At 47.4% G+C, this 138,607-nt stretch overlaps 7 protein-coding genes and 1 non-coding gene across 35 annotated transcripts in view; 4 read left to right on the top strand and 4 right to left on the bottom strand.

The window, feature by feature from the left end:
• The window catches only part of SUN2 (Sad1 and UNC84 domain containing 2), an 18,353-nt gene extending 4,478 nt beyond the window's left edge, over positions 1 to 13,875 (top strand). For 3 of the 4 annotated variants that reach the window (XM_019961815.2, XM_019961817.2, XM_019961818.2), the window contains exons 3-18: positions 198 to 385; positions 769 to 906; positions 1,604 to 1,699; positions 2,056 to 2,149; positions 3,108 to 3,178; positions 5,260 to 5,387; positions 6,958 to 7,215; positions 7,870 to 7,947; positions 8,405 to 8,448; positions 9,003 to 9,168; positions 9,532 to 9,753; positions 10,041 to 10,125; positions 10,487 to 10,602; positions 10,724 to 10,891; positions 11,244 to 11,336; positions 12,260 to 13,875. In XM_019961815.2, coding sequence (XP_019817374.2) covers positions 198 to 385; positions 769 to 906; positions 1,604 to 1,699; positions 2,056 to 2,149; positions 3,108 to 3,178; positions 5,260 to 5,387; positions 6,958 to 7,215; positions 7,870 to 7,947; positions 8,405 to 8,448; positions 9,003 to 9,168; positions 9,532 to 9,753; positions 10,041 to 10,125; positions 10,487 to 10,602; positions 10,724 to 10,891; positions 11,244 to 11,336; positions 12,260 to 12,373 — 2,059 coding nt within the window. In that variant the 3' untranslated portion in view covers positions 12,374 to 13,875. The remainder of the gene's footprint in view (positions 1 to 197; positions 386 to 768; positions 907 to 1,603; positions 1,700 to 2,055; positions 2,150 to 3,107; positions 3,179 to 5,259; positions 5,388 to 6,957; positions 7,216 to 7,869; positions 7,948 to 8,404; positions 8,449 to 9,002; positions 9,169 to 9,531; positions 9,754 to 10,040; positions 10,126 to 10,486; positions 10,603 to 10,723; positions 10,892 to 11,243; positions 11,337 to 12,259) is intronic. The other variant, XM_019961816.2, reaches the window with a different exon arrangement.
• Positions 11,882 to 38,095, bottom strand: GTPBP1 (GTP binding protein 1). Of its 6 annotated transcripts, none has more exons than XR_011566846.1 (13): positions 37,878 to 38,095; positions 35,184 to 35,295; positions 28,823 to 29,003; positions 27,915 to 28,263; positions 24,950 to 25,073; positions 24,034 to 24,148; positions 22,034 to 22,178; positions 21,736 to 21,918; positions 20,831 to 20,966; positions 20,036 to 20,214; positions 18,630 to 18,830; positions 15,257 to 15,901; positions 11,882 to 14,463 (listed from the first exon to the last, which is right to left on the bottom strand). XR_011566846.1 is itself a non-coding variant. In XM_070790418.1 (12 exons), the coding sequence occupies exons 1-12, from the start codon at positions 38,067 to 38,069 to the stop codon at positions 14,458 to 14,460; spliced, it is 1,923 nt and encodes a 640-aa protein (XP_070646519.1). In that variant the 5' UTR covers positions 38,070 to 38,095; the 3' UTR covers positions 11,882 to 14,457. The 6 variants fall into 6 exon arrangements, 4 of the variants coding, with proteins under 4 accessions (XP_070646519.1, XP_070646518.1, XP_019817378.2 ...); XR_011566845.1 differs by having other exon boundaries at positions 15,811 to 15,901; XM_070790418.1 differs by lacking the exon at positions 15,257 to 15,901.
• A 6,025-nt stretch (positions 38,096 to 44,120) lies between these two features.
• Positions 44,121 to 55,380, top strand: JOSD1 (Josephin domain containing 1). Of its 3 annotated transcripts, none has more exons than XM_019961813.2 (5): positions 44,121 to 44,260; positions 44,677 to 45,487; positions 52,167 to 52,295; positions 52,426 to 52,620; positions 53,274 to 55,380. In XM_019961813.2, the coding sequence occupies exons 2-5, from the start codon at positions 45,303 to 45,305 to the stop codon at positions 53,371 to 53,373; spliced, it is 609 nt and encodes a 202-aa protein (XP_019817372.1). In that variant the 5' UTR covers positions 44,121 to 44,260; positions 44,677 to 45,302; the 3' UTR covers positions 53,374 to 55,380. The 3 variants fall into 3 exon arrangements, with proteins under 3 accessions (XP_019817372.1, XP_019817371.1, XP_070646513.1); XM_019961812.2 differs by having other exon boundaries at positions 44,183 to 44,338; XM_070790412.1 differs by lacking the exon at positions 44,121 to 44,260 and adding an exon at positions 44,377 to 44,394.
• Positions 55,381 to 57,034: 1,654 nt separating this feature from the next.
• On the bottom strand, positions 57,035 to 58,902 carry TOMM22 (translocase of outer mitochondrial membrane 22). Its single transcript, XM_019959974.2, has 4 exons — positions 58,665 to 58,902; positions 58,320 to 58,438; positions 57,768 to 57,885; positions 57,035 to 57,536 (listed from the first exon to the last, which is right to left on the bottom strand). Exons 1-4 carry the CDS (start codon positions 58,773 to 58,775, stop codon positions 57,462 to 57,464), a joined length of 423 nt encoding a protein of 140 aa, XP_019815533.2. The 5' UTR covers positions 58,776 to 58,902; the 3' UTR covers positions 57,035 to 57,461.
• A 9,662-nt stretch (positions 58,903 to 68,564) lies between these two features.
• On the bottom strand, positions 68,565 to 78,027 carry CBY1 (chibby 1, beta catenin antagonist). Of its 10 annotated transcripts, none has more exons than XM_019961804.2 (6): positions 77,870 to 78,027; positions 74,913 to 75,081; positions 72,686 to 72,770; positions 71,446 to 71,551; positions 71,239 to 71,357; positions 68,565 to 69,218 (listed from the first exon to the last, which is right to left on the bottom strand). In XM_019961804.2, exons 2-6 carry the CDS (start codon positions 74,978 to 74,980, stop codon positions 69,138 to 69,140), a joined length of 459 nt encoding a protein of 152 aa, XP_019817363.2. In that variant the 5' UTR covers positions 74,981 to 75,081; positions 77,870 to 78,027; the 3' UTR covers positions 68,565 to 69,137. The 10 variants fall into 10 exon arrangements, with proteins under 10 accessions (XP_019817363.2, XP_019817364.2, XP_019817369.2 ...); XM_019961805.2 differs by having other exon boundaries at positions 74,967 to 75,081; XM_019961810.2 differs by lacking the exon at positions 74,913 to 75,081 and having other exon boundaries at positions 77,930 to 77,987.
• A 227-nt stretch (positions 78,028 to 78,254) lies between these two features.
• On the top strand, positions 78,255 to 121,754 carry LOC139176049 (protein FAM227A-like). 9 transcript variants are annotated; one of them, XR_011566839.1, is made up of 13 exons: positions 78,257 to 78,548; positions 85,182 to 85,419; positions 87,493 to 87,575; positions 94,447 to 94,593; positions 98,160 to 98,261; positions 98,775 to 98,879; positions 102,211 to 102,334; positions 103,710 to 103,817; positions 104,954 to 105,033; positions 113,663 to 113,732; positions 116,289 to 116,383; positions 119,392 to 120,862; positions 121,643 to 121,754. XR_011566839.1 is itself a non-coding variant. In XM_070790408.1 (10 exons), the coding sequence occupies exons 2-10, from the start codon at positions 85,278 to 85,280 to the stop codon at positions 113,508 to 113,510; spliced, it is 912 nt and encodes a 303-aa protein (XP_070646509.1). In that variant the 5' UTR covers positions 78,256 to 78,548; positions 85,182 to 85,277; the 3' UTR covers positions 113,511 to 113,718. The 9 variants fall into 9 exon arrangements, 3 of the variants coding, with proteins under 3 accessions (XP_070646512.1, XP_070646509.1, XP_070646511.1); XR_011566842.1 differs by lacking the exon at positions 98,775 to 98,879 and having other exon boundaries at positions 78,256 to 78,548; XR_011566841.1 differs by lacking the exon at positions 98,160 to 98,261.
• Positions 106,630 to 106,736, bottom strand: LOC139183399 (U6 spliceosomal RNA). The gene has a single exon (XR_011566987.1). It is a non-coding gene; the product is annotated as a U6 spliceosomal RNA (small nuclear RNA).
• On the top strand, positions 120,906 to 129,431 carry LOC109559816 (protein FAM227A). Its single transcript, XM_070790416.1, has 3 exons — positions 120,906 to 121,799; positions 125,474 to 125,614; positions 129,216 to 129,431. The coding sequence occupies exons 1-3, from the start codon at positions 121,636 to 121,638 to the stop codon at positions 129,307 to 129,309; spliced, it is 399 nt and encodes a 132-aa protein (XP_070646517.1). The 5' UTR covers positions 120,906 to 121,635; the 3' UTR covers positions 129,310 to 129,431.
• Positions 129,432 to 138,607: the final 9,176 nt, after the last annotated feature.

Here is a 138,607-nt window from a genome sequence, read left to right as displayed (position 1 = left end):
GAGATTTAGAGATAATGGGAGCACGGAAAGTACCTGCTTTGCGTGGCAGTCAGCAGATGGGGGTTGTTAGTTGCTTAGCAACACAGCTACCCACCCGACCCCCACCTCCCCACGCCACTCACCGTAGGAGGGCAGAGCATTCCAGGCCGGCTCACCTGCCTGCTCTGGCCTCTCCCCTCCTGGCTGACCTCCCACAGGACCTTGAAGAAGAAAACCAACAACTCGAAGCGCCTCTCCCCAGCGCCACAGCTAGGCCCCTCCTCGGACACACACACCTCCTACTACAGCGAGTCCGTGGTCAGGGAGTCCTACATCGGCAGCCCGCGGGCCGCTTCCATCGCTGCCTCCCTCACCAGGCACTCCCTCCTCGACGACCCCTACTGGAGTGAGTATCCGCAACCCTCCTCCGGGGCCTTGGCTTCCTTTGGAAATTTATGGTTCAAAATCTACCCCCACCCCCCGCAGGGCGTTCCCTAACCACTGCTGGGCCAGAAGAGGGGTGCCCCACCTTTGGAAATCCTGGGGAGAGCAGCCAGGTGTCTTAACTCCCAGGTCCTTTCAGATGATGAAGTAGCCACGTGTCTGCTCCAGACTTAGGAGACAGGGGTGGGTCCTGGTTCACCCATCCTTGGACTCAAGGGAGCTCAGGAGGGGCTCAGAGTAGATTCCATCTGCCCATCAGAGATGCTCATCAGGGTGTCCCCAAGCACACCACCTCCCTCCTTGGAGCATCTGCCCCAGGAGAACCCCGAGTTCTTCCCTCCGCAGGTGAGGACCTGCGGGTGAGGAGGAGGAGAGGCACAGGCGGCACCGACAGCAGCAAGCCCAACGGGCTCCCGGAGAACAAGCTCTCCGAGGACTTCCTCGGGTCCTCCTCGGGCTACTCCTCCGAGGATGACTACGTAGGTAGGCGACGTCCTCCTTCCCCAGGCTCGGGGAGATGCTCCGCCAGGTTCCTGGGCCTATGGGAAGCCGGGGAGGGTGCCCTGACAGCTTGGGAGAGCACCCATGTCTGGCTGGAGGTCGCTGCTGGGCCACCATGGTACCCGAGCCAGGCTGGGGGTGGTTCTGGACATGCTGGGCTCCGATGGCCAGGCTCCACGAGGCCCTGAGCAGCCTGTGGCCAGTTCCCTTGTTTTGATGTTTCCAGCAAGTGTTTAGCGTGAGCCTTCACACACAGGAGGTGCTTGATTCCTTAGTCCAGTTCTGAGTGGCTTGAGGGACTGCTGGGAAGCAGAGGGAAGCAGACAGGAGTTCGAGGGAAATAGAACGTTGGGAGCCGAGCACGTCACTCCAACAGCATTTACTGACCTGCTGCCTGCCAGCCTGAGTCAGCTGGGGACATGAAGGAGAGTGACACATGGTCTCAGCTCACAGGCCAGAGGAGCAGACAGTGACCGTCTTCCATATTCCAGAGCTCTTAAGAAGGAGGACAGTGGTTAGGACTCTGTGCTTCCACCGCAGTGGGTGTGGGTTCCACCCCTGGTTGGGGAAGTTAAGATCCCACATGCCATGTGGTGCAGCCAAAAAAAAAAAAACAGTTAAAAAAAAATGAAAACATGAAGACAACTGAGCTGTTCCCTCTCCCCCCACCACCCCGCAGGCTACTCGGAGACAGACCACCAGGGTTCAGGGTCACGGCTACGGAATGCTGTCTCCCGGGTGGGCTCTCTGCTCTGGATGGTGGTCACCTCTCCAGGTGGGTGCGGACTGCTCTGTGCACGATCGTCCATTTTCTCCGGCAGTTACTTTCGCCCATCTTTCTGTGGTTGGGCATCCAACTCCGTTACAGAGACTGTAGCGCCACTGGGAGAAGCTTGTTCCAGAATAATCGCTGGGAGCCGAGAGCCACAGGAACACCCTTGCTTGGAAGCGGGATGGAGGGCGTTGGCATCACGGGTGGGTGGTGGGTGGGATGATGGGAACTGGGAGGCGTGGGACAGGACAGAGGTGCACTGGCTGTCAGGGTTGGGGTCAGGGCAGGGAGGGCCGCGGGGAGAGACCCGCAAGCCGATGGTTCAGGGTGGCAGTTGGGCTCCATGGGCCCTCTTCCAGGCCGGCTCTTCGGGCTCCTCTACTGGTGGATCGGCACCACCTGGTACCGCTTGACCACAGCTGCCTCCCTCCTTGACGTCTTCGTTTTAACCAGGTGAGCGAAACTGACAAGGAATCAGAAGGCCCTGGGCAGGGGGGTGGCCAGTAAAGCATCTAAACCTGTATGCGACCGTTTCTCTGAAGGGTTTTTCCCCAGTATTTGCTGCTTGTATTAGAGAGCGTGGAGTGGACGCCCAGAGCTCGGCTCTGCCTGACAGAGGGCGGGACGCAGGGTCAGGTTTTGCTCCTTGAATTGGTAGCTCATCAGGGAGCGTTCCAGAACACGGGTTCTTGTTTCTTCTCTGGTACTTCCTGCTAAACACCAGCCCAGCCGAGTCTCAGACAAGCTCGGCCTTACTCTCACGGGCCAGGCCTTAGGCTCTAGCCGGCAAGTTGTGTTTCCCGGCATCGAGGGCGTGGTACTCTTGGCCCCCAGGGTTTCCCATGTTGCATTCAGAAGCCACAAACAGGTGTGGCCTGAGGATGCTGTGGGTCTGTTCCCCAAGTCCCTGACCCAGTAGAGCCAGATTTGGGGAGCTGGTCCTTGGGCAAAGGAAGGAACACTGAACCAGGAGGTTAGGGTCCCTCTGGCCCTAAACCTGGTTGGAGCAGGCAGCCAACTATGCTGAAAAGACGAGCAAGGATGAATTCATGTCACCAAAAAAGGCTCCTCATTTTTCTAAAAGAAACATTGTCTGTTTAAGGAATTAACTTTTTTTTTCTTCTATATTTGCTTGCCTATAAGACCTCTATGTATAAGAGTTTTAGGTTATTCAAGGACCCCAGGATTTATTTTTAATAACATCAATACAATTCAGAGTCAGAACTGTCCCCATCACTCCAAGCTCTGCAGGTAAAGCTCTCAGCATCCAGTCTGGCCCTGGCAAGATGCGAGGCTTGAGGGTGTCCCCTCCAACTGTAGCTCAGCACTCTAGGGACTCCCTGAGGGCACCCAGAGGCCCTGGAGTCCTCTTGACCCCTCCACCCACCCTCTCTCCCCTCCTGTGGTCCAGACGCTTCTCATCCCTGAAGATGTTCCTGTGGTTCCTCTTGCTGCTGCTGCTTCTGACCGGCCTGACCTATGGTGAGTTGCCCACTGTCACTGGGAAGGGAGGACTGTCCTTGTGGAGCCGGGGCTGGTGAACCAGAGGGGCAGGCAGAGCGTGCGCCGAGGGTGGCACTGAGCAGAAATGTGAAAATTGGAGGGACACTGAAAAGCTACAGTAAGCGGAAAGACAAGGCGGGGTCGGATCAAGCCTGGGCAACATCCTGTCTGGCTGTCCTGGGCCCTCTGGTGATCAGCGGATGGAAGGGGCAATGCCCCAACCTGCCGATCTTGTGGGTTTGGGTGTCTCTGTTGGACTGCCTGGCATGTCTAGAGCATCCTTGGAAGCCACGGGGCCAGAAGATGCCCCATTACAGGAGTGCTGGGGTGAAAGGCAGGGACTCTGACACTGTCATTGCACTCACTTTCCCTCCATTCCAAATCAGGATGTAGCGTGGGTAAGTGAGTTATTACTCCAGTAAGGCTTCAGCTGTCTTTAAGATCAAAACAATGAAGTAGGAAAGAGAAGTAAGGGCACTTTTTTGCACCAAGATACTAAATTACATTTCATTTGCAAGATGTTCCACGTTGTCCTGATCTCTATCATTGAACTTTCACAATTTTTTACAGTTATAATCGCAACACTTTACTATGAGCGTCCCCTGTGGCCCCAGGCTCAAAGTTACCAATTTATAACTAAAGACCATGCTTTATTATTATTTATTATTATTATTTTGGTTTTTTTAGCATCTACTGAAGTTGTATTTCTTTAATTTATACCAAAGTAGGACATTTTTCGGAGAAGGCAATGGCACCCCACTCCAGTACTCTTGCCTGGAAAATCCCATGGACGGAGGAGCCTGGTAGGTTGCAGTCCATGGGGTCACTAGGAGTTGGACACGACTGAGCGACTTCACTTTCACTTTTCACTTTCATGCATTGTTAGAAGGAAATGGCAACCCACTCCAGTGTTCTTGCCTGGAGAATCCCAGGGACAGGGGAGCCTGGTGGGCTGCCATCTCTGGGGTCGCACAGAGTCGGACATGACTGAAGCGACTTAGCAGCAGCAGCAGCAGGACATCTTTCCAAGTGTTGATTCCCTTGCTTTTATAAGAACAGCTTGTTCCTATTCAGTGGAAACTGGGTATCACTCTTAAAACAATTTTAATGACTTTATGATCATACAGCGTTATGTTCAGGAAGCACATTCCCTTGTGTTATCTCCGTTTGTTTCACCATCCCCTCAGGGGGTTGGTGGAGCCAAGGTCATCACAACCTCATGAGGAGATGCACATAGAAAGTCTGAAAGGCAGAGAGATGGAGTGACCAGCTCAGGGAGGGCAGTAAGCAAAGGCCTGTCCAGAGGGTCTGACTTAAAGCCCTGTGGTCACATGCTTCCCATTGCACCTGCTCGAGGCCAACAGTTGTGTGGCAAGCGTGGCATCTTACCAGGCTGGAGGCCCCACCGCCAGTATGATTTCTCCAGGTGCATCACCGCCATGCATACTTGTACACTCACACACATGCACACGCATAGCTCAGGAGTAAAAACAGGCGGCTCCTAAAGCAATATGTCTGTGTGTGGCAGCCTTGTGCTCTGTTCTGGGGCCACAGGCAGCCTCTCTGAGCAGGTGGATTCTGTTCCAGTGATGGCTCAACTATGGCCAACCATTAGAGTCACCTGGGGAGCTTTTAAAACTCATTGCAGGGGGATCCGCCCAGGCCAGCAAGCTCACTCCCTGCCAGGTGGGGCCAGACGCTGTTGGAGAAGCTCCCTAGGTGATTCTGCTGTACAGTCTGAACTGAGAAGCACCTCAGGGCCTCTGGGTTCCATCCCTGGACAGTCCTCAGCTTCCAGTGATTTCCTGCAGGCTTTACCATCTATGGAAAGATGAGGATTCCTGAGGGGATGTGAGAATGCTTATACTCTGTGATCGTCAGGTGGAGGTTGCTGCCTCAGTGGGGGAACCTCCGTCCCTCGTACCACCTTCGACAGGAGCGAGGCTCCCATGAGTGAGATAGGCTAGTGACGAGCGCTACTTGTGAATCTGCCGTGCTCCCTGGCGTGTGCCTCCTCGCTGGGCCCCGGCCCCAGTAACTAACCTCTCCTCTGTGTGCAGGAGCCTGGTACTTCTATCCCTTTGGGCTGCAGACGCTCCACCCCGCTGTGGTCTCCTGGTGGGCCTCGAAGGGGAGCATTGGGCAGCGTGAGGTGTGGGAGTCCAGAGACTCATCCCCACATTTCCAGGTGAGCATCTTAGGGTTGCAGCACCCGCCCCCTCCCCACCACTCTCGGCCTGCATTTGCCATCACATTCCTTGCCCTCACTCCTCCCACTCCCAGCGGATGAGATGCTGCCTGTCTCCTAGGACACCTTCCTTTCTCTACTGTTCGTGGTGCAGGGGCTGGGGGGAAGTTTTGCCTGCACTTAAATGTGACTCAGACCTGTCCTAAAGTTAGTTTGCATCCTACGAAGCACAGAAAACAGAAGGAAAAGAAATAAGACAAATTGCTTTCTTCCTTTTTAATACAGTATCACAAATATTTACTGAGTACCTTCTGGGAGTCAAGTAATATCCTGGTCTGTTACCTACTACCACCAAAATCAGTGCCTTAAGATTACCGGCACTGGAGGGTCACCTGCAGCAGTCCAGTGGTTAAGACTCTGCGCTTCCCCTGCAGGGGACACGGGGTTGATCCCTGGTCAGGGGATTAAGAGCCCGCAAGCGGCAGTATGGCCAAAAAGAAAAGTGCCAGCATTGGACTATCTTGTGAATCCACAGGTCCTCTAGGTAGCTTTTCTGGTCTGAGCAAGGGCAGCTGATCTTCACTAGGCCCCCTTGACTAGAGCATCCATGGTGGACTGGTGCGTCAGCAGGGGTGGCTGGTCTAGGCCTGGCCTGGCCGGGCTGTACCTTTGATGTCCAGCCAGCTAGCCTGGGCTTGCTCTCACAGCAACCGGGCAGGGTTCCAGGAGGGTGGAGTCAGGCCAGACTTCAAGGACTAGGTTCACTTCTGCTACATTCTGTTGGCCAGATTCACGGAGGGGGAAAGAAACTCCCCCTCTCATGGGAGCACCTGGGAAGCCACTTGCAGGGGGTGCAGGTGTGGGGAGGAGGGCAGGCAGTGGCCATTTTCTGCATCTTGCCTTAGACCAAAGATGGATCAGGCCCAGGCCATGCCCTCAAGATGCCTGGGGTCCAAGGTGGCAGGGGTGATGAGTGCATAGACAACAGCAGTGTGTGTGTACAGGTTCTGGGCTCTGCGATGAAGATGTAAAACTCTTTGTCCTCTAATTACTGTTATGTGAACTTTGCTTGCATCCTGCTGAATTTAACTTGGCAGCACATTTTTAACCATTTATTTTGGTGGAAAGTACTTTCCTGACCGTGATGTTGTTATTTCACAAAATAATGTGTTGTGGCAACTTTTTTTTAATCACTAGTAAAGACAGTTCCGTTTCAGGACCAGCTTTTCTGTAAAATGGGGGAAGTAAAGGATGAATCTATCTTTGTATTTACTTTTATCTGCATTAAAAAGTAGTTGCCTAGGAAGGGTTGGTGGTCAGGGCTCTGGGTGGATGGGGCAGAGGTTAGGACCTTGACTTTGCTGCTTGCTTCTTGAGTCATACAAATACTGCCTAGTTTAAAAATGGAATTTTTGAAAGTTGAAAGCCCAACCTCTGTTCCCAGTAGGCTCCTGCCTTTTAATCGAGTCGACAAGCTGTGTGTTTCTGGGACTTCCTTCCGTTTCTCTTTAGGAAGCTCTGTTGTCATGAATGCCTCACCTCTGTGGTTTTTCCCTCCCTGCCCCACCAGGCTGAGCAGCGCATTCTGTCCCGGGTACACTCGCTGGAGCGGCGCCTGGACGCTCTCGCTGCCGAGTTCTCGTCCAGCTGGCAAAAGGAGGCCATGCGGCTGGAGCGCCTGGAGCTGCAGCAGGGGGCTGGCGGGCAGGGAGGCGGAGGTGGTGGCCTGAGCCACGAGGACACCCTGGCACTCCTGGAGGGGCTGGTGAGCCGCCGCGAGGCTGCCCTGAAGGAGGACCTCCGCAGGGACACTGCTGCTCGGATCCAGGTGGGGACAGGAGCTGAGGAGCCTTCCAGCCCTCTCTGTGGGTGGCACCCTGGGTGTGCGGGTAGGGGGGTGAGGCCCCACACCCCTGACATGACTTGGATCCAGGTCGGGGACAGGAGCTGAGGAGCCTTCCAGCCCTCTCTGTGGGTAGCACCCTGGGTGTGTGGGTGGAGGGTGAGGCCCCACACCCCTGACATGACTCGGATCCAGGTGGGGACAGGAGCTGAGGAGCCTTCCAGCCCTCTCTATGGGTGGCACCCTGGGTGTGTGAGGGGGTGAGGCCCCACACCCCGACATGAGGGGCTGCAGTGTGTTGCCGTTTCAGGGTCAGACACTCTGCCACTTGGCAGTTACCTTCTCTAAGCCTTACTTTCCTCCTCTTTGCAACGGAGGCTCTCCTGTCTGCCCTGTCCCTGGTCTTGAGAACAAGAGGTTGTAGTGCATCTGGCACGGTGCCCATGTAGGTGTGGCATACCACGCACACCGAGAGGAGTCTTGCATCTTTCCAGAAAGGCACTGTAGCAGAAAGGCTAGGAGCTGAAGTTTGCAATCAAATAGGCCTGGTTTGAATTTCAGTTACACCACTTACTGGTTTTAAGTGGCCCTCTGAGCACGGCTCACTAGAATCCTCAGCCTCTCTCCTATACTTGATAGGAAGAGCTGGTCACCTTGAGATCAGAGCATCAACAGGACTCAGAAGACCTTTTCAAGAAGATTGTCCAGGCCTCACAGGTTGGTGAGCTTGGGGCTTGATCCAATTCATCATCTCTTCTTGGGCTGAGACACCTTGGCCCCAAAGGGTCTGCTTAGACATAGAATGGGGAGAAGGATGTGTAGTCTCCTGACTTCTGCTTAAACTGAATCCCCCTGGGCTGGAACACTCTGCAAAGACCCCCCCCGGGAGTGTGCCAGAGGACAGGAAGGGCTACTTTCAAGTGGCCTGTTGTGCTGGGTATAACATGCTGCATGAACGAGTGAACGGCTGAACGCCTGAGCACAGTAGTTACGGGGTGAGGCTCGCATCAGGACATCAACTGGGAGGCCAGTGTGACATTTGCTGAAACAGCCAGGAGGCTCTGGGGTGGGGATGTGGTTAAGCAGAGACCCCAAAAGGAACAGATCCTGCTCTGGGAGACTGATTGCTGTGAGCCCGACAGTCCTTGAATTGGTGCCTTTTTCCTGCTTATAGGAATCTGAGGCTCGACTCCAGCAGCTGAAGTCAGAGTGGCAAAGGTAATGGGCACTTCCGTCTGTCCTAGGCTTGCTCATCTCCAGCCTCCCCATTCCCACCTCCAGACAGGACTGCTGGGCAGAAACCCGGAGCAGAGTTCTGTGTCCCAGGCTGAGAAGATGGTGGACCATCTTCTCAGGACCATCTGCTCAGAGCCTGTCCTTGAGGGGCAGTGGCGGTCGGGGTAGGGGATCATGGGCACTGCCAGAAAATTGGGATTCCTGGGTTCATTTATAGATACACCATCTTTTCTGTGCTGCCTCATGCTGGCTGCCTCCTCATGTCCCAGACGTCCATACTGGTGGAGGATGTGAGAGCTGAGGCAGTGAATTCTGGATCTGGGCTTAGGAGGGAAGCAGGATAATAACTAGCTCCTTGGGATATGCAGGCCAAGAGTAGGCACCAGAGCTGTGTTCTACAGCCTCAGTTTAGAATCCCCGAGAGCAGGCCTCACACTCACGTATATCAGGTGCCAACTAGGGGATCCTCTCATTTGCCTCAGCATAGCCTTACCCCTCACTGGAGACCCACAGTTTACTCTTCTGTTTGGGAGTAGGATGACCCAGGAGTCCTTCCAGGAGAACGCCATGAAGGAGCTGGGGCGGCTGGACGGCCAGCTGGCAGGCCTGCGGCAGGAGCTGGCAGCCCTGACCCTGAAGCAGAGCTTGGTGGAGGACCAGGTGGGGCTGCTGCCCCAGCAGCTCCAGGCCGTGCGGGACGATGTGAGTTGGAACCCTCTGGGTTCCCCAGGAATACCCCTCCTCTGCACTGGTCCTGGGAGTCTGCGAGGCAGAGTGCCTCCTACCCCTGCTCTGGGCACAGATGCTGGCTTTCTTTGATGGAAGGTCTTCCCGTTTTGTCACTGATAATAATATGGAGGGTTGTTCCTCCTTCCCCCCTGTGGCCTGAGCAGGCACGTGCCGGCCCTCCTTTCACTGGAGTGACTACAGAGGGGCCTGTACTCACTGCCTGGCCTCTCGACGCAAGCCAGGTGCCGCCCCCAACCCCCCACTCCAGGCCCCTGCGGTGGCATCTTCCACCTTCCTGGTGAGCCTCCCAGAGTGAGACCTTGTTTTGGTTCCTAGGTGGAGTCTCAGTTCCCTGCCTGGGTCAGTCAGTTCCTTCTTAGAGGTGGGGGAACCCGCACTGGGCTCCTTCAGCAAGAGGAGATGGAAGCTCAGCTGCGGGACCTGGAGAGCAGGATCCTCACCCACGTGGCCGAGATGCAGGGCAAGTCGGCAAGGGAGGCCGTGGCCAGCCTGGGGCTGACGCTGCAGAGGGAAGGCGTGATTGGGGTGACCGAGGAGGTGAGGACTCTGTCCCTGGACCCCCCCCCCACACACAGTGCTCTCCTCCTGGGAGCCATAGAGCTGCAGTCCCACCCAGCCAGCTCCCTGGCAGGTTCCAGGACCTAAGTAACATGCAGAAGCCTCCAATGTTTGTTTTGGGGCCGGTGTGAGGGGGCAGGGGTACGCCTGGGGAAGTGCCACGTGTGTCTGGACATCAGGGGCTCGGTCTGCGGGTCTCTGGCCCGACAGTGGGCAGAGGTGGATGGCTGGCATCCCCATCACAGCTGCGCTGGCGCCTGTTTCAGCAGGTGCACCGTATCGTAAACCAGGCTCTGAAGCGCTACAGCGAGGACCGCATCGGGATGGTGGACTACGCTCTGGAGTCGGGAGGTATGTCTAGCTCGCCTCCCTTTGCTGGGCCCCCTTGCCCCACACTGACAGGTCCCCTGGCATCTGCTGGGGCAGCCGTGGTGCTTAGCAAGCAGGGCTTGAGGTCAGCAGAAATCAGCCAACCCAGAACTCACCACAAAGGCGAGTGACTGTGGGAGAAGGCAGGATACACTGAGCGCCATCCTTTACCGCGGCGGGGCTGACGCTTACTCTGCTCTGTGGTCTGGGTCAGATGTAAAGACCTGTCCTGAGGGACAGTAGTCGCTCTTCAGCCTCCCTTGGCTGGCAGCTAAGCCTGGGTCTCCCTCCCCTTCTAGTGTCCAGCCCCAGGCGCCCACCCTGCTTTTCTTCCCTGTCTCAGGGGCCAGTGTCATCAGTACTCGATGCTCCGAGACCTACGAGACCAAGACGGCCCTCCTCAGCCTCTTCGGCATCCCCCTGTGGTACCACTCCCAGTCTCCCCGAGTCATTCTCCAGGTGGGACCCTGAGCGCCCCGTGTCGCCTCCGTGGCTGTCCCACCCTGGGTCATAAGAGCTGCGCTTGGGGCAGGCTGTCTTTGCCACATGCCATGTGCTGACCCGCCTTTTTCCCCTCCAGCCAGACGTGCACCCGGGCAACTGCTGGGCCTTCCAGGGTCCCCAGGGCTTTGCCGTGGTTCGCCTTTCTGCCCGCATCCGCCCCACTGCTGTCACCTTAGAGCATGTGCCCAAATCCTTGTCGCCCAACAGCACCATCTCCAGTGCCCCCAAGGACTTTGCCATCTTTGTGAGTATCCCTCCTGGGGGCTGCGGGGCTGGGGGTCTCTATCAAGGATACAGCTAGGGTCATTCTTTGGCTGGGCGGCAGGGCATAGATGTGGAAGACAGTGCCAAGGTGGGAAATGGCAGTTCAGTGTTTCTGCCTCAGGCTGCAGAGAAAAAAAACGGGAGGCCTAAGATGTTAAGCAGCTTGTCACAGATCACACAGCAGCCCTGTGTCCAGAGCTCAGGACCCCTGCAGTCCCCAAGGAGGCCAGTCCCTGCCCTGCCAGATGGCAGGGGGCCAGGGGGAGCCAGGAGGGAAGGCCTTCCTCCCTGGGGGCCCGCAGCTAAGGGCAGGGTCCTCCCTTCATCTGCAGGGGCTCGATGAGGACCTGCAGCAGGAAGGGACGCCCCTTGGCCAGTTCACCTATGACCAGGACGGGGAGCCCATTCAGACGTTTTATTTCCAGGTAAGGAGCTTCGGGTCTGCTCGCAGAGGTGATGTGCTTATTTTCCCATCCATTCGCCATATGTTTTCTGAGTACTTACCCCGTGCCAGGCACTGAGTGTCCCAAGTGAGAAGCCACAGCCTGGCCCCCCCACAGCCTGAGATATGAAACAGAAAACGTCCAAGCGGCGTAGGGCAGGGCCCTTCCAGGTGGGGGACGTTGGGGAAGCTGTGAGGGCAGGTGTCTTGAGTGAGGCTGTGGCCCGGCAGGGTGTCACGCGGCACAGCCTGGCTGGGTCTCAGACAGGGGCCTCTTGCCTCAACCTGAGTGGACATCAGTCTCCTAGGCCCTTGTCAGAAATAGCTTCCCAGTCTCCAGCCCAGGTGACCTGAGAGCCACCCCAGAGGAGTCCAAGTGCGGGAAACTGGGTGAGGTGGGGGAGGGGCCGAGGCAGGAGGAGAGGCAGGCCTGGCTGCCAGGCCAGAGAATTCCAGCTCGCGGCCGAAAACAAGCGTACAGGACAGAGGCTTGATGGGAACTTGACAAAAAAAAGAAACTCTGCTTAGTTCATGGTGAAGGAATTCTTTTTCAACATCAGCATATATCAGACTCTCCTAAAAGGTAGTCCTGCTCATGGTCAAAAGGAGCTCCTGTGAGTTTTTCCCAGTTCACGATGCATCGTGCTCGTGTTCAGTTGTAAGGTTGTGTTTCTGTGGCCGTGGGTGCCTCACGCAGCCTTAACGTGCGTTCCCGGCCCCTGCAGGACCTCAGAAGGCTCTGGGGCTTCTTGGTCCACCCGCTGGAAACTCTGTTCCAGGGCCTGAAGACAGGATTTTTGAAGTCTGGTTTCTCTGCAGAGGCCTGAGGGAGAGGGTGTCTGGCCCTGGGTATGGCCGTCTCCCCTCCAGTCTGCGAATTCTTAGCCTTTGCTTCTCTCTCTGCAGGATCCTAAAATGGCCACGTACCAGGTGGTGGAGCTGCGCATCCTGACTAACTGGGGCCACCCCGAGTACACCTGCATCTACCGCTTCAGGGTGCACGGGGAGCCCGCCCACTAGGCCTTTTCTGTGCTGCTGCCGGCCATGCCCCCTCTCCGGGGTTAGGTGCGCAGCACCCCCAACTCCCTGCACACGCTTGAAGCGCACTGACTTCCAGGAGCAAGAAAGGAGCCCTGGCGCAGTGGAGATGAAAGAACACGCGGGCTTTTCCTGTGCGGCGGCGGCTCGAGCGGTCAGCAGGCTCCACTCTCGCTCTTCCTTCTTCGCTCTCCGCATGCCAAGCACTGGGCGTCTTCTCCCTCCTGGGAGGGTGTATATATGTAGCATGTTGTGGGGAACTGAGGCGGGAAGAGCGGGGTGATGCCCGCGGTCCAGCGAAGGTGGGCCAGACCTGCCTGCCCTTGGCCCGTGTGGAGGGACTGACACCTTGGGAGCTGCACAGATGAAGCAGGTGCCAAAGCCGTGCGTGAGACAGGCGAGGGCCTGGGGCAGCTGGGCTGTGCCCCCTCCCTCAGTGAGGGGGGTGCTCAGGGTGCAGGTCGGAACTGGTTCCCAGGCACGAAGCTCCTGGGAGAGGGTGGCTGGGCTCCTCCAGACACCAGTGCCATCAGCCAAGGCCTACAGCATTCCTGAAGGGCTTCTGCACACTGTGTGTGTCCTGGGTCAGGGTGGGCCAGGCGCTTCTTGTACCCTGGAGGGTCTGGCTCCTGGGAGCCTCCAGGAGCCTCTCTGCTGGGGACAGCAGTTGTCTTCTCTCTCCTGATGCTGGGACTAGGGCCCGCTCTGCTCCCCTCTCCTGCTCAGGCCCACCTAGTCCCCAGAGCAAGCTTGCCACATTCCCCCAGGGTGTAGGTGTCCAGACCTGTCTTTGGGGGCAGCCAGCAGTGTTCACGGAGCTCCCTGGGCTCTTGTGGTGGCCCAGTGACACGATGAGAGTGACATTCAGGGTGTTGCTGGGGTGGGGTGGTGTAGACTGTTGGCCCTGCCCCACCCTATCAGGCCCCTGATCCTAAGCCATCCCTGGGGGCTCATTCAGCTCTTGCTTCATTGTTTCTATTCTGACTCATTTTCTATGGGGAGCAGTCGGGGTGGGGGTGGGGGTGGGGGGTTGGCTATGGAGGCGGGGCTGAGGTGGGAGCTTTTGGACCCAGCAGGCCCTGCTCTATTGTGTATATATTTTTCAAGGTCTTGTTTTTTTAACTGAGAAGCTAAGGGCTTGATTTCTAGCCCCGTTCTGTGGGGCCTTGGGTGAATGCAGTTCCTTGTAACCTGGCTGCCAAGAGGGGTCTGGTTCTGACTCTGTGGTTCATTGTGGCCTGTGGGGAGGGGGCAGGAAGGGCTGCTGCATAGGTGGGTGCCCTTGGAAGAGTTCCTAGATGTGGCTGGAACAACAGAGAGGCCCCACGGACCCCTGTGTGTTCCAGCACCAGCCCCTGCCTCCAGACAACCAGGTTTTGTTTGCGCTCTCCTGTCACAAATGCTGCACTATTGGTTCTTAATTTTTTTTTATCTCCAGATTCTAATTTATGCCTATGCAAAAAATAAATTATGCCCAGGGTTAATGGAGTGTGTGGTGTGGTTTTTATCTGGCCATTGCATGGGACTCTGCTCTTGGGAAAAAGAGAAAGGATTCTTAGCCAAAACAACGTCGCAAAGGCTTACCTCCTAAGCTTTAGAAACCCAAGCTTTAGAAACCCAGGCTTCTCAGCTGTGATGGGAGATGGGACCCGAGGCTGGCCCTGTTCTGGTGACTCCTGGGTTTGACGGTGGCAGGAGAAAGGGAGGTGGCTTTAATAGCCACCACTGATGTCCACTGGGAAGCAGGAGGCTTGTCCTGCGTCTCTCAGTGGAGCAGGAGACAGGAGTGACCCACCTGACTCAGCTCGTCTACGTTGGTGTCGCAATCCCCCTCCACAGGAGTTAGACCCTTGTCCCTTGTACCTGTGTTGGGATGGGATGAGGTAGGTCCCCTGAAGAGTCAGACTCTTGCAAGTTCCGGGGAGCAGGTCCTGGCCCTTCCCTGCATGTATCTCCCCAGATTCAGTGCCTCCAATGAGCAGCTCCAGGTGACAGGGGTGGTTCCCCATCTGGACTCAACATACGCCTCATCCTGACCATGGCACCTGGCCCAGGGCTGGGCCCCATCACAGCTGAGAAAATAAAGGCAGGAACAAGTCAGCAGGGAGGAGCTGGGGGTGAACTGCTATAGGAGAGGGTGCTGGGTGGGATCCATAGCCAGGCCCAAGGCTTTGGGCCAGTTGCTCAAGCCCTCAGCTCTCCACACCAGGACAGAGCCAGTCCCAGGGCGCACTGCTCAGCAGCTGCTTGCTTCATTGCCTCCTGTCTCACTTAACACCGGCACTGTATTTACCACCATTTTTCAACAAAGGCCACATCCCTAAGCAGCACCAGTAAATGGTTTCTGGAACCAACCACATACAGAGAGCTCAGGGCCTCCGCTCATGCCCTCTGGGGCCTGTCTGTGCATATTCAAATCTCATGAGTCCTTCATGGTACAGCCTGCCAGGGGTGGTTCCCCATCTGGACTCAACATATGCCTCATCCTGACCATGGCACCTAGCCATCTTCTCCATGGTCCGTCTCATGACCCCAGTCAAACCTACTCTTCCCTGCACCATGGCATGTTCCTGTTACCTTATTCTGGTGCTGGGAAAGTCAGGAGGCCAGAACAGAGGGCCTGGATGAATTAAAAAAGGCCATACATGCTAACTGCATTGCAGAAGGTCAGGATTTGCCATTTAAGATGACTGGATTAACAACTTTTCTTCATCAGCTATGAAAGGGCTGGTGGTTTGTTCCAAATAGTGGGTAGGGCTGAGACTCACACAGGACCGTTGCAGTCCCAGCCAACGACAGTAAAATGCTGCCGTCAGTCCCCTGGCTAGCAGGTGGGGGCCCGGTGACCACAGAGATAAGACTGACCTGAGTGAAGGCAGAGGCCAGGGTGGAAGCCATAGCATCTAAATGTAAAGGAAGTGGTTATGTTCACAGAGGCAAGAGACTGCCAACCAAATGTGGTTCTGCCTGTTTCAGGGTCCCACATGAAATTCCACAGCACCTGCCATGGGAACCGAGAGCAGGCGCTGCTACTCCACCTGGAACTCCCACTATGAAGGCACCACTGGGCAGGGCCCCTCTAAGCAGAACCAGAGTCAAAAAAGCAAAGGGGAAACAGCCAGCAGACAAAGGAACCAGGGCCGACCGGAGGACATGCTGGAGCGGGTGACTGGAACGGCTGGGGGCACTGCTCCGAGTTCTCCTTAACTGGAAAGATGTCATGAACGCCACCTCCCTCACAGATGGTAGCTGCGAATGTCGAAGAACATGAAGCGAGGGAAATGCCTGGCACGGTCCCAGCTGCACAGCAGAGCCGAGTCCGTGCCACATTTCTCCTTTGGAGCCTGTGACTCAGCTTGTGGCCTCTGCTGTGGACTTGGGAGCCAGCGTGGGTGAGAAGCCACGCGGTGACCACTCACCGGGTACCTCCCACATGCTGGGCACATCGGGACCTCATGCTCCTTCTCTCGCTGAATCCTCACAACCTGATGCAGGCATTCACCTCTCTTGCTGTGGATGAGGAAGCTGAGGTTCAGAGGATGCCAGCTGGTCCTGGGTCACCGCTGGCCGAGAAGCCTGGGTTCTTGAAGCCACGCCTGCCTGGCAGGAGAGGCTGGGCTCCTACAGGCCCCGCCTGCAGCCGGGGCTCCAGGGCAGGCAAAGCAATGGAGGTCCCTGTGGCAGCGCCTCCACCTGGAGGGGCTGGGCAGGGAACACGACACCGTCAACTTGGAACAAACTTTTATTTTGTGTGCTGGTCTGGTCGGTCCATGGCCACAGGTAAGTGGTAACTAGAAATAGTTAGAAGGAGGGGAGGAGAGGGGACCAGTGGTCTGGACGCAGGAGGAGTGGTGAAGGGTTGGGGACGGAGGGGAGGTGAGGCTGAGAAAGGACCCAGCCAGGTAGGTGAGTGTCCCAGGCTAGAGAAAGAACACAGCTCTGCCCACAAGTCCACCCTGAAGTGAGGGCTTAGTCCACAGCTCAGGCCAGGCTGGTTTGGGGCCCACGTTGCCCTCTGGCCTGGGCAACACCACTCCCACCCCAGGCAATGATTCTTCCTGAGGGCTTAATACTCTTGAGATGGGTCTGGAAGAATCTTGTTAATACCTCCTACCTGCCCTCCCTGTACTCCAATTAGAGCTTCCCAATCTGGGGCTCTGGCCCTTCACTCTTGTGCTCCTGTAGCAGCCACACTGGGGCGATGTGGGCAAGGAGGCGTTCTGACCCTGCCTGGCTCAGAGGAACAGCCGGCACCCCCACCAAAAAGATGGGCTGCTGAGTGTGAGCCTGAGCGGGCGGCCCCCAATCCTGGTCCTCAGTAGCCCGAGGTTCAACAAGACTCAGAGTCCAAGTCCAAGCAGGAGGCAGCCATGGGAAGGGCGAGGCGAGAGCCTCTACCGTGACAGAATCGGCCGAGGAGGGGTCACCCCAGTCAGCTAGGCAAACAGAAGATTGTCTTGGAGGGGCAAGAAAAGCCATCAGCTGTCTAGATCAAGGGCGAGGGTCAGAGATAGGGGAAGGAGGACCCTACAATCCAATTGCCAATACCCTCCACACATCTACAGGTTACAGCTTAAGAGCTTTTGGCATTAACTGTTTGGGGGTTCAAGGGGAACAAGAGGGAGAAAGAGACTAGGGAACCACCACTCTTGGCTCTGCTAAGATTCCCAAGTGCCGGAAGGAGGACTCCAGTACCAGCAGACACTCCCACCTGGACGCCCGCAGCCCCGAGGCGTCTCCAGGCGCAGAGAATGGACACAGGGAAAGGGAGGCGGGGCGCGTCAGCCCAACAGCCCCAGAAGGTTCGCACAGACACACACAGACGGACGCACGGACAGGCAGCCAGCTAGCTCCTGGAGGCCGGTGGCCAGCCACAGAGGAAAAAGAAGAAAGACGCCCAGGGCCCTGAACGGCCGCACTCCTGCACCTCAGACACACATACCCACACACAACCACACGCACACTAGATAGAGAGAGAGATATATAATAAAAAGAATAAAAACTAAGGGCCCGGATGTACAAAAGAGGTGTGAGTGAGGAAGAAGGCAGGGAGGAGGGTGGGAGATGGCCAGTCCTCTCTGGAAGTCTGGCCACCTTCCTCAGCTTATAAATTACAGCCCCCCTGGAAAATGGGGGTGGGGGGAATGATGAGGCTCCGGGTGCGGCCGGGGGAGGGCAAGTGGCGCCAGGGCTGCTCTGGTCCCTCTGGCAGAGCCGGGGCCAGAGCACTAGGATCCCTCGGGTGGCGGAGGTGGGCTGGGGAGACTCAGCAGCCGCTGGTGGGAGTCATGCAGGCCCCCTGGGACTTCACCTTGTGACGCTGGCCCCCCCGTCGCCGGCCCCCACTGCTGGGCTTGGGCTGAAAGAGAGAAGGAGGAGCTTGAGAAGCGGTGGTCCGCTGGGCCCAGGGCAGCACAGGGTACAGAGGGGCCATGGGAAGCGGGGGCCGCCTGTGAGCAAGCGGCTGTCTGGGATGGAGCCGGCGCCCACCCTGCCTTCCACGCAGGCGGTGGGTCCCAGTGATCAGGGTGTGAGGAGCAGTTCAGGGGGCACACAGGGGGCGGGAGCAAACACGTGCCACCGCTGACAGGTGCAAAGGGAAAGCATGCAAAGGACGCAGAGGGGAGACTCGACAGGAGGGCGGGGGGAGAGCAGGAAGGAGGAGTCCAGGCAGAAGGTCTCTATCCAGAGAGGAGTCAGGGAAGACTCTGGAAAGGAGCAATGTGGGGGTGCCAGGAGAGGACTCCAGGGCCCAGAGCTGGCCGGAGGTTCTGAGTGAGAGCCACACTGACCGGGGCCCGAGGCCACCCACCCCTCACGTCACGTTGGGGAAGGGGCCCAGAAGGACCCTTGAAGGCAGCATCTTTCGGACACCCGTGGCTGCAGTGTGCACACATTACTTGTATTCTTACACACACACCACTCACTCTTATTGTGACAGGGAAACTCTGACATTTTTAAATTCTATTTCATTAAAACTAAATGCTGGTCTGACTCATTAAGTTGACTTTACGTAGGCCACATCTCAAGTTTGAAAAACACTGCCTTAAGAGACCAAAAGCTCCCACTTAGAGAACACTTACAGGCCTGGAGTGTGGGAAACACCCACCGAGGAACTCAAGGACACGGCAGGCTGGCAAAGGCTGCCTGGGCTCTTCTGTGAGTCACCTCCACCCCCAACTCTCGCCCCCACCCGCCTGAGGTGGTCAGGGGCCGGACTGGCTGGGGAAGCACTCACCTGTGGCTGGAGACTGCTGGATGCAGCCAGCTGGGTGGCCCCTAGGGAGCAAGCTTCATCTCCTGGTGGGGGGCCCCCCACTGTGGGCCCTCCAGAGGGGCCCCCCTCTTCTCTTTTGGGCAGGGGACCCTTTTTCGTCGATTGCATTTTAATCTGCTGGGGCTTGGAGTTCATTGGGGAGTTGTTGGTGGTCTGCAGGAGCTGCCAGAACCAAGGGGGTGGGGGTAAGACTGGAGTTGTCAGCCATGACATGGGGTCAACTGCCCCCGCCCCAGCCCGAGGTCTCAGGGACCTCCCACCCCTGGCCTGGAGGGCCTGGGCAAGGCAGGCAGGGGCTGGAGGGTGGCGAGTTGCCCTCTCCCCTCAGTGCACTCAGGCTGCCATGGTCGGGGCCAATGTCTCAGCAGTCTCCACCCAGCCCAGAAGGGTTTCAGGCTGTTCCCCACCCTGGCTGCTCTTCCCACAATCTGTGAACCCCAGCATCTGCTACTCAGCTCAGCTCCCAGGCAGGGGGTCCAGCCTGCCCTGAGCATCAACCGTACCTCCTGCTGCCCATGGAACAAAAGTCTGGGGCAAGTTTTCATTTCAGGCTTCCCAAAGAGACCAAGTGAGTCTCCCAGGAGCTGGAAGCATTTGGAGTGCTGCCATCAGAATTCTTAAGAGCTACCACCCAGGAAGACTGACTCAGAGCCTTCCCTGATGATCCCAGTTCAATCTCAAAGCAGGGAACAGGCCCGGCTGCACCCCCAAGGGCACTAGAGCACGTGCTAGTAGCTTCAGCCAAACCCTCAGCCAGTCCGAAGCAAGGGGGCCTTCAAGGACACGATCCTCCCCTCTCCCCAACACACACTGCAGGCCCAGGGTCACACGAATGGGCCTAAGGCCATTCTGGAGAGAAAGCAAGCCTGAGCCTGATTCCAAGATCTCAGACAGGCTGTATGGAGCAGGGATCAGACCACTTTCTCAAGGGCCCCTACTCAAGGCCACGGATAAAGTCTGCAGAGGGCATGAGGCGGGCTCCAGAACACAAAGAGCTTGAGCCTATGCCCCAATGCTGGCCAGCACTCATTCCAACTGGACCCACTACTGTAAGGGCACTGCCCCAGCCAGGCCACTGGAGCCTGTGCCCAGCTTCTCAGAAGCTGACCCTGCCTAGGCCAGGAAATTCTCCCACCATTCTCTCCTACCGACGACTGCCATGCCTCAACCCCACCTTCTCTCCACCGTGGTCGCCACCAAAGCCCAGAAGGACGGGAGGTCTAGGGATGCCTCTCAGGGCAGCAGAGCAGATGGCACTTGGTAAGATTTCACAGGGCTTCTCGAGAAGAGCGTGCTGTGCTCACAGGCTAGAACCGGAAGCCCCCAGCACTTCCTGCAGGCAGGCAAGGTGGTCTGCCCGGCCATACCTTAGTGATGGTGCCCACGGCCTTGGTGCGGCCTTCCCGGAACACCAGCCGCTGGTCTATGTGCAGGTACTCGGGGGTCTTGATGAAGCGGAAATGAACGGTGGCCTTGTCCCCAGTGCGCAGACAGTCCTTGTCCATGCTCAGGATGGTGGCCGTCTGCCTGATGCTCCCACAGTGCACTGCCAAGGGAGCCAGGAGGTCAGCAGAGGCCTGAGCCACCCAGGGGCCTCAGGGCAGGGGAGGCAGTGAGTGAAAGCATGAACCATGCTTGAGCTATGTAGCAGGCTAAACCTGGAGGGGCCGAGTGTGGCTAAGTGAGCTGGAGGCCTGCTCTCAGACTGATCCTGCCTCACACTCTCCCACTGTCCTTCAGTTTATAGACCCCGCTGGTCCCTGGACCCACCGTCCTAGTTCTTGAACACAGGCACTCTGCTGGTATGCGTGCCTTCTCTGGACTTTGGGCTTCTTGATGGCAGTGCCCTCACCCATCTTGTCTTTATCCCCCAGCACCTTAGCATCACTGCCTGGCACACAGCAGCGCTTGGCAGACGTCCGCTGAAGGACTGAGTGTGAGGTCTCTGAGGGCAGGTCCGAGTCTCCAGTGCCCAGCGCAGAACCAGCGCTCGGTTAGTGTTTGCAAGAATGAACAGACCACAGGCTACAGCTTGTAGGTGGAACAGAGGGGATGGTGTCATTAAACAGGACAGAGACCTGACTCTTGGCTGCAGCTGGAACTTTGGGGTGAGGGCTGCTGGAGCCGGGGACTTATGGCTGGCAGTGCCCTTTGACACCTACCCATGGCCTGGTACCGCGGGCTGATTGTGGTGGGGTGGTGAAGGACCAGGATCTCGGCCTCAAACTCCCAGGAAGCTTGGGGATTCAGGCGTGGAGAAACCATCACCATGCCCTTCCGGATGGATGAGCGCTTGATCTGAAAACAAGAGGGAACCCCAGACCTCAGGGACAGTAATGCCCTGTGGCTTCACGCCCTGGTGTGGTGGGGCAGGAGTCCCTCTGAGAACTGGGACCAACAGGGCCTTGACCTCTCATTGCGCTGGACCACCAGCTTTCTAGGGCAGACTGTCCCAGGCAGACTTTAGGGCTCTGTCAGGGGGTAGTTATGGGGGCTCAGGAAAGACTTCAGTCAGAAAGCGTCATTTCAGCCAGACCTTGTGGATGGGCTAGAATTGAGTGAGTGGCAAAAGGGCAAAGATAGGCAAGTACTCAAGTGGGAGAAACAGGGTAAGCACAATACGACTGATGGAAAGTAGAAAGCCTGGCCTTGCTGGTTAATTTGTTTGGTGGGAAAAGTGGGTGACCCAGGAGCCAGCAGTCACCCCAGTCCCCTGCCCCAGGAACTGAAAGCTGAATGGCAAGAGACTCTGCAAGAGACCTCAACAGCCCCAGGTAGAAAGACCCTCTGCACAGCAGGCAGGCCCCCAGCTGACCTCACCCCTGGTGCAGGGTACCACGGCCAGACACTGTGTGGAGGAACAGAGCTCAGGAGGCCGCAGGCCTGGGTTCAAGTCCCAGTATGCTCCCCTGACAAGTCACTCAGGCTCTCTGAGCCTCAGTTTCCTCATCTGTAAAAGTGAGGTCAGCACTCCCTGCCTTGCAGAGCAGCTGTTGAGAGCTGGAGATGAGTCAGAGCCCAGCGTGACGCAGAGCCCGAGGGAGCTTGCAGCTCTCTCCACACTCACCTTCTTCAGTGCGAAGGAGGCAGTCTGGCCCCCGCGCACCTCCTTGACAGGCATGCGCTTGCGATGGATGGATTTGACAGCAATCGACAGGAAGTTACCCAAGGGATCTGGGCCCAGCAGCAGCGTGTCGTTCAGCTTGATCAGGCCCCTCAGTGTCGTCCCAGACACCACGGTCCCCACACCCTGCCGAGAAGACCCCAGCCCAGTGAGTCCATCCGCAGCACAAGCTGGCCCCAACAGCCCCGGAGAAGCACCGCTCAGCGCCCCAACCCTGTTCAGCCCACTGAAACGCACGCACCGGGACGGAGTAGGTGTCGTCAATCTGAAACTCGGCAGGCTCCTCCTCCCGGTAGCTGGTGCGAGGGGACAGCAGGTTGAGGAACATCTTGAGCAGGTCGAGGTTCTCACCTGTGACGTTGGAGATTTGGAATATCGGGCACATCCTGGTGGGGGTGTGGTGTGGAGACAGAGGAAGAAAGGTGCGCCCGTGGTGAGCGCCTGCCTGAGCAGGGAGGAGCAGCAGGAGGCCTCAGGCACGGCTGCTGTGACTGAGGGTGCCCCCACCATGCCGTCACTGGCCTCTCAGGCCCCGCCTAGCCCACCGACCCGTGCCTGAGGCCTCCTCTCCTTACACCATTTTGTCCCTGAAATCTGTCCCCTCCTCTCTTGTCTTGGCACCACTGCCCTATTCCGGGAGCTCGTGAGTACCCCTTCTTCTTACAGCGCACACATCCTTAAACCCTTAACCAACTCTCCACTGATGAGATACCAGATGGAATCCTTCCTCCCGACACCCCTACCAGTTTATTTCTCTCAGAGTCCTGTATTCCAGCTGGACTGGCGAATCCTCCCTTCTCCTCAAAGCTTTTTTCATTCCCATGTACTTGTTCACTCTAATCCGCCTGCCTGGACTCCTTCCCTCTTATCCAACTACTAAATCCTCTCATCAGGAAACTGTATTCAGTATGAATAGCCCATCTCTAATGCCGCCTCCTTCCAGAGAATCCTTCCCAGATGGGTACCCTTGACTCCCTCTGAGTTTTCAGAAAACTTTAAAAAAAAAACAAACACTGAAATATAGTAGTTGATTTACAGTGCTAAATTTTTATGTAAAGTGACTCAGTTATACACATACATATATATTCAATATAATATATTCTTTTCTATATTCTTTTCCATTATGGTTTGTCATAGGATACTGAATATGCTACACAGTAGAACCTTGCTACTTATCCATTCTATATATAATAGTTTCCTGCCTATCTGCTATCCATGGTTAATCAAACTTCTCAAGATCAGGAATTACACGTTTGCTACATCTAGAATAAGGACTGTACAGAACCGGCACTCAACAAAATGAATGAACTGAAATGGGGCCAACTGAAGCGTACCCCCTCTGCTGGCCAACTGGTGGTACTAAAGACAGAGGTAGGGCAGAGAGAAAGGCCAAAATGTCGGGCTGCTCTGGGTCCTGGAGCAAACAGCCCCAAGACTACGGGAGAAGAAGCGGAGTCAACAAAATTTACTACTACCAAGAGACTATCTTTGACCAGTAGCCAACCACCCTGAAGACAAGGACTGTGCCCAAGTCAACTCTGAGTCCTCAATGCCTAAATGAAAAGCCCAGCACAGAACAAACATCCAATAAATATTTATGGAATCAAGGAATTCCCTGGCAGTCAACCACCTTCACTGCTGGCCTGGGTTCAATTGTGGTCAGGGAACTAAGAGCCCAAAAGTCATCCAGCACGGCCAAAAATATATATATATTTATAGAATCAAAGGACATGCTAATGAGTAAATGCCAAAACTCATCTGTGATTAGAGAGCTTTTGAGGAACAACAGTATAAAAAAAATTAGGGACTTCCCTGGTGGTCCAGTGGCTAAGACTCTGCACTCCCAATACAGGGGGCCTGGGTTTGATCTCTGGTCAGGAAACTAGATCCGGAATGCCGCAACTAAGACCCAGTGCAGCCAAATAAATAAAATATATTTATTTTAAAAGTCAACAGAAACAGTTATAAAAATGGCTGTGTATCTATCAAACACCAGCCACGCGCAGTGCTAAGTGCTTTACATACATCATTGCCAACACTTACAAGAGCCCTATGAAGAAGATAACATCCATTTCACAGATAAGGACACTGAAGTCTCAGCTAGTACTCCAACTTCAGTGAGGCCAGCACCTCACAATCTGGGTCACCTCATACAGCCCCTGAGCAACACCGCTGCGAGCAGAATCATCTATTTCAACCAATCTCTGTGCCTGTGCCCAAGTGACTGCTCCCCACCATTACCTCTCAGAGCTGAAGTTGGAGGCTGTAACAATCACATCATCCTTGCTCTGCACCAGCACAGGGATCTTCCGGCAGCCTGGTGACTTCAGCAGGCGCTGCAACAGCTTCAGGGTTTCTTAAAGGGTGAAATGGAACAAAATTAGGGGGACACAGCCTTCTCTTTGGCCAGGCTTCCAAGGCAAGACAGGTCCACTCATTATTGACTCAGCAGGAGACAGACAGACACACAGTGTTAAATGCCATAATGCCTGGAGAAGAGAAGGAGGGCCAAAACTGGGTGAATGCTTGCCAGAGTAGGAGGAGACTGATGGGGAGTGTGTGCTCAGGCCACAGGTCTGAAACCTGTCAGGTTTCTCCAGAGTCTCTAGAAGACTCACATCCTATACGCAAGTGACTTGGGGGTCCATGAGAAGGACAGTGTTGTTCCTAGAATGCTCTGTTTCCTGGGAAAAAATTCATCTGACAAGAGGATCTCTGGATGTTTAGACACCTGCAGAAGCCCTTACGAGGCCCTCCAGAAAGATCATTCTCTCCCACCATCTATAGCCTAGTCTTTCAACTTTGTTTTGAAGCCTTTGGTTGCAAAAGACCATCAGACTCTGCCCAAATGTCTCCATATATGCCCAGCTTAGATGGAAAAACCCAACTCCCTCTGCCTAGAACCATCTGAAAAGAGATGCCAGATTAGGGCCTTCAAGGATCCTGCATTTTTAACCAGAAGGAACAATGAGCAGGAGGTAACTCCAGGCTGTGCTCAGACCAAGAGCCAAACAGGGAGGAAGCAGAAGTCTCTGGGCTGGTGGACATTCAGGCCAAGGTCTATGCCCAGTACAAGGAAGCAGAAGATCCCAGGCTGCAGACCACCAAGGAGCCACCGTGGGTGACTGTGCCACAGACTGCTGCCGCCAGCACTTACCTTGTAGGATGTTGGCAGGACACATGTCAATCTTGGTGACCACCACAAACACAGGCACGTTGAGGGCCAACGCCAAGCCCAGGTGCTCCTTGGTCATCCCTACGATGCCAGCGTTGCTGCCCACCTGCCCCAACACAGAAAGGACTATCAGGACAAGGGGCACAGAGAGTGCTGCTGGTGGGCACAGGGGCGCAAAGAAGCCTGAGGGAAGAGAGCACTCTCATCTTTGAGGCCACTATCAGAACAGAACACAGGGGCCGCAAGTCTTCGGCCAGAAACCAAACAGCTGTAGCTGAAAGCTGGGCTGGGCACAGACCGCTTTAACCTCCCATATAACAAGATGGCCTGTCAAAATCTGAGGAGACTTGGAGGCAATAAAAAAGAAGACAAACTCAGTCTGGGAAAAGAACTGTCCAGAGTCATCAAAGTGGATTCAGTTTAACATCCCTGGCCCCCAGTTACCCTATCTATAAAATGGGAGGAGAATAATATTCACTTTAAAGGGTTCACTTGAGGTTTAAATAACCAAACATGTTTTAAAGGGCCACACAGAACTAGCAGGAATTAGGTCTTCAGGCAAGAGCCACTGTTACTACTGTTATCATTCCTTCCTGTAACAATAAACATTTCCAAGTATCATAAAGGCCAGTTACATGAATTAATGCACATGCACAAGTGTGCCTGCAAAAGAAAGAGGAAATTCCTCTCCACTGATATGGGGGTACTCTCTAAGATATGTTTGAAGGGGAGAAAAGCAAGGTGGTATAAGAGTGGTGATTAGATCACTGTTTGAAAAAAAGCAGCTGTAAGACATCCCAGGGAACATCTGAGATAATGTAAACACTTTTAGACTAGATACTGTATGATATTAGTGCACTCTTGTTCATCTTCTTGGGTGTAAAAACAGTAGCAGACTGTGCGCTCAAGTATTTTAGGACCTGTGAGAGGCATTTGGGGTGAAGAGTCACAATGTCTATAATATAATCTACTTTCAATACACACACACTTGCTGGTATGATTACGAAATATCTCTAGAGGATGTATAAGAAACTGGCTGTACTGGTTGCCTACGGAGAAAACGGAACAGAGGCAGGAGAGAGACTTCTCACTCTAAAGTGGAAAGCCTCTAAAGTCCTTAGGTACCTTTTAATTTTTATACCATATGCATGTATTACTCACTAAAACAAAATAAGGTTAAAATTGCCATGACATATTTATACAGGCCTTCATACATTCCAGAGTGTTTTCAAGCGATGCTCTCACTGGTCATCACAGTTCCCAGGGGAGCTATCACCCCACCAACACAGATGGCCCACACATGTTCCCTCTGACTACACCACGACCTCTCTACCATCTTCCTCCTAAATCTTCCCATCCCTCCCACCACCTTTCCTAACCTACCCAGACCTGCTTCTCTTCTTCCAAGAGGGATATGAGAAAGCTCTCTCTCTGCTATCTCTGTATTTTCAAGGTTTTTTTTTTTTTTGAAATTGACTGCCATGAAACAATAATCAAGTATTTCATTGTTTTCTACAGAGATTTTTAGTATTTAGCTCCTGACCTAAAAGTTAAATAATTTATAACATCTCATCTGGGGTGAAGACATGTCCATTGATCACTGTAGCCATGTGGGAGACCCAGGTTTGATTCCCGGGTTGGGGAGATTCCCTGGAGAAGGAAATGGCAACCCACTCCGGTATTCCTGTCCAGAAAATCCCACGGACAGAGGAGGCTGCAGGGCTATAGCCCATAGGGTCGCAAAGTGACTGACACTAGCTAACTGTAGCTCAGTTAGAAAAACGCTCATTTTAAACTGATTTCTATACCCTTAATTTTAATCCAACAACTGCCCCAAATACACTCTACGCTCTTCCTCTAAAACCCCTTCGGGAAGAGCAGCTTTCCTTGGCCAGTCAAGGTTGGTAAGGGTCCTCTGCAACGTCCAAAGACACAGGAGATGAACCACACTGAGATCCTAAGAACCTTGGGCAGAGAGCTGACGAGTGTTCACACATATGCTCTGCCTCTCTTTGCTCTCCAGGCTGGAGAGAATTTGCCCGAGAACCTGTTCGTTGGGCAACTTGATCAAGTTTGTGCTGAACAGATGCTTTCATTTACTATACTTATTAATACAGGCAGCTGGAGGGACTGGGAAATGGGGAAGGGCTTTGAGAAGGATTTGCCAAAGGAAAACCAGCTTGCTTGCACTCTGTGAAAGCTTTGAAGTCGTGACCAAGGCTGTGGGCCTCACAGACTCCTACTCTCTGGCCAGGAAGATCCAAGAGACCCAACTGCAGGATTCACAACGTGATCCAGCCCAGAAGCCTCTGCTCCCTTCCCTCTTCAGTTTATCCACGTGGTGAGGTGCTGAAAAGTCTATTCCCACCAGACTGTGAGCTCTATGGGTGCTCAGGACAGCCTGTTCACGGCTCTATTTTCGGGCCTGGCACAGTGCCAGGCACACAGAAGCCTCTCAACAAGTAGCTGTGAGAGGCGGACACCAGTCCCAGGCTCAGAAGAGACCGCCTTCTAGCCCCTCAGTGGCTGTCCGTGCTCTCGCCTCCACTTCGTCCCCAGGCTGCCCCATCTCTGAGGGTGCTGCCCAATATCACCTCAAAAATAGCCCGACCCCAGGAGGAAACACCTTTCAGAGGTGTTTCCTTTCAGAAGGTAGTAAGAAACGCCCCGGGAGAACCCTCCTCTACACCTCTCTGAAAAACAAGAGAGGTCTGCAGATGGCACCTTGGTTTCTCTTCGAGGATCTCTTCCTGGCCTGACCTAGCAGAAAGATCAAGGTACACCCTTGAGAAGACCGGGCACCCTTGCAACACTTGTCATTCTTATCCGGTTTCAAGGCCCTAAACCAAAAGGCTCCTGCCTCAGAACAATTGTAAACACTTGTATACCACCATATCCCAGGATCCGAGCCGAAGCCCCCCGCCCTCCTCAGCAGCACCTCACTTACCATGAGCATGCAGAAGTCAGGCAAATGGCCGGTCATGCCAAAGACAGTGGTCTTCAGGTACTTCTCATGGCCGGCCAAGTCGATGAAGGTAATCACCTTAGTGGATTTCTCACAGATCTTTGTCCACTCCAGGCTGCCGCCGTGGCTGTCTGGCTTGTTTACCACATTTCCTTCACTGTCAAAGCCCAGAATGTCGTTGCCCACGCTGCTGGTGCGACCCGACTCAATCTCATGTTTGTGGCGGAAGAGTTTCTGGCGGGCAAAGCCTCGCCCATTGTCCAGCTCCCCGTGTGTCAGGACCCCCAGAAGCGTGCTTTTGCCAGCATCCACGTTGCCCACAACTGCTACCCTGCGTGTACACAAACCCATACATTTGTGTGAGAGTTGGTGGGTGAGTGAGAGTTGGTAGGTGAGTGAAGTGAACTCCAGCAACTGGACCTGTAGGGACGGGCTCACCCCTGAGCCTCTCCAGTTCTCTGCTCCTTTGAGTCATGGGTGAGCACGTTGGGAATGCTCTTGGAGCTGTACCCAGGGACTAAAATGTTACTTAGGAGGAACTGAGCTCCCCGACAAGAGCCCTAAAGCCAAGAGGGGCACATGATGCTCTCCTCCATGACCCTGGTTTCTAGCCTCCCAGGCTGAGGGGAGAGCAAGTACCCCCACAAAGTGGCCACAGAACGCAGGGCTGGCCTCCCTCCCACTCTTTCCAAATGGGAGGATTTAAAGATGAAAAAGTATGGAAACATAGAATGGAGCTATTGATGTCACTGGACACTCTTTCCAGGCCTCAGGAAGCAAAAGGACGAAGTGAGTGTGCCCAGTGTCAAAGGCTCAATCACCATTCTCTATGGTGCCCGGGACCCCAAGGTCATGCTGCAGGGGACCTGGAACTGTTCAGGGCCCCTCACCTGACTTCCAGGAAGTCATTGTCTCCTACTCGTTTTCGGACCAGGTAATCGCGCACACGGCCCCCGGCCTCTTGCCGCTCCCGCAGGAGGATGACATCAGCCTCTATCTGCTCTGCCATGCTCTTCACGGTGGCGTAGGAGGCCTCCATGTCAGCTTCACTCAGCCCGTACTCAGTCCCATCTGGTGACAAGAGTCCACACGTCAGCTGCCACCAAGTCAGCCAGTTAACCACCCGTCACCAGGGCCCCACTCTGGGCACTGCAGAACATGGCTCTCTACCTGACACTTCTGACACTCGGGCACGTGTGGAGTTCATAAGTAACAGGGCTTCCCCATTAAGCAGGGCAGTCATTAATTCCTTCAATGGTAATCAGGGAGACTCTCCCAGGTTTCATGCCAAGTCTCATGCTGGGTACTGGGAATACAGGTGCCCTTGGCGGGTTCACAGCCCAGTGGGAGAGACAGGAAATTAATTAATTGCCATACTGCTTGAGTGCTGTACTATACAACAGTACAAAGAGAATGTAAAGCATGAGCAACTAGCATTGCCTAGGGAAGCTGAACACAGCTTTGCAGGGTGCCGACTTCAAGCTGGGACTCCGAACATGAAAAACGGGCCTGCAGAGAAAGGAGGGAAAACATGATAAGCAGCAGAGCAAAGCGTGGAGCCCGGCAGATCATGGCACATTCAGGGACCGAGAAGCAGCTTGGTGTGCTGGGGAGCAGGATGTCAAGTGGCAGGAGACCATGTGACAGGTGGAAATGGTCAGGCAGGTGAACATCACACAGCAGCAACACACACATATACCAGGGAGGGAAGCCTCGGTGGTTACATGGGGGAGTAACATGATCAGATCGCCGTGGGACAGAAAGATCTCTTGAGCAGCAATGTAAAGTGTGTGCTGGCAAGCAAGAGACCAGAAACGGGGAGCCAAGTTTAGGAAGGAATTCTAATAATACAGTCAAGAGATAACAAGGACAGGAGACAAAGGAAAATGGGGAGAGAATTTACGAACGGCTTTAGGGACAGATTTTTCACGGAGGTGGCTCAGGTGAAACGTCCAGCAAGGAGCTGGAAAAACTGAGTCTGAGCTTAGGATGAGGGAGGAAGGACCAATCAACCGGTAATTTATGGAGTGCCTACTGTCTGACAATCTGGTCAGGTGCTTCCCACATGGAGTCACACTTAATTCCCACAGTAGCTGCCTCCGCTTTCCTCCAGCCTGTCTCCCCGAGAGCACCCCTGCTCCTTCCCTGGGCTCACCTGCAGCATATGCCCCACCTCTTTTCTTTTCTGCCTCCCAAGACCCTGCAGCTGCTCTCATCTGCTTCCACGTCTCCCCTTACAAACAAGTTCAAGCCATTCCTAAACTAAAGGAGACCAACCTCTCCTCCTGTGCCCCAGCAAATGTACCGTGCTGCCATCCCCGCCAGAGGACACTTGGTGACTGTACCTCCTCACCACCTACTCACTGATCTGATGCCTCTGGGAAAAAACTGGCTTTCAAGTCAGCAGACGCCTTCTACCCCCTCATCCAAAGTCTTTTCCTCAAGCCTGCAGAGTCAACGCCACTGGCCACCGTCCCTGTTGACTGAAGCACCTCACTCCCACTCTGCTTGCCTATAACCCGAACTCTGTTTTTCTTTTTATTTATTTACTTTCGCCATGCCTTGCCACATGTGGGATTAGTTTCCCAACCAGGGATCGAACCAGTGCCCCCTGCACTGGTAGCTCGAAGCCTTGACCACTAGAGCACCAGGGAAGTCCCCCAGATTCTCCTGCTTCACCTCCCACCCTCTGGTTTCTCCTTCTGTCTCCTCTCCTGGCTCTTCCTGCTCCTGCCCCTAGATGCCAGCCTTTTTCAGTAGTTGGTCAGTGGCCCTCTTCTCTATCCTTGAACATTCCCCTCAACTATCTGGATATTCTATGGCTTCCACTGTCATTTGAAAACTACAAAAAACATTCATAACTAGTCCTCTTCCCAGAGCTCTATCCACTCCCTTTTTAAACAACAGCACAAAAACTAACAGCATTAACAAAGCATTTCAGTCCTCCCTGTAGCCCTATGAGTTAGATACTACTGTTCCCATTTAGTATTGGGGTACACGGAACCCAGAGGTCTCAGAGCTGGGAGGGAGCAGAGGGGCCATGGGTCTTCTGATTCCACACCTAGAGCCTGTTCCTTTGGCAAGGGCTCCCCTTAATGCCAGACCAGTTCCTCCTCCTGCCTTCCCTGTTTCTGATGACACCACTATCCTTCCAGTCACCCAAGATTAATACTCATCACTCTAGTCCTGCCAAGTCTAGCTTTCCTTGTTCCTGCTCTCCTTTCTTTGCCAGTCCAATGTCACCAGCCTGATTCAGGCCCTTATTCACCTGAATCATCACAAGATCCCTAACTGGTCTTAACAAATCCCATCTGTTTCCTCCAACCCATCCTGCATAGATGCACAAGCTCGAGTTCCTAAACAATGCACAGCGCTGACATTGTCACTTTCAAGTCAAAACCTTGGAAGGGCTCCCCAGGTCCAGCAGCGTCCAGTTCTAATTCCTTAGAGGTGTCCATCTAAGGAATTAGAACTACTCCACCCCTTCCCCATCCTCCCCTCCTATATTCTGTTCCAGTGCAGATGGCCCAGTCACCATCCCCCATGTTTTCTGCACTCTGCCAGCTCTACACCTTTGCTCATGTATTTCCTACCCTGGAAAGCCAATCAGCACATTTCCACTTGTCAAAAGCCTACCCATTCTGCTCCCTTATGAAATTTACCACGAATAGTGTTTTGGATGTGTCTTCACCCACTATACACAAGCATCTCGAGGATAAGGACCGTATCTCAAATATCCCTGGACACTCCATGAGGGGTGCCTTTCCTATACCAAGTCCGCAAATGTCTGCAAAATGCTAAAACAAATGAGCAAAGAGTGAGCAGTTGGGTCAAGGAGCTTCTAAATGCATGGCCAACTGAGCTCTGGAAATCTTCTGGATTAGAGAAGGGATTGGAACTGTTCCTGAGAGAAGGCTGGCTGCCTTGCCATTCTGGCCAGACCCCCTTTTCTGTTTCTGTTACATTGAAAAGCAATGCTTTCAGGTTCTATCTCACACCAGGGGGCAATCAATAGCGTCACCTATCCATCCAGGGCTCCCAGTATTCTGTGACTGAAAATACCCCCAGTCACATCAGCCTTCTCCAGCATGTCCTCACTTGGTAGGAGTGGGAAAAAAAGCCAAGGAGAAAAGTCAGAGGTCCAATCACTAAGGGCCACATATTAAGCCTCGTGGGAAGCGAGTCAGATTTCAGTCCTGCTTCCTGACTCACCCTCCTGCTCAACATGCAGTAGGGGGTCCCCATACTTTTAGGATACAAGTCTAAACGCTTTGGTGTGGCATTCAAAGACTCTCAGAGCTGGGCCCTGACTACCGGTCCAGTGTCCCTTCCTGACACTCCCAATCTCACCCTCATTCCCACTTTACTGAATCACCTCTGATCCACCAAAAACTCCACAATCACAATGCCCCCATGCCTCTGTGCTTGTGGCTTTCTAGGCTCACTGACTACTGCCTCCACTCACCTAGGAAACTCCTACTCATTCTTTAGAATTCACTCATCGGGCACCTCCTCCTTCAGAAAGACTTTTAAGCCTTCTCTGACCCTGCCACAAACTTATAATACTCCTCCCACATTTCCTGAACTTTTAATGCAGTACTTAGTTCTTAGAAAGTCATGATTTAATATTTGAGGAATGAACAAGGTTCTTTTTGAAAGAGATCTCATGGTAAATCAATTATAACCTGGAACCTTTAAAAAGTGACTAACTACTAATACTAACTAAGCATTTATATAGTGCTTACTATATGCCAAGTGTTAATCCTCACCACGATACCACGGGCTAGATTCTATTATTATCTCCATTTTAAGGCAAGGGAAAGAACCCGTAAGGCAAACTCAGACCTGCCAGGTTCCAGAACCTGACCTAACTACAGAACTTGAACTAACTAATCACGGTGCCTCCTTTTAATATCAGTCTTAAGAATGTATATTTAAAGAGCACAATCCTCCACCCTGCTTAGAATTTTTTAATAACCTAATTTATCTATACAGATTTCTCTGAGGCGGGGGTGGCGGTGGGGGTGATGGTACCATTAGCCCCATTTTACAGATGAAGGAAGCGGTCAACAGAGGGGAAGCCCCAAATACACAGGAAGTCAGTGCTGGAGCTGACCCCTGGGGCTTTGCATCTCCTTCAGTCTTCCATTTGAAGTTGAACTTGTTTAACTAGTTGCAATCTTTTTCTGCCTCTAAAGAATTCCAGCAGGAAGGAGTCACTATGAATCTAATAGTATCCAATTGGTAGATGCCAAGATAATGCTTTGGTGTGTAAGATACATGTTAATGAATGTTTGTTCTTATGCTTTGCCATGGGAGGGTTAATTAACTGTGAGCCATCAAGGTCTGGTAAAGTTCACTAAGAGTTCATATTAAAGAATAAGGGAGCAGTGGGGGCTTTACAGGGCTTCCCTGGTGGCTCCAACCGTAAAGAATCCGCCTGCAATGCAGGAGCTGCTGCTGCTGCTAAGTCGATTCAGTTGTGTCCGACTCTGTGCGACCCAGTGGACGGCAGCCCACCAGGCTCCCCCGTCCCTGGGATTCTCCAGGCAAGAACACTGGAGTGGGTTGCCATTTCCTTCTCCGGATTCAATCCCTGGGTTGGGAAGATCCTCTGGAGTAGGGAATGGCCTCCCACTCCAGTATTCTGGCCTGGAGAATTTGATGGACAGAGGAGCCTGGCTGGCTAGGGTTCATGGGTCGCAGAGTCGAACTCAACTCAGCTTTAAGAATCTGCATCTTCAACAAACAGTCCCAAGACTTGTCAGAATTGACCTAGATGTGGTTTTCTTCAATTTTATACGTTTGAAGTGATCTTTGAGTGGTTCATCCTATTACAGCAGGCCAGATGTGACACAAAGGCTTTTCAAAAGGCTACCAATGAACCCCTAGTCACCAAATGGAATGGCTTTTTCTGAACCTAACTCTCCCTGCTGTCTCTGTAACACTTGACAATGCTGACCATCTCTCTCTCTCGACATGAACCTCCTGCTTGGCCTATCTCTCTCACCATGCCTTCTTTAAAGTGATAAGACCTGAAACTGGGGAGGTGGCAGCAAAGACAGAAAGGAAAGGATAAACATGAGAAACATTTCAAAGGAAAGCAGAGCAGTATTGGGAGATCAAACTCTTCTTCCTTGCGTCAATTTTGCAGCATTTCTAAATGCTGTTTTCTACTGAAGTTAATTATGTATATGCCATCTTTCCTTCTCAGGACAGAGGACAGATTATAAGTATCCAGTGTTTTGCAACAGTATCAAGACCTTAGAAGGATACTTAATAGATATTTGTCAAACAGTTCAAAACTGATTTTGAGATTTCTACCATCTTAGACTCACACTGTAGAAGAATTATTACCTGTCTTTATAAAAAGCTACATTCAGTGAAGAGAACTAGTCCTTTAATGATGCATGGAGGCCTACTTAAAACTTGCAAAGACCACAGACAAGATCTAGTACAGGCTAAACTGATAACTGTTAAACAAGCCCAGCTGCCATTTTAGCAAAGATAATGTCTAAATGAAGGTAAGAGTAAGCAGGCTTTGCATTGGGAGTATAAACTAGGAATGACCGGGGGTGGGAAGCCCAGGATATAATCTGGGATTCTGTCAGGGGGATGGCCTTCCTCTAAAACAATGGGCCCCTAAAGTGGAATAAGAGGGCTAGAGGGCAATAACAAGTCTCTTCCAGAATGGCAACAAGCCTACGTATGTGATAGGATCTCACAGCTATTCCCACTGACTGGTCAGTGTGGACCAGGGCAAGGCAGCCTTGCTGAAGAGAGAATTCTGGATGTCCTTTTCTTGCTGACATCAAGAAGTATCACAGAGGTTCTCTGCTAAGCAGGCAACAAGCAGCAATGGGACTGGTAAATCAGACTTGGAGGGGAAGACCTAGAACTACCTAGGGAAGACTTAATTCTAAACCTAATTGTGACTTACTCCATTATCTCAGACAAGAAGTTTCCTTGCTCTGTGCTTCATCACACCTTATGCAAATGCAGGGTACTGGAAGCAGAAACGAAGCTTCTGTAAAATCTCTTGGAAAGTGAATCTTTAAAGTCAAGCACATTAGGACCACTAAGGTGGGAATTAACATTATCACGTTGTACTTTCACATTCTCCCAAACAGTTCTGCAGACACTAAAGAATCACTGCAACTGAGACACACGAACAGGAAAAGTTGATAAAAGAGGGAAAATGTGCTCTAAATAATGTTTTTAAAAATAAAGTGAAAGGAAAACTATGCTCACCTGATCCCTGCCCAATGACATATATGGTCTCTCCGCATCCCTCGTCCATCCTCTCCCACATTTGCCGAAGTAGGCTGTCATACTGCTCTGATGTAGGGCTCACTAGAACCAGCTAGAAGAGAAACCAACAGCCTTAGGACCACACTTACTAGAAGAGCACCACAGCCAAAGCAGATCAAAGACCCTGACTGAACCCCACTGCGCCCTGACCTAAACTAGCTTCGCAGCCCCCTCATGGCCTCTTTGCCTCTCTTCAAATAGCCTTTGAGCTCAAGGCCTTATGAGTTTGTTCGAACCCCAACCCACAGAAAAGAGGGTGTGAGCAGCCTGCCTCCTGCTGCTTAACACAAGGGGCAGGAGCCACAGGGACTGACAATGTGGCACTGTAGCCAGAAATTAATGAGCAGTGTTTTACACCTACATGCCAAGGTCTTCTACCTGCAGCTTGCAACTCACAGGACAGGGATCTCATATACTGCCATGCTCTCCATCCAAGGCCAATGGTTCCTATAACAACATAAGAATTCTGTTCCATCTTGCCTTGGCTATCTTGATTATTTAGGAATCGGCAAAAACTGCTGCAAGATTTATCTTTATCAACAAAACACCCTTACCTCTAAGATGGGTATCAACACCATCATTTTGTGAATTTCTGCCAATAACATTAAAATATCAACCATTTATTTGGGGAGGCTGTTTACCAACAGGCATGTCAAATTCCATTCTCAAACTGTCATATGTGACCTTGGACAAAGAACTTAACCTCTGAGTCTCAGTTTTTTTAGTCTACAAAATGGAGATACTATTACCTACCTCCTAGGGCCACTGTAAAGACCAAATAAGATAACATGTAAAGCATCCACTCCACAGCTCAATAAGTGGTAATTACAGATTTCCCCACCCAGTCATTCCTAAATGAAACTAGATACCGCAATTCACTAATTCTCTCTCTCTTTGGAAGCTCTCAGAGTCTTATGTCCATCCCCACATTTAACTATGGCAAGTATATACACTTACAGCTTCTAACCTTTCCCTCAGGAATCAGTCTATTTAACCCATCTCTTCTCTCTCATCACATCAGTTTTTTTCAATATCATCAGTATTAATTTACATAGCATCTTTAAAATAATGAGAAAGACTTCCTCAGCTTCATGACGAAGACACACCTCCCTACCCTGGAACATTAAATAAGTTGGTCAGGAAATAAATCTGTTTGCAACTCTGCTGGGCCATTTCCCACTGTTTTCAGGCTTCTTCAGCACCTTGGCCATGAACTGACATCTAGTTCATCTGCTTCCGAGTCAAGTGCGTCTCTTACAATTTCCTGAGTTGACTCATCAGAGCCTGTACTTTGAACCTAGGTGCTGGGTCTTCTGCATTGTGTCCCATTGCCTCATACACTTCCCCTGATCATCCTCTCTTTGAACCTGGCCGGCAGCCTCATTATGGCAGTAGAGGCACCAGAGAGGACCCTGTGCTAAGCTGGAGTGCTGGCTTTTAAGCGCTCAGTGGAGACTAGAGGGAGAGAGCGGTTGGTTTCAAGAAAGTTCTCTCCAGTTTAGATCAAGTTTCACGAAGTTTTGTCACCACAGACTAAAAAATCACAAATGTTTTCAAAACTCATTAAACATCTCTATTGTAAGTATCCAACAACAGGTAGGAGGTGAGATGGGTGTGCTCTCTTGCATCAGCTGCTATTTAATCTGCACAGAGAATCATCAGTTCCTTCAATTCCCTTCAAACATTTACTGAGTAGTAAGTAACCGGCAGTGTAGTAGATTTCTTACATACGTTTCTCATTTTTACTACGTATTTGTACTAAAAAAAGATGATGAAGCTGGAGAACTGAGAGGTTAAGACACTTTCCCAAGGTCACAGAGCCTTTTTAACTGGCAGGGCAGCAAAGGGAACCCAGCCTAGTCCGACTCCCAACCTAGCATTCTTTCCTTTAGCAACGTTAGGAACCTTCAAAACGCCAGTCCCAAATTATACTTAATTATTTATCCCCGCCCCCACCAGCGCCAAGCAGAAGGTTGAGCCCTTAAAATCCTGCCCACCTTCGCAAAAGCTCAGAAAACACGATCTAAAACGTCCTTCATTATTCCAGTCATACAAGATAAGGTTCCATTCCCAGAAGACGAAACTATGGGTCATGCCCATCTTTCACTTTTGTTTTGGGTGGATTTCTAAAGGAGACATTCTTGATTGAGTGACTACTTAATATTGCCTTTCTCCACACCAGGAAGAGCCGCAGCTGCCTCCCGGCTCCCCCTTCGACTACCTGATCCTCCCGCGCTCGCCCTGCCAGAGCCACCTTCGACCCTCGGCTGCCGTGGACAGTCCACGGAGAGAGTCCCTCTCGATGTCCCGGGGAGGCGGCACCGCGTGGGGACCGCCACTGCGCGGGCAGCTGCCGGCGTCGGGCGCCCGCGTTCCACGTGGCGGAGCCGAGGGGTTGTGATCTCGGCGGGAGCCGGACGGCGGGGAGGCCGGGTGGGCGCCACCAGAGAAGGACTGCGGTGCCCGCGGGCAGCCGGAGCCGCCCCTAGCCCGGGAGCCCGCCGCGCGTCCCGCACTTACAGGTGGGCGGGCTTGGCCCCTCCCGCCCCCGCCGTCGCCCCAGAGACGGCTCGGCCCACCGCCCGGTTCCCCCTCAGTGCCCTGTCCCCTCAGCCGCCGGCGCCCGGGGCCTACCTTGCTGGTGAGGTCCAGCTCCGGTTCGCCGTTGAGCGCCTCGCCGTCCTCGCTGCAGTCCGAGTCGAAGCCCCCGTGGAGCCGGGCGGCAGCCGCAGCGGCTCTGGCCGCCCCCGGAGAGCTGGGCTCGGGGGCGAACATAGAGGCCGGGACCGGCGACTCCATCGGGGAGCGACTCCGCTCCGCCGCCATCTTTAATAACTTAGGCTAATTCGTAGCCGGCCTCCCCTCCCTCTCAGCTTATTTGCCTAATCTATGAGCGGCCACGCCCCCAAACCTTATCAGAATAATTTATGCGAAAATTCTCCCGCCGCGTAGAGGGTGACACGTATCTCTAGCTAAGAAACAATCGACCGGCCCTCTCGGCCACCAATCGCTACAGCTCGTTCAAGTACCTAATGAATAATTAATGAGGCCCAAAGCCCAACAACAAAAGTCTGGGACGTCACGCGCCTGGATCGTAGCTTTCAAGTGGGCAGTACAGTGTCCACGCTACCGGCCTGGAGTCTTCCCGCCAATGGGAGCAGAGCGGTGTACGACTGACACATCAGCCAACCAATAAGGAGAGAAATTCACACCGCGTTTACCCTTACCGCCCATCACTCCCCAAGATTTCAGAGGCGGTGCTCAGCTTCCAAATCCTGCAGTAGGATTGTCGGGGGCGGAGAGCCTTCCGATGATAGACAGGAGAAAGGCCCAATCCAGTCTTCGGATAAGTCCCGCGCCCACGGAGATTGTAAATTGAGCAAGGCACCTCCCACTCAACTCAAGGACTCCAGGCTGTCACAGAAGACGAATTTTCAACCTGCTGGCAATCTCCAGGCAATTTTAATAAGATCGATGCCTGGAGTACTATAGCAGCCGGAGCGCGGCAATTAATTAAATGCTGACCTTAGGGAGAATTCCCCATTCATTGTCTCTGCGGAGAAAGCAATTACACGACCAAAATGAGGCAACCAGCTCAAACAGAAGCCAAAAGTACCTCACCACATTTGTAAACTGAAAGGCGAAACTCTAGTGTCTGCTAAGGTAGCTTCCTATGGGAGATTCTTCCAGTGTCATCAGCTGTGGAAAACTCCAACTCAAAACACTATCAATACCCGTTCTACTGTCTTGAATTCTTCTTCCAAAAGACTGAAAAGCTTGAAGTTAGGGATTAGTCAAACTCTAATAATGCTGGCCACGGCGACTCGTCCCAGGCAGCAAGCAAGCAAGAGCAGCCATTTGAGTTGAGAAGATAACATACCCAGGTTTAGCGGTCTGAAAACACAAAGTTTAGTGAGCAAGAGACGGAGTTCCAAAGAGCCTTCAGTTCCAAGGATCTACTTGAGAGTTAAGAGACAACTTCTTGTTCCTGTTTGCAACCAAATCTGTACAAACACAGCTAGGAATCTGGAACAAGAAGTCATCCAACTCCAAAGGTTTTGATCAGTTTTTTTGTTCTGGAGAAATTGCTCACCATTAAACTACCGCACAATTGCACTCATCTCACATGCTAGTAAAGTAATGCTCAAAATTCTCCAAGCCAGGCTTCAGCACTACGTGAACCATGAACTTCCTGATGTTCAAGCTGGTTTTAGAAAAGGCAGAGGAACCAGAGATCAAATTCCCAACATCCGCTGGGTCATGGAAAAAGCAAGAGAGTTCCAGAAAAACATCTATTTCTGCTTTATTGACTATACCAAAGCCTTTGACTGTGTGGATCACAATAAACTGTGGAAAATTCTGAAAGAGATGGGAATACCAGACCACCTGACCTGCCCCTTGAGAAATCTGTATACAGGTCAGGAAGCAACAGTTAGAACTGGACATGGAACAACAGACTGGTTCCAAATAGGAAAAGGAGTACGTCAAGGCTGTATATTGTCACCCTGCTTATTTAACTTCTATGCAGAGTACATCATGAGAAATGCTGGGCTGGAAGAAGCACAAGCTGGAATCAAGATTGCCGGGAGAATTATCAATAACCTCAGATATGCAGATGACACCACCCTTATGGCAGACAGTGAAGAACTAAAAAGCCTCTTGATGAAAGTGAAAGTGGAGAGTGAAAAAGTTGGCTTAAAGCTCAACATTCAGAAAACGAAGATCATGGCATCCGGTCCCATCACTTCATGGGAAATAGATGGGGAAACAGTGGAAACAGTGTCAGACTTTATGTTTTGGGGCTCCAAAATCACTGCAGATGGTGACTGCGGCCATGAAATTAAAAGACATTTACTCCTTGGAAGGAAAGTTATGACCAACCTAGATAGCATATTGAAAAGCAGAGACATTACTTTGCCAACAAAGGTCTGTCTAGTCAAGGCTATGGTTTTTCCTGTGGTCATGTATGGATGTGAGAGTTGGACTGTGAAGAAGGCTGAGCGCCAAAGAATTGATGCTTTTGAACTGTGGTGTTGGAGAAGACTCTTGAGAGTCCCTTGGACTGCAAGGAGATCCAACCAGTCCATTCTGAAGGAGATCAGCCCTGGGATTTCTTTGGAGGGAATGATGCTAAAGCTGAAACTCCAGTACTTTGGCCACCTCATGTGAAGAGTTAACTCACTGGAAAAGACTCTGATGCTGGGAGGGATTGGGGTCAGGAGGAGAAGGGGACGACAGAGGATGAGATGGCTGGATGGCATCACTGACTCGATGGACGTGAGTCTGAGTGAACTCCGGGAGTTGGTGATGGACAGGGAGGCCTAGTGTGCTGCAATTCATGGGGTCGCAAAGAGAAAATCACTGCAGAAACTGACTGAACTGAACTGATCCTACATATATCTCCATTAGATAAAAATATTAAAATCCCAGTTTGTCGGAAGAGCCAATTATGGCATTATATTCTAGAATAATATTGATATTTAGACTCTTACCAACTGGCTCTTCCAGAAGGAGTTCAAGTTCAGAATGTGCTTACACCTGATGGTATGCGTTTAAAAAAAAAAAAAATGCCCTTCTCACTACAGGGCTTTACCCATAAAAAATATATATTAACAGAGAAGGTACTACTTTTTTTTTTTTTTTAAGAAATGTCGGATCTTTTTTTGTTTGTTGATTTATCTGTGGCTGTGCTGTGTCTTTCTGCCATAAGGGTGGTGTCATCTGCATATCTGAGGTTATTGATATTTCTCCCGGCAATCTTGATTCCAGCTTGTGCTTCTTCCAGCCCAGCATTTCTCATGATATACTCTGCATAGAAGTTGAATAAGCAGGGTGACAATATACAGCCTTGACGTACTCCTTTTCCTATTTGGAACCAGTCTGTTGTTCCATGTCCAGTTCTAACTGTTGCTTCCTGACCTGTATACAGATTTCTCAAGAGGCAGGTCAGGTGGTCTGGTATTCCCATCTCTTTCAGAATTTTCCACAGTTTATTGTGATCCACACAGTCAAAGGCTTTGGCATAGTCAATAAAGCAGAAATAGATGTTTTTCTGGAACTCTCTTGCTTTTTCCATGACCCAGCGGATGTTGGGAATTTGATCTCTGGTTCCTCTGCCTTTTCTAAAATCAGGTTGAACATGGCAGAAAGTGAAGAGGAACTAAGAAGCCTCTTGATGAAAGTGAAAGAGGAGAGTGAAAAAGTTGGCTTAAAGCTCAACATTCAGAAAACGAAGGTCATGGCATCCGGTCCCATCACTTCATGGGAAATAAATGGGGAAACAGTGGAAACAGTATCAGACTTTATTTTTTTGGGCTCCAAAATCACTGCAGATGGTGACTGCAGCCATGAAATTAAAAGACATTTACTCCTTGGAAGGAAAGTTATGACCAACCTAGATAGCATATTGAAAAGCAGAGACATTACTTTGCCAACAAAGGTCCATCTAGTCAAGGCTATGGTTTTTCCTGTGGTCATGTATGGATGTGAGAGTTGGACTGTGAAGAAGGCTGAGGGCCAAAGAATTGATGCTTTTGAACTGTGATGTTGGAGAAGACTCTTGAGAGTCCCTTGGACTGCAAGGAGATCCAACCAGTCCATTCTGAAGATCAGCCCTGGGATTTCTTTGGAGGGAAATGATGCTAAAGCTGAAACTCCAGTACTTTGGCCTCGTGATGTGAAGAGTTGACTCATTGGAAAAGACTCTGATGCTGGGAGGGATTGGGGGCAGGAGGAGAAGGGGACGACAGAGGATGAGATGGCTGGATGGCATCACTGACTCGATGGACTTGAGTCTGAGTGAACTCCGGGAGTTGGTGATGGACAGGGATGTCTGGTGTGCTGCGATTCATGGGGTAGCGAAGAGTCGTACATGACAGAGCGACTGAACTGAACTGAACTGTGCTGTGCTGTATCTCCATTGCTGCTCTCAGGCTTCCTCTGGTTGCAGTGCACAGGCTTCCCGTTGCCGTGGCTTCTCTTGATGTAGAGCACCAGCTGCAGTAGTTGCAGCTCACGGACTTATCTGCCCTGCGGCACGTGGGATCTTCCCAGACCAGGGATCCAACTGGTGTCCCCTGCATTGCAAGCCAAATTCTTAACCACTGGATCACCAGGGAAGTCCAAGAAGGTACTTCTTTAAGAATCTGAAATCACATTTTAGAGAAGGACTTCCTTATCATGTTTACATCCTTTTTCTGAAGACAGGTTAGGACCTAGGTTCAAATCCTAGGTCCACTACTTACTAGCTATGTGACCTCAAACAAATTAATCTGTGCTTCAGTTGTCAGCACAAGGAGAAGTATGAACTTAACAGGATAGTTCACAGTAAATCAGCTAATATAAGTAAAGCACTTAGAACAATGCTTGCAAGCCTCAATAACGAATCTTTTGCAAATATAACTTTAATCCTTAGGTGGGTTACACATTATAAAAAATTCAAAAGTTGTGTCAATCAGGGCAGAGGACTCCCGATCACACAGGCAGGCACATAACCTGCTAAGTGCTAGTCTGTACAGTCACTGGTTGGTGCGTGCTCCGTCACGTCTCTTTGCGACCCTGTGAACTGTAGCCCACCAGGCTCCTCTCCACGAAATCTTCCAGGCAAGAATACTGGAGTGGGTTGCCATTTCTTACTCCAGGGAATCTTCCCGGCACAGAGCTCAAAACCCAGACCTCTTTCTTGCCTCTCTTGAACTGGAGTGCAAATTTGGAGTGCCTCCAAAATCTGGAGGCAGATTTTTTACCACCGAACCATCTGGGAAGATATCACTTGTGTTAAGCCCAGCCAAGATTTAACACCTAACTAAATTGCAGTTTCAGCCTCTATCAGGAGTAGCATCTTTAACTAATCACTACTGAACTACTCTGCCTGATAAAACCCTTGCCTTCCTATAAGGGAATGTGCCCTTCCAGCGATACAATCCACTTTCTTCTATTAAAAACCTTCCATTTTGCACAACTTCTAGGAGCACCTTTCTATTTACTAGCTGGGGTGCTGCCAGATACATGAGTTGTTTAATAACTCAATTAGATTTTCAAATTACTCAATTGAACTTTGTGTTTTAACAGTGAGTTCTGTTGGAGCAGAATTAAAGAAATGACCGAATCGTTATTTTTTTTTATTGTTTTTCGAACTTTCTGAACAAAAAATTCAAAAAGAAAAAAAAAAGCGGGCGGCGGAGATTCATGCGAGACTGAATTCATCTTCCTGATACACACACTGCTCTCAAGATAGACCTAGAGAAAATTCAGAGGAAAACTCTATGGCCACCACCATGGACCAGACGGGAACCTGAGGCAAAAGGACGGTGATCTGTGAGTAGCAAGCCAAAATTCGACACCAAGGAACTGAAATAGGGCTGTACACCACTTCAAACTCGGCTCGCAGCTAGGAACTCAGCACGCAGGAGCTCCTGGAAAGTGACGGCGGTCGGGCCCACTAACCAAGAAACTCTGCGCCCGTCCGCGTCAGTAAAGTGCTATGAAATAACCTGGGAAACGGCGTGCTAGACAAACATAAAACGGTCGGCGCAGGTAAGACTAGTCCGGGTTCGCGCAAGCAGTCAGCCCCAAAAGCACGGTCAGAGAGAGCGGACGGGTGGGAAGAGCCGCTAAAGTGCAGCCGCGGGCCGGGTCGCCGCCCTGGAACGGAGCCGACGCCCAGGGGAAGCGAAGGGCGGAATAGGCACCGGGGCGGGACTCGCCGGGCCGCCTGGCCAGCCCAGCCCAGCCCCGGAAGGAACAGAGCCGAGGAACCCGGCACTTAGCTCTTCCTACGGCGAGCTAGCGCCGCCGCCGCGGCTGCCGCGGCCGCCGAACTCCCAACCCCGCACCCCTAGGAAACCCACCGCAGCCCGCACCCTGTTAACGGGACCGCCGCCGCGGCCCAGAAGCCGGCGCCGCTGACGTCACGCTGACGTCAGACGTGACGCCGCGGCTGGGCGGGAGCGGGGAAACGGCGAAGGAGGGCGTTTCCGGAGCACGCGCCGGGCGGGGACCGCTGACGTCGGGCTCAGGTGCGTGCGCTCCCCTGCCCGCCCGCCCGGAGCGCGACCCAGGTGGCGGCCCGCAGCTCCAGGTGGCGGTCGGCAGCGGTGAGAGGGCGAGCGGCGGCGCGGCAGCAGGCTGTCCGGGCGGCGCGGGGACCGGGGTTAGGGGAGCGGCGGGAGGGCGGCTCGGGTTTTGCACTCACGTGACGGGGGGGAGGTTGGGGTGGGGGCTACGAGCTGGGTGGGCCCAGGCCCCCGAGAGCGAGGCGAGCTGTCCGGCCCCACCCCTGACTGGCCTGCGAGTCGCCGCGAAGGACCTTCCCTGGGGCTGGGGCTGGGGCTGGGGCTGGGGCCGGACCCGCCGCGCCGCTTCCCGGGGCAGCCCGGTCCTCCGCGGGGGCCCGCACGACCGCCGGAGCTGACAGGAGTTGTCTTCTCCGTAGGGCCGCGTCGAGAGGGTGAGAGTTCGCGCTTTCCGAAGGAGCTGCGTCCGTCTCGGCCTCTCGAGGTCCCGCCGCACCCAAGAGGATGGAGAGCCTCCCCCGAGGCCGCAGCAGGGCCCGCGAACCCACGCCGGCCAGCCCTCGTTAGCTGCTCGAAATTTGCGTTTTATCCGCCGCTTAGGCCTTGTTTCCCAAGCCAGTGACTTCGTGGTTCCAAAGAAATGGAAGAAAAGGAGCGATGTGACCGATTCCATCCGGTCGTCCTGCCTTGAGGCCTGGTTGGCATTTGCAGAGAGAAAATACAACAAGAAAATCGTTGGGTTTTTTTGGAGGGGGTGGAGGAAGGAAAACAAGGTCTTTGATTTTACATGGTTTTTTAAAACTTCTGCACTTTGACAGTGGCGGTGAAATACACTAATCCAAAAGTTAATTTTTTGTTGAGAAGAGAGGGATTATTTTTCCTTTTGAGTCCAACCTTTTCTTCTCCCCGTGACAAAGCATAAATCATGGACACCAGAAAGTAAGGTGGACCTCAGGAAATCTCAAAAGACTGAGAAGCTTACATTCCTCCTCAGGAGGGAAGGGTGGGGTGTTTTTAGCCCTCTCTGGAACCTAAAAGGAAAAACATGAGTTGCGTGCCATGGAAAGGAGACAAGGTCAAATCTGAATCATTGGAGCTGCCCCAGGCAGCACCCCCACAAATCTACCATGAGAAACAGCGCAGGGAGCTCTGTGCTCTGCACGCCCTCAATAACGTCTTCCAGGACAGCAATGCCTTCACCCGGGAAACGCTGCAAGAGATTTTCCAGAGGTAGGGAACTCCCCTTCTCGTTCGGGTCTTCATACATATAGTTTTTGCTCTTTCTGAATTTCTGTGCATGGGGCAACTTCTCTGCTGCATAAACCTTCAAACTAACAGGTCTTATTAGCTAGATGCTGTTAGCAGGTGTAAGGGACACAGGAATGGGAAAGAGAATAATCAGGACCATTTACTGAGCACCTCCAGTGGGCTAGGGTCAGTGCTAAGAGCCTCAGTGGTGTTATCTCAAGTGATCCCCTCTACAGTCCATTGGAATTGTAATTATTTCCATTTTGTGGATAAAGACAGGACTCAGAGGAGTTCAGTAATTTGTCCAAGGTAACATAACAAGAAATGAAGCCAAGCTTAAATCCAGGTTTGTTGCTGTGCTGTTGACCACGGTGATATTAATGCCGCTCAAGTCCTGCCCTCAAGGAGTTTAAGAGTTTAGAAGGGGAACCAGATAGGTACACACTCAATCACCTGTCATCAGAGTTGAAATGTTGTGGGTTCCGTAAGAAAGTTCTTGCACAATACTCAGCTTCTCTGTGAAGCCATGTGCTGGCCTTGGTGCTTTTTATATGGTGTTTTGTTTAGCTCTCTTAGTTGATTTACTGTCTCTTTTTTACTGATAAAGAAAGAGAAGGAAAGGTCAGGTAATGTCCAAACAGCTTTGAAGTAGCAAAGCTATAATTTGAGGCTGACTCTAGGTCCTCTCCCCTTTCTACTTCATTCCAGATGGCCTTTCTTATCTACTTTGCAAAGTGCTACCAGACAGGTTGATAGAAGTTCAGCTTTTTTCTCTCAGCTTTGATGTTTTAAAACTTTTCTCTCAAAGAGTTTGAGAAATGGTTTGGCAGTGTCTGGATAAGCAGCATGTCTGCAGTCCATAGCAACTTTGGCAGTGAGCCTGTCTCACTACTCTAGCTACTAAAGAGTTATCCTGCTCAGTTCTCAAGTGCGAAGAAAGCTCAGGAATTCTTCAAGCAGTGCATATTGGCAGTTACAGAAGATCCTTCTCTGACTCCATTCAGAGATGAAATTATGGCCCCAGGAGGGCCTGAATTACAGCTGAGAGCAACCTATCTGGGGTGATTTTTGAAGCATAGGTATGGACCATTTACCCTAAAAGAACCATAGGCCCTCTTTTAAAAGAATGTTAATCTTGGTGTGCTGACAAAGTTATAATGAGGGTAATTATTTTCCAAGGTCAATAATAACCATAGTAATGCCTTAGCAGGGCAAATGTGTCCTTTGCATCATAGCCATTACCTGGCAAGTAGAATGAACTCTTCAGGCAACAGGGCCCTGGGAGATGAGATAATTTGTCTCAGATTGCTGGAGGCCAGTCCTTTAGACTGCTCCCATTTGGCCAGCCATTAATACATCTTCTACTCCTGATTGAATATTTGCAAATTATTTCCTAATCGAAGACTAGGGAGAAGGAAAAGACCCCGAGTGCTTGAATGTGCTTAATACTTTGAACTCTGACAAGCTTACAACCTTATTAGGAGTGATCCTAGGAAACCAGAATTCACCTTAAGCAATTTACCCAGTTTCACTCAACTAGCAAAAGTCAAGTACAAGATTCTGTGTGTCCATTTAGAAGTTTTTCACAGATAAATTTGGCCCGGGTCAACATGATGATAACCACTAACACAGATGAGCGCTCACTCTGTACGAGCACTGTTCTGACTGCTTTCCTTGTGTTAACTTGCTCCTGACACCCATTTTACAAGGTAGATCCTGTTACTTCTGATTTTTCCAGATGGGAACATAGACCTATTAATCGCAGGATTTGGACCCAGGCTTTGTGAATGGAGGACCTGCTTTCCTAACTACTCTGCTCCTTCCTGAATATTGGGAAGGGATGTCAGAGCAATTATATCGTCAGTAGCCGCTCACCCTTCTAGGAAGTTGGGCCTGGGTCTGAAGATGTGGACTGTGATTATAAGCTGTTTGTGGATAATAGCAGGACTCTTTCAGCTGTGTTTTCCCCGATTGAAAGAATGCTAAATATTTGCTAAACTCACATAGAACCAAAGTTCTGTTCTGGCTTTTGAAGCTTTAGCAAGTTGTACTGCATTCTCCAGTTACCTGTCAGCATGATGTAAATGTCCATGTAAATACGAGAATATTTGTACCTTACCACTCCAGAGGTGGCATTCTGTACAGAGTATTTAACATGGGAAGATTCTGTGTGGATACACAGAAACAAAGAAGTGTGAAAGGAATCAGAGCGGGGGAAAAAAAGGGAGAAGAGGTGAGGGAGAGAGGATGGAATTTTTTAAGCAAACATTTACTAGCTGCCTGCAGTGTGCCAGGCACCACTCGGCACTGTAAAGAAAGCAAGCTGAACAAAACTTAGCCACAGAGAAGTAATACAGCTCAGAACTGTACATTGACCCAGCTTGAGAATAGATTTAAGTGAATTAGAACTTTGGAATTTAGAGCAGTTTAAAGGGAAAAAGATAATCTGTTTGGATCTTAACAGAAAAGAGTAATGTTGACAGTAATGTTAACTAGATAATTTAAAATTCCCAGATCCAAAGTTCTGTGTTTTGAAGATGTTGATAAATGGTAGCAATGGGGAAAAGTTTTTGATTAATGCCATTTGTTGAGAGGAAGTTCATCCCTGTAGTTGAATTCTAGCCAGGTAGAAGAAATACAAAAGCAGGGTGGAGTTTCAGTGCAGTTGTGGGTATGAGATGACTCATGGTAGAAATGGAAATGAATAGGGATTTGGAAAGGACTAAGCTAATGACAGCAACACAGGAACAGGGAAGAGACAGTCAGGTGTGACAGGCTCAGTCAGGATTTGAAGATAGTGGTCACGATTGTAGTAATAGCAGAGAGGTTGTTGGAAAGGATGAACAACTGAAATTGGAGAAAAGATCAAACTATAAGGGATTATAGATACTGGTGAACATCCTGTACCACAGAGAAGCCCTTCTACCCACCCCCCCCCCCATTAAAAAGTCCCTGAGCACACATTTAAAGGAAGGAGCCACATTTAAAGGTATGGTGGTTGTAAACTGAGAAAACGTGTTGTTGAGTGTTAACCTCTAGAGATTTAAATTTTCTTATCCAAGGGCCAGGCAGACTCCTCCTGCTCATCGCCACCACCTACAGAATCCTTTGGTGTGCCTGGCCCTGTAATCTGTGCTTTATGTATTTAAAAATTTTAAAACACGTTAGGAGGTCCCAGGCCATATTTTCTAAGGTCACACCTCTTCAGAACTGATAAAAAGGAAAAAACTGAGAGAAAATGAATCTTGATGAAATGTTTCCACATCTCCTTTTCATTGAAACCTGAAACATCATCTTAGACAAACACAGAACCCATCTTTTCACTTGTGAATGACTTCACATCTCATGGCTCTTATGTCTGCCTTGGTGACAAAAATGAGAGGCTAGTGTATAGTTCAGAATCTCTATGGAAATTATTAAGACAGTCTTTAACAGGAGTTTGCTGCGGAATCTCAAGAAAACATTCCACTGAGACAGAGTAGAATTCCCATGGGATTCAGCGGGAGCAGGTATTGCGGTATCCAGGAGACTGTTGAGTGTAGCTTTAGGTTTAGAGGTGGATTCCTAGCTCTGCTACTTACTAGCTGTACATGACTGTATAAGCCACCCTGACCTCTGTACCTCAGCTTCCTTGTTTACACTGTGGGGCTAATCTCAAGATTGTTGGAAGGATTACGTGATAAATCTCTTAAAAGTAGCTAACACAGTGGGCACCTGATTATTGTTAAAGTAGAAACAAGTACTGGTTTAATGGGCACAATGGATAAATCCCATTTCTTCAAAATATTTTTTATCTTTTTTTTTTTTTTGGCTGCACCCAGCCTGCAGCAGCTTAGTTTCCCAACCAGGGATTGAACCCATGCTCCTGAACAGGAAGCACAGAGTCTGAACCACTGGGCCACCAGGGAAGTCTCTGGATTCCACTTACTCAAATGACCTCTCCTCTAGGATTGAGACGGAAACCATTCTTGGCCTTCCCTATATTGATTGGTTTGGCAAACACATGGTTATTCAGTTGCTAGTGCCCAGCTATGAGAGATACAGTCACCCCTTCACTTTGGGCATTTATTTAGCCACTCCTTCATCGGCTATTTCACTGGGCAAGTGTGAAATTACTGAATTCTTCAGTGGTCCTATAAGATAGGAATAGTTCCCATTTTACAGGTAAGCTAACAGGTGTGGAGATTAAATCTCAAAATTGATACTGATGCTGCTTGGATGTGAACTCAAATACGTGTGGTCCTTAGATCGCTCTCTTTTTTCCTACTACGTTGGAGTCAAGAAGGGTTTCATGGAAAAGGTTGGGTATTAGGTGGAACTTGAAAAAGCTTTAGGATTTAGCTCGGAACAAGGACGAGGCTAAAGAAGAGAGGCCACATGGCCATGGTACCTGAAGTACACTAAGCCCCATGAAAGGGAAAAGCACATCAAGTGGGGCTGCGAGGGTTAGAGCTGGCCAACGAGGCAACTGGCTCCATCGGCAGCTCTTACGTAAGTAATTGAAATGACACTTTGGTGAATGTGGCAGGAACATACAGGCTGAGTAGGTGGAAGGAGTGTTTAGAAGCACGGAGGTCAATTTAGGAACCTGTTTCAAAATATCCAGGTGTGAGATGAGGGGCCTCCAGTTAGGGGGAGAGAGTAGGAATAGACAGGCAAGGGTTTGAATCTGAGATAGAAGATGTAGGACAAGGGGAAGACGCCCTTGGAAACTCTAGTCCTCGAAGATGCACTTCAAAAAACTGCAGTCAAGGATGTTTGGGAACTGAAACATTTTACTACCCACCCTCCCCAAACCCCACCCCCAACCCCTGTCTCCTCGAGACTCAAGGTAAATATTAGCATTTTAGGGGCTTCAAGGAATCCTGCAGGAAACCTGTTTCCTTGATTCATTCAGCTACTGTATTGAGCACCTTCTGTGGTCCTTTGGGAACACACTGAGGGGACAGCACAGCACTCAGGTTCAAGCCTGGTTGGGAGTTAGGTGGTAAAAGAGGTGGAAGACTTGGCAGTTTCTCTACTGGGACCTTCATGCATCTACTGGCTGGAGACTTCACTGAAGGTCGAGACACTATTGAAAAGTTGGTGAAGGAAAGCAATTCGATATATCTTGAGATAGGCTTTCTCCCATAGGCTTTCTCATTTGATCTAAGTGCCCAAGAATGCACTGAGAGCCTTTATCCCAGAGCCTTTATCCTATCAAACTACATTTTAGACCCAAGCCAAGGGACTTGGCTGGCCTTTCCTCTTATTAGCCCACAGGCAAATCAGAAAACATGTCCAGTAGTAACCTGGGCTGTAATTAAATTGGAGCAGGTGGATGTAAGAGGAAATGACTGGGAGAAAGTTAAGGTTGGCCAGTCAGAAAAGGTCTCTAGGGCAGTAACACTTGAGACCCACATGATGAGGAGCAGGCCGAGTGGAGATGTAGGGGAAGAGCATTCCAGACATTGGAGACAGTGAGTGCAGAGGCCCGAAAGAGAGAAAGAGCTTGTGTGTCCAGGTAGTAGACAGAAGGTCTTTGTGCTGCGAGGTAGTGATGAGGTCAGCAGAATCCTAAGGGTCTTACAGACCTGCCAATGTCATTTAGATCTATTTAAGTGCTTTGGGAGCCTTGAAGGCTTTAAGCAGTGGCAAGAGTATGTTGGAAAAATACCAGTATGGTTGCTGTGTGTAGAGTCTAAGATCTCTTAAGTTTTTAGAGTTGACTGCAAGATCTGATTCTCTTCTGGAGATGGCAGTTAGCAGCCTCCTAGATAGCCGCTCTCCACCTGTATTCCTGAGGAACTCACGACGCTTCCTTGGGGTGAGAGGTGTGCTGCCCCTGCCTTTCCGCAGGTCCTGGCCTGTGCGGCCTGCGAAAGCAAATTAATAGGATTGGAAATGCCTCCAGAACTGACCTTATCTGAAGATGGAGGAGTGGCTAAAGAGGCCTGACCCAAAGATGGCTTAAAGCCAGCAGGCGAACCAGACTGCAGTTGAGTTTTGCTTGTCTGGTGGCAAAAATATTTTTTCAGTTGGCGTATTTTCTTTCAAATTCCAGTATTTCACACACATGTATATTTGGAATACCTTTAGGTGGTTCATGCATTTCAGGTTAATACTGTTTTTAATTGCTTTCCCTGGGGCCCCAGTTGATACATTGATGTTACCTGTGTGTAGGCCTTTATTTAATAATTAATAATTACCAAGTATGCAGGCCTTAAATAGAAAGCATTTAAATTGTAAAAAATAAAACTAATGACAGATACTACCCATGCAAATCAAAATATCAAATACTATTTTCTAATGTTAAAAAAGGCTGTATCAAAGCAGGAAGATCAGCAAAGAAAATTTCAGAAAAGGGAAATCTGGGGATTTCATAAATGAGAGATTTCTTTCTTTATATCCATTGAATTCACTATAGACGCACTTTCTAAATGGCAGGCAGATAGGCGCCACCACTGCTGAATTACCGTTTTGCATCAAAAGATAAATCCCTAGGACAGCAGGAGCTCAGACTACAAAATACTTTAGTAAAAAACTGGTTACGTTAACTTGAGTGGACGGCAACGGGCTTCCAGGGGCAGTGGTGTAAAGTGTCTTCTGTCCCTGCCAGTGTGGGGCCAGGAGGGCTTGGGCTGGCCAGCCAATCTCAGCTTCCCTCCTGTCGCATTTGCAGGTTGTCGCCAAACACCATGGTGACCCCCCACAAGAAGAGCATGCTGGGAAATGGGAACTACGATGTGAACGTCATTATGGCAGCACTTCAGACCAAAGGCTATGAAGCTGTTTGGTGGGACAAGCGCAGGTAATCGAACCAGGCTTGACTTGAAGGGATCTGACGCTCAGCTGGAAAGGAAGCTGGGGTGGGGTTACAGCCGGGGAATCCTGGGGAGTTGGCTGACACTGTGGAGCCTGACTCCGTTTGTGTTCTGCAGGGATGTTGGCGCCATTGCTCTCACAAACGTTATGGGCTTCATCATGAACCTGCCCTCCAGCCTGTGCTGGGGTCCCCTGAAGCTGCCACTCAAAAGGCAGCACTGGATCTGTGTTCGAGAGGTGGGAGGTGCCTACTACAACCTGGACTCCAAACTGAAGATGCCCGAATGGATTGGAGGCAAGAGCGAGCTCAGGTACCTGTGTGGCTGGTGTAGTGGCAGGTTGAACTTACCTTTGGGTATTTGACAAGGCAAGTGAAATTCCTAGCTCTGTGGATCCTCTCCCTGTTGTTACTTAGAATCATAGGGTCTTAGATTTAAAAGACCTGAATCTTCCATGGCCCCAGAGGATGTTAAGTCCCCTGGTGGAGAAGTGCCATTACCTTGGATGCTGGCTTTCTGGTTTGGTGGGACTGCCCTTGTAACATTCTCCAACTTAGACAATTGTGACAGTATAGCTGCCAGTTCGGAGAAGGGAAGACAGACATTTGGGCCACAGAGGGCTAAATTTTCTTAGGACCAAAGAAGAAACCTTTTCTTTCTTTTTTTTTTTTTTTTACAATTAGAAGTTCTTTAGAATACTTGGGGCTCTCTTCCTCACAGAACTGGCTACTGTTGGCAGTAACATATGAGGATGAGCAAAAGTTCAGATTGGAAATTTAACTGGAAAGATTGAGAGGTAACCAAACGTGGAGTGCCCCAAGAACAAGACGACTAGATTGTGTTCAGGACTGCCAAGGGTATAAATAACAAGGTTACTGCCTGGCAGTGAACATGTGGCCCCAAGACTGGCATCTGCAGTTTTGCTAGCATTTCATTTTCTCTCATCTACCCTTTTTTTCCTGTAGGAAGTTTCTAAAACATCATTTGCGAGGAAAGAACTGTGAACTCCTGCTGGTGGTACCAGAAGAGGTGGAGGCCCATCAGAGCTGGAGGGCTGACGTGTGATGCAGTCCTACCCAGCCTCCGGCACCTCAGCCCCCTGGAATCCTCCGTGATGTGCTGCGGCCTCTGCCGTGGGTCCGCCCTTGCCACTTCCCCAAACATCTCATCGGGTTTTTTCCCTCTGATTTGACAGTGCAATAGGACAGACACGTGGACTGTTAGAAGAACCAACCAGCGTTACTCGCTCCTGGAAAAGGAAGGCAGGAGCTCTGTGTGCTTAGGGCGAGCTGTGGAGACCTTGGTTTTATTTTAAAGAGAAGGAAGGTGGGTCTCAGCTGCCTCTCCCGGCTTCTGTGAGGGCTTGGCAGAGGCTCTGCTGGAGTTCACTGCTGCTCTGACCCCCGCGGGACGCTGCCTCCCCATCCCCTTCCCTGGCAGCTGGTGAATCTGAACACAGTCCAGACAAAGCCCATGGGACTGGCTTGAAGGCCTCAGAGCAGGAAGGCCTCTCAGGAAACCATCTCCAGAGCTGCAGCAGCCGCACAGCAGGCTGAGTCCAGCCCTCAATGCCACCCTGACCCCATTTTTAGGAGTGGTTTATGGTCGTCCTTGAAGTTTGATAATGAAAAGTTCTCTAATATTTCATGCCAGGTGGTTGAATCCTGCAATATTCTAACATGACAGGGTGAGCTAGATACCTAAGAGGATGTGGCCAGAGCCAGGCTGGGGACAGGCACGGACAGCCTGTCTGCCTCACTCCAGCTTTGTCCCCGCCACTTCACTGCACTGGTTTAGAAGGTTTGGGGACACAAGACAGGCCAAAGGGCAGTTTTCCCAGCTGACCCACCCCGGCAAAATCAGAAAAAAATAAGACTGCCTTTACCATCAAATTCTACTAGTTTGAGACAGTGTTGGGCAAGGGAAGTATTGTGAAGCTAAGCCCTCAGAGATTTGGAGCAGCTCAAATTAGTAGAAGTCTTAGGCTTGGAGTCACTCTGGTGACCAGAAGCAGGGCCCTCACGTTGGGTAGATATGTGCATTCTGCTTAGGACCTGGGTTTGTCATCTCTCTGGAGTTTCCTTTACAGATCAACTGAGAATTGACCCCCCCTACCTCTTTAAAGAGCTGTAGGCCACTTTTCTCCTGGTAACTTTGGAAAACAGGAGAAGTGTTAGACTACACCGCCTGTCACCAAAGGGGCCGTGGTGGTCTCAAGGCAGGGGGGCAGGCAGGGGTGGCCTGTTCAGCCCTTCACAGATCAGTGGTCTTGGCAGGTCTGAGAGCTGCCCCACTGGCCAGACTCCTCTCCAGCAGCAGAGCCAGCCTGGGGCTTGCATGTCCAGCCTGAGCAAGCTTAACGGGATGAAGCTGAGGCTTTCTCCCCACTGTGACTGGAGTGCATGTTTACACCAGCACCTTTTCTGCACATGTATCTTCAATCCCACAAGGCCATTTTTTTAACGCTGAGTAACAGAGGCCACCAAGCAACTACTGCGTTTCACCCTCTCAGCAAGTGGCCGCAGTCTCTTCTGCACCATTTTCTACACCAGACCTGCTTGGCACCACAGGGAGCTCGTCACCCCTGCACAATGACATTCCAACCACCACCAGCCAGAAGTTACAGCCAACCTTGCTGACTGTCACAAGCAGGACCTTGGGTCCATTGGCACGGTCAGTGATGTAAGCCATCTCCTGGGAGGAGGAGGAAACTCCTCACCACCAGTCTGCTTGGGCCTGTGCAGACAGCACTTCAAAGGAGTCCTCATGCACTTGGGAGTCCATAAGCCAATGGGATATGCAAAGACGCTTAACCATTTCAGGGCTGGTTCCTCTGTTCATATCCAATTCTGGTGCTTAGGAACAGGGACCTATGCTGATGCCCAAGGGCAGAAAGCCCCACTTCCTTTAAGGAAGTGGGCAGGCCTGACCCTGATGTCCAGTAAGGGGCAACCCTAGGCTTTTTGTTTTTTCTTGCTTTTATTCCTTTTTGTTGGCCTTGTGCTGGGTTTGTTTACAAAAGATGTATTTTGTTTAACCAAATATTAAAAATGGAAAACTCCATAAATTTCACGTCTGAATTCTGTAACTATGTACATTTTAAAAAGTGAACTTTAGCTTTAAAAGGCATTCACAACTGCTCTAAGTCCTCTTTTAGAGACATACTTTGCTTTGGTCAAACCTCTCACTTCAAAAATCCAGACAAAAGATTCACCAAGTACGACTTGATTCAAAAGAAGTCTAAGACATTTCTCAATTTAACTTAAAAAACTAGGCTCCACAATATGAAGAACCCTAACCTTCATCTAAGTACAAGTTTTCTTTATTGACAAGTAATATATTTTTCCCTGATTAACAAGTAGCATTTCAAGAGGGCCTGGAGGCCCCAGCATCAAGTACATTGCAGGATTCTAAGTAGGACTGTCTAGATTTGAATTCCGATCAGGCATTTTCTGTTCAGCCCGGAGCAGATCGTTTTAACCTTTCTGGGACGGTTTTCTTCTGTAAAATGAGAATACTACCACCTCCTAAATTGTATAAGAAGGTTCCAGCAACCCACATGAAAGGCTTAGTGTTGTTACTAGCACAATGCCAATAAAAACGTATGTTAAGTGGAAAATACAGAGTGCAAAGAGCTACAGCTGGATTCACTAGTAAGAGCTCATCAGCAATTACGGTTGATCCTCAAACAGCACAGGTTTGAACTATGCGGGTCCACTCTATACATGAAATTCTTTCAGTGAATACTACAGTACCACAATCTGTGGTTGAACTGCAGACCCACACAGGGCCGTTGAAAAAAAAACTGCAGAGACTTGGTTGCATGGAGGGTTAGTCCCCCCAACCCTTTATTTTTCAAGGGTTAATTGTATTTTTTAAAAAAGAACAAACCCAAGATGTACTTGCTACCTTCCTATTCCCACACTAGAAATCAATACTGTCATTCTTTACAAGTCCTTTATAATTTTTTCTTTTTTTGGATTTGCTGCATGGCCATGTGGAATCTTAGTTTCCTGACCAGGGATCAAACCTGTACCCCCTGCAGTGGAAGTGCAAAGTCCTAACTACTGAACCACTAGAGAATTCTCCAGGTGGCTCAGTGGTAAAGAATCTGCCTGTCAATGCAGTTACAATCTCTGGGTCAAGAAGATCCTGGCAACCCACTCCAGTACCCTTGCCTGGGAAATCCCATGGGTAGAGGAGCCTGGCGGGCTATAGTCCATGGGGTCGCAAAGAGACACGACTTAGTGACTGAAACGTCGTCGTCGTAGACTGCAAGTTCATGAACCCAGTCCTCTGTTGCCAGACCTGAAAGTGACTGCTGCAACTCAGAGAGGGTCTTGGACAAAGAGGAATTTTTTACCTTTTTGGCCTTAAGGGGTCAATCAGTATTAAATGGTGCTGCTGGCTTAGGTGAGAGAAAACATGAGGGGCAGCCTTTGTCCTGCTAAAATGGTCCAAGTAATTTCCGGGTATGTATCACAAGCACTTGGAAGATATTTTTTGGTTGGAATCATTTTTTTTTTAATATTTAAATACAAAATGTGAGCACTGACTTTTTTTTCCTTTTTAGACACATATACACACAAGTCTAACAGCCGAAATATTGGAGGAAATGAGCTCCTGCTCTGTCCTCCAGTCCCCATCTTGTGGCTGAAGCTGCCAGCCCTCCCTCCATCCTTTCCAACATACACAGAAATTCACAGTGGCTGCTTTGCAGCAGAGCTGTAATTAATGCATTTTGTATTTTATCTTGTGTGCACATCCCTCCCCAACATCTCCATTCTATTAACGGTCAGGAGCATATCCTTCTCCACGGCATCAGTTCCCACCCCAGCAAGGGAATAGTGAGATCTTCCACCAGGAGTAATTTAGTGAGGGGGGGTGGGTGGCCAGAGCTGGAGTAACCGTCTGCGTTGCTGCTCTCTGGTATCAGCATTGAGGAGAGAAGAAATAAGTCAGGACAGTGGAGGGCACAGCTGCAAGTGAGGAGTCTCTCCATGAGCCAATGTGGGGAGAATTCCCGCCACCAGGTTTATAGAGCCATGTGCCAAAGTTTAAAAAAAAAAAAAAATCCAATAATCAGCAGTTCAAACACTATTGAATTTTCAAACTTCTTCCCACCAAGACAGGTCAAATATAGCAGTAGCAATCTAGATTTTTCCAGGAAGTGAAGGTAGAGCCCCCGGCATTCCTCCTGACAGCCCTGTATTAGGCCCTAGAAGTATCTGGAAAAGAAAAGGAGGGGTGTAAGGCATTGTACAGACCCAAGGGTCTCATTTTCATCATACCTGTCTGGGCAGACAAGGTCTATGAAAACAATGTTGCGAAAATGGTACCCAAAGGGCTTGGGCCAGATCCCAATCCTGCATGGCACATTAGCTGCCCTACCTAGGTGCCGGAGGAATAAACAAACTTGTGTCGCCACTATTGGCAAAAAGCCCAGGGTCTGGGCTCACCTGCCGTTGCTGCAGCTGCTGCTGTTGCTCCATCTGTAACTTCTCAGTTTCAAAGACGACCGGAAGAACCAGGATCATGAAGGAAGTGGTTCCAATCCACAAGGCTGCCCTGGAAAACCTGCACAGGGAGCATGAGCGTGACGGCGAGACAAAAACAGCTTCCCCAAGAACGAACTAGTAACCAAACCTCTCACCCTGCACACACTGATGTTTTTGATAAACGTGTTCTACCCAATCCCTGCACCGTGCTCCTGCCACAAACAGGAGGAGCAGTCTGGGGGCTGTACACTTAATAAGAGTCTGAACTGAGTTCTCACAATGCTGCTTTTATTACACATAATCTGATCCTCACAATGACCCCCCACCCGATAAGAAGCCTCACTTTACAGAAGAGAAAATCAAGACCAAGAAAGGTTAAGGTGGCACCAATCCGAGGTCACTCAGTGATCGAGGTGGCCTCCAACCCAGGTCTGCTGCTTCCAAAGCCCGTGTTCATTCAGGGCACCTCGGTCACGCCAGGCACATCCCAATGTCTTGACCCTTGTCCCTTACCTGTACATTTTTTGAGCCACGAAGAGGGAGAGATCAAAAGTGGCTCCAGCCGCGGACCGGACCCTCTCCGGGAACATCTCCGTCAGACCCCACAGTCTCTCCGAGAGGGTTTCATCTAGCTGTGGTGGAGGAGGCGTGGATATGGGCCGAAGCTGCGGCAACCACCCCGGACGCCGGGACACCCCGGTCCAAGCAGGGCCTCACCCCGCCTCCAGGAGACGCCTCCGCTGGGACCTCTCCAGGCTCCGCGATGCGCCTTAGTCCAGATTCCGCAGCACGCGGATCCCACACCCCCACTCCCTGCCCACACCTCCCAGCCCCTCTCTGCCCTGCGGCGCTCAGTACCTCCTCGTCGTCTTCCTCCTCCAGCTCCTCCTCAGGCTTCTCGGCATCGCCTTTCGGAAGCAATTCGTCCGCGGACAGAGGCGCCCCAGGGCCGGCGGCGGCGGCAGCCATGGCTGTGAGGGGGCACCGGAAGCGAAAAAGAAGAAGCGAGTGCAGCGACGACGGCGGATAGAGCCGCTCTTCCGGGAGCCGGAGCTTGGCGGACTGGGGAAGAGCGCCGCCGTCTGGCGGATTGACTTCAGTTCAGTCAGTTCAGTTCAGTCGCTCAGTCGTGTCCGACTCTGCGACCCCATGAATTGCAGCACGCCAGCCCTCCCTGTCCATCACCAACTCCTGGAGTTCACTCAGACTCACGTCCATCGAGTCAATGATGCTTCACTGGCCTTCAAAAGGCAGACGGGAACGTGACACAACTGGAAAACTTGTTAAGGCAGAGAGTCGGGTGTGCCCGCGCTAATTCTGTTCAGTGGACTTAGGGTGAGTCTGGAAATCTGCATTTTATTAATAACAAGCCTCCCAGATATCACACTTCAGTTCAGTTCAGTCGCTCAGTCGTGTCCGACTCTTTGCGACCCCATGAATCGCAGCACGCCAGGCCTCCCTGTCCATCACCAACTCTCGGAGTTTACCCAAACTCATGTCCATCAAGTCGGTATATCACACTTAGGCCAACACTAGAAAGCAAAATGGCTGTCTGGGGAGGCCTTACAAATAGCTGTGAAAAGAAGAGAAGCGAAAAGCAAATGAGAAAAGGAAAGATGTAAGTATCTGAATGCAGAATTCCAAACAATAGCAAGGAGAGATAAGAAAGCCTTCCTCAGCAATCAATGCAAAGAAATAGAGGAAAACAACAGAATGGGAAAGACTAGAGATCTCTTTATGGAGAAGGCAATTGCACCCCACTCCAGTACTCTTGCCTGGAAAATCTCATGGACAGAGGAGCCTGGTAGGCTGCAGTCCATGGGGTCTCTAAGAGTCAGCCAGGGCTGAGCAACTTCACTTTCACTTTTCACATTCATGCATTGGAGAAGGAAATGGCAACCCACTCCAGTGTTCTTGCCTGGAGAATCCCAGGGACGGGGGAGCCCAGTGGGCTGCCGTCTATGGGGTCCCACAAAGTCGAACACGACTGAAGTGACTTAGCAGAGATCTCTTCAAGAAAATTAGAGATACCAAGGGAACATTTCATGCAAAGATGGGCTCGATAAAGGACAGAAATGGTATGGACCTGACAGCAGCAGAAGATATTAAGAAGAGGTGGCAAGAATACACAGAAGAACTGTACAAAAAGGATCTTCACGACCCAGATCATCACGATGGTGTGATCACTCACCTAGAGCCAGACATCCTGGAATGTGAAGTCAAGTGGGCCTTAGAAAGCATCACTACAAACAAAGCTAGTGGAGGCGATGGAATTCCAGTTAAGCTATTTCAAATCCTGAAAGATGATGCTGTGAAAGTGCTGCACTCAATATGCCAGCAAATTTGGAAAACTCAGCAGTGGCCACAGTACTGGAAAAGGTCAGTTTTCATTCCCATCCCAAAGAAAGGCAATGCCAAAGAATGCTCAATCTACCACACAATTGCACTCGTCTCACATGCTAGTAAAGTAATGCTCAAAATTCTCCAAGCCAGGCTTCAGCAATACGTGAACCGTGAACTTCCTGATGTTCAAGCTGGTTTTAGAAAAGGCAGAGGAACCAGAGATCAAATTCCCAACATCCGCTGGATGATCAAAAAAGCAAAAGAGTTCCAGAAAAACATCTATTTCTGCTTTATTGACTATGCCAAAGCCTTGACTGTGTGGATCACAATAAACTGGAAAATTCTGAAAGAGATGGGAATACCAGACCACCTGACCTGCCTCTTAGGAAACCTGTATGCAGGTCAGGAAGCAACAGTTAGAACTGGACATGGAACAACAGACTGATTCCAAATAGGAAAAGGAGTACGTCAAAGCTGTATATTGTCACACTGCTTATTTAACTTCTATGCAGAATACATCATGAGAAATGCTGGGCTGGAAGAAGCACAAACTAGAATCAAGATTGCCGGGAGAAATATCAATAACCTCAGATATGCAGATGACACCACCCTTATGGCAGACAGTGAAGAGGAACTCAAAAGCCTCTTGATGAAAGTGAAAGAGGAGAGTGAAAAAGTTGGCTTAAAGCTCAACATTCAGAAAACGAAGATCATGGCATCTGGTCCCATCACTTCATGGGAAATAGATGGGGAAACAGTGGAAACAGTGTCAGACTTTATCTTTCTGGGCTCCAAAATCACTGCAGTTAGTGATTGCAGCCATGAAATTAAAAGACACTTACTCCTTGGAAGGAAAGTTATGACCAACCTAGATGGCGTATTCAAAAGCAGAGACATTACTTTGCCAACAAAGGTCCATCTAGTCAAGGCTTATGGTTTTTCCAGTGGTCATGTATGGATGTGAGAGTTGGACTGTGAAGAAGGCTGAGCGCCGAAGAATTGATGCTTTTGAACTGTGGTGCTGGAGAAGACTCTTGAGAGTCCCTTGGACTGCAAGGAGATCTAACCAGTCCATTCTAAAGGAGATCAGCCCTGGGTGTTCTTTGGAAGGAATGATGCTAAAGCTGAAACTCCAGTACTTTGGCCACCTCATGCAAAGAATTGACTCATTGGAAAAGACCCTGATGCTGGGAGGGATTGGGGGCAGGAGGAGAAGGGGACCACAGAGGATGAGATGGCTGGATGGCATCACTGACTCGATGGACGTGAGTCTGAGTGAACTCTGGGAGTTGGTGATGGACAGGGAGGTCTGGCGTGCTGCAATTCATGGGGTTGCAAAGAGTTGGACACAACTGAGCGACTGAACTGAACTGAACTGAATCCAGTTTCATTTCCCTGAGGGCTGTATTTGGTGGGAGTAAATTAGAGAGCTGGAGATTTATTGGTCTTCTGGGAAAATGTGAAGTTAACAATCTCAATGTATTAACATAAAGGTGAGTTAACACTCAAGTATCAGACATCATTTGTGTCCGAAGGTGGGTGTTTGGGGGTGTTCATTTAATCCTCAGATCAACCTACAGGTGCTATTTCCCCCATTTTAGAAATGAGATCGAGGCACAGCACAGGGTTGCTGCAAGTATTCCTGAAGGATGGATTTCTAGAAATGGGTTTCCTGGACAAAAAGTTGTTCACTCAGTCATGTCTAACTCTTTGTGACCCCATGGACTGCAGCACTCCAGGCGTCCCTGTCCATCACCAACTCCTGGAGCTTGCTCAAACTCATGTTCATCCAGTTGGTGATGCTCTCATCTCATCATCTGTCATCCCCTTCTCTCCCTGCCTTGAATCTTTCCCAGCATTAGGGTCTTTTCCAGTGAGTCAGTTCTTCACATCAGGTGGCCAAAGTATTGGAGCTTTAGCTTCATTCCTTCCAATGAATATCCAGGGTTGATTTCTTTTAGGATGGACTGATTGGATCTCCTTGCAGTCCAATGGACTCTCAAAAGTCTTCTCCAGCATCACAGTTCAAAGGCATCAATTCTTAAGCGCTCAGCCTTTTTTTATCATCCAGCTCTCACATCTGTACATTACTACTGGTAAAAACAAAAAATTAAGATCATGGCATCCAGCCAAAAAGTGTGAACATTTAAAATTTTGCTAGGTATCAGGTAACTGCCCTCAGAATTACAGTATCATATACTTTCACACGGAGAAGGCAATGCCAACCCACTCCAGCATCTAGCCTGGAAAATCCCATGGACGGAAGAGCCTGGTAGGCTGCAGTCCATGGGGCCTCGAAGAGTCAGACAGGACTGAGCGCGACTTCACTTTCACTTTTCACTTTCACGCACTGGAGAAGGAAATGGCAGCCCACTCCAGTGTTCTTGCCTGGAGAATCCCAGGGACGGGGGAGCCTGGTGGGCTGCCGTCTATGGGGTCGCACAGAGTCGGACATGACTGAAGCAACTTAGCAGCAGCAGCAGCAGCAGCATACTTTCACAATAATAAATGGAAGTATCCTTTTCTCCAAATTCTCCAAATTTTAATTTTTTGTCTATACAATGGATGAAAATTCTTCTTTTTATAATGTGCCCAAAAAGTTAACATAAGGGAAATTTAATATACCTCTTTAGCCAACTGACTGTGGAACCACAGACTCTCAGGACTGGACAGTCCCAATCCTTCTTTCATATTAGGCCATGGAGGGACGGGGACTCAAGAGATATACCTAGCCTTTGAGTTATGTAGGAATTCAGGTCCCCACGCAGGAGGAGGATTGTAACCTTAGGCTGAACACAAGATTCCTGGAGAACTGCCCTGTTATCTCACCACCAACCAATCAGGAGAAAGTCTGCACAGGATGGAAGATAAGGAAGACTGATCCCCTCCCCAAATGACTGTCCCTTTAAAAACTGTATGGTCAGCAGAATTTCAGAGTTGGCTTTGGACATGAGCCTGCTTCTCCCCAAGTTGTTGGCCTCTTGAATAAAGCCACCTTTCCTTTCCAACCAAGACTTGTCTCTGAGTACTGGCTTTTAAGCAATGTGCAGCTGAACCCGGTGTTTCCCCAGTGGCTCAGTGGTAAAGAATCCACCTGTAATGCAGGAAACTGAGGTTCGATTCCTGGGTCAGGAAGATCCCCTGGAGGAGGGCATAGCAACCCACTCCAGTATTCTTGCCTGGAGAAACCCATGAATGGAGGAGCCTGGCGGTCTACAGTCCACAGAGTCGCAAACAGTCGGACGTGACTGAAGCAACTGAGCATGCACGTGGTTGAACCTGAGTTCAGTAACAGGCTAGCTCTACAGAAATAAAAGATCAGCTTAATAGCCCAATGCCAATGGCATCTGGGGCTTCCCAGGTGGCGCTAATGGTAAAGAACCCATCTGCCAATGCAGGTTAGGCATAAGAGACGCCAGTTTGATCTCTGGCTGGGGAAGATCCCCTAGAGAAGGGAATGGCAATCTACTCCAGTATTCTTGCCTGCAGAATCCCATGGACAGAGGAAACTGGCAGGATACAGTCCGTAGGGTTGCACAGAGTTGGACACAACTGAAGCAACTTAGCAATGGCATCTGATTTCTTTTACAGGTTCTTTCAAAAAATGCTAGAAGACCAATATTCTTGAAGGGTTGAGAAGGCCATCTTGTGTGGAATCTACAGATATCATTGACTCTGATGAAATAAAATTCATACTATAGAAAGATAAGAAAAATTTAAACATAAAATCCTCCTTTGCCTTTGCGGCCTCCTCCCTCCCCTTTAGCATGTATTGTGACTGTTTTAACTAGACCTCCTTGTTGCTGTTGCTTAGTTGCTAAGTCCTGTCTGACTCTGCATGTCCAACCCCATGGTCTGCAGCACACTAGGCTTCTCTGTCCTCCACTCTCCTAGAGTTTGCTCAAATTCATGTTGATTGAGTTGGTGATGCCATCCAACCATCTCATCCTCTGTTGTCCCCTTCTTCTCCTGCCCTCAATCTTTCCCAGCATCGGGGTTTTTTCCAAAGAGTTGGCTCTTCAAGTCAGGTGGCCAAATATTGGAGCTTCAGCTTCAGCATCAACCCTTGCAATGAATGTTCAGGGTTGATTTCCTTTAGGACTGACTGGTTTGGGAGACCTCCTTGGGAGATAGATAGACTGCCTGAGGAAGGGTCACAACTCTTTAGGAGGTAGGCTTCCTTTTTTAAAGAAGTTTCTACTGTTTTATTTTTGGCCTTGAGCCACGTGGGATCTTAGTTCCCAGACCAGGGATCGAACCTGTACCCTCTGCAGTGGAAGAGCAAAGACTTAAACCACTGGACCCCCAAGGAAGTCTAGATAATCTTCCTTCTTAATCTCATAAAATGCAATGATGACCCATTGATCTGGATTGTGTCAACTGTCCATAATACGGGCCTTATGGGACTTCCCCAGTGGTCCAGTGGATACAACTCTGTGCTCCCAGTACAGGAAGCCAAGGTTTGATCCCTGGTCAGAGAACTAAGATCTCACATACCGCAACTACTGAGTTGGAGTACCACAATGAAGACCCAATGCAGCCAAAATAAATAAATATATAAAAATAAAATCTAAAAACAAACCCCCACAAAACCCAATAATAGGGGACTTCCCAGGTGGCCCAGTGGTTAAGACTGTGCTTCCACTGCAGGGGTGGGGGTGTGTGTTCGGGGCACAGGTTCAGTCCCTGATGGTGGTGATGGTTGTACAATACAATGAATGTATTAATATGATTTAACTGTATGCTTTAAAATAGTTAAGATGGTAATTTTTATGTTATGTGTTTTGCCACAAAAAAACTTTTTAATTAAAAGCCAAAATATCAGAATAACAAAAAAAATCAGAACTATCCTCCAAAAATCCCCCTAAAAGTGTCAGGGGTAGGGAAGGGCATCTTCTTCCCCCAACCCAACAGTGAATTCAAGGAGGAGTTGCTGGGGAGGAAGGAGGGAAAGCGTCATTGATTATCTTAAGGAGCAATGGTTCCGTGGCAGCAGAGGAGACACACGAGAAGACCGATGGCAGCCCAGAGCCTCTGTGGAGGGACAAGCTGCGGGTGCCATCAACGAGGGGTGATGTCCCACGCTGGGTACAAGGGTGACTCTGCCATCTGGATGGAGCTGAGGTGTTCTAGAACCGTGCCCCCAGCTCCTCTTATCCCCTACCCCTCAACTCTATAGTTTCCACCTTTTCTGTTTCTCTCGTATCAGAATGTGAGACTGGCAATACGGTAGTTCCTAATTTGGTTTGGTTCAGTGTGGGACATAGATCCCTTGGAGAATTTTACAAAAGTTCTAAGTACCCTCTCCCCAAAAACCATACACATCAGCCCATATGTGTACAATTATGCATATGGATCCCCTTACTAGGCCTCAAGATGTAATTTTTTTTTTTAGCATTTCTTTATTTTTGGCTGTGCCGGGTCTTCATTGCTGCTTCGAGGGTTTGTCTAGCAGCAGTGAGTGGGCTACTCTCTGTTGAGGTGTGCGGGCTTCCCGTTGTGCTGGGGAAGCCACCACACATCTCTTGTGTGGACCACAGGCTCTAGAGGGCTGGCTTAGTTGCCATGAGACACGTGGGATCCTCCCAGAGCAGGGATCAAACCTGTGTCCCCTGCATTGGCAGGTGGATTCTTAACCACTGGACCACCAGGGAAACCCCTTCTCTGGTTTTTTGCTCTTCCTCCCTCATACCCACAGAACTTTCTATCTCAGCTCTTCAATAATAGTTCTTCCCTAATGACACTCAGCTCAGAAATTTACAAGACGGTTGCAGTGATTACAAATGATAGCAAACATTAAGTAGACAGCACTACTTACTTGGGTGCCCCCCAAAGTAGTAGATTTGGTCAATAAAGCTTGGAGGAGGAAGCACTTTAGCCAGCATCTGATAGATGTATCTGACAAAAAGGTAAGATCTTGAAGGTATATAGCTTTTTTTTTTTTTTTGGCCACACTGCATGGCTTGAAGATCTTAGTTCCTTGACCAGGGACTGAACCCAGGCCCTCAGCAGTGAATGCAGAGTCTTAACCATGGAACTACCAGGGAATTCCCAAACCACATAGCATTTCAGTGTGTGTGTGTGTGTGTTTGTGTGGCAGGGGGTGGAGGGGGGAACCAAAAAGCTTTATGGTAGTGAGATACGGCTGATTGTTTTTCCCATTTCTTACAGATTTTCATTATCCTTGACTTATCCTTTGTGCCCAAAGATAATAAACAGTACAGTCCAAATCTCATCTATAACAGTATTAAGGTAGGTATCATGTGAACAATGAATACTGCTTAATCAAAGTGTGACATTACAATACTGGGAAAATGGAAATGGAAAAAGGTAGGGGCTAAGAGCTAAATCCTCATCTTCTTGACTTATCCTTAGACTCAGCTCACACAACACATTCATCAGCAAACACTGGTGGCTCCACCTTCAATTCCAGCCTAGAATCTGACTTCTCCTAAACTGCCACCTCTCTGGTCCCAGCCTTGCCCCCTTTCATCTGTTCTCACACACAGGGAAGCCAGAGGGATTTTTTTTTGTCAAATAAAAGTGAATCGGAAAAAAAAAAAAAAAAGTGAATCGGCTTTCCTCTGGTGAAACTCACCAATGGTTTGCTTCCCTCCTCACCCTAAATACAAGTGCTTCCTCACTGCAGAGCTGTTCCACACGGCTGAATCCCCATCAGGTGCCCGTGGTGGTGCAGAGGGAACCAGGACCCACATCACTGGGACCATGAAACACGCCCCTCCTGATTCCAAAGCTTTCAGTCCTGGATCCTTCCCTTCTATCTGGGTCATCTTGCTGAGCTTGTTTCTTCATCTAAAAGCAGGGGATGATGATAACAAACATGAGAATTTTTCATGAGAATTAGAAACATAGCCCTTCTTTGGTTTATGTCCCAATAAACCTGTCTCAGCCTTCTCATCCTCTGCCACCTCCTTCTTTTGCTTTCAGTCTTTCCCGGCAGCAGGGTCTTTTCCATTCAGTTAGCTCTTCGCATTAGGTAGCCAAAGAATTGGAGCTTCAGCTTCAGTTCTTCCAATGAATATCCATTTTGCTAGCCTGGAAAACTATTGTAAGTCAAAATACAGTTTATACTAAATGTATATCACTTTGGCGCCATTCTAAAAAGAGAGTCCCTTGGACTGCAAGGAGATCCAACCAGTCCATTCTGAAGATCAGTCCTGGGTGTTCTTTGGAGGGAATGATGCTAAAGCTGAAACTCCAGTACTTTGGCCACCTCATGCGAAGAGTTGACTCATTGGAAAAGACTCTGATGCTGGGAGGGATTGGGGGCAGGAGGAGAAGGGGATGACAGAGGATGAGATGGCTGGATGGCATCACCAACTCTATGGATGTGAGTCTGAGTGAACTCCAGGAGTTGGTGATGGACAGGGAGGCCTGGCGTGCTGTGATTCATGGGGTTGCAAAGAGTCGGACACGACTGAGCGACTGAACTGAACTGAACTGAAAGTCAAAACATTTTAAGCTGAACCGTCGTAAGACCATTGAACCACTGTCTACAGATGTCTAGCATCCAGGGTGCACAGTAAATGGTTGCTAAAGACACTGGCTGAGCAATAGGCAAGCTCTCCATTGCTCCTATTATTTGCACATGAAAACTTGCAGTCTCATCCAGTATCCTTTCTCAGTGTCTTCTAAGTTAGTCTCTCCTGCACCAGGAAGGAAGATTATGGGCTGGGGCTTCTCTATCTACCCCACAGGGAGCTGGCCCTGAGGATGGACTACATGAGGCAGCCCCTCACCAGCTCTCCTCTTTCACTGTGGGCTGTGGATCACAGGCTCCCACACTTCCTCTCTGATCCCAGACCAGCTTTTGGAACCTCTGGAGTTTGGTTCCTTATCTGCCAGCAGGCATGCAGACTGATATGCCCTGCTCTGCAGGGCTGAACTGAGGAGCAAAAGAGAGTCTAAGCAAGATCCAAAGCCCTGTCCCAGGTGGGTAACAGGCGTCCAGAAACAGCTGACCTCAGTAGCCATCCCCAGTCTAAAGCCTGGAGCTCCATGTCCTGCCCTCAGGGCCTTCTCCCTGGACTTTGCAAGCTGGACTCCCTCTCGCTGACTTTGGCTGGCTCCCTCCACCAGCCTGAGAAGCCCGGCTCCCTCTAAGGGTACAAACTCCCACTTGGGGAAGCCAGCCCTCTATCCCAACCACTCAGTCTCTGCCAGGTCCAGACGAGTCCCAACACCCGGAAAGAAGGCAGGGGATCTGGGCAGAGTGACCGTTTTTGCTCCAGCTCAGCCTCTGCTGAGGCCCAGGAAGCTGGAATGCTTCTCCTGTGATGGGGACATCCCCCCTACACCTAGCGGATGGCGCATCCCAGGATTAGAACCCAGCATCCATAAGTCACTTCCTCAGGAACTGAGCCTTCTTTTTTTCAGTCACTTTGGCCACAGAGATTAGATAACATCATTTAATTTTAAAAAGTAGGGTAAAGAGGAAAGTAGAACAAAAATATAGTGTTGCCATGGAAGGCTGGCACTGGCTGCCGAGATGCTGAAGCCAGAGGAGGTTGTGGATCTGGGGGAAATGAGTGTTCTTTAAAGGAGCGAGAGGATGGGCTGGAGGGAAGAGAACCAGGACAGCCTCTCATCTGAGACCCTCCTAACGAGAGGGCACCACACCTCAAACACCGACGTGAGGGGATAATGGGATGACCTCCATCCCAGGATGGTGAGCCTGGGCCATGGGCATCTGGGTGTTAAGTGACTGGAGAAAACCCAAAGGCTTCCATCACCTCCAGGCCTCCCCGGGGAGGTCTCCCCTGCCATGAAGCACAAGACTGGCCTGGAATCCACTGCGGTCACCTTCCTACCCCTAACCCAAGGGGGCTGGTGCCTTCTGACCCCATTATATGATGCTCTCTCTCGGGACTTGATCCCTCCGTTTGGCTAAAAATACCCTCAACCACATTCCCCTCTTCTGATGAATGGGTTTCCCTCTGTTCTCTGAACAGATGTCTTTGGGGGTCTTCATTTTCTCCGCCTGCTGACGCTCTTCAGTTCATCCAGCTCTTTCTCCATTAAGTGGGATTCAGCAGTGGTCTCTGAGAGCTGGAAGAAGAACAGCAAACCATTAAGCGACAGGGACGTTTCACGGCCATGACTCAGGTTGGCAAGGTCAGCCCTGTGCGCTGGTAGAGGCCCCCTGGCATTTCTCTAACGTTGCCAGCGCCTCCATGATGGGAACCCCTTTGTAATTGGGCAGAGAGTAACCTCCTGATGACCCAGGGCCTCAAGTGCTTGCGGAACATTCACCATCCATTCTGTCATCACTTTTGATCACCTAGGATTGTGTGGCACTCACTGTGTTAAGGACACCAGGTTTCAGGGGATGAAAAGCGCAGATATTGGTGATTTCAAGGCTAAAGGACCAAGCTGCCTCTGAGTCATGGCTCACATAAAAATGGCTGATAAAGAATGCCACTCCCCTCATCAGGATCCCTCAATTGTCTCTGGAGGAGAGGGTGGAAGATGCTGCAGACAGGGATGGAGAGACACAGACTCCAGAGGTCAGCTGACTGTGAAACAGAAGAGCGGTACTTCCCGAGCCAGATGCTATTCCCAGAGCTTTACTTGTATTAACTCAGTAATGAGGTGGATCCTCTCTTCTGGCCCATTTTACTGCTGAAGACACTAAGCTTCTTCACACAGAGTAGTTAAGTAACTTGTCTGAAGTCACAGAGCCAGGGGCGAAGCTGGGTCAGGGACCCAGGCAGTTTAGCTACAGACACATGCTCTTAACCACGACAGGGTGCTCTCCTGCCTCTCGGCAAACCTTCACATACACCTCTATGTTCAACAGGCTATTTTTTTAAATTTTTTTTTAAACAGAAATGGAGTTTTTTTTAATGTTTTTAAGAAACTCACAGGGAGATAGGAAAAAGAACAGAAAAATAAAAACAGAATAACTAGAAAATTAAAAATTAATTGGCAGACTTAAGCCCTAACATATCATAATTACACTAAATTTAAATGGTCTAAAAAACATCAATTAAAAGACTGGAGGATATTTTTTAAAATGAACCAACTACATAAGAAACCCACTTCAAATAACAATAATATAGGCAGGTTAACAAAAAAGGATAGAAAAAGATATATAATACAAACATTAATCAAAAGAAAACAGTGGCTATGTTGATATAAAGTAGACTTCAGACTGAAAGGGTAACGGGCAGGAAAGCTAGGGGTCTCCAAACTGAGGAAACAGGCTGCAAGTGTCAGATTCTCCTCTCCCTTCTCTATACAAAGTTAAAAGGAGGTTTCTCTTAAAATCTTGTGTTGCCATGACGACACCTGGTTCCACCTGAACTTGCTGCTGCTGCTGCTAAGTCGCTTCAGTCGTGTCTGACTCTGTGCGACCCCATAGACGGCAGCCCACCAGGCTCCCCTGTCCCTGGGATTCACCAGGCAAGAACACTGGAGTGGGTTGCCATTTCCTTCTCCAATGCATGAAAGTGAAAAGTGAAAGTGAAGTTGCTCAGTCGTGTCCGACTATTAGCGACCCCATGGGCTGCAGCCTACCAGGCTCCTCTGTCCATGGGATTTTCCAGGCAAGAGTACTGGAGTGGGGTGCCATTGCCTTCTCCCAACAGGCTGTTTTAAAAGCCACAAGAAACCGATGCCAACAGGCAGCGTGGCTCTCTGCAGGTCTTCGCCAGGCTCTGGCTAATGGCTGCTTGGTGTGGGTCCCTGCCTAGCCAGGAGCAGACTGTCCTTCACTCCTGAATGCCTTCTGGCCGCCATGCCTCCCTTTATCTTTCCTTACATATCCCTTCCCCTGATGGGCTCCTGACTGGACAGATGACGCTCTCTCTCCCCTTTGCGGATGCCAGGCCTGGACAAGACTCCAATCTCTGTCCTTACCCTGAGGACTGTCACCGTGTTTACTGTCCTTCTCTCAGTTAGACTGAGCCCTGGAGGGTGGGGACTGTGTCTGCCTTGGTCTCGTATCTTTGGATTCAGAGCACTGTGCCTGGGAAAGCTGGCACTCGAGAGTGTGGGCCGGCTGAAATGACTCGCGGTGAAGCTGCCCAGGGAAAGCCAAGGCATCGCCCCCGGCCGCCCTCCTCACCATGTCCAGCAGGATGTCCACCTTCAGCCGCAAGAGGTTGTTCTCTTCTTCCAGCTGCTGGTTCCGTCTCCGCAGGCGCTGAGCCTCCCTCTGGTCCACACCGCCACTAATCCCCGTCTCTGGCAGAAGGGGCACAACCAGCGGTCACCAAGTGGTGGTTGCTCTCCACCATCTTGCTGGGGCAAAACGGCAGGAAATGCAGCCCACCTGCTATCCACTGGCCATTTTCAAACTTCAGGCTCTGCCCGGCCAGGTTCATGGTGGGGGTTCCGTAGTCAAGGCCCAGTTCCACCTCCCGCGTTGACCGGTCCAACTGTGGGTGAGACATTCATGCTGGCATCAGGCAGCCAGAGTACACGGGCTTGTGGCCCAGCACCTCTTCTGCTAGCTGTGAGACCCCCTGCATGCACTCAGCTGCATCAGACTCTTTGCGACCCCACCAACTGTAGCCTGCCAGGCTCCTCTGTCCATGGATTTTTCTGGCAAATACTGGAGTGGGTTGCCATTTCCTCCTCCAGAGGATCTTCCTGACCCAGGGATAGAACCTGGGTCTCCTGAATTGGCAGGCAGCTTCTTTACCCTTGTGCCACATGGGAACCCCCGACTAAGTGACCCCCAACAACTCATTTCTTTTTCTCTAATCATAACTCGGCACATTTAATAATATTTTTTTCAAATAAAGTCAGAAAATTAAATAAGGTACCAAAAAACTTTTAAACTATAAAAGAAAAGTACTGCTTTATATAACAAGTGTTTTCTAGAAAATCTATATATGATGAAATTTGCAAACTGAATTATTTCATATCTATAGAGCACTTGGCAGTTTAAGAAGTCTCACTGTAAATTTTTTGTCAAGTGAAAAGTCTTTTTAAATGTAAGCCTGAGCCATCACTTGCTTCCTATGGAGCTACATATGTCCTGGAAAAGGCATAAAATGCTAAGTCCCAATTAGTGGTAGCAGCTGTTCTTTAACGTGTTTTTCGATGTTTCTACAGCTCACTGAGCGCCCACCGTGGGCCAGGGCTGGTACTGGATATACAGAAATGAATGCAAACCCTCTATCCTGGAGGAGCTTGGAAACTGCCTTTGGAGCTGCGGCAAATCCTTTTGAACGTTTTTAATGTTGGCAAAACATCATCCTTTGAGAATGAATTTGTTCTCAGACATGACTAAAAACTGATTCCTGGCCAAGTCTTGGGAATCAACTGAAGTCAAACTGGATAAGATCGTTTGGTCCCCAAAATCATAATGAGAACGACTGTCTTTTATGGTTCTTGAACAGCTCTGATAAGAATTTCCAAATAGGAGTTAAAACATGTTTTCAGCAATAGCAATCATATGAATTAAAAGGATACCCTCCCACGAGGATGCCTCTGGAGGACCACACTTCCCAAAAGAGGCCAGGCTCGAGGCTCTGTTCACACTGCACACCACTGCTGATACTCACATTATGCAGGTTGGAGAGAGAGGCCGACTTCCGAGGGGGCGTCTTCTTCGGACTAAACGTACTTCCAAAGAGAGGCATCTTCAGCCTGATGAAGGAAAGGTCAATGCTCCCTTCTCCCAGGGTCAGAAAAAGTCAAGGGGTACAAAGAGTTGGATTGTGCCCTTGTGCCCCTGTCCTGCAATCACATAAAACACACATTCTGTCGTGACCATTAACTATCCTGGGGACAGCTCCCCTGTGCTGAGTGCTCATGATGTGCTAGCCAGCATGCCCAAGCCTTGGCGACATCTCAGTCCTCACAATCGCCCTGGTTCATCTCCTCTGAGTATACACATCTGACAGATGAGCTTTAGAAAGACTAAGGGTCTAAGTGGGAGCTGATATTTGAACACAGGTCTGTGTGACTAGTCTATGTCAACCACAGGCAAGTGCCTAACTGGCTGGTCCTAAGTTTCATTAAAAACTGGCATCACTAGATTTATGGACTAGACCAAGGCACTAGAAGGACTCTCAAGAGAGTCCTTTGGACAGTAAGGATATCAACCCTAAATATTCATTGGGAGGACTGACGATGAAGCTCCAATACTTCAGCCACCTGATGCAAAGAGCTGACTCATTGGAAAAAGACCCTAATGCTGGGAAAGATTGAGGGCAGGAAGAGAAGGGGGTGTCAGAGGATGAGACGGTTGGATGGCATCATCAACTCAATGGACATGAGTTTGAGCAGACTCTGGGAGACAGTGAAGGACAGGGAAGCCTGGTATGCTATATAGTTTGTGGGGCAGCAAAGAGTTTGACACGACTGAGTGACTGAACAACAAAAGGCATGAGATCCTTACTCCTGGACACTGCTAAGACTCATAACTGGGGCAGCAGCTTTTACACATACTCTATTTTAAATAAATAAAAGCCTTTTTCTGGGAACTTGTCTTTTTGCTTTCTTATTGGTTTCTTTTTGATTAAAGAAGTTCTCAATTTTAATGGGATCTGACATTAAATTTTTTTAAGGATTACTGGTTTTTATTTCAGAAATTTTTGCCTACCCTAAGGTCATGATATTTTCCCACACTAACTTTTGGAAGTTTTCTTCTTTCAGCTTTCACATTTAGGACAGCCACTCATCTGCGATTAACTTTTGTATGTGGTGAGACGCAGGGCCATGGTTCATTTCTTTCCCTGTATTGCGTGTGTGTGATTTGCTCAGTGGTGTCCGACTCTTTGCAGCCCCCTAGACTATAGCCCACCAGGCTCCTCTGTCCATGGAATTCTCCAGGCAAGAATACTGGAGTGGGTTGCCAGTCTCTTCTCCAGGGGATCTTCCCAACCCAGGGATCGAACCCTGGTCTCCTGCATTGCAGGCAGACTCTTTACCATATGGGCTACCAGAGAAGCCCAATTTTAATGTATAATACACAGATAGCTTAACAAGATTCCCTCTAAGAAACCGTAGAATGACGAGAACAATAATGAAGGCACAAATGAGCAAAAAGAAAGCAGCAGAGCTCTCACCTTTCCTCCTCCCAGGGATAAACTCTTCCTTCACCACATTATGAGATAAAAATGGTAATGAGTTTATCATATCTAGCAAGAAATTGGCCAAAAAGAGAGGGTACTTCTCCAGACTACTTGAAATAAGGCTTTATGTCAGCTATTATTAAAAAATAACTCATAGTAGGTTTTCATCACAATTAGCAAGACATATATTCAATAAGAACACAAAGGAAAAATTTTGTACTGTTTTCAGTGATGTAGAAATTAATATCAGTAAAATTAATGACAAAAGTTTAGAAGCTTCTTTAGAAGCTTTACAATATAGATATACATATATGTATAGAAGTATATGTACATATGACTTACAAATAAAATACATAAGACATTTAGGGGTGTGTGCTCATGAGTTTTACTGGTGTGTGTTTGTGATTAAAAACACAGAGATAGAAAACAGAGTTGTGGACACAGTGGAGGAAGAGATGAGACAAATTGAGAGAGTGGCATGAAACACATGCATTACCATACATAAAAAAGATAACTAGTGGGAAGCTGCTATATAACACAGCTCAACCCAGCGCTCTGTGACAACCTAGAGGGCTGAGATGGGGTGGGGGGTGGGAGGGAGGCTCCAGAGAGAGGGGAACACATGCATACTTATGGCTGATTCACAGTGTTGTGCAGAAACCAACACAACATTGTAAAGCAACAGTCCTCCAAAAAACGGTGGTGGACCCACAGCCTGAGAGATGGCATTTGGGCTGGGGCATCACACTTTAGGACTTGGACAAACCAGAATGCTTCCATCTTGATGGTGAGTGGGATAGCAGTGGGGACCGAGATGCTGAAGGTCTTTGAAGCTGTGCTACTATGTCATCCAAACACCGTGGAAGGCCCTGGCATTGTTTCTGCAGGAGAAAAGAAAAAGCATGGAAGAGGGAAAACAATTACTCTTATGTCCACAGAGGGCAGAACAGGAATGAAATAGGAATATCCAGGGAGAACAGTTTTAACCCAAAAAAGAAAAGGTCATAACAAAAACTAACTAACTAATATCACTTCTTGAGTATCCATGAGAGGTTGGAGCCAATGCTGGGGACAGTTCATACATTTCTTTTATTCCTTGCAGGAATCCCATAAGGTAATTTCCCTGTCCATATCAGAAATGAGAAAACTAGGGCTCAAAGAAGTTATCCAGTTTTCCCAAGGTTCATAGCCATGGTCAGTTGGCTAAACATGTATACCAAATTATCCTTGTATTAATAACTGGTGGGGTACATCATAAAAAGAAGCATTTTCATCCATCATGTTGGCAACATTTAAGAGATTAATAATAGCATGTTGGTGAAGGTATGGAGACAAAGATACTCTTGGTGGAAACATAAGATGCTATCATTTTTCCCATTAGGCAAAACCTAGTAAAGTTTTTCAGGTGCATAGTTTTTGGCCAGCAAATCTACTTGTAAAAATTTATCCTCCAGAAAGAAATGGACATGTTCACACAAATATTCTCTGTTGTTAACAGGTAGCAGTCAAAAATAAGAAATAATGCAAAAGGTCTACCAATGGTTGGTATAGCCAAATAATACTGGGGAAATCCATAAGGGAACACTAGATAGTAAAAACAAAGAGACAGTCATACGTGTACTTACTTGAAAAGACATCCAACACACTCTATCGTTAAGAAAGCAAGTGACAGGGACTTGCCTGGTGGGCTGGTGGTTAAGACTACACACTTCCAATTCAGAGGGCATGAGTTTGATCTCTGATCGGGGAACAAAGATTCCATATGCCAATGGCATGACCAAAAAAACCCAAGCAAGCAACACAACAATGTATATATTATAATCCCACATGAGAAGACAAAAAGAAAAAAAAAGCAAAATATAGGTCTCTAAATAAAAAAGATTTGGAAGGATAAACACCAAACTGCACACAGCAGTTAAATCTGGGAAAGGAAGCAGGATGGCTGACTTAACTGAATTTACCATTTTTAAACAGATTTTTTTAATTTTAATTTTTTTAGCTGTGTTGGGATCTTACTTTCCCAACCAGGGATGGAACCTGGGCCCCTGGCAGTGAGAGCATGGAATCCTAATCCCTGTTCTGCCATCTTAATCCCTGAATTTGCCATTCTAAAGGTTAAAAAAACACCCCAAATGGCCAAATAGTGGCAATTTTGTGTTACAATATAAAGTTACAGTAAAGAAATATGTTTGTGGATTTAATGAATTATTACAATGATAATATATTCACATGTAACTTATGAAAACAAACCAAACTAATGTACAAAAAAACAGATAAGAAGCAGTCCCTGCCCCTCCAAGCACCTGGAGACGTCTGAAGAAGGAAAAATAAGCCAAGTTGTTCGTGCAAAGCCCACGGTGGTGCTAAGAACACTAAGACTGAGCATAGTACCTGGACACAACAGGCTAAGTTCTAGGCCCAGTTCTACCTCTCAGTTGCCGGCTAAACCTTGGTCAAGCTACTTTAGTCTTCCAGGTTTTAACCTATTGCTGACGGGGTGGACTTTTGCAGAATCTAATGCCTATGGCCGGCGATTTGTTATGTAAGTGAATACATCTCTGGTCAATAACATTCAGGAAACAAAACCTCTCTGGTAAATAATGTGTTCACAAGGACACTTCACCCATGACCTCACTAATTCTTGTAAACCAATGCCCATCATCAATATATTACAGACAAGGAAAAGGAAGGGTCTGGACTAATTTTTAAGTCAGATCCACTCATCCACAAACAACTCCGGCTAAGACCCTGAGATTCTGGAACATGAGTGTGGACCAAGAGGTACCACCTCTACCCCTGGCCCCAGGCAGCCCTCTTTCCAGTGAAATTCCCTGGAGAGAGAGAGGGCTCAGCACAAAGGAAGCAAACGGAGAGCATCTGGGTTCCATCGGTTGCTCTGCTGTTCACCCCCACTGGGCTCCTGCACTTACTTCTCTGGGCCCCAGGCTTTTTTATTTACAATCAGGGCTTCCCTGCTAGCTCAGCTGGTAAAGAATCTGCCTGCAAAGCAAGAGACCCCGGTTGGATTCCTGGGTTGGTAAGATCCACTGGAGAAGGGCTAGGCTACCCACTCCAGTATTCCGGCCTGATGGAAAAAGATCAAGTAGTTTTTTCCCATCTACAGATCAGAAAACTGAGGCTTAGAGAAGTTAAGTAATGTGCCTCCAGTCATGCCGTGGGAAGGCGGTGGAACTGGGCTTCAAATAAGGTCTACGCCTCTGCGCTGATGATCGTAATCACTTCTTCACTATGCAATGCTTTACCGTTTGCAATGGGCCATAAAATACAGTATCTTCTTTTAATCTAACAAGAAAGTGAGAAAGAAGTCTCTAGCTTTCATCAGAATCTCAAAGACTTCAGAGCCAAGCAAGTACGTGCCACGCAGGTACATGGCCACCTCGCAGGGCTGTTAACCGCAGAGAGCGTTCATTCGCGCGCTCTCGTTAATTACCTTCATCGCTGACCTACGAGGGGAATTACCACCACAACTTACAAAGGAGGAAACACACTACGATAGATGCGGTGCACCGCCTGCGGAGAACCCGGCCCCCGCCCCCTGCTCCGCGTCCTCCGGTCGCTCCAGCTGCCGGGAGGCCCTAGGTCCCCCGGGGAACGCCGGTGTCCCACCCTTTCTCGGACCCTAGGGCGATGCCGGGCTCAGACACGTACCTGAAGTGCCCTAAAGTCGGGGGTTCCAAACAAACCCCCGACCTCCCGCCTGGTACCCACCAGAGGCCCAGTCAACCGCGGCTAAAGCGAGCGCGGGTGTCGCCCGGCCGCTACGCGCATGCGCGGGCTCAGCCCCGCCGGATTCTACCACCGAGAGATCTGGGGGTACCCGGCGCCGTGCGGTCCCCATCGCGAGCCTACGCGAAGCGCAAAAAACTCATGAGGACGGTTCTTGACATACTTGATAGACTCCACAGAGGCAGTATCTTCTGGAGTCACTTGAGCTATAGGCAAGGTCGAGAAACCACACTCACTCTCCCCGAAAACCCCTTGGTCTGGTCTTTCCCCCGCCTACGGGGACCGTCGCCATGGTAACGGCGTGTCACGGATGCCGGCAAAGTTCGCGATGCCACCCATTGTTGTGAGAAAGGGTGCAGGTGCCGGCTGTGGCCCGCGTTGCCGGGAGAACGTCAGGACTTATAGCAGCAAAATGGGCCTCTCCCAGACGTCCCTCCTCCTCTTCCTCTTCCCAGATCACAAAACAAAGGGTACCCCTCCCTGGTGGATGTGGGGGCCAACAGGTCTCGGGTGTCCCATCCAGAACTTCACAGGGTCCCCTGAGGGCCCCGTGGCGGAATCGGCACCGCCGAGTTCCGCGGATTCCGTCTGCAGTCTTCAGGTAAGATGAACAAACACAGACCATGACCCTGCCTTCCCATGCTCGTCGGCTTTGACAGGTGGGGGAGACTGAGGCCAGGGGCCGCTTCAAGGTCGCACCTTGAGCGGGGTGCAGAGAACTACTCGAGAAAAGACTCCAGATCTCCTAAAATCCTAACAGTGTGTGTTTGATAAACATTCCATTTGATAAACGAAGAAACTCGGGCTCATTCAAGGGATATTTACTGGGTGCCTAGTGAATGCACCAGGTCATCCAACCAATGAGGGGCAGGACCCATGGGTCTCTGGCTCCAAGTACAATTTTCTTCCAAGACCTAACTCAAATCCTTTATGATTATACAGTGGAAGTGAGAAATAGATTTAAGGGCCTAGATCTGATAGATAGAGTGCCTGATGAACAATGGAATGAGGTTCGTGTCATTGTACAGGAGACAGGGATCAAGACCATTCCCATAGAAAAGAAATGCAAAAAAGCAAAATGGCTGTCTGGGGAGGCCTTACAAATAGCTGTGAAAAGAAGAGAAGCGAAAAGCAAAGGAGAAAAGGAAAGATATAAATATCTGAATGCAGAGTTCTGAAGAATAGCAAGAAGAGATAAGAAAGCCTTCTTCAGCGATCAATGCAAAGAAATAGAGGAAAACAACAGAATGGGAAAGACTAGGGATCTCTTCAAGAAAATCAGAGATACCAAAGGAACATTTCATGCAAAGATGAGCTCGATAAAGGACAGAAATGGTATGGACCTAACAGAAGCAGAAGATATTAAGAAGAGATGGCAAGAATACACAGAAGAACTGTACAAAAAAGAGCTTCACGACCCAGAGAATCACGATGGTGTGATCACTGACCTAGAGCCAGACATCCTGGAATGTGAAGTCAAGTGGGCCTTAGAAAGCATCACTACAAACAAAGCTAGTGGAGGCGATGGAATTCCAGTTGAGCTATTTCAAATCCTGAAAGATGATGCTGTGAAAGTGCTGCACTCAATATGCCAGCAAATTTGGAAAACTCAGCAGTGGCCACAGGACTGGAAAAGGTCAGTTTTCATTCCAATTGCAAAGAAAGGCAATGCCAAAGAATGCTCAAACTACCGCACAATTGCACTCATCTCACATGCTAGTAAAGTAATGCTCAAAATTCTCCAAGCCAGGCTTCAGCAATACGTGAACGGTGAACTTCCTGATGTTCAAGCTGGTTTTAGAAAAGGCAGAGGAACCAGAGATCAAATTGCCAACATCCGCTGGATCATGGAAAAAGCAAGAGAGTTCCAGAAAAACATCTATTTCTGCTTTATTGACTATACCAAAGCCTTTGACTGTGTGGATTACAATAAACTGTGGAAAATTCTGAAAGAGATGGGAATACCAAACCACCTGATCTGCCTCTTGAGAAATTTGTATGCAGGTCAGGAAGCAACGGTTAGAACTGGACATGGAACAACAGACTGGTTCCAAATAGGAAAAGGAGTTCGTCAAGGCTGTATATTGTCACCCTGTTTATTTAACTTCTATGCAGAGTACATCGTGAGAAATGCTGGACTGGAAGAAACACAAGCTGGAATCAAGATTGCCGGGAGAAATATCAATAACCTCAGATATGCAGATGACACCACCCTTATGGCAGAAAGTGAAGAGGAACTCAAAAGCCTCTTGATGAAAGTGAAAGTGAAGAGTGAAAAAGTTGGCTTAAAGCTCAACATTCAGAAAACGAAGGTCATGGCATCTGGTCCCACCACTTCATGGGAAATAGATGGAGAAACAGTGGAAACAGTGTCAGACTTTATTTTTCTGGGCTCCAAAATCACTGCAGATGGTGACTGCAGCCATGAAATTAAAAGATGCTTGCTTACTCCTTGGAAGGAAAGTTATGACCAACCTAGATGGCATATTCAAAAGCAGAGACATTACTTTGCCAACAAAGGTCCGTCTAGTCAAGGCTATGGTTTTTCCTGTGGTCATGTATGGATGTGAGAGTTGGACTGTGAAGAAGGCTGAGCGTCAAAGAATTGATGCTTTTGAACTGTGGTGTTGGAGAAGACTCTTGAGAGTCCCTTGGACTGCAAGGAGATCCAACCAGTCCATTCTAAAGGAGATCAGCCCTGGGATTTCTTTGGAAGGACTGATGCTAAAGCTGAAACTCCAGTATTTTGGCCACCTCATTTGAAGAGTTGACTCATTGGAAAAGACCCTGATGCTGGGAGGGATTGGGGGCAGGAGGAGAAAGGGACAACAGAGGATGAGATGGCTGGATGGCATCACCAACTCGATGAATGTGAGTCTGAGTGAACTACGGGAGTTGGTGATGGACAGGGAGGCCTGGTGTGCTGGGATTCATGGGGTTGCAAAGAGTCGGACACGACTGAGCGACTGATCTGATCTGATCTGATACCTTACTTCATTGAAAAGGGGAAAGTTCCATGTCCTGGAACCAAACTGCCTGGTCTAACCCAGCACCATCCAATGGAAACATAATGTGGGCCACATACATAATTTAGAATTTTCTCAGAGCCATATTTTTAAAAAATTCTTTTGAAAATCAGGTGCTATTACTATGAATAATGTTTATTTTCACTCATATGTCCCAAATATGATCATTTCAACGTACAATCAATATTTTTTACTTTTTCTGCTTTAGGTTTTAAATTTTAATTAGCTAAAATTAAGATGTTAGGACTTCCCTGGTGGTCTACTGGCTAAGACTCCACACTCCCAATCCAGGGGGCCCAGATTTGATCCCTGTTCAGGGAACTAGATCCCATGTGCCGAAGCAAAGAGTTCTCATGGTGCAGCTAAAAGGTCTCACATGCCACAGGGAAGGTCAAAGATCCTGTGGGCTGCAGCTAAAACCTGGCACAGCCAGATAAATAAAATATTTCTTTTAAAGATTTTAGTAGTTTGGTCACACTAACCAAATTCCAGGGACTCAGGTGTCACATGTGGCTCGTGGCTACTGTGATGCACAGGTCTAGGCTTTTCCTGTCCTTCTACTCTGTGCCCCTCTGCTTGGATGGTGTTTCCCTTCCTCACTTATCTAAGTAACTCCTGCTCTTCCTTCAAGTTGTGACACCTTGACTGGGTCGATCTCCACTATTATGTCGTCTCTCACAGCACTGTGTCCTTCCCTTTGAAACAGCGCATGTGCTCAGTTGCTAAGTCATGCTGACTCCTTTGTGACCCCATGGGCTGTAGCCCACCAGGTTCCTGTGCCCATGGGATTTTCCAGGCAAGAATACTGGAGTGGGAGCAGTGGTCAGTTATAATTCATGCTTCCCAGGTGGCACTAGTGGTAAAGAACCCGCCCGCCAATGCAGGAGACCAAAGAGACGTGGGTTCAAACCCTGGGTCGGGAAGATCCCCTGGAGAAGGAAATGGCAACCCACTCCAGTATTCTTGCCTGGAGAATCCCATGGACAGAGGAGCCTGGTGAGCTACAGTCCATGGGGTCACAAAGAGTCAGACACGACTGAAAGCAGCTTAGCGCTAGCACGTAATTAATTAGCACTTGTCACCTCTAGTTGACATAAGCTCCATTAGGGCAGGGATCAAGTCTGGTTTAGTTCACCATCCTGTCCCCCAGTAAGAATGAATTGTTGGTTCTGTTGGGAAGTCAATAGGTAGTCATTTAATGACTGGAGGTTAAACTGAAGAAAAGTCTTCCTGACTACAACCTCAGCATTGTTTTAACTTAACATGTTTAAGTTAAAACATTTAACTTTAAACAGAGGACTTTCAAATCTCATGTGCAAGAATATGCGCTCCATGAGGGCAGAATGTTTTTTTATTCTTCTACTCATCTGCCCCTAATATACAGCACAGTCCTGGACACAGGGTAGATATTCAATGAAGTTAGTGTTCTCCCCATCCTCTTTTTCTCCCCAAGTAATGACAGTAAAAACTTATCATGCTTCAGAGAATACTTATCCTAAAATAGTACGATGAAAAATTCAGAAAGGAACAGAATTTTAAATGTTTATCTTAAGCATAATATTCAGTTCTCCCATTAGACATGAGTCAGTCAGTTCAGTCGCTCAGTCGTGTCTGACTCTTGGCGATCCCATGAACTGCAGCACACCAGGCCTCCCCGTCCATCACCAACTCCCAGAGACTACCCATACTCATGTGCATTGAGTCAGTGATGCCATGCAACTATCTCATCCTCTGTCGTTCCCTTCTCCTCTTGCCCTCAACCCTTCCCAGCATCAGAGTCTTTTCCAATGAGTCAGCTCTTCGCATGAGGTGGCCAAAGTATTGGAGTTTCAGCTTCAACATCAGTCCTTCCAGTGTAATGTTAAACGAAAGCAAGAGGCTTCTTAACAGAGTCCCCCTAAGCCTGGCTTTTCAGAGAATGTGTTTAATTTTCCAGTTCATGTTGGGGCAGGGGCGTGCAAGAAAACTCAGAAGCGCTGTATGGCTAAAGGCTAGGAGCAGAGTATTGGCCTGGGCCAACCTTTCCTACAATCCAGCTGACTTGGGGCAACCCAAATGGATAACCTCTTTGGCCCAAAAAGAAATGTGATGAGTTAGAAAGGGACTCAGGGAACTTCCCTGGTGGTCCAGTGGCTGAAACTCTGATCTCCCAATGGAGGGAGCCTGGGTTCGATCTCTGGTTGGAGAACTAGATCCCACATGCTGCAGCTAGGAGTTTGCATGTCACGACCAAAACCTCCCGCATGCTCCAACTAAGACCCAGTGCACCTAAGTAAATAAAATGTAAAAAAAAAGGAAGCAAATATCGACTGAACCTACTTCCTAGAGGGTAATTTGCCTAATGAAGAAAGATGTGGAAGCAAATTCTTCTAGTTCAGGATAGTAAGTGCTGTAATAGTTGCAAGCAGAATCCTGGCCTTCACAGAGAAGGTGTGGTACTAATGGCCTGGAGTAATTCAAGAAGGTTTTCTAAAAGATATATCACCTGGGCTGATTGAATGGGGGCAGCAGCATGTACAAAGGCATAGAGCACACAGCACAGCAGGGACCAGGAAGAAGCTGAGTGCAGCAGGCGTATAGGATGGCTGTCTGGGGAGGGTGGGCAGAGAGCAGAGCAGAAGGCAGGAACCAAAGGAGAGGAAAGGAGACTGTGGTGAAAGGGCACCTGGTTAATTTTTTTTTCATCAAACTATACCTTTTCTCTCTCTTTCCATTATGTATGAGCTTCTTGAGGGCAGATCTGAATCTTTTACTTCATTATAACCAGGCCTATACCCCCAGGCTCTAGACAGGGAGGACCCACAGATGGTAGTGATAAATTCCTCCTGGCCAGTAAGCAAGGACCTCGGAGAGCAGTCTGGCCAGCACATTCCAAATCCAGGAGAAGTAGTGACGGGGCCACTGGAGAGGGAGCAGAAAGCCTCAGGTCCATCAGGAGCCTCATGCCGAGGGGATGGACCGCCCACCCCAGCGTCACAGAAACCCAGTATCTGAGAGCTGAAGAGGGTCCTAGCAACCTAATCCACATCTCCGACTATAGGTGAGGCTTAGAGAGGCGCAGTGGTAGAGAATCCAAAGGAAAGCTTTGACCAACCTAGATGGCATATTCAAAAGCAGAGACATTACTTTGCTAACAAAGGTCCATCTAGTCAAGGCTATGGTTTTTCCAGTGGTCATGTATGGATGCGAGAGTTGGACTGTGAAGAAGGCTGAGTGCCGAAGAATTGATGCTTTTGAACTGTGGTGTTGGAGAAGACTCTTGAGAGTCCCTTGGACTGCAAGGAGATCCAACCAATCCATTCTAAAGGAGATCAGTCCTGGGCTTTGGAAGGACTGATGCTAAAGCTGAAACGCCAGTACTTTGGCCACCTCATGTGAAGAGTTGACTCATTGGAAAAGACTCTGATGCTGGATTGGGGGCAGGAGGAGAAGGGGACGACAGAGGATGAGATGGCTGGATGGCATCACTGACTCAATGGATGTGAGTCTGAGTGAACTCCGGGAGTTGGTGATGGACAGGGAGGCCTGGCGTGCTGGGATTCATGGAGTTGCAAAGAGTCGGACACAACTGAGCAACTGAACTGAACTGAACTGAACTGAAGGCAGGAAATGCAGGAGACTCAGGATCGATCCCTGGGTCAGGAAGATCCCCTGGAGAAGGAAATGGTAACCCACTCCAGTATTCTTGCCTGGAGAATCCCATGGGCAGAGGAGCCTGGCAGGCCTTAGTCCATGCGGTCACAAAGAGTCAAACGTGACTGAAGTGACTTAATACGCACGCTCCAGGCATCTTGTGTTCAGCCTGAGGTTACAATGCTGCACCTGCATGGGGACCTCAGTTCCTGCACAACTCAAAGGTTACGTGTATCTCTTGAGAAGCATGCACACACGCGTATGTAAAATAGAGAACTAATAGGGATCTACTGTGTAGTACAGGGAACTCTACTCAATACTCTGTAATGACCTATATGAGAAAAGAATCTAAAAAAGAACAGATATAAAACTGATTCTCTTTGCTGTACGGCAGAAACTAACACAACATTGTAAATCAAAAGAAGCAATGAAAAAAAAAAAAAAAAGAATGGGTTTCTCTAACAAGTCTTTATTCCGCATGTTGTATGCGGTGTGTGCCTCGCCATCAGCCCTGCTTGCGAGATGAGCATGGTTGAGCTTTCTAAGTTGGTTCTGTGCTTATTTCTGATTTCCAGGAGGCTGGTTGAACAGAGAACAAGACCGTAATGGGGGAATGAGAGGCTCTTAAAAGTGGAAACTTAACTGTTGGTCAGTGTACAAGGAAGTGGACAATGGCTCGCTTCAGGAGGTTGGAAGTCGTCAACCTCACTGCTTTGCCCATGGTGCCGCTGGATGAGCCTCTGGGTGTCTCCCTGATTGCGCAGAACGCGCTAAAGGATGCCATGAGGAAGAACCTGAAGGACAATGTGCCCTGTATCCTTGTCTGCAACGGAGACAACACACCTGCACAGAGGCGTGACAGGGGCTCTATCATTCACCACTTACTAACTTGTTTCTTATGTGTGTGTTGATTTTCTTCAGTTATTTAAGCCCCACCTATCCTCTAAAAGAATTTGAGGCTGCGAAGGAGTGTTTGACTTGAGTTGGTTTTACTAAGATAGAGCAGAAATAGCACCAAAGGAAGACATACTGGAAATACTTGTTGAAAAGGTGGGGAAAAAGAGGAAAAAAAATGCTCTTTTTTCCCCATTGTCTCCTTTCCCTTCTACCTTCCAAAGAACTAAACTTAGAAACTAAGTTACAGTCCAAGCCTCTGCCCTCAGACCAGTTAGCTGAGTACTCAACTTTTTTTTTTCTTTTTAAAAAAATTGTATTTGTTTTTGGCTGTGCACAGCATGTGACTTGCAGGATCTTAGTTCCCTGACTAGGGATTGAAACCAGGCACACACGGCAGTGAGAGTGTGCCAAGTCCTAACCGCTGGGCTGCTAGGGAATTCCCTTTCTTTCTTTCTCTCCTTTTCTTTCTTTCTTTTTAAAACTCCATCTGGGGGACTTCCCTGGTGGTCTAGTGATTGGGACTTCACCTTTCAGTGCAGGGGGTGTGGTTCGATCCCTGGTTGAAGAGCTAAAATCCCACTTGCCTCACTGCCAAAAACCAAAACAGAACACAGAAGCAATATTGTAGCATATTCAATAAAGAATTTAAAAAAATAACTCCATTTGACCTTTCTAACCTGCCAGCACCTCTACCTGGGCCAGACTTTGCCCTTCTGGCATCATGCAGACACTACCAGAATCTTCCTTCTCTGACTCTGGCCTCATTGATCCAGATCTCACTTCTGACCCTGAACCTTGTGTCTCAGGGACCCACAGAATCCCGTCTCTGGGGGACCATAAAACTCATGCAGCAAATAGAGACCATCTTGGGTTATAAATAAGTCTGTCTTTCCATTTTCTATATAGCTCACTTACCTTCGAGTCATGCTCCTGCCAGCCAAGCTGCGTGTATCTCTCTGCATCACCTCACTTTCTGGGCCTCTCCGAAACCCTTCTCAAGATGAGCACAAATGATCCCATGAGGATCTGCTTCAAGGTCTCACTTTCCTGGGCCTTTTTCTCATGTGCCCTCTCTCTTCTTAATCCCACACTCATCACAACCCAAGCAATCCATTTCACTCCCTATGATTTGTCATGTCTCTCCTTGGCATCTTCATTTGTCAAGTGTCCTCCAATTTGTAAGAACACTTGAGGGTAATGGAAGTAACAGTGAACCTGGCTTTACGTGAAGGCTGTGAGGAGTGATGGATTATGGGGCTTTTACAAAGGATGTATCCTAGACCACTTGAGACCACGACAGAAAGAAATGCAAACGTAGAGAGGGTAATAAGAGGGGCCATCAAACTGAGCAGAGATTTCAACAGTGATAAACAAGATCGAGATGCCCTTGGACCCAGGCATCCTTCACCTGAAAATCTCTCTTAAAGGAATAATCCCAAATAAGGAAACAGCTCTCCGTGTGACTGTGTGCATCACAGCGTGATTTATAGTTGCAAAAAATATAAACAGCTTAAATATTCAATAGCCAAGGGACAGTTAAGTCTATTAGGATGCATTCTCTAAATGAATTTGTATACTGCCATTTAAAATATTACAAAGATTATGGAAAGTGATCGTAATAATGAGTGGGAGAGAATTCAGAGTAGTAACTAACATAGGTATACACTGATATTATAATTATGTGAAAAGGTATGTATGTAATACTGCTAGAAGGAAGTCTCCCCAGAGCCTAGTAAGTTGTCAGGGTGGTAGCATAATGGGTGATTCTTTTTTAAGGTGTCCAGAATATGGTTAATTTTTGTTTACAATTTTTAAAGCAGCTCATTTAAGGCAAGATAAAAGAAGTGTGAATGTTTGCAGAGAAAATAATGGAGTGGGGAAAAAGCACAGGAAAGGAAGTGAGCTGCTGTCCTGGCCGGGCTCCCCCAGCCTATTCTGTTTGTGTGTAATCATCACCCAGAAAGTTTCCTTAACAGGCCCACCTCCCAGCGTGCCTGGTTGGCTCCATTCAGCAGGTGAACCAGGTGATTGCTGACGCGGATCTGAGTCCCAACCCGCTGGTGCACAGCCTGGTGAGTTTTGAGTGCTAAGGTAAGGCTTCCAGGAAGAAAGGACTCTAGGGACCCCTTTATTAATTTGAAAGCACGTTTGCACAATAGAAGTCTTAAAGACATGTTTCTTTAAATTCATAAACTTTCATTTTTATCTATATAAAAGTCCTATTTTTTTATATAGGATTTGGCTGTGGCAAAATCAATTTGACTCTTCCCTATTCCTTATTTCAGTGGCATTTTCATCATAGTAAACATGTGAATATTTTTGTACATGTATCTTGGGACTCATTTGCATGTATTTCTGCCAGATAGAGCCCTGGAAGTGAAATTTAAAATGTTGATGGATACAGTCAAGTTGCCTTTCACAGAGGTTAAGCCACTCTTTACCGAAGCTGGAAGGAGACCACGAGCTTTAGTTCCCTTACCCCGCTGTTGAGCAGAGCCTAGAATTGAATTGTGAATAAAAGCAAAATACACACACACACTATTTGGAACAATTTTGTTTAAGTTCGAAAGCACTCTGTCTCTGTACGTGTGCTCTGTACATGTACATGAGGGTGTATGTAGCTCCAGAGGCTTAGAATAAGACTGTCAGAGTTTGAATTCCTGCTGCTGTACTGTTCTGTCACATTCTGACATTAGGTAAACTATTGAGCCTCTATGAGTCTCAGTGTCTTGTAAAATGATGATAACATTGATGCTATATCTACCTCATAGGTGTATTATTATATATGCAAGAATTAGATGAGTTAAGTAAGTTCAGTTGCTCAGTCGTGTCTGGCTCTTTGCGACCCCATGGACTGCAGCACGCCAGGCTTCCCTGTCCATCACCAATTCCCAGAGTTTACTCAAACTCATGTCCATCATGTTGATGATGCCATCCAACCATCTCATCCTCTGTCATCCCCTTCTCCTGCCTTCAATCTTCCCCAGCATCAGAGTCTTTTCCAATGTATCAGGTGGCCGAAGTATTGGGGTTTCAGCTTCAATATCAGTCCTTCCAGTCAATATTCAGGACTGATCTCCTTTAGGATGGTCTGGCTGGATCTTGCAGTCCAAGGGACTCTCAAGAGTCAGTCTTCTTCAACACCACAGTTCAAAAGCATCAATTCTTGGGCGCTCAACTTTCTCTATGGTCTGACTCATCTTAATAGATGAGTTAAGACTCTCAAAAACCCTTAGATGGCTCTCAGGAAGGACATTATATGTGTGAATGTGTAGGGAAAGAGTCTGGAAGGATACATGCCAAATGGAGTCAGTTCTGGAAAGGGAATGGGATGGAAGATGAGTAAAGTTATTACTCCAAGTATGTCTGTAAATGTTTGGGTATTTTACAACAAGACTATATTTATATGTCAGTTCTGTGGGGTTGTTTTGATAATTTTAGAGCCAGGAACATGAATATTATCCTTCCAGTAGCAGGATCTGGTGACTTTTCAAGGCTGCCCAGCATTGGCACAGCTTCTCAGCGTTCTTCATTGCCAGTCAGAGCCAGGACGGGGCTGGCAGGAGCAACTGTGGGTCCTCACGTGACCTGGAAGGGGGGCTTTGTCCTTTCTGCTCCTCTGTCCAGGCAGCCTATCAGACCTGGAAGGTGCTGACCGCCTGCTGCCACCAGAGCCCTCCCCTGGTGACCCTGCCCAACCTCTGTTGACCTCGGTGTGCCCTGACCTTTATACATCAGCCTTGACCATGGGACTGCTCCTCCCATGTCAGCATCTGAGCCAGACTAGTGTCTCCAGGCTCCATGTTGCCCAACCAGAGGGCATCTGGCACAGTACCAGATGCATAAAAAGTGTTCAGTAGATGTGTAGTAAGTGAGCCATCTCCTTCTGAGATCCAGACCCCCCTGCCTGCTTTAACCCTAGCCATGTCCTGTTTCTATTCCTTCTCCCACACCCTGAGTGTGGGTTTCTCCTCCAGTCTCTGGCCATGAACTTGCCTAGCTCTTCTTTCCAGTCTCCTTCCCTCAGGAGCTTGTACACTCACCATTGCAGCTTCACCATTCACTCCTGCAGTAGGGAGTAGGGCATACCTTCCTCTGCCTATAGGCCACAGCCTCTGAAAAGGCCTTCCTTGCACCCTCCACCCCGAGACCAGTGTAGGTGCCCCTTCAGGGTGCACTCCTGACACCGTCCCCACCCTCAATAGCACTGATTACCTTGGTCACCTTGCAGTCACTGGCTTCTCCCCGCTAGTCTCTGAGCCCTCGGAGGACAGAGACGGGCTTTGATGCTCATGGCTGCATCTTCAACACTGGCCCAGTGTCTGACTTTTAGTAGATGCTCAGGAAATATTTGTGGAATGAAGGATATGTTTGCAAATTTGAGCTTTTCACCTGTATTTCAGTCTCAGATTCCTAGTTATCTAGAGCAGTGATACCTAAAGCTAACTGATCATCAGACTCCCCTGGGAGCTTTTTGAAAAACTAAAAGTGAAAAGGGCCAGGTGCAGACCTGTGTGCTGTGTATGCTCTAATCTGAATCAGTACAGAATACCTCTAGAAAACCTCTAGAAAGCTATGCAAGAAACTAAGAATCTTGAGTGAGCAGTAGGAAGGAGACTTCTTACTGTGTTTGATTTTGTACCATGTAAAATATTTATGGTTTAAAAAATTTAAATAGAGACCAATTCAGAGCCACAATAAATAAACAGTTCAAAACCCAATAAGGAATGATATTTATTCCAATAAGGAATCAGTTCAGTTTGGTCACTCAGTTGTGTCCAACTCTTTGCGACCCCGTGGACTGCAGCATGCCAGGCTTCCCTGTCCATCACCAACTCCTAGAGCCTGCTCAAACTCATGTCCATCAAGTCAGTGATGCCATACAACCATCTCATCTTCTGTCATCCCCTTCTCTTGCCTTCAGTCTTTCCCAGCACCAGGGTCTTTCCTAATGAGTCAGTTCTCATCAGGTGGCCAAAGTATTGGAGCTTCATCTTCAGCATCAGTCTTTCCTCTGAATTTTCAGGACTGAATAAACATCTCTAATAAATCTGTACATCTGAATAATTCCCTAGCGAGGCTGGTCGCCAGCCAGGTTTGGGAGTTGCTTCCTACAAAACAGCCCTACCTGTAGGTCCTTCTGTCATCTCAAATGCAAACTCAGGTCTCATTATTTTTTGCCCTAAAACTTACTTTTCCTCCAGGATTCAAAGTTCCTTTCTGTTCTTTCGCTGTGGAAATCTTGTGCATCCTTCCGGGCCCTGCCAGTGTCAGCTACAGTGACATCCTGGTGGGTGGCAGAGGCATGGCTGTATTGCCACGTCGACACTCACCCATCCGATTCATTCATCCATCGTGCCTTCTCTGATGCACGTGATTGGGGCAACAGTGTTGGTGCAAAGACTTATCAGTGTGACTCCTTCCCCGACAGGCCCACACACCTGCACACATTCTAGTACCTTTAGCTCATCTCGCAGGCCAGGGCTGCCAGTTCAGGAGGAAGGTGGCGGGAGGCTGGAGAAGCATCTCACGGTTTATCAAGCTAAGGAGAGCTGCCTCCTCCCTTATCCCCAACACTCCTACCCGACCTTTTCTGGCCAGTCCTCTCTGCTCCAGCCCATACTGATCCCACTCATTTGAATCCTAAACATTTAAGACTTAATTGTCCCATGTATGTTGATTTGGTTCTCTGAATAGACTGGAAATTCCTTGAGGGCAAAGACACAAAATCATACTTGGTTAATTAACTTCATTATCCCAGCTTAGCGCTGGGCTGGTTGACAGTCAATGCAGCTTGTTGGGTCACTGACATTTGTTTTTCTTTCCTCCCTTTTATCAGGGCTGGGGGAGTGGGGAGGAGGAATCAGAGATCAAGAGAAATCTCTTGAGAGGTTGGGGTATGGTGATGATTAATAATAATCATAATAATAGTTACTCTTTATTAAGCAGCTCCTATTTGAAAGCCTACGGAGTGCTAGTGTTTTAAAACGCATCAGATTCTTTATAGTAGTATCTCAGCCTTATAAGAGCACTGGGAGGTAGGTGTTATTATCCCTCTGTACAGAGGTTAAACAGCAGCTTGTCACCCGTGGAGCCATGATTGGAAGCCTGCTCCAGGCTTCCTTCCTGTGTTCCTCGGGAGTGTGGCCAGGAGGAGGGGCAGCGTGGGAGAAGGTGGGGGTGGGGGACATAGTGGTGGTGACTCTCAGGGGGATGAGGTCAGTGACACACATGGCCACCAAGGCCCTACCACCTAGCGGGGAGACAGCAAGGCCCTGCCACAAACTTTGCTCCAGGCCTTTTGCGCACCGGCAGGAGAAATGGCCTAGTTCCTGACCCCTGCCCTCCCCTCAGATTCGCACTAAAACCCTAAAACCCCTTTTCTTTTTTGGTTTTTGAAGGCAATTGAGAAATATGAGATGGAGAAGAAGGCTTTAAAAAGAGAGCGAAGTCGTGGCGGCTTGGCAGACAGAGGCAAAACTCCTTTCCTGTAGACTTGATGGTGTTTTTGTGGGGTTTGGATTTTTTTTAGTGTCTAAAATGTAATTGAGTAGGAGTCCGGAGTTTCAGGTGAGAGTATCTCTGGCCTCTTCTGAGAGAGCCTTTAATCTCACTTCTTGGCATCAGGCAAGGAAGGAGGGACAATGCCATCTCGAGACGACCTGCTGGGGGACACCTTGCACCAGGTGTTTTCATACGGATCCCCTTGTTAAAGCTTCCTAAGACCCCCTACCTGTGAGGCAGGTGCCTTCGAACGTGTTTTATACTTGAGAGAAGGTAAGGGAACCACTTGCCGAGAACCACCAGGCTTGTCCACCGCAGGTCTTAGATTCGCCCCAGACTGACTTCAAAACCCATGTTTTACCTGCGCATCCTGACTGCTTCTCTGAGCTCAAAAGCAGTCTGATCAGATAAGGAGCGGAGTCTTAGCAAGTCAGCAACTCAGGCAAATTAATAGTGCGTTATGCCATCTGGCTGCTCAGGATGAATGAAAAATCACAAGTATGATTACCACACAGCCGTGGGCAGACCCTGTGGTTACTCACATCCTATTTCTCTTCTTTCATTCTCCTGCAGAAAAGAGCAAAGGAAAATCACAGTATATTTGCAAGGGCTCAGAATTCAGGAATGTCAAATCTTTCGTTATCAAAAGGGTAAGGGATCTCTTGCTGGGTTGGTTTCTGCTGGGCCTGAACTATATTTTATTCCCAGGGAAAGGCCCCTTGGCACCTGGATGGTGATTATGTAGGAAAATGGCAGAGTACCTGTTTTAGAAAATCTTAACCTATCTTAACGTCCAATTCAATGGACATGAACTTGGGCAAACTCCAGGAGATGGTGAGGAACAGGGAGGCCTGGCATGCTGCAGTCCATGGGATCACAGAGAGTCAGACACAACTTGGTGACTGAACACCACCAATGTATTTTAATAACTTTAGAATTTCTCATAACACCTCAAAAAGGTAGAATCAAGAGGATTCCAGAGGTCAGTTGTCCATTTATTTTTAGAACTTAGAAGCTGTTTATCCTTAGAAACAATGAGTTCAGCTTCAGTTCACACAGAGCCACCATGCCACAGAGCTCCCAGGGGTGCATTCCCACAGCAGTGGGGGTTTTTTGTGGGTCCCTGCAGACACCCCAGGGAGCTGACAGGAGCAGTCAGAGGACCCGTCCAGCGTCATGCAGCTTGCTGGTGACAGAGCCCCCTGCCTCTGGCTCAGATACCCACGCCTGGGGTCTTGCTCTCTCGGCGGCCTCTCCAGTAGCACTCTGGCCCCATCTCATAGCCGCCCCAGATAAGATCCTCCTAAGTGCTGTCGCTTCACTTGTGTCCGACTCTCTGCGACCCCATTGAGCCTGTAGCCTGCCAGGCTCCTCTGTCCTTGGGATTTCCCTGGCAAGAAATCAGTTGTCTTTTCCTCCTCCAGGAGATCTTCCAGACCCAAGGATCAAAACTGTCTCTTGACTCTTGCATTGGCAGGCCGGTTCTTTACCACTAGCACTCTCTGGGAGGCAAGATCCTCCTAAGCTCCCTCTAAACTACCCAGCTCATGTGTATTCAAGCCTTTAAATGCTAGAGGATATGTTACCCTTTTTTCACCTCATAGCCTGGAAAATTCCCACACAGCATAGAGCCCGATGGTTGTGGGTCCACATCAAAACTGTCATACAACCCATGATGGTGGCCGAGCAGGTCTAAATGTCCTGTCCAGAGCGGCACAGCAGTACACGGGGGAGCTGACACCTGACTCAGAGTCAATGCAGTTAGTCACTTGGTTCTCCATTGCCAAGGCCATCACCCAGTTACAGGGGAGCTCAGTCCCTCAGAACGTTTCCATGAGGTGCCTTTGGGTCATGGTTATTGATCTCTCTTCCTACTTTTCTGTATTTTTACATTTTTATAATCATATTTTTATCCTAAAATCCATTTAATGATATATGTTAAGAACCATAAAGGTGGGGTGGTCATATCCTTTGATCCTAATAGTGCCATTTTGAGAAATTCATGCCAAGTAAATAACATCAAAGAGGTGAACCATATGGTCCCAGTTAGTAATAATACTAATTTGAACTCATCTGTGAGTAGTTAATTAAATTATAGCACATCTTAACAAGATACACTACTTTATATGATGAATTTGAAGACAATGTGAAACATCTAAGGGGATAAAGCAAGACATAAAAGCGTGTATGCATATATGTATCGTAAAATGAAGTAACACATACATATTTGTATACATGTACTCAAAGCCTGAAAGGAAAATAGAAATAATGTAAATATCTTTTGGATAAGAACTACTTGAATCACGCATGCACTCTCATTTTCTTCAACATTCTCTAAGATTGTTAATATTATCTCCATGATAAAAAGGAGAAGATATTGTGTTGTTTTAAACTGTCAAAATGAGGGACCCCATTTTCATATTCTGTTTTTGTCTTTAGAAAACAGCAGATAAAAATCTCCTGGCAGAGCTGTACCAGTACCCATCCTTTGACGACTCTAGGCCAAACAATCTTCCAAATGGGGTGGACTTCTGTGACTTGGTGGGCAACGTGATCCTGGCTGAGAAAAACCCCCTTAGCGGCAAGGTAAGAAGAGAGAGCCCTCTGGGCCGCCCGCCTGCGCGGGACACAGCGCTGTCCCAGTCTCACACCCCAGGGAATTGAGTCTGGCAGGTAAGTTGCTGAGGGCCACACAGTTTGCAAGCAACTGAGCTGAGATTAGACCGACGACGAAACCGACATCCTTTCCCCCAGTGCTCTGGGCTCCTAACCGTGCTGATCGCATGACCTGTTAGTGTAGCATTTTGAGGTCACACCCTTGTGATACATGTTAATTAGTGATGCATGTGTTCCCTTGTCAGTCACTAAGTTGTATATGGGTAACCTTAATTTTTTTCTTAATTAGACAGTAGTTAGAATATGTATTTGCCCCACAGTTACCCCTTGGGGTGAGTCACCAGCTTGGAGAGCCAGGTTCCTTAGAAAGGAGAAAAGTAAAAGTGAAAGTCAGTCAGTCATGTCCGACTCTTTGCAACCCCATGGACTCTAAAGTCCATGGAATTCTCCAGGCCAAAATACTGGAGTGGGTAGCCATTCCCTTCTCCAGGGGATCTTCCCAACCCAGGGATCGAACCCAGGTGTCCTGCATTGCAGGCAGATTCTTTCCCAGCTGAGCCACAGGGAAGGAAGAAAGGGAGTATTCTAAGGCCCAGAAGAACTTGTGTGTGTGTTAGACAATGCTGGCCCCTCAGAAGCTGGGGGAGAGTTGTGAGCAGGGGTTGAGAGGGGAGGAGGCCCAGAAAATTGTCTCAGCCATCTTCCAGCTGTGCCTCAATGCCTCTCACAGCTGCACAGCCCCAGAGTCCCCAAAACAGCTATGGCCATTGACCCCTCAGCTCCTAACTTCCCCCCCATTCCTGGCACCCAGCTTTTCAGTCTCTTCTGTCTGTACGTCTCACTGCTTCAAAACATACCCGCATCTCGCTCTGTCCCTCCTCCCTCTCTCCCTAGCCTTTCTCTGCCTTCTCCTCCTCTTCATGATTTTTTCCCTGCTGCCCTCGGCTGTGTCTCTACCTCTGTTCCCTCTTGCAAGCTGACTTCCTAAGAGCAATGATCTGTTTAGGCCAGTCACTGCCCAGTATGACAGTGGTGTTTTCTGGCTCTCCAGTGCCAGGCTCCAGCATGGACTGTGGTCACTAAGCGGATGGCTGCCTTTCACCAGGTGCTGGTGCCCAGGGCAGGCAGTGGTCACCCTGGGACCAGGTCCTGGATCCCCTGCCTTCTTTAGCAGAGAGGTGTAGGAGCAGCAGACACTCAAAGCATCACATTCTCTCCAGGGCAGCATAAAAAGGATGTTCACTACGTGATTTTTGTGATAACAAGGACCTGGAAGGCAGTACATCTTGGAGATTAAGTAGCTCTCTGCACTCCCATTTATTCTTCTGTAAATAGCAATAACAATAGCCTCTACCTTGAAGTATTACTGTAAAATTAAATAATGTACATAAGCACACAACACAGCACTTAGGCATAACGTCTCAAAAAATGATCATTTTTATTTATCAATGTTATTAGAAAAGTTTAATGACAGAACATCAGTACGTCATTTTTGGTTTATATATCATGGACTACTTTGCCACTCTAATGAGTATTTATAAAGAGTGTATTTTAACATACTGTGCTATGACATTAAATGACATTAAATGAAAAGCATCAGTATGTAAAACTCTGCAGTACAATGTTATTATGTCAGCACACAGGAATATCTGGGGTGAAACCATTAAGAGATAGCACCAGCATTCTCTGGGTGATAAGATGGTAGTTTTTTTCTTTCTTTATTGCAATATAGTTGATTTACAATGTTGTGTTAGTTTCAGGTATACAAGATTGTAGTTTTTTCTTCTTCCTTTTTCTAAAATTTAAAAGAGGAAGAATGACATGAAAAATGGATGGTGTGTTTCCTGGATCCACTGTTCCTGTGCCACCTTCTCCCCATCCTTGTACCCTTGACAGGCCCACTGACCCTCTCTGGAACCTGAGCTCTCGTTCCACGTGCTGTGTGGGTGCCCCCAGGATGGCGACTGCTGTGCTAACTAATGTCCCATTTCTCAGGTCCCCTGGGAAATGTTTTCCTTAGACCTTAATCCCAAGAAAAACTGCATTTCATGGAATGCTTTTAGTCTTATATCTGATGCTGGCTCCTGCTTTTCTTTGGCTCCCAGGAAACCCAAGAAAGATTTGTGCCCTGCCTTTAAAAGGACTCTCTTTCATCCTGCTTTGGGGCCATGCCAAATTTATTTGCCTCCTCAAATCTTTTCCTCCATCCCTCCCTATGCCCTCAGCAGCCAGCTTTGCCTCTGGGTCAGAGAACCTGGTGGCCACCCCTAGACCATGAGTTCACTCGTTGAACCCTCACAGCCGTTCTGGAGGTCAGGACTGTCATCACCATCTCCATTTCCCATATGAGCACAGACAGATTCAGTACCATTGGTCAGGGCCCTGCAGCTAATTAGTGTAAGAGCTGGACGAGAATCCAGGCAGTGGGGTGTCAGTCTGCTCTCTCCACCCCTCTGACTGTCCCACCTCTCCAAGGAGACATGAGGAATGGCAGACAGGACTGAACCGAGAGCAGGGCTCAGAGCACTCTTTGCTACCAAGGGCGGCTTGCTTATGCACTCTGCCCGCAGCTTCTGGAGGCCTGAAGGGACTGCCAAGAAGTCTTTCCTTTTGCATCCGGGACACACTCTGTTCCTCCAAATGGTAAGAGGAGAGGCAGCCCGTGCAGTATCTCTGGGGCCAGGCTGCCTGCTTTTTGCCCTTTTTTTGACCGCTATATGTGGCTTGTGGGATTCTTAGTTCCCCAACCAGGGATTGAACCCGCGCCCCCTGTATTGGAAGCACCAGGGAAGTCCTAGGCTGCCTGCTTTTGAGCTTCCCCGTTTGTATAAGCTTAGGCAAGAATTCTAACCTTTCAATCCTCACTTCCCTCTTCTATACATTGGGGATAACAGTTTCATCATTCAGCAGCAACCACAGAGACAGATGGTGAAAAAGTGAGATAAGGAATGAATGGCATGGGCCAGCGCGAGATACATGGCAACTGTTCCCCTCCTTCCTCAGCCTCCCTCCCACTCCCCACATCCCACCCCTCCAGGTAGTCACAGAGCACCCAGCTGAGCTCCCTGTGTTATCTGGCAGCTCCCCACTGCCTGTTTTGCACGTGGGAGTGTATATATGTCAGTGCTGCTCTCTCAGTGCGTACCCTCTTCTCCCTGCCCCTCTGTGTCACAAGTCTGTGCTCTACCTCTGTGTCTCTGTTCCCGCCCTGCAAATAGGTTCATCAAGATAATTTTTCTAGATTCCATATATACACATTAATATATGATATTTGTTTTTCTCTTTCTGACTTACTTGACTCTGTATAACAGGCTCTAAGTTTTTTTTCTTTTTCTAAGTTGACCCCAAAGTATTTTGACTCCAAAGATGACTGGTGGGAAGGTGGTGTGATTAATAACAATAACAAGCCATAGAATGTGGGCGGAAAGGAAGGGTTTGAGTGGAGATGATTATGAATCTGGCTGTAGCTCCAGGTAAATTTCAAAGAATACATAAATAAATAAGCAATAATAACATGGATTGTGTTTCTTTTCCAGTCTTTCTGTTCAGGTAGAGAATTAGAGAAGTTTCTCTCTTCCCCTTCTGTAAGAGCTATATGGCTGGATAGCTTCTGGTGGATCTTTCATGAAAGGTACCAGGTAAATGCAAACCTGGTTGCTTCTCTTTCCTTGCTTATTTTTCTGTGGGACAAACCCCAGCCTCTTTTTTTTTATTTTAAATCCTGGCCTCTTTAACATGGGTTATCAGCCCCTCTGATTCCACAGACCACCCATGGATCATGCCTCACCTGTCACCCTCATCCTTCCCCACCCATGCCTTCTCCAGACACCTTGGGCTGGAAACATTGCACCATGCCTGCAGCAACCCTGAGCTTTAGGAACTGGCCCGTCATGTGGCTGATCAAGGGCAGGGCAGAGAGCAAAGTCAGGACCTCGTGGCTCAGAGTTTCGGGTGCTTTTCTCAACACCCTGCCTCTCTGTACATGTTCTATAGATCCTAAAGCAAATTATTATAGCATTTCATAAATAAAATGAAATTAAATACCTTGCAAATAAGATTCCTAAAAATGAAACACTTAGTTAAGGTTCTCAGCCCTTGACTGTTTCAACAAGTAATTCTTGTAATTCCTTCTCTATTTGTATTCCTGGTAGCCAAAGAAGGAGGTCCAGAGCAAGCTGTTCGACCGGATAGCCCAGAACTATGCTTTTCTTTTGTTTTGTGAATCCAGGACCCATTACGAAGAGGCTCTCTTAAAAGTGAGCATCAACCACTATTTAGGAAAAACAAATCATCTTAGATAGCTATTCACTGCTCGTTCCAGGTTAATGCCCTTAACATTCTTTCCATAAGAAAGTAATTAGTAGTAAGTTGTGGTATCTTCCTTCATATGCATGCTTGCTAAGTTGCTTCAATCGAGTCTGGCTCTTTGCAACTCAATGGACACCAGGCTCCTCTGTCCTTGGGATTCTCCAGGCAAGAATACTGGACTGGATTGACATGCCCTCCTCTAGGGGAATCTTCCCATCCCAGGGAATAAACCCACGTCTCCTGCGTCTCCTGCATTGCAGGCAGATTCTTTACTCACTGAGCCACCTGGGAAGCTGATAGTTTCATATACTGACTTGTAATGCTGCAGTGAGAGACTTTACTTTTTTGGGCTCCAAAATCACTGCAGATGGTGACTGCAGCCATGAAATTAAAAGACACTTACTCCTTGGAAGGAAAGCTATGACCAACCTAGACAGCATATTAAAAAGCAGACACATTACTTTGCCAACAAAGGTCCATCTAGTCAAGGCTATGGTTTTTCCAGTAGTCATGTATGGACATGAGAGTTGGACTATAAAGAAAGCTGAGTGCTGAAGAATTGATGCTTTTGAACTGTGGTGTTGAGAAGACTCTTGAGAGTCCCTTGGACTGCAAGGAGATCAAACTAGTCCATTCTAAAGGAGATCAGTCCTGGGTGTTCATTGGAAGGGCTGATGTTGAAGCTGAAACTCCAGTGCTTTGGCCACCTGATGGGAACAGCTGACTCATTGGAAAAGACCCTGATGTTGGGAAAGATCGAGGGCAAGAGGAGAAGGGGACGACAGAGGGTGAGATGGCTGGATGGCATCACCAATGGACATGAGTTTGGGTTGGCTCTGGGAGTTGGTGATGGACAGGGAGGCCTGGCATGCTGCAGCTTATGGGGTCACAAAGAGTCGGACACAACTGAGTGACTGAACTGAGCTGAATGCAGCAGTTACAAAAAATAAGGTAGCTCTATAGCTCTATATAATGATATATTTTAAGTGAAAAACAAAGGAACTTATACAACTCCATACTATAAAAAGTATATGTATATGTATGTGTGCCTATGAGTGGGAAAAAAAGTCTGGAAAAATATTTGCCAAACTCATAGCAATGCTCTTCTCTAGGGAATGAAATTGAAAGAGTTAGTTCCTCAGTCGTATCTGACTGTTTTTGACCCCATGGACTGTCGCCCACCAGACTCCTCAGTCCATGGGATTCTCTAGCCAAGAAAACTGGAATGGGTTGCCATTCCCTTCTCCAGGGGATCTTCCTGATCCAGGGAAACTCAGGGAATGAGGTTATAAGAAACTTCCTTCTCTATTTATTTCTATAGCATTTAAATATGTGATTTCAAAATTGTGAATATACATATATACTTTTTATATGTGTGTGTGTATGTATGTGGGCTTCCCAGGTGGCTCAGTGTTAAAGAATCCACCTGCCAAGCAGAAGACATGGGTTCAGTTCCTGGGTCGGGAAGATCCCCTGCAGAAGGAAATGGCAAGTCACTCCAGTATTCTTGCCTGGGTAATCCCATGGACCGAGGAGACTGGTAGACTACAGTCCATGGGGCCACAAAGAGTTGAACACAACTTAGTGACTGAACAACAGCATGTATGTATATGTGTGTGTGTATATTTATATACACTAAAAGGGCTGCTAGAAGAAAATATAAGTGAACATTTATATGATTTGAGGATGGGGAAGGACTTTCTAAATATGACCCCAAGGGACTAACCATAAAAGACTGATTTAACTATTAATATATAAATTGTTTAAATTACTGCAAAGAGGCAAATGAGAACTTATGCAAAAATACTGTTAGCATATATGCAACACAACATAAAGAAGTCTTACAAATGGGTAGGAAAAATGGCCCAATGGACAAAGGACATAAGCCAGAAATTCCCTAGGGAAGAAATACAAATGGGGAAAAAGTTCATCTTTGACAACAACCAAAAATATAAATTAAAACAATAATCATTCAATTCTCCTTTTTACCTGCTAGATTGCATAGATTAAAAGGTGTCAGTCCCAGGATTATGAAGGATATAAGGATTTCCCCTGGACAGTCTGAGTGGAAACTGAATTGATGCAGATGTGCTAAAAGGCACTTATACTGATAAAGTGTCTGCTTAACAAGTCACTTAGGCTGTCTGTGTCTCAGTTTCATCATCCATAAAATGGGGATAATATTAATAATGCCTCTCTCACCAAGTTGTCCTAAGGATTAAATGAGATTGTAAGACATCTGACATATCACCCAGCACTTGATGGGCCCCCAGTATATAATAGCTGCCATGATTACTATTATTATACCATCTAATGCAAGTCATAACCTAATAAATAGTAAAAGCTGCTTTCATTCATACATTCAACAAATTTTTAACTGCCTAATATGTGCCAGATACTGAGCTAACTTCATAAATAAATATAATTACTCTGCATAATTTGTAATGCAAAGTCTAAGAAACATGACAATATCTTGTCATGTTTAAGTAAATTTTGAAATGGCCACTCACACAATATTATGAAGGTCACTTTTGGAAAAAAAATTCCAAAGAGTTTATAATAACCTGGGGAAGTATTTATGTTACGATGTTAAATGAATAAAGCCAGATATAAATGTATAATTTGAGCCTAAGCATAGCTGAAAAGATAGAACAGTACCACTTGTTCACGTTAAAAAAACTCAGTAAGTAAGACTAAATATTATCTCTGGGATGGAGCAAGATGTGGGTATGCCAAATGTACTTGTCATCTTTGAGCTACTCTTTGACCAGGTGGTAGAAAGGGCTGAGCCACAGACCACATGCAGAGGAACTGGAGGAGAGGAAGGTTGCTGGCCAACATAGCACGATGTTTGAGGTGTGGTCTCCACGTAGGATAAGGGGTGCACCTGGATATGTGGCAGCTGCAGATGGAAATTGCTCCCCTCATGGGACTTCCCAGGTGGCACTAGTGGTAAAGAACCCACTTTCCAATGCAGAAGACGTAAGACATGTGGATTCGATCCCTGGGGCAGGAAGATCCCCTGGAAGGAGAAGGCAACCCACTCCAGTATTCTTGCCTGGAGAATCCCATGGACAGAGGAGCCGGGCAGGCTACAGTCCGTGGGGTCGCAGAGAGTCAGACACAAGTGAAGCAACTGAGCACGAACGCTAAGCATGTGATCAGGAAGGTAGCACAGTGTCAGGTAGAGCATTTTATCACAGGTCCTTTCTGAAGTCAGGGGCTCTTTTCTGGGTGTGGAAATGTCCAGAACATTGCCCGGGCTCCTTTTGCTCCCAGAGGTTGCCATCGCTTCTGAGTAAAGCCCTGTACACCAGCTTCTGCTGCTGCTTCCCTCAGTCCTGGTTCAACACGCACGAGTTCAAGTCTGACATCTGTAACACAATGAGCCTGTGGATTTCAGGTGAGAGGGGGCTGCTTTCTCCTGGGAAAGCCATTCCAGATACATGTCTTCCACCAGAGCCCAGGTGGGTTCCTGTTTGCCATCACACCTCCTCACTGAGACAGTTGTCCTTTTCTCTCCTTGACAATCAGGAAAGTAAAGTGTGCGGGTAGATCCCAAGGAATACCCATGAGCCTGCTTCCTCAAGCAGTCTGACACAGTCCTCGTCCCCCTTTGCCCCTGGCTGCATCTGCAGGGAGCAGGTTTCAGCTGTCCTGCCCATTAACCATGTGCTGTAGGTGGGTGGACCCAGGAACCCCCTGCCGTGTGCTGACCAGATAGCCCTACCTTCCACCCCTGGTGTGACCCCACATGACCAAGGGTTGTCTCTCTGTCCCTGCAGCACACACAGTGCCAGTTTGACGTTTGCTTTTCAACTATTTTTCAGTCTCCTTCCTCACTCGCCCTCTCTCAACCCAAGTATCTTCTAAAGTCATTGAAAGCTGAGAAATTCCCTGTGGACTGAGTGCTGTGCTAAGTAAGCACTTTTCACATTTCCTCCTATGTTGAGGATCACTTCCACATCAGGAGATGTGGTCGAACTCACAGATCTCAGCATACAGTTGTATTTATAGCTAAGATTTATTATTGCAATGGAGTGAGGATACATAACCAGATCCTAAGGGGACAGACAGGCAGAGTTTGAAGGAATTCACGTGCAGGCTTCCTCCTCCCATTGATGCAGAGCCCCTCATCCCGATGCAATGAACATGTAGCCACACATGTGTGATGGTTCTGCCCAGACGCCCGTTGGAGAAACAGTGCCCAAGGTTTTTACTGGGGACTGCTCATGTAGGCACCTCTGTCTATCATGTACCAAAATTCCAGGGAAGCAGATGGTTAGCATCAGCTACATTGTTTTATAAGCAGTCTAGGCCCCCTGAGTCATTTGTGTCAGGGAAGAAATTTCCCCCAGCTTTATTGAGATGTAATTGACATATGACATTGCGGAAGTCTCAGGTGTACAGTGTGAAGATTTGATGCACGTATATGTCGTGAAGTTTTTACCACAAGCAGATTAGTTAACACATCCTTCACCTCACATAATTCCCGGTCCTTTTAACATGCAGCACTGAGATCTGACCCTCACACTGTCGGGAGGGCAGGGTTGGCCTCACATCTCCATTCTCCAAATGAAGAAACCAGTCTCACAGAGAGGAAGTGGCTCATGCCAGGCTACAAGGCCAGCATGGCGGGGGGCGGGGGGGGGTGGCTCATGCTGGAAGCCCAGTCCCCCCAGGACCAGCAGGGGTATCTCAGGGGCCTCACTCTTCTGTTCCCTGCCTCCCTTCCTCTTCTGCAGCAGTTTTCATGATCACTCTTAACTCCTTCTCAGGTATATATCCTTGCCCACACAGCTATAACAGCTGGGACTACTCAAAACTGGACCCAGAGAGGTTCCGGAGAGAAGAATTAATGTTTCAGAGAAGAAGACTGCTGAAGGGTAAGGTGCCAGCTAGGGACTACCATGCCCAGTGCCTGATGCCACATCCAGCTACCACCTAGTCCAGGCAGTTGCTATGCTGTGCTAAGTCGCTCCAGTCGGGTCCAGCTCTGTGCGACCCTATGACTGTAGCCCTCCAGGCTCCTCTGTCCATGGGATTCTCCAGGCAAGACTACTGGAGTGGATTGCCATTCCCTTCTCCAAGGGATCTTCCTGACCCAGGGATGGAACCGTTGTCTCTTACGTCTAACCTGCATTGGCAGGCAGGTTTCTTTACCACTAGGGCCACCTGGGAAGCCCCTAGTCTGGGCAGGGAGGGACCTTAATACTGAAATCCTCGGACGTGGTTCTCTCTCAAGGCTTGCTCTCACGTACCTTAAACTGGCCTCCAGCAGACATCGTGGACACCCAGGAATTTCAAAGTAAAAAGAAAAAAAATCTCACCTGGAAATTGTCTTCACATTTAATGACATTTCAGTGAATATTAAATTTAACATCTTAAGAATTTGATAGGTTGTTACTCTTTTAAGTGTTTAGTTCAAGATTTTATTCATTTCAATTCATTTATTCAATTCATTGCAAGGTTCTGAGTTTTTGTTTGTCTTTTAAAGCCAGTGCCTTTTGTTTTCTTCTTGTGAGTTGAGTGCTTGCCCTGTTTACCCTTTGCAGACATTATTTCCTTTAATTGGCTCATCAGCCCTTTGGAGTAGTTAGTATTTGCACCCTTTCATAGGATCAAACATGTTAGGTAATTTGCCCGAGGTCACTCAGCAGGTGGGATGACAGAGAGGCTCTGGGTTGCCTGATGCCAGTCCTCTTGCTGCTCTTGTAGCCTCCAGGGCTTCCCTGATGGCTCAGAAAGACTCTTCCTGCAATGAGGGAGACCAGGATTCGATCCCTGGGTTAGGGAGATCCCTGGAGAAGGGAATGACTACCCACTCCAGTATTCTTGCCTGGAGAATCCCATGGACAGAGGAGCCTGGCGGGCTACAGTCCATGAAGTCAGAGGAGTCGGACCTGACTGAGTGACTCTCACTTTCGTAGCCTCCAGGGAGGAGCTGTCTCAGAGCTCCTGCTCTGGTGTCACCCTCAAGACAAGAAGGAACTGATGAACTACTTTCTTTCCTCTTCCCTAGGAAGAGACATGTCTTTCCTCACTGCGAGGAGGCACTCTGTCTGGAAAGCCACTCAGAACAGGAGGACCTGCTGCCATCACGTAAGTGTGAGGTCCACACCCAGACCTTTGGGGCCCCCTAAGCTTCAGTGACTTCTGGTTGGTTGCACATCTCTGCACTCCTTGCCCCGTCATCTCAGGGAGCAGCCCTGGATCTGGGTCCTCAGGTCTGCAGGGATGAGTGGGGGCGCTAAAGGGGGCAGCTGGAAGTGCGGGGATTGGGAGGAGAGAGGAAAGGAAGCCGTCTTTCAGTGTAGGCTGCAGCACACATATCTCTGTATCTTCTCCTCCTTGCTGACCCTCATCTCATCCTATAGCCTGGACATCCTCCCGACACCTCCTTGCTCCTCTCCTCCTGGTTCTTCTTCCCTCCTGTGTAGCGCCGGGCACCACCCCCCCTCTGCCTTCCACTTCCAACACCCCAGTTTGAGCTCCCTTCGCTACTGCAGGAGGCTCCCGTCTGCCTAGGCTCTCGTACCCCTTCAAGTTTTTCAAAACACAAATCTAATTACATTATCCTGTCCCCATCGACCCTAAACACTGTCCTGTCTCTCAGCCTTCCAGGCCTCAGAAGGGGGAGGGGTTTGATCCCTGGTCAGGGAACTAAGATCCTGCATGCCTGCCACAGGGCCTAACCAGAAAAATAGAAAAAAAAAAGCAGCAGCAGCAGTCAGTAGGAAGGCCCTCGCCTGCCTGCCCCGAGACCACCTGCCCCGATGTGTACCCTCGCAGTCTGCTGTCTAGGAGGAAGGGCCCTCGCCCTTGGACTTGGACCTCACCACTCAGCTTCCACTCCTGCACTTGGCACGGTCTTTTTTGCAGCATCGTTCCCCCCCAACCCCCCCACCCCCTCGCCTCAGTCTGTTGGTTCACTCCCATCGTTGAACAGTCCTCTAGCATCTGTTGCCTTTACAGAGAAAACCCACTTTGTCTCTGCACCCCCGTTTCTTGCTGCCTGTCCCACAGAATTTCCTGAAAGACTCGTTTGCCCCCGCATCTCTTCCTCAGCCACCCCATGGTTCCTGCCCGCTGTGCTCCTCTGCACCTGCTCTGGCCAACTTGGCCTGGCCCCCAGTCTGTTCCCTCTTCTGGTCTGTTTCATATGGCTGGTTGCTCTCATCTCCTTGAAATCCTTTTTTCTCTTAGCTTCTTTGTTATCAGACTTTTCGAGTGTCTTCCTCTCTGGCTGGCTGCCCCTCCTCTTGTCTTTCTTGCTAGCTCCCCATCTCATCAGTCAGCTCTGTCCTGGCCCCTTCCCTCTCTATCTAGCTATCCTTTCCAGGTGATTTCGTCTGGTCTGGTGGCTTTCTTTTCTTTTTTAAAATGTATTTATTTATTTTAATTGGATGATAATTACAGTATTGTGATGGTTTTTGCCATACATCAATATGAAGTGGCCATAGGCATTCATGTGTCCCCTCCATCCTGAACACCCTCCTCCCACCTCCCTCCCCACCTCATCCCTTCAGGCTGTCACAGAGCACCAGCTTTGGGTGCCCTGCGTCATACATCAAACTCCCACTGGCAGTCTATTTTACATATGGTGATGTATATGTTTCAATGCTATCTATTCTCTCAAATCATCCCACCCACCCTCTTCTTCTCCCACTGAGTCCAAAAGTCTGTTCTTTATGTCTGAAAAATATGGAATGCTTCATGAATTTGCATGTCATCCTTGCGCAGGGCCCATGCTAAGCTTCTCTGTATTGTTCCAACTTTAGTGTATATGCTGCCGAAGCGAGCACGGTCTGCTGGCTTCCTGCATGCCAGTAACGCCCAAATCTCCCTCCATACCCTGGCCACGCTTGAGACTCATCTGGTCTGTCCAACTGCCCTGTTGGCTTTCCCAGGAGGCCCTCAACTTAGCAAAGCAGGGGCCTGGGGAGACGAGCCCTGAATCCCAACCTGCGTGACCCTCCTCTCCTGGCCCATGGCCGTGACCTCTTCTTGAGCTCTGTTCTTTCACTCTTAGCCCCAGCTGCTCTCCACACAACGACCAGAGTGACCTTTTTCAGACACACACTGGCTGAGGTTCCTGGCTTAAACCTCACCAGCTTCTCCAGAGCCCCCAGTCCCCTGAACCCAGCCTGAATTGCTCTGCAGAATCCAGCCACCTCCACCTCTCTCTCCTGCGTCCTCACTTCCATTCCCTCGCTGCACTTCCTTCTGCCTCTGGGACACTCCAGGCCTGTGTCCAGTTGGGTCACCAGCTGTCGCCTTTACCTGGAACGTGCTTCCCTCAGGGTTCCTGAAGGAAAGGGCTGGCTCCTTCTTGCCTTTCAGATTCCAACTTGCTGTCATTACCTTAGCAGTGTCCCTGGCTCCCTAGTCACTGTTATCATATCGCCTGTGATTCCCCACACAGTACATATCATGCTCCCTGCTAGTCTTTTTTTTTTTTTCTTGTCTGCATGACATGTGTGATTCCTAGTTCCCCAGTAGGGAACTCGAACCTCCTGCATTGGAAATGCAGAGTCTTAACCACTGGACTGCCAGGGAAGCCCCCTGCTATTCTTACTGCAGGATTTATATGTTGTTCAGTATCTGTCTCCCCCTATTAGAATATAAACTGTATGAGAACAGGACCTCTTTTCCTTTATCCCTCTTCTATCTCAAGCTCCTGGAATAGACTGAGCACATAGAAGATCCTCAACAATCATCTCTTGACTTCACAGAGGAGGTCATCTATGTCAACTCTTCAGCCTCTGCTTAGCATATAATGTGCTTAGTCACTCAGTTGTGTTTGACTCTTTGCAACCCCATGGACTATAGCCCGCTAGACTCTTCTGTTCATGGGGATTCTCCAGGCAAGAATACTGGAGTGGATTGCCATGCCCTCCTCCAGGGAATCTTCCCAACCCAGGGATCAAACCCAGGTCTCCCACTGCTCTATAAATGTCAGGAGGCTTCCCAGGTGGCTCAGTGGTAAAGAATCTGCCTGCCAATGTGGGAGACACAGGAGACTGAGGTTCAATCCCTGAGTTGGGAAGATCCCCTGGAGTAGGAAATGACAACGAACTCCAGTAATCTAGCCTGGGAAAGTCCATGGACAGAGGAGCCTGGCAGGCTACAGTCCATGGGATCGCAAAGAGTCAAAAAGAGTACAACTGAGCATGCACACACGATATAAATGTCAGCCTCCAGAAGTACAGACAGAACAGGCACTGTGGAGAGGCAGCTGTCACTCCCAGACCGAGAAGAAAATATTATTCAGTGTTTTTGCACTGCCTGTCACAACTGTGTCAAGCAAATGTATTTTCTTTGTACTGGAATACATAAAATCTTCCGACAGTTATTTCAGAAACCCAGCTAAGAGAGTCCATTTTCTGCCCCAGAAATAGAAATAATCAAAAGCTTTCCAACCTTAAAAGCAGCTGAAGTTTTACTGGGAAAACCAGAATGGAGGGAGTCATCAAATTCCACGGTGGGGACAGAGCTTCTCTCTTGTTTTTAGCAGACACGCTTTCCCATCTGCTCGGGGAGATAGTTGGCTGTGTTCAAAATGTGCTTTTCAGTGGCAGCAATCTATCTGGGAGTCCACAGTTGAACGGACGAGCGGCAGGTTTTAAGTCTTACCCTGTGGCGTGCCCTATTCCAGCTTCATGTTGTGAATTTGCAGAGTGGGAATAAAAAAGCTTCTAACTATGTATCTGGCTTCCCCTGTGAGGCTCAGCTATAAATAAGGGCTCCTACCTGTTAGAGACTGAGTCACTTGTTCACTTAATAAATATGGGAGAATAGTCAAATAAGACCTTTATAAGGAGGAGTCATCATCGTAGTTCTTATTTGCAAACAACGGAAGCTAATCCAGCTGCTTTAAACGGGAAGAATATAATGAAGAGTATTAGTGGTACTAGTATTAGTGGAATAATAGTAATATAATTAGTATTCAGTTCAGTTCAGTTCAGTTCAGTCGCTCAGTCCTGTCTGACTCCTTGCGACCCCATGAATCGCAGCACACCAGGCCTCCCTGTCAATCACCAGCTCCCAGAGTTTACCCAAACTCATGTCCGTCGAGTCGGTGATGCCATCCAGCCATCTCATCCTCTGTTGTCCCCTTCTCCTCCTGCCCCCAATCCCATAATTAGTATTAGTGCTATAATAAAGAGTATTAGGGGCCCAGGATGGCCCAGCATGGGCCAGGGCATTAGTTTCAGAGGCAGTGCCACCAAGAATGATGTGCACTGACCGATAGTGGGAACTAGTGGTCGGAACTCCACTCTTCTTTCCTTGAAAAGCCAGTTGCTCCTGTTAGAGTCTTTCCAGAAGCTAAAGTCTGCTTGGTTCCTCACTTCCTCACGTTGCCCATTTCCAGCTTAAAGTCTCAGGCAGGTGCATTGCATCTGAGGGCGAGAGCCTAGGTAAAATGTCTGCGCTCAGCCACAGAAGAAGCTGGGAGAGTAGCTCAAGTCTTTCACTCACTTTGGGGCCTGGGTCTTATGTACATGGAGAAAAAAACATGAAAGTGTTAGTGACTCAGTTCTGTCCAGTTAACTCTTTGTGACCCCATGGACAGTAGCCCGCCAGGCTCCTCTGTCCATGGAATTCTCAGGCAAGAATACTGGAGTGGGTTGCATTCCCTTCTCCAGGAGATCATCCCAACCTAGGGATCAAACCCAGGTCTCCCTCATTGAGGCAGATTCTTTACAGTCTGAGCCACCAGGGAAGCTCATGGAGTACATCAAGAACGTGTGACAAATGACTCGTCCAGGATGTGCCATTTGAGTTGAGAAACAAAGGACGAGAAGGAGCTAGCCGTTAGAAAAGTGAATGAAATAACCTTCCAGGAAATGAGAACAGCATGTGCAAAGGCCCTGAAGCAAAAGTGGGGAGTTGATATATTCAGGGAACAGGGAGAAGGCCAGTGATCCTGTAGCCCAGTGTGAATGTGGAAGAGGGGCAGAAATTGATCCAGGAAAAGTGGCAGGGGCTATATCCTGCAGTGTTGGCTCAGCCACAGTACGGTGTATGGATATGGTTTCAGTGCTACAGGAATGCGCTGAAATAGGGGAGTGACATCTGATTTCTACTTTTAAAAGATTATACTGTCTTCTGAAGATGGAGAATATAGTGAAGGGAGGAGACAGGACACCAGTTAGGAGGCTTTTGTAGTTGTCTAAGGGCTTCCCTTGTGGCTCTGCTGGTAAAGAATCTGCCTGCAATGCGGGAGACCTGGGTTCGATCCCTGGGTTGGGAAGATCCCCTGGAGACGGGAAAGGCTACCCACTCCAGTATTCTGGCCTGGAGAAGTCCATGGACTAGTCCACGGGGTCGCAAAGAGTTGGACACAACTGAGCGACTTTCACTTTCAAGGAAGAGGCAGTGACAGCAGGAGGCAAGAAGCAGAGGCCTAGAGTGTGTTTTGGGGATTTTGATCTTTCAGGACGTGCTAATGGACGGCTTTGGGAGTGGGGTGGATAAGAAGGAAAGGGAGGAGTCAAGGATGTGTCCCAGTGTGTGGCTTAAGCAGCTGAACGGTGTGTGGGGTTTGTGAGATGCAAAGTGTAGGGTCTGGGGTAGGAGAGTATCAAGAGTTCAGTTTTGAAGTTGTTAATAAGATGCCTGTGAGAGGTTCAAGTGGAGATGTCACATAGGTAGTGAAACATACTAGGCTAGACTGAAGGAGAGGCCAGGGTTACAGAAAAAAACAATTTCTACCCTGTGACAAAATATGGAAACTACAAGTGAGTGACCACCGTGGAGCCATAGGCCAAGGCGGGAAGACATACTAGGCTTGGTTCAGAAGAGCTAAATTTTCATCTAGGTGAGGCCACCTATCAGGTAGATAGCTTTATCAGTTCTAGAGCAAATCTGAGCCTTTGTGTTCTTGTTTGTGAAATGGGCATCATGGCTGGTATTTTTTAAGTTAATTAATTTTATTTTTGGCTGCATTGGATTTTTGTTGCTCACAGGCTTTCTCTAATTGCTGCGAACTGGGACTCCTCTTGTTGCGGAGCCCAGGCTCCGGGCTCAAGGGCTTCAGTAGCTGTGGCTCCCAGGCTCTAGAGCACAGGTTTAATAGTTGTGGCGCATGGGTGTAGTTGCTCTGCAGCATGTGGGTTCTTCCTGGACCAGGGATAGAACCCATGTCCCTTGCATTGGCAGGCAGATTCCTAACCGCTGAATCACCAGGGAAGCCCATGATTCGTACTAATTCTTAAAGATTCAATCCATGGAGAGGTGCAGTCCCATAAATTGTTGTCTAGCCATGTCCTGTCAGAATGTTTTCTCATTTTAACCAGAATTTCCTCAAGTTCCAGAGCAGAGGTACATAAGGGTCATTTAACAATAATGACCCAAATTCCTGACACTCATTCCTGTACCTGCTGATTCCAGATCGGCCAAGCCCACGTCCCTCACAGACATTTCTGGGCATCCCCAGATTGAGTGTCAACAGTGGCTCAAAAGCTGGTCTCCCTGCTGCTCTGTTCCATCACAGCTAAGCCTTCAGTGTACAGAATCTGAGTGTCAGGGTGACAGGGCGGAACGGTCCCATCTCCACTGTGCTGCAGTGGGAAGGGGGTCCCAGAAGAGTCTTAATTTACTCCCCCATCCCAACAACATGCCTCACATGCTCAGAGAGGGGGTTGCTGATCAGAACACATGAGACTGGGTGGGAAAATAATTTGGAGAGTCCCCCACGTGCAAATTTTCTTTGTGTGTATTCTATCCTAGCATTTACAGCATCCCTGCATGGTAGGTCACTATTATCTTTATCTAACAAAAGGAGAAATAGACTCAAACTGGTGAAAACTTGCCCCAGGCCACATAACTAACTTCAGCTGACGTAGAAAGCTGTTAATCTGAGCTCTTTCTGCATCATCCTACTGCCTCTCCAACAATTGTGAAGGTCTAATGACTTCGTGGCAACCCACTGCAGTGTTCTTGCCTGGAGAATCCCAGGGACGGGGGAGCCTGGTGGGCTGCCGTCTATGGGGTTGCACAGAGTCAGACACGACTGAAGTGACTTAGCAGCAGCAATGACTTCAACCAAGTCCATCTCCTTGTGAATATTCTCCGCTCCATGACAGAGCTCTCTGAAGCCTGAAATCAATGAGTGTGATGCTTCGCTGAGCTCTGGGAGTGTCTTTTCTCTGACAAATCTGAGTAACCACTTAGACACTGCAAAACGCAGCTGCTGTTGGACAACCAGCTGCATAGTGGATGGGAAGTCCTTTCAGCTTTCTTCTTCCCATTCAAATATCATATTTATGTAAAAGCAAAGTGATGATTGTTGAGGCTGGAGGGCTGTTTGTCTGCCACTTGGTGGGCCATCTGTTTAAGACTCCAAACTCCTACTCATCTTTAAAGACAGAACGAAAATGTCTTCTCTCCTTGGAAGCCCTCCAGCTCTGCCCCAGACAGAATCAAGCATTCCCACTGGGGCTTCCTAGAATACTCTGCTGGTACTGCTTGTGACAGATTATCAGCTGTTTCCCAATATTTGTTGTTTCTTCCCCCTGTAGAAAAGAGAGAGACTTCCCGGGTGGTCCAGTGGCTAAAACTCTGCATTCCTAATGCAGGGGAGCCGGGTTTCGATCCCTGATCAGGAAACTAGATCCCACATGCAGGAACTAAAGATCCCGCATGCTGCAACTAAGAACAGGTGCAGTCAAATACATAACACACATAACATAATTTTTTTTAAAAAGAGAGAACCTGTAAAGAAAAGGTTACATTTCCTTCCCTTCCTTCCATCCATGTGTAACCATGTGACTAAGATCCAGTTAATGAGATATAAACAGATGTGCCATGTGGCAGTTTCTGGGAGTCTTCCTAGAAAAAAAGGAAGATTCCTTCATCTCTTTGTCCTTTTCTCTATTCTGCTTGGAATGTGAATGTGATGACTGGAGCTCTAGTTGCCATCTTGGACCCTAAGAATGAAGGTCCTATCTTAGGAAAAGTGGAACAGAGCTGGAAGAAGTCAGAGTCCCTAAGATTTGTCACAGGAGAAATAATGTATAAACCCTGAATTGCCTACCTTCAGACTGTTATATGGGAGAGACATTGCCACCTAGTTTGAATCACTATTCATTTCAAGTCTCTGTCACTCATGTGCAAACCTAATGCTGAGTTATATCACCTCTGTAACAAATAAGTGGTATTTTCCAATTACCTTAGCATAATTGTGGTTTCCTATTATCGTCCCTGCTAGACTTGTAGCTCCTCTCAGCAGGGACTAGGTTTCAGGTTAGGCTCAGTGCCAGACACATTAGTAGTTGCTCAATGAAATATCTTCTGAAGGAGGTGTGGTGAGTGATTGCATGAACAACCATGCAATGTCTGCAGAGCACTTCAACCATGAGCAACAACTGCACTTTGCATTCGTTAGCTGACTTAATCCCCTTAAGAACCCCGTGAGGAAACCGAGGCAATCAAGACGTTCATTGACTTGCCCAAGATCACAGGCCATTGTGACAGGGCAGAGACTAGAACCCCAGTCTGCCTCAGGCCCCAGCTCACGTGTTTTTCTACATCTCTTTTCCCCATGCTCCCAGGATGGAGGGCTGAGTTGTTGAGCTGTGCCTGAAAGGTCTCCCTTATGTGCCTTTGCTGAGAACAAGGAAAGATACCTAAGAAATTGCATGTATACTTTTTGTATTCCTTTCACTACCAGCTTTACTAAATTTGTTCTTCTGTGATTTTTGTGTGTATTTTCTCTCTCCTGGAGTCTGCTGATATGAATTCAAGCAATGAGAGAGCCAGTTCTGCCCAGAAAAATTCAGCGGATGGCCCAAAAGGTACATTAACCGCCCGAAGGGTTAATGATTTAGTTATTATCTTCAAAACCCTACTTCCTTGTTGTTTTTTTAAAACCTAATCTGCTGTCCTCATTTACACTAATGGTTCTAGCCTTGGGTCTTGGAAGTAGGTAACATCTTAAGAGAAGACATAATTGTCTTTTCAGTTCGGTTATCACTAATTAAGTTCCATTTTTGTGATAATGAGTTCAGCACAGTGTTGATATCTGTGGGGAAGAGAGATTGACGGCACTGGAAAAAGAAACCTAAGAGGTGATTACTGCTCCTCTCCCCCATCAGAAAACAGAATTTATTGAGTTAGAAACCTATTTGTGCCTGGGTGTTAATTTATTGGGTGGGCCAAAAAGTTCATTTGGGTTTTTCTGTAAGATAGTGTAGAAAAACCTAAATGAACCTTTTGGCCAACCCAACACAAAGGTGACTAAGTGACTACATACGTCAGTGCCATTAAAAAAAACTTCATATTCTCAGTTCTAGAAATGGGAGGCATAGCTTGCCATGCAGGGCTATAAGAGGAAGCTCCAGTGTTGTCAGGAGGCAGAAGGGAGTAAGGGGAAGGCATAGGCCACAGCCACTGGAATTTCCTTAGGAAAGGCCAGATATGACAGTGTAAACAGCATAGGATTGGCTATATTGAATAATTCTGGTGGGCTTTAGGGCATAAAGGCTGTCCCTAGTTGTCTGACACCTGGACCAGGATGATTTAAGTCAGGAGAAATATTGGCTTGGTATGAGAGTTAGATGCTTGCTCCTTGGAAGAAAAGCTATGACCAACCTAAACAACATATTAAAAAGCAGAGACATTACTTTGCCAACAAAGGTCCATCTAGTCAAAGCTATGGTTTTCCAGTAGTCATGTATGGATGTGAGAGTTGGACTATAAAGAGAGCTGAGCATCAAAGAATTGACACTTTTGAACTGTGGTGTTGGAGAAGACTCTTGAGAGTCCCTTGGACTGAAAGGAGATCCAACCTGTCCATCCTAAAGGAAATCAGTCTTGAATACTCATTGAAAGGATTGATGCTGAAGCTGAAACTCCAATACTTTGGCCATCTGATGCGAAGAACTGACTCATTGGAAAAGACACTGATGCTGGGAAAGATTGAAAGCACGAAGAGAAGGGGATGACAGAGGATGAGATGGCTGGATGGCATCACTGACTCGATAGACATGAATTTGAGTAAGCTCTGGGAGTTGGTGATGGACAGGGAAGCCTGGCATGCTGCAGTCCATGGGATCACAAAGAGTCGGACACGACTGAGCAACTGAACTGAACTGAACTGAACTGTGAGAGTTAGATAAAGAAGGTGATTCAGATATGGCCTCTGGTTCATGCGGGAGATGTAAACAACTTTGGTCATTAGTTTGGCCCTGTAATTAATGGATCCCAAATAGACAAATACAGAACCTAAGAAAACTGTTAGAATATAAACTCTTAAGTATCCTTCTAGTTTATTTCACGCGTCATCAGTATTTGAAAAGTTAAGCAATCTTTTTTCTTGATGGAGAAAGGGAGGTACAAAGAGGTATGTAAATTATATCTCAGTAAAACCATTAAAAATACCCTCAAACTTGAGGACCACTCATTGAGAGGTATAGAGGGGGTTCCAAATAGAGGTAAATATTTGTGGGAGACTTTGCAAGTCCCCCAAATCTACATATATATTTAATTCATGTAGAGCTATGAGTCAAAGAGGAAGAATTAAAGGAAATTAGAAAATATTTTGAACTGAGTAGAAATGAAACCCCTTTTTCTAATATGAAAAATGCTACAGAGTTTCTTCTGAACACTAAGCATTCCACAACTGTTTTAGATATAGTGATTTTATTTTTTTCTGTTTGAGTTATTTGTACTTTGTAACTATTATAAATAATGCTGCTGTGAACGTTCATATGCAAGTTTTTCGTGTAGATATATGTTTTCATTTCTCTTGGATATATGTATACCAAGGGTGGAATTGCTGGGTCGTATGTTTAGCATTTTGAGAAACTGCCATACAACATTCCAAAGTGATCATCGTACACATTTTAAAGAATGTAAGAGGAGAAAAATACAGTATTATATTTACTATATACAACCAGATAGGTTCACAATATATATCATATATTTATTATTTATATTCAAATTTACTGTATGTATTGTACTTATGATAGATGACCAGGTATTTACAGTTTCTGTTGCTTTTCCTTCATTTCTGAAGTTCCAGGTTTCCCTCTGGAATCATTTTCCTTCTTACAGCCCCTCCCCCCACCAAAAAAAATCCTCCGTTTAAAATAGGCCTGCTGGCAATTCGTTTTCTTGGTTGTCTTTCTTCTGATAATGTCTTTATTTCACCTTCATTTTTGAAGGATATTTTTTCTGGATATAGAATTCTGGGTTGACAGTTCTTTTCTTTCTATACTTTTCAATGTTGTTCCACAGCCTCTGGTCTCAATGGTCTGATAAGAAATCCACAGTTATTTAAATTCTTGTTTCCTTTTCTCATCATAGCTGACAATTTTATTGATTATTTTTTGTTAATATTGTACTGACAGAGCATACCTATCAGACTCTGGTTTTGAGGAGACCCACAAAACAAGTCAAGAGGATATCAGCAGCAAGAGAACTTGAGAGTATGGTTCCTAAGCAGGTGAGCACGTGATTGCAAGTTTCATAGTAGAGATGGCTTAAAAGGTGCTAGGAGTTCTGGCTAGAAAATTTAGGTCTGTGAAAATGTCAGAGTAAAAACTGGGGTGTTTCTGATTGTAGACTCGGTTAATACAGTAAGGAAATCTCCTGCAGATAATTATTGACTGAAGTGGGCACAAGTTTGAGTGAGCATTTAGCCTGGATTTCTCCAGATTTAAATTATTTGCTTGAAACTCAGGAGCCTGGGTGTAATGGAAAGAGAACCCTGAGCCTCCGTTTCCTACTCTATAAAACGTGGACAATAATTCCTAGGTCCTGGTGGTCTTATGAGGTTTATCTGAGGTAGTGATGATAATTAACACGTAATAAATACTTACTGTACGTCAGGCATTATACCAAACCTATGGAGAAGGAAATGGCAACCCATTCCAGTATTCTTGCTTAGACAATCTCATGGACAGAGGTGCCTGGCAGGCTACCGTCCATGGGGTCGCAGGAGTCAGACACGACTTAGCAACTAAACCACCACCACCACCATACTAAACCTGTGCATACAACATATTTTATTTTACTGTCACAATCCTTTGAAACAATTACTCCTGCTATTCTTTAGTTTATTAGTGAGGAAATTGATGCCCAGAGCATGCTGAAACTAAGACCCAGCATAGCCAAACAAGTGTGCATGTGTGTGAAGTTGCTTGTGACCCTATGGACTGTGGCCCACCAGGCTCCTCTGTCCATGGAATTCTCCAGGCAAGATTACTGGAATACTGGGTTGCTATTTCATAATGGCACAGACTGGCCCTCACTGGGAGATGGGGCTTTAGGAATTATAGGACTAAATGATCTATGAGTTCCCTTCTGACTCCAAGTTTCTGTGATCCCAGTGGAATCTTGCTAAAGAGTAGTGATTCCCAACTGGGGGCAGTTTTGCCCCCCAGGAGACATTTGGCCATGTCTGGAGGCATTTCTGGTTGTCACACCTGGGGGTGGTGGGGGCAGAGTACTACTAGTATCTGTTACATGGAGACCAAGGATGCCGCTCAGCATTCTACAGTGCCCAGGACAGTCTCCCACAGCAAAGAATTATCTGGCCCCAAATGGCTAAGTGCCAAGGTGGAGACAGCCTGCTGTAGATAAAGGAAATCTCATTAAGCAATTAAAATGAATAGGATTAGGGACTTCCCTGGTGGTCCAGGGGCTAAGTCTCCACCCGCCAAATGCAGGGGGCCCAGGTCTGGTCCCTGGTTGGGGAACTAGATTCCACGTGCTGCAACTGAAGATCCCACATGCGACAGCTAAAAAAGATCCCGTATGCTGCAACTAAACTAAAAGAACACGCCGCAACTGAGACCTGGTGCAGCCAAATATTTAGTAAATAAATACATATGTTTTTAATTAAAAAATAAAGTAAAATAAAACAAAGTAAATAGGATTAGAGAATAATGTGGTTAGGTGCTGCTACAGTGTTTATTCAGGACAGAATTTTTGTCTGGTTAAATTATAACCACTTCTTCAAAATAAAACGTATTTAAACAAATAACAAAAGTAGTACACAATCACTACAGACATTTTGGAGAAAAGGCAGAGGAATATAAGGAAAGAAAACAAATCACTGTCAGTCCCTGCCTGTTCTCTTTCCTGATCTCTATTCAGCATCTCAAACACAGAACATCCCAAACAGGCCTCTTGATTGTTCTACTCTGTCAGCCTTTTCTTTCCTAGACTTTCCCAGCTGGGCAACTGGTACCTAACCCTTTAGAGTCATCCTTGACTCCCCTCTTTCTCACACCTACTTTGACTCCATTAATAAATCCTGCCAATTCTGCTTTTACGGTATAATCACAAATTACATGATACAGTATAATCACTTCTCACCTCTCTCCCAACTACCCAGCCCCGGCCCCAGCACTAACCGAACCACTGTCGAGGCCTCCTAAGTGCTCTTCTTGCCTCCATGCTCACCCACTGCAGTCATTTCTCCACACATCAGTTAAAGGGATCTTTAGAAAAAAATTCATCAGATCATGTTGTAACCCAGCTCAAAACCTTCCCAGTGGCTTCAGTCACACTTGGAAAATCCTAACTCCTTTCAGTGGCCTGGAGACCCCACTGCTTCTTCAGCTTCATCATTTGTTCTCTTTTGAGCCACGTGGGCCTGTTTTCCATCCCTAAGCCACACTGAGCTCCTGTCTGTCTTGGGGTTCTCTTGCATTTGATGTCCCCTTTGCCTGGAACACTGCGCAGATCTTCCTTCCATTGTTCAGAGTCTGCCAGGATCGCTCCTCCTCGAGGCAGTCCTTCCTGACCACCCCATGGAAAAGATTTCTCTCCTCCCCAGGCTCCCATACCACCACCCACACGCCTTGCTCTGCTTGACTCTTACCTGAAGCCCTTATTATGCCATAGTATCATGTACTCTCTTACTTATTGATTAGTTTATTGTTTTCCTCTCAACTATAATACAAGCCCTTTAGGGCTGGAATGTGTCGTCTTATTGGCTGATATGCCAGTGTCTAGATCAGTATACATAGTAGTCACCCAGTATATATTTGCTGAGTGAGTTGCTAACATTTTAGGAACTAGGCTTCTAGTCTCTCATCTATCTTTTTTTGTTTGATTTATTTCATATAATTATATTCATTTCATACACTATACATAATATTATCTACCTAATTTTGTATCTTGATTTTTAAAATTACTATTGCATCTGAAACAATATTTTAGTACCAACTCTTAGTAAACATTTTAATAGTGGCATACTATGCCTTTGGGTAGAGATATCAACATCTCCTTGAACATTTAGATTATTCCAGTCTTCTGCTGTAGTAATTATCACTGCAGTAAACATCGTAGTGCGTAAGTCTTTTTTGCTTGTGGGTAATTTTCCTTAGGATAGCATCCTAAAATGAGTTCCTAGATAAAAGATATGAGTACTTTTACATTTCTTAATATATACTGTAAAAATGGCAGTTTCCTTTATTGTACTCCTCTCTCTTTCCTACTCAGTCTTACCCTGCCTGCAAAAGCCCTCCGCTGACTCCAAACCTCTTCAACATTTATGGGAAGAGCCCTCTGATTGTGTACTTCCTCCTGAACTACTCCACCCTGCAGCAGCATGGCCAAGATGTGTTGATGGTCCGGAGAGAAAGAACCAAGACCATCTCATATCCTTTCCACCGTGGGTTAGACACACATCACTCCAGATCCCTGCTTCCCCTTCCCAGAAGCAAGGGTGAAGAGAGACACATCCAACCCTTAGCACAGCACCTGACACACAGTAGGAACCGATCAAGGGTGACCATTGATACATGCCTATGGGTCAGAATCTTGCTCATTTTAATTCAAAACCTGCCTCATGCTGTGTGGGACCCTGGGCAAGTCAGATTTCCCTGTGTGCAAAATCTTTTCCTATCTACCATAAAGAATGGGCTACTTAGCGACTCTAACATACTTTGCAATTTACTAATGCCTCCCAGATGCTCACTGACCCCACAGTATATATTGATCAGGAATTTTGGTGTGTAAGTGTGTGTTTCTTCTAGCATCCTCCTCACACACACACCTCCCTCCTCAAGACCCATTAGCAAATTCCTGGCCCCATTGACATTTAGCCTAAAGATATGGTCAAAACCCAGATCTTAAGAAAACGGGTGTGATATGTGTTGGCGTCTGAGTCTTAGCAGTTTCCATAGAGGGTCAGAACATAGGATCAAATAGACCCGGATTCAGGAACCAACTCAACTGCTTACCAGCTGAGTGATCTTAGACAAGTTCCAGCTTCTCTCTGAGCCTCATTTTTTCACCTATAAAATGGGGATAACAGTACCTGCCTCATAGGGTTGTAATGTAGAGAACAGGTACAGCGCCTGGCAGGTAACAAGCGATTGAACGAATGTTACCTGTCAGCATAGTACTTTGTTATTTATAAAATGCTTTCCCTTATATCACCTCATTGCGCTGTAAGGACAGTGTAGTGTAGTAGAAGGAGCCTGGGTTGGGGATACCCAGCCCTGGATTTGAGTCCCAGTTCAGTAGCCCACTGGCTTCAAGATCTCATGTGCACACCTTCAACTCTAAGCTCAGTATCTTTATCAACTCATTCCTAAAATGAGGATAGTCACACCAAATCAATAGTGTTGTGACCAGGATTAAATGGCATAGAGCTGGTACTAAAAAAAGTAGTAACCATCATTATTATCATTAACAGTACCTGCTACTGCTGCTGCTAAGTCGCTTCAGTCGTGTCCGACTCTGTGTGACCCCATAGATGGCAGCCCACCAGGCTCCACCGTCCCTGGGATTCACCAGGCAAGAACACCATTTCCTTCTCCAATGCATGAAAGTGAAAAGTGAAAGTGAACTCGATCAGTCGTGTCCGACTCTTAGCGACCCCATGGACTGCAGCCCACCAGGCTCCTCCATTCATGGGGTTTTCCAGGCAGGAGTACTGGAGTGGGGTGCCATTGCCTTCTCTGAGGTAGGTATTATTATCCCTATTTTATAGATATGGCAATGGAGGCACAGAGGGTGACATACATTGTCTGATGTCCCACAGCTCATGATGAGTGAAACTGAGATTCTGACCAGTTCAGAAAGGGTGGAAGGGAGGGGAAGGTAGAGAGAAATTTTCAACATATTAATACAAACATGAGATAGGGAATCAGAATTGACCCTGAAAGGAAAGGAAAGTTGGAATCCCTTTCTATTCACCACTTTGATAATAGAGTAAGAATTTTAGATGATAGTCTAAAACAAGCACTTCTAGGCCTTCCAGGAGCTTCCTACGTGATGCAGTGGTAAAAAATAAATCTGCCTGCTTATGCATGAGATGCAAGAGATGTGGGTTCAATCCCTGGATCAGGAAGATCCCCTGGAGAAGGAAATGGCAACCTGCTCCAGTATTCTTGCCTGGGAAATCCCATGGACAGAGGAGCCCGGCGGGCTACAGTCCATGGGGTTGCAAAGGATCAGACACAGCTTACCGACTGAGCATAGCACACAGCCCTTCCATCAGCAGGAGGGGAGAAGGACTTTATTAAAGATGGGAGAGTGGCCGAGCCATGGAGAGGTTAGGCTTTTTCTTTCCCAAGCAGGCCACGATCAAGGCCATGGAGGGTTTCCTGCTCAGGTTTCTAGAAGCAGGTCAGTTTTCCCACTTGGGCATCTCCCCTCCCTGCTCCCCATGCCCTGGACATATCCCACCAACAAAGCTGAGTCAATACCAACTGATGGTATGGGGTTTTCCTTGACATGAAAGCCACTGAGTCCACCCTGACCTATGCTGAGGTCATCAACCTGACACTGAGCAACATGAAGAAGCGGAGGGAAAACTTTCACCAGCTGAACTGGCTACACTGGAGTGAGTGGAATTATTTTGACGAGTACCTGAAGGAGCTGCAGGACAACTTCCTCAGGTATTTAAGGGGCCTTCAAGGGAAAGCGGCGTGGTTTCAGCATTTGTCTATTGCAGCATGTCACACTAATTTGTAACTGGGGTCCAGCCCTGTAACCCGTGCGTTCAGAATGTAAATTCCACAGTAACAGAGACCAGGTCTTTTTTTTTACAAGTTATTTTTTTTCTGACTACAAAAACATTTGTGCACAATGAAAACAAAGAACCTGGAAAAACACCTATAGGTACACACTCACATTGCCAGTATTTTCCTATAAATCCATCCAGTCTTTTTTCCTGGGCACATATGTCGGTATCTCCAGGGGTGCAATTGGTGAATCTGAAATAGGAAATTCTATAGCACAAATAAACTGGTTTCTTCAGCACATAAAAAGCAAGGAAAATAGAAGAGGAGGGAGGAGGAGCTGTTGTTGTTTAGAAGACACTGGAGAGATATATTAATCAAAACATTGGATCCTGACTTAAATCAACCAGTTGAGATCATTATCTCAATTATGAGATAACTGGGGAAATTTGAACATTGACCTGGTTTTAAGTGATATTAAGAAATTTCTTTTATTAGAGTGTTCTTTCTTAAAGATATTATAATAATTTTGTAGTTATTTTTTAAAGAGTTTGTCCTAAAGAGATATATCATGAAATATTTATGGCTGAAATGACACAGTGTCTAGGATTTGCCTTAAATTAAACCATTTGGCATGGGGACAGGGAAGCAAAGGAGATAATAGATGAATCAAGACTGACTTCATATTGATAACTTTTGAACCAAGATAATGGGTAAATGATGTTAATTATACAACTTTCTTTATATATGTTTAAATTTTTGAACAGTCTTTTTTTTTTTTTTACAAAACACAAATTGCAATGTTTATTAGATTCAACAGATAAAAATTACATTTCCATTAATATAATAAAACAAATAACAAAGGTTAAAAAAAGTACTATAAAACTATATATAGTTCATTGAAAGTGTGCCTATAGGCAATCAATATATAGAATCACTATCACGCTCATAATTTTCCTCCTTGTGAATTATAACAAAATTTAAAATTATGAGTGAAATAGCAATTCCCCACATTTAATACATAAATGGACACTTTAAGTGAACATTATATATATCAATGTTATTTGTGTGTTGTCGTTGTTCAGTCACCCAATCATGTCTGACTCTTTGTGACCCCATGGAACATGCCAGGCGAAGTTTGCCCAAGTTCATGTACATTGCATCAGTGATTCCATCCAGCCATCTCATCCTCTGATGCCTTTTTCTCCTTCTGTATAAGTATTTGTATACTTTTATATATATATATATATGCTGCTGCAGCTGCTAAGTCGCTTCAATCGTGTCCAACTCTGTGTGACCCCATAGACAGCAGCCCACCAGGCTCCGCTGTCCTGGGATTCTCCAGGCAAGAATACTGGAGTGGGTTGCCATTTCCTTCTCCATGAACAGTCTTTATTGTTATTCCATAACAGTAATGGAAGATGACAAATGCCCACGTGGAATATTAGTTGTAGGTGGGTTAGGACTCTTCAGGGATGTCAGTTACCACTTGTTCCCCTAATGTGCCTCCCTTGTGGCTCAGTCAGTAAAGAATCTGCCTGCAATGTGGGAGACCTGGGTTTGATCCCTGGGTTGGGAAGATCCCCTGGAGGGAGGGCATGGCAACCCACTCTAGTATTCTCGCCTGGAGAATTCCCAAGGACAGAGGAGCCTGGCGGGCTGCAGTCCACGGGGTTGCAGAGTTGTACATGACGGAGTGACTAAGCACAGCATCTGTAATGTAGCATATCCGTTTGGAGCACTGGCATTGAAGGTGGACAGAAGCTGCAGGTACAGCTCTGTCTCACCCTTTCTATGAATTAGGTCCATCATTTAGCCCATGTGAGTCTTGGATATCCCATCTGTAAAACAAGGACACTACTAACAGAGTAGTTGTGTGGGTTAAAGGAGATGTCTAGGTTGGTACCTGGCTCACAGGAAGTGCTCAGCAAATGACGGCTCTTAGAGGTAATACATGTGACCTCATTTCCTGAAAACTGCAGGATCCAAAGCAGCACCAGGTCTTGGAGTTGGAGAGTTTGCTACTGGGGAGGCCTAGAGCAGTGTTCCTTAGAAAAGGCAATCCAGGAGCTATCTTGCAGGGATCTCTGCTCTAGTTGGAGGAAGAACCTAGTTAGCACATGCAGTTGGAGCTGCAATGAAAGAGCAGGATCAATTGCTGCTGCAGAACTTAGTTTCCTTGTGAGTCAGAGCCATGATCCTTAAACTTGTATGGGGGCCAAGCACCTGCAATTCAAAACACCCTTTGCAGAATTTTATGAAATGTTTCGACATATGACCCTGTCATACAAACTAAAGATGCTCTTACTAGTGGAAAATAGGCACCTAAGACAGGTATTGGAGAAGAAAATGGCAACCCACTCCAGTATTCTTGCGTGGGAAGTCCCATGGACAAAGGAGTCTGACACACTACAGTCTGTGGGATCGAAAAATTGTTGGACATGACTTAGCAACTCAATAACAAGACATGTATAGGCTTCAAAATCCCAAGAAATGACAATATAGGAAATACTGCTCAGTTGTTCAGTCATGTCTGACTCTGTGACCCCATGGACTGTAGCTCACCAGGCTTCTCTGTCCATGGACTCTTCCAGGCAAGAATAGTGGAGTGGGTTGCCATTTCCTTTCTCTGGTAGAAAATACTATCAAGGATTTATGTCCAAGTTTTCCTGTTAGAAAATGTCATCACAACAAAGACAAGAGCAGTTTGCTGCTTCTCTGTCTCTCCACTGCAAGCAGAAGCTGGCTTCAGAAGGTTAGGAAAAGAGGATGCCAAAAGTGAGAATGTTGTGTCAACATGATTTTTTTATCTTGACTTGGGGAAAGACGTTGGAATAATCACCGGTTCAGGCCAAGGTCAACAGTTGTTTCTTACTACCAGTCTTTTTACATCTATTCCATAGCAGCAGAGAAGTATATGATACATCTTAATTCATTTGAATATATTTTTATTGCTATTTTGACTACCTTGAATGTCCATAACTTGTTTCTTCATTGAATAGAAGTCTATTCACCTTTCAAAGGTCAGCTGGTGTACTTCCCAATTCCACTGAGAACCTTCTCCTATCATAACAGCAGCAGCAGAAACTGACATTTACTGAGCACTTCCTGTATATTACTACCAGGCCCTGTGCTAATCGCTGGACCTATGGTAACTCAATTTATCCTCAACATTATACTCGGTTCTATTATTACCATGTTGAGATGAGTACACTAGCGAGGAGAGGTTAAGTAACTTGCTCAAGGACACACAGCAAACGGCAGAACCCCAAACTGAATTCCGCTTGCCTAAAGTTCATGCTTCAGCTTTCTCTCAGATGGTTGGTTTTCCTCACCTGTCTTCCTAATTTGAGTACATTCCGCTGAGTAAGGGACAATGTCTTATTTCTCTGTACCCCACAGGGCTGTATGACTCCCAGCACAGAGCAGGAGCTTGGTGACTGAGTTGCTGTTGTGTGGCCAACATTCTGCTTCAGTCAGTTGCTCTTGACAGATGTAATGAATGAATTTGTAAATATCTGACACTTTTTCATGTGAAGATAGAGTAAAGAGTAAAAAGATAATGCTGACTCTTTAGTCTTTTTCCATGTGTCTTTGTGATTTCCCCACAGGGAGGTGAAGAATATTGATCAAAGAGCGAAAGACAAAAAAAAGGCAAACCACATGTTCATCCAGGCTTCAACCTTCCTTGAGGACACTCCTGAAAAGAAATCTAGAAGAAGATATCAGAGGGAGACTGAGTTTATTTTGAGGTTTGTTTGAACAAAGACCATAGGCAAAGTAGAAATGTGAACATTGTAGGAATTCTTAATACATGGAAAGAAAAAAATATATATATAATATTTTTATATTATAAAAGTCCACTCACTTTTATATGTTAATCACTCAATTCTCACTTTATTTTTATTATTATTAGGGGTAACTGTAAGGGCTACCAATGACCTTGTACTTCCTCTATGCCAAATACTTGTACTTTATGAACTGTTTGAGTCAGAGCTCTTAGGTTGCAAGTGCCACAAAACCAACTCAAACCCGCTTGAGTGGAAGGAAAATCTCATGGTTTTTGTAACTGGAAAGGCCACAGACAGACTGGCTGTAGGTACGATAGACCTGAGGGCTCAAAGATTTTTTCAGATTCTTTCCTTTTCTTTGTTTCTTAAAAAAATTTTTTTAATTTATTTACGTAGGCTTTACTGGGTCTTTGTTGCTGCACGTGGGCTTTCTCTAGCTGCAGTGAGCAGGGGCTACTCTTCATTGCAGTGCAAGGGCTTCTCACTGTGGTGGCTTCTTTTGTTGCACAGCGTGGGCTCTAGGGCACATGGGATTCATTAGTTGCGGTGCTTGCAGGCTCTAGAGAGCAGGAGTTGGGCGGCTCAGTACTTGTGATAGTCGTGGCTCTTGGCTCTTGGGCTTAGTTGCCCTGAGGCATGTGAGATCTTCCTGGACCAGAGATCCAACAGGTGTCACGTATATTGGCAGGCAGATTCTTGTCCACTGGATCACCAGGGGAGTCGTCTCCCTTTCTTTTATGACCCTCTGTTCCTGTGTGCTGGCTTGCTTTTCAAGCTACCTCTGCCCTTGAAACAAAAGACCCTGATGCTGGGAAAGATTGAGGGCAGGAGGAGAAGGGGACAACAGAGGATGAGATGGTTGGATGGCATCACCGACTCAATGGACATGGGTTTGGGTAAATACCAGGAGTTGGTGATGGACAGGGAGGCCTGGCGTGCTGCGGTTCATCGGGTCACAAAGAGTGAGACACAACTGAGTGACTGAACTGAGCTGCCCTTGAAAGAAAGAGCGCCAAGAACAGCCCCAAGCCTATGTCTTTATAGTGTACGACCTGAAAGAAAGAGAGACACCCTCTCCCAGCCTCCATAAACTAAGTAAGCCTCATAAAAGTTTCTGATGGTGATGCCAAAAGCTCAGTCTCTGAACACCAGTGCCGAATCGAACCTCAGAGACAGAGTTTTGGATGAAGTAGAAAAGAAGAGACTTATTGTTTTGCCAGGTGAGGTGGGGACACAGTAGGCTCCTGCCCTCGAAACTGTGTGTCCTAACCCGGGAGGATTTGATGAGTTATGTAGCAATTTCTCTTGAGTTTTCTTTGACCTATGTGTTGTTTAGAAGCATGTTGTTTAATCTCCAACTATTTGGGGATTTTCCAGCTCTCTCTCTCTGCTATTGATTTCCAGTTTGATTCCATCTTGATCTGAGAGCAGGCATAATGTGATTTATCTTTTTTTCAGATTTGTTTAGGTATATTTTTTGGGCCCAGAATTTGGTCTGTCTTGGTGAATGTTACATGTGAGCTTTCAGAGACTGTATAATCTGCTGTTTGGGGGTGATGTAGCCTACAGATGTCAGTTACATCCAGTTGATTATTGGTATTGTTGAGCTCAAGTATGTCCTTACCGATTATCTGCCTGCTGGATCTGTCCATTTCCGATTAGAGGAGTGTTGAAGTCTCTGACTATGATAGTGGAGTCACCTATTTGTCCTTGTTTTCAAGCAGTTTTTCCCTTGTGTAGCTCGATGCTGCTTTGTTAGGAGCATACACATTAAGAATTGTTATGTCTTCTTGGAGAATTGACTGCTTTATCATTATATAATGTCCTTCTTTATCCCTGATAACTTTTTTTGCCTTTGAATCTGCTCTGTCTGAAATTAGTATAGTTACCCTTGCTCTCTTCTGATCAGTATTAGCATGGTGTATTTTTCTCCATTCATTTACTTTTAATCTATAGCCACATTCTCTTTTAAGGAGCATTTCCAGAAGTCCCAAACAACATTTCCACTTCCACCTCATTTTTGCTAGAACGTGAATGTATGGCTACAGCAATTTCTTTATTTTTAATAAATATTGTTTAAAAATATTTAGCATGTTCTTTTATTAAAATAAAAATGATTATGATTTTATAATATTAATGAGGAACAACTTAGCATAACATTTGCCTACTTTGCCAGTGCAATTCAGTGATTTTAGTAAATTCACAGAGATTTGCAACAATTACTGCAATTTAGCTTTAGAACTTTTTCATCACCCTAGAAAGATCCCTCATGCCCATGTGTAGTCAATTTCTTTTAACTTCTCCCTTTTTAATAACCTCCTTGGAAATATCATATAACATTACCGATTTATTTCAAGGGCCAGATATTAGTCACATGGTGATGTTGGCTTCAAAGGAGACTGGGAAATGGGTTGTTTGTCTGTTTTTTAAATCTGGGTACATTACCATCTTAAACAAAAACTGGCTCCATTGCTCAAGTGAAAAGGGAGAGTGGATGATGAGTTGTTAAATAACCATCTCTACCACAGATAGATGTGTTATACTCTCCATTTCAGAGAGAAAGAAACCAAAGCATAATGATTTGAGAAATTTAATGAAGGAAAACTTTCAACCTTCTAGTTGAAATTTTCCTTCAAACCGGGAAGGAAATTTTCCTTCCTTCCTTCACATTTAAAAAATAATAGTTTAGCTTGAGGCCCACCTGTTTGAGCCACGGAATCCTGTAAATTCAATGATGACTCATTAGCATTCTTTCTGATATCCAGATTAGATTCTCAGAAATACAAAAAGCCAACTAATCTAATTCACCAATGTTATTGTTATTCCCTCAGACAAGACTATCTTTCAATAACTTCTTTTTTAAAATTGAAGTATAGTTGATTTACAATGTTGTGTTAATTTCTACTGTACAGAAAAGTGATTCAGTTATACATCAAAATAAATTCTTTTTATATTCTTTCCACTATAGTTTATCTCAGGATATTGAATATAGTCCCCTGTGCTATACAGTAGGACTTTGTCATTTATTCATTTTATGTGTAATAGTTTATATCTGCTAATCCCAAACTCCCATTCTATCCCTCCCCCACCCTTTCAGTTTACAGCTTTTCACCCTTACTTCTTAATCTAGCTAACCCCTCAGTAACCCTTAAAACTCAGCTCAGACATCACCTCCAGGAAGTCTTCCCTGATTTACCCACTCAGGGTATTGTCCTGTGCTTTCCTGATCACATACCACAGAACATAGTATATTCTAGTCACAGATTTGCTTGTCCACAGATTGAGATTTGTCCTTGAGGTCCGGAATACTGCCCTAGATGACCTTTTTTTTCCCTCCAGGGCCTAGCATCCAACAGATCCTCAGTCAATACTTAGAAGATGAATGAGGGAGTCATTGCCATGTGTTCAGCACTCTGCTTCAGTTATTTGCTATTGCCAGTGTTTTGGCTGATTTGTAAACTTTTTCTGTCAATACTTATCAAGATTCTAGTGAAACCTTTGAAGAGATCACACTGAAGTTTTGAGCCAATTTTTGTTAATGTCTTTTTTGTTTCCCCCACAGGAAGGAAAAGGAAGAGAGGGATGGAGAATGGAAACAGAATTTGACTGACTCTTCCTTCTCACCATCAAGCACTGATGAAGTCTCGTCCCTGTAGGAACTTGGAAGCTCCTACAAAATTTCTGACATTCCTGCTAGTAGGAGAACAAAAACAGGAGAAAAAGAAACTTGTGGCCAAAGACTGAGAAATGGAAATAAATATTCCCAGGATCGGGGAAAGATTCCACTACAGTTTTTCCTACGTTGAGTGAATAGCAGGAGTGGGGAGATTTTTCCTTAGATCACTACATTTACTCATGCATTTACTCTTTTACCCATTATTTTACTTATATAGCTAACAATATTAAGTGGTGGCTCAGACGGTAAAGAATCCACCTGCAATGAGGGAGACCTGGGTTCTATCCCTGGGTCAGGAAGATCCCTTGGAGAAAGGAATGGCGAAGCACTCCAGTATTCTTGCCCAGAGAATTCCATGGACAGAGGAGCCTGGAGGGCTACAGTTCATGGGGTCGCAAAGAGACAGCTGAGCAACTAACACTTCCACTTTCTTTACCAGCTTACTGTTTACTCTGTGCCAAGCATAGAGCTAAACACAAGACAAACATGTACGTGCGTGTTCAGTTGCTAAGTCATGTCTTAATTCTTTGTGACCCCGTGAACTGCAGCCCTCCAGGCTCCACTGTCCATAGGATTTTCCAGGCAAGATACTGGACTGGGTTGCCATTCCCTTCTCCAGGGGATCTTCCCGACCCACTCGGGAGCAGCAGAGGCAAAGACTCAGACGCAGCAAGTAACATGGCAGGAGGTCAAGGAAGTATGTGAGGGGCTCTAGGAGAGATGAGCCTGGAGAAGATTCCTGGACAAACCATGAAGGAATTTTCTAAGCAAAACCACTTTAGTATCTAAGTGGTGGGAATCCATGAACCATATTAAACAGGGAACCACATGGCCATATTTGGACTTTTCAAGTTCTGGTGGCAGATGGTGGGCTACATGATGGAATTATGTATGTACTTCAGGGGATTTGCAAAGTCTTCCACAAACATCCACCTCTACGTGAAACCCTGGCTATCTTTTTGATCAGTATTCTCCGAGCTTTTGGAGAAGGCAATGGCACCCTACTCCAGTACTCTTGTCTGGAAAGTCCTATGGACGGAGGAGCCTGGTAGGCTGTGGTCCATGGGGTTGCTAGGAGTCGGACATGACTGAGCGACTTCACTTTCACTTTTCACTTTCATGCACTGGAGAAGGAAATGGCAATCCATTCCAGTGTTCTTGCCTGGAGAATCCCAGGGACGGGGGAGCCTGGTGGGCTGCTGTCTATGGGGTCTCACAGAGTCAGACACGACTGAAGCAACTTAGCAGCAGCAGCAGCTCCAAGCTTTCTTGATCTTATATCTCTCTTAATAAAACATTTATGAGAACTCAGCTAACAGCTTGTTACAAAAATTGCACTTTTCCAGACCCCCTTGCCTATTCCACAGCAACACTTTCCACTTTCTTAACGGATTGTTTTGTTTTTTGTTTTCCTCCATATGTTTAAATACCCTGGTGCTCTTGATTTTCCAGTGTTAGGCATTATCTATTGAATTCTCACAATGAAAGGTGAGGACTAGACTCACACATGGACACACTTTCCCTCTCCCATCCTGCCAATGTGTTTCTGTTGTGATTTTTGGCTGGTTCCTTAATCAGTATTATTATACCATCAACACCATTACCATGAGCTACAGAATATACTTTGATTGTTTTTATTTCTTGCCAAACTCTTTGCTGTCACTGGAACTAAGTCTCTTTTTCAATCTACTTGTTTTCTTTTTTTCCTTTTTTAGTATACTTATCACAGTCTATCTCCAAATTCTCCCAGTACATTCAGACACTTTACATAACCTATCAGTTTCACCTCCATTTCCCAGCCTTCTGATCTACTTCACTCTAGGTGGTTCATTTCCAGGCTGTTTATATAGTGATGCGAATTCCTTTCTTCATTCTCTTGATCACATTGGTTTTTTAACCTACTTCTCTTTGTGTCTTTATGGTTCACCCACAGAAAGGTGATCAAGAAGTCAAATCCAATGCAGAAAAATGAAATAGTCTTTATCCTCTCACTTTCCATCTCACCTGCATGAATCCTTGTCTCAGAATCAAAAGAACTTTTTGGATGAAGTCTTCACATGCTGTTGGATTTACTCTAAAATAGAAACAAGAAAACAAAAAATAATAAAATAATACATTTAGTCATTCCCCTCCATAGGACAAAGAATGTTAAAGTCCATTCCTACCTGAGCCAAAGTCAGAATTTAAATTGGCATAAAGTGACCTCATTCATTCATGTATTTGCTTACTAATTCTTTCATTCACTTGTTTATTAATAATAACACTATGGAGTATATATAGGTATGTATTATATGTATCATATAATAGTAATCAGGCTGCTGCTACTGCTGCTAAGTTGCTTCAGTTGTATCCGACTCTGTGCGACCCCATAGACAGCAGCCCACCAGGCTCTCCCGTCCCTCAGATTCTCCAGGCAAGAACACTGGAGTGGGTTGCCATTTCCTTCTCCAGTGCATGAAAGTGAAAAGTGAAAGTGAAGTCGCTCAGTCGTATCTGACTCTTAGCGACTCCATGGACTTCAGCCTACCAGGCTCCTCCGTCCATGGGACTTTCCAGGCAAAAGTACTGGAGTGGAGTGCCATTGCCTTCTCCAAATAGTAATCATAGGAGACATCATTTCTTAAGTACTTACTAAGTGCTGAGTACTCTAAGTCCTTTTCAGACATTATCTCAGATTTAACCCCTTTCCCCTCTTCGCCCCTAGGTGGGTGTTGGTATCTCCATTTCTCTTAGGAGGACACTGGGGCTTGAAAAGAGGTTTAGGGAGCGTTCACTAGGTATCTATCTTACACCATGTTTGCACACACCGGGTCCTGTTGATACAGAGATGAGTAAAGACATCGTGCCTGACCTGCAAGAGAGGGAAGATGTGTAAACCAATACATGCATTAAAGTTGTGCCAGAGATCTGTGTGGAATCCAAGAAAAACCAAGCCCAGAGAGACTTCACTGAGGCCCTGAAGTACAGGGGCCAATGTGTAGAAGGACCTGCAGTTGGCTTGAGGGGCTCGGCCTTTATCATATGGGTCTCAGGGCACAAGGGAGTAACCTGGTCTGTGTTAGAACAGTCTGCCCAACCCAGCCAAGAGGGGAAAAAAAACAAGCAAATGACTGCCTGAACCAAGAAGCAATTAAGTACATTCTTGGAACAGATGGTGTCTCCCTTAGATAACATCTTCACTTGAACTTGAGTGTGATTCTAGGGGACCCCCTTGGAAAGTAGTACCCAGGTAAAGGAATGGAAGAAGGGTAAAAGGGAAGAGCTCAAGGTTTGGACCCAGAAAATTCAGAACTTTGTATCCTTGTTTTGCGTCATGGTAGATTTATGACCTTAGGCCTAGTAGCTTTTGTGACTTGACTTTTCTGAACATGTTTTCTTGAATGCAGAAAGGGAATGTCTGCCTAGGAAGGTAGTGTTGTGTTGGTTAAATGAGATAATTTATGCAAAGTTCCTGGCTTAGCATGTTTCACTTGATAATTGCTACCAGCTATTGTTGTTTGTTATTATCATTACTGTTAAAAGGTATACTCTTCTGAAACAGGACATGTTGAACATGGAAGCCAGGACATGTCTTTCAGGATAATCCTTTGCACAGCTTGGGTCCCAGATCATGCCTGCTCGGACCCCTTCCAGAAGTTACTGAGGACTCATAACCATAGGCCTCTTGGCAGTTCAAGATGAAAAGATCTGTCTCTACTCTTTGTAAATATTAGAAGGGAAAATTGTGGTGAAGAATTCTTCACACCCTTTATAAAGGGTGGGGGGGGGGGCGGGGATAAGCACCAAAGGGAACATTCAAGAAGCACTAGCTATAATATGGAATAAAGCAAATGAGTAATTGTGTAATACCCCCATTCTGTCCTTCCTACAGCATGGAAGTAAGGAAAATCAGATGTTAAGCTAGAAGAAGTTAAAATCCTATGGTCCTGAGTTTGAATTGATTATGAATTGAGGATATATTTTATATTTAGTTACTGTTAGTTGCTCAGACCAACTGTAACCCACCAAATCCCTCTGTCCATGGAATTCTCCAGGCAAGAATATTGGAGTGGGTAGCCATTCCCTTCTCCAGGGAATCTTCCTGATCCAGGGATGGAACCTGGGTATCCTGCACTGTAGGCAAATTCTTTACCACCTGAATCATCAGGGAAGCCCTGTCTTTAAAAACAAATAGTTGCCTAAGGAATGAGTGTAGAAGTGGCTAAAGAGGGTAGAGGAGGAGAGGAGGAAGAAATTACAAAGGGGCCCAAGAAAACTTTGGGGGATGGTGGTTATGTTCACTGTCTTCATTGTGCTGAGGGATTCACAGAGTTTAAATATGTTCAGTTTCTTGTATATCATTTATATCTCCTTAAAGTGTAAGAAAAAAAAAACAACCAACTAACTCTGTCCATTGAAATGACTTGGAAATGAAGACTAACCCAGTAGTAATGAACTAGACTGTGGTTTTGAAATACTATTTGCACTAAAAGGATACAGGGATCCTTGAAGAATTGTCTGGTTCCAGGTCTACGGCAGGAAAATCATGAAATGAACTTGGAACATCGCCATACTAGATAGCAAGGAAGCTACCAAAGATGAGAGTCCTGTTAGAAAGCCTCCATAGCCAACTTAGAATCCCATTGGCTAAAGATGGGACCATCTAAGTTTAATAATAATAGTCATGGACTGAAGCATGTCAAACATGTTTTCACCCACATATTCATATCTTACTTAAAAAAAAATAATTGGTCACCGTTGAAAGATGCTAGGGGACCAATTTGTTATTTTGAAAACTAGCAAATAAAGGAAATAAATCAGTATTTATCATGCCATTTCCATATGAACTGTCAGTTTCGGTTTCAGTTCAGTTGCTCAGTGCTGTCGGACTCTGCGACCCCATGGACTGCAGCACGCCAAGGCTCCCTGTCCATCACCAACTCCCAGAGCTTGCTCAAACTCATGTCCATCGAGTCAGTGATGCCATCCAACCATCTCATTCTCTGTCGTCCCCTTCTCCTCCTGCCTTCAATCTTTTCCAGCATCAGGGGCTTTTCCAGTGAGTCAGTTCACGTCAGGTGGCCAAAGTATTGGAATTTCAGCTTCAGCATCAGTTCTTCCAATGAATTTCAGGGTTAATTTCCTTTAGGATTGACTGGTTTGATCTTGCTGTCCAAGGAACTCTCAAGAGTCTTTTCAAGCACCACAGTTTGAAAGCATCAATTCTTTGGCACTCTGCCTTCATTGCAGTCCAACTCTCACATTGATGCATGACTACTGGAAAAACCATAGCTTTGACTATACCGATCTTTGTCAGCAAAGTGATGTCTCTGCTTTTAATATGCTGTCTAGGTTTGTTAGGGATTTCCAGGTGAGGTGGTGCTAGTGGTAAAGAATCCACTTGCCAATGCAGGAAACATAAGAGACATAGGTTCAATTCCTGGGTCAAGAAGATCCCCTGGAGAAGGGCATGAAAACCCACTCCTGTATTCTTGCCTGGAGAATCCCATGGACAGAGGAGCCTGGCGGGCTACAGTCCATGGGATTGCAAAGAGTCAGACACGACTGAAGTGACCTCGATGCACGCACGCTAGGTTTGTCATACCTTTTCTTCCAAGGAGCAAGCATCTTTTTAATTTCAAGGTTGTAGTCACTGTCCATAGTGATTTTGGAGTCCAAGAAAATAAAATCTGCCAGTGTTTCCATTTTTCCCCATTAGTTAAGTTCTCATTAGTTATCTCTTTTATACATAGTAGTGTATATATGCCAATCCCAATCTCCCAGTTCATCCCACCCATCCCCTTCCGCTTCTGGTATCCATACGTCCATTCTCTACATCTGTGTCTCTGTTTTGACAATTGGTTATTTGAATGCTGTCTGGATATTTGATATTAAAAATTATTATTTTGGTGGTATGATAATGGTGTTATGGATATGCATTTAATTTACAGATGAAATAATATGACATATAGAATTTCCTTAAAAAAACCATATGAAAGGGAGGACGTGGATGGAAGTATAAGTGAAACAAGGCTGGTCGTGTGTTGAAAATGTTGAAGCTGAGTGATGGGGATGTAACATTTTACTTAAAAACAGTAAAGGCATTGCTGGGGACTTGTACTTTTAAATGTATTTTTACAGGTTATTTTGTCTTCTCTCATGAAGTAAATGTGAATGAAGTAAAATTTTTCCCATTTTCAAACTGAGGACTTTCTTGGTTGAAACCACCATTACCCCTGGCTTGGACTTTTACAGTGTTCTCTGAAGTATTCTCTTTGCCCTCTCTCCTAACTCCATTTTCCACATAGCAGCCCAAGTACTTCAAGTATATTAACCCACTAATTCTCATACCAACTCAAGACTAATACTATTCTTGGTTTTCAGATGAGGAAAATAAAGCACAAAGATGTTTAAATAAATTTTCCCCAAGACCAGATATCTTGTAGATGACTGGACTGGACTGTAATTTGGGCTTAGTTGCCATGCCTGTGTGTGCTTATATCATACTTCTGTAAATGGAAAATAGAATCACATATATCAATATACAAGTCGGCCATATACTCATTTAGCATATTGGCTGAGAGCCTGAACACAGGAGCCAGACGGTAAGCCTTGGGCAAGTTACTTAACCTTGTGATACCTCAGTTCCATCATCTGTAAATAGAGATAACAATAGTTCCTACCTCATGCTATCTCTGCATGATGTGGATATGTTCATCTGTGGAAAGCAGTTAAGTGATATGTTAGCTATCAACAAATGCTACCTTTGGTTTCGGAGAGTTCCTTTTTTCCTAGTATCTTTCACTCCAGCAGAACAATTTGCAGCTCCCTAAATAAGCCTCTGTGTTCCCTGTGCCCTTACCCTGCCCAGCTGGAAAATCCCTTATTATTTCAGTCCCAAATAAACGGTCACCACTTCTATGAGGATCTTCCACAGAGATGTCTACATGGCTCCCATCTGTATCTAAAATCCCTCTTACCTCACCCTGTTTGTCATTATCTCTTTCTATATCTATCTTCCCTACTAGACTCATTTCTCCTTGAGAGCAAAGACCTGTCTTTATCTTCATATCCAGCAGAGAGATGGGTCCAAGCTGTGTTTAATAAATATTAGTTAAATAAATGGTCACAAGCATGCCTCTCTGGGCAGCTGTGCGCCAAAGTTGGAAGCTTTTCAAATTTGGAGAGAAATCTAAATAAATGAGAAAGCCTCAAATGACTGATATGTATGTATGTGTATATATGCTACTGTAATTGCCTATAAACTTATCTATAATCCACACTAGAGTTTTTATTTTGTTTGTTATTGAATTTCTGGCACCCAGCACCTAGCACAGTGTCTGACAAATAGTGTGTGTGTGTGTGTGTGTGCACGCGTGCATGCGCTTAGTTACTCAGTAGTGTCCAACTCTTTGCGACCCCATGAACTGTAGCCCACCAGGCTCCTCTGTCCATGGGATTTCCCAGGCAAGAATACTCCAGTGGGTTGCATTTCCTTCTCCAGGGGATCTTCCCAATCCAGGGATCGAATCCACATCTCCTGCGTTGGCAGGCGGATTCTCTACTGCTGAGCCACCTGCGAAGCCCTTGTCAAATAGTAGGGATTCAATAAACATTTTTTAAAATAAATGCTAATTTAAAAGGAGATATACCCAATGACATTCTCTTTTTGTAATGACCCTTCATTCTTTAGTTCTTTACTGAAACATTTTTCAAATTTGAGCTCTTGAAACCAAGAATACACACATCTAGAGGCACCAGTTTGGAGAAACTTAACCGTACATGGTGGAATTATATAACTTTATTTGATTATAAGGTGGTTGTCCACAGAGGGGCAGTACAGTGTAATGGTTTAAAATTCAGGTTGCCCTGTAATTCCACTCTCTGTTCTATTTCTTAGAGTATCATAAAATGACACAAATTTTTAAAATTTTATGGAGAGCTCCCAGACTTGCTAAACTTATTTGAGAAACTGGAAAAGCTAATTGACACAATTACTGTTTGGTTACTAATTGACACAAAGCCTTGGTTTGCCATGCTTTGTATCTAGGATAGGAAAGTAGCATTCTGCCATGAAGGATTTAGTAATTCTTATAAGTTTTTTATGGCTTCTAAGTTTTATGTCAGACTTAAAAAGACTTTTCTTACTCTGAGATAGTAACATTTTTTCTCATGCTTTCTTCTAGCACTTTTATTTTTCAGACTTAATTTCTTGATCCATTTGGAATTTATTTTAGTATAAGGTGTGAAATATGGTTCCAATTTTATTTTTCTTCCAGATGACTACCTAGTTTGTTCCAACACCATTCACTGAATTCATTTCCTCACAAATTTGAAATACCACCTTCATTATATTCAGAATTTTTGTAAGATATTAAAGACTAGTCTTTTTTTGTTTGTTTGTTTTTTGTCCTGATTTGAGTGAAAAGATTTTCAAGTGTACTTTTTAACCACCCCAGGGTTTTGGATTTTTTAAAAATAATTTTTTAGTTGTAAAAAGCCATCAATATCCTATTCAAACAAGATTTTTATACTCACTTCACCAATTTGTCATTACCAAGTTCATTTTAGTTTAAGTGTACTGCACACAACCTTCAAATATTATGAACATTTCTCTCTCCCAGCTGTCACTACACCAAACTACATATGTTATATTTCCCTAAACGATCTTGCTGTGCTCTTTGCAGCTCTTCTGTACAGTTGATGTCTCCATCTAACAAGCTGCTCAAAAGTTACTATAATTATTTTAGGTGAGGCCCAAGGTGAAAGCCCATTATGACCATCCAGTTCATCTAAAAAATGGGCATTAGTTTCCATTTAACCTGAACAGGTTGTTTCTGGAAAATAACAGATTTTGAAGAAATATGGCAGTCATTTGTTGGCACTTTAAACAGACCACCTGGGTCGGGGCAGGGGTGCGGGGGGGTAGTCCTACAAAATGCCAACTGCTATTGTGGAATTTTTTTGCTATTTATTCCAGCAAAGAATGATTCAGACACTGAAGAAAAAGGGTCACCCTGTACTAGGTCTTGAACCCAAAGAACTATTTGTACAGATACTCATCCAAGACACACCACAGCCTCTACCTCAACAGATGCTCTTTGAAATGTTTCATGACTCCTCAACAGTCAGTCTCCATTTAAGGGGAGGAGTATGATGCTGCCAGAGACAGCTCTGCTGGCATGAAGGCTGGCCTAAAATTTCTATTTAAAAGCTGGACCAAAATATGTTTGGCTTCTGTTGGCTACTTAAAATTTCAAGTTAAGAGGAAGAAATATTACTCTCCATCCTGAATGGGC

Source organism: Bos indicus, chromosome 5 (assembly GCF_029378745.1).
Source record: "Bos indicus isolate NIAB-ARS_2022 breed Sahiwal x Tharparkar chromosome 5, NIAB-ARS_B.indTharparkar_mat_pri_1.0, whole genome shotgun sequence".
Taxonomy (NCBI): Eukaryota; Metazoa; Chordata; class Mammalia; order Artiodactyla; family Bovidae; genus Bos; species Bos indicus.
Note: the sequence above shows the minus strand (reverse complement) of the source record. Positions and strands in the feature narration are given on the sequence as shown.

What these genes read in the sequence shown, in the direction of transcription:
- LOC109559816 (XM_070790416.1), top strand. Translation starts at nt 121,636, where the DNA reads ATGAAAGCCACTGAGTCCACCCTGACCTATGCTGAGGTCATCAACCTG. An exon ending in CTGCAGGACAACTTCCTCAG is followed by an intron (nt 121,800 to 125,473) that starts GTATTTAAGGGG and finishes ATTTCCCCACAG; the next exon opens with GGAGGTGAAGAATATTGATC. An exon ending in GAGACTGAGTTTATTTTGAG is followed by an intron (nt 125,615 to 129,215) that starts GTTTGTTTGAAC and finishes TTTCCCCCACAG; the next exon opens with GAAGGAAAAGGAAGAGAGGG.
- TOMM22 (XM_019959974.2), bottom strand. Translation starts at nt 58,775, where the DNA reads ATGGCTGCCGCCGCCGCCGGCCCTGGGGCGCCTCTGTCCGCGGACGAA. An exon ending in GTGGCTCAAAAAATGTACAG is followed by an intron (nt 57,886 to 58,319) that starts GTAAGGGACAAG and finishes CTCCCTGTGCAG; the next exon opens with GTTTTCCAGGGCAGCCTTGT. An exon ending in AGCAGCTGCAGCAACGGCAG is followed by an intron (nt 57,537 to 57,767) that starts GTGAGCCCAGAC and finishes TTTCTTTTCCAG; the next exon opens with ATACTTCTAGGGCCTAATAC.
- JOSD1 (XM_019961813.2), top strand. Translation starts at nt 45,303, where the DNA reads ATGAGTTGCGTGCCATGGAAAGGAGACAAGGTCAAATCTGAATCATTG. An exon ending in CTGCAAGAGATTTTCCAGAG is followed by an intron (nt 45,488 to 52,166) that starts GTAGGGAACTCC and finishes TCGCATTTGCAG; the next exon opens with GTTGTCGCCAAACACCATGG. An exon ending in GTTTGGTGGGACAAGCGCAG is followed by an intron (nt 52,296 to 52,425) that starts GTAATCGAACCA and finishes TGTGTTCTGCAG; the next exon opens with GGATGTTGGCGCCATTGCTC.
- LOC139176049 (XM_070790408.1), top strand. Translation starts at nt 85,278, where the DNA reads ATGGCTCGCTTCAGGAGGTTGGAAGTCGTCAACCTCACTGCTTTGCCC. An exon ending in AAAACCCCCTTAGCGGCAAG is followed by an intron (nt 94,594 to 98,159) that starts GTAAGAAGAGAG and finishes TTTCTTTTCCAG; the next exon opens with TCTTTCTGTTCAGGTAGAGA. An exon ending in TCTTTCATGAAAGGTACCAG is followed by an intron (nt 98,262 to 98,774) that starts GTAAATGCAAAC and finishes TATTCCTGGTAG; the next exon opens with CCAAAGAAGGAGGTCCAGAG.
- CBY1 (XM_019961804.2), bottom strand. Translation starts at nt 74,980, where the DNA reads ATGGAAGCATTCTGGTTTGTCCAAGTCCTAAAGTGTGATGCCCCAGCC. An exon ending in CAAATGCCATCTCTCAGGCT is followed by an intron (nt 72,771 to 74,912) that starts GTGGGTCCACCA and finishes TTCCTTCATCAG; the next exon opens with GCTGAAGATGCCTCTCTTTG. An exon ending in AAATGGCCAGTGGATAGCAG is followed by an intron (nt 71,358 to 71,445) that starts GTGGGCTGCATT and finishes CCCTTCTGCCAG; the next exon opens with AGACGGGGATTAGTGGCGGT.
- GTPBP1 (XM_019961819.2), bottom strand. Translation starts at nt 38,069, where the DNA reads ATGGCGGCGGAGCGGAGTCGCTCCCCGATGGAGTCGCCGGTCCCGGCC. An exon ending in AGCTGGACCTCACCAGCAAG is followed by an intron (nt 35,296 to 37,877) that starts GTAGGCCCCGGG and finishes TTTCTCTTCTAG; the next exon opens with CTGGTTCTAGTGAGCCCTAC. An exon ending in CCGTGGGCACCATCACTAAG is followed by an intron (nt 18,831 to 20,035) that starts GTATGGCCGGGC and finishes TGGTTCTGGCAG; the next exon opens with CTCCTGCAGACCACCAACAA.